Source organism: Doryrhamphus excisus, linkage group LG6, assembly GCF_037039965.1.
Source record: "Doryrhamphus excisus strain RoL-2023G ecotype Guam linkage group LG6, RoL_Dexc_Guam_v1.1, whole genome shotgun sequence".
NCBI lineage: Eukaryota > Metazoa > Chordata > Actinopteri > Syngnathiformes > Syngnathidae > Doryrhamphus > Doryrhamphus excisus.
In genome coordinates, this window is record NC_136362.1 from 14,388,594 (window position 1) to 14,532,772 (window position 144,179).

A 144,179-nucleotide genomic window follows, 5' to 3' on the forward strand; every position below is an offset into this window, starting at 1 on the left:
ATGAATGTGAGTGTGAATGGTTGTTTGTCTATATGTGCCCTGTGATTGGCTGGCGACCAGTCCAGGGTGTACCCCACCTCTCACCCGAAGACAACTGGGATAGGCTCCAGCACCCCCGCAACCCTTGTGAGGATAAGGGGTAGAAAATGAATGAATGAAAGTTTTACCACTTTTGCAGAAACTCATCCATCCATCATTATTTTCTATGCCGCTTATCCTCACTATGGTCGCAGGGGAGTGCAGGAGCCTATCCCAGCTGACTCCACGCACCAGCCAATCACAGGGCACATATAGACAAACAACCATTCACACTCACATTCATACCTATGGACAATTTGGAGTCACCAATTAACCTAACATGTTTTTGGAATGTGGGAGGAAATCGGAGTACCCGGAGAAAATCCACACATGCATGGGGAGAACATGCAAACTCCACACAGAGATGCCCAAGCAGGGAATCAAACCGATGTCCTGACTGTGTGTCTACATGCTAACCACTTATCCACGTGCAGCCAGTCGAAAAGTGTCATTTTTAGCCATCCACTTCCTGGTTCATTAGGGATGGCCTAAGACGATGGGCTTTCCCAACTATTAAAAATATGTTTACCATATTTGTGTTTGTACTGTATATCTGTTTGGATGCTGGTATGCCCCTTCCTGCTTCACTGAGGATAACCTAAGACGACGGGACTTCACCATTTTTGATTTGATTGACAAGACCGGATCATATAAAATAACTTCCAGTTATAAAAGTGAAGAAATAGTGGCACGGTCTATCTTTGTTTTGATTTTGTCTTTGCAGGATACTTCCTGGTTCCATTTCCATTCAGGGCCAAAAGCCAATTTGAAATAAATGTTGCTAATAAAAAGTGAAAAACAGACTGTTGTGTTTGTATGTGGTTAGGAGGTTATGTTATGTGGAGAATTACGATCATATGTTACAAAAACGAATGAAGCAGGACTGTACCATTTGTTTTTTGGGTCACTTTTATTTGAATTCTAAAGGCAAATAGAGGAATTAAAGAGGAAGTAAACCTTGCAGAGCATCATTTTTTATCCAGATTTGCACCAAAATGTAATGGGATCTTCCTGTATTCTTACATAAGGTACAGTCATAGCAATCATTCAATATTAAAATTTTCTTGCTTCATTCAGTAAGTCTACTTGATAAAAGATATATTTATATTCATCTCTGTTGTTTATGACAAAAACGTCTCTGCAAATTGACATATCAAACAGCACTTTGAAGCAGCACCCATAATTCATTTTTCCCAAGTGTGTTTTCCTCATGTTTGAAGTCATGCTGGTAATGTTTGACAGGAGACATACTCACATATTGCCGTTTTTTTTTTTTTTAATCTCTTAGTCTGCTGCACGCTCAAAATTACAATCATTACTTTTTCTCCCAAATGGCCACAAACTGTGGGAACAATTGCTTAAATATCGGAAAATGTCTCCCCCGAGCTTTTGGGCTAATAGCAGTCATATGTTGTGTCAAGAATGTGTTGCTGTTATTTCACTGGAAAGTAGGCAACAAAAACACATCGGCTTGTCTTTATGTGGTGTTTACAGTATAATGGTGACCTTCGGTCGGTCAGTGACTTGCGGTGATTCGTACGAGAGCAATAACAGCTGAGCGATGCTAACACTCAGATTGTTTGTGATGCGTTCGAGCTGCCTCTAAACGCCAGTTTCCTCCCACATTCCAAAGACCCCCAAACAGTGCAGATCTTGCAAACTTAGAAACGTTGGATTCCTGGCTTCGGCCAATATTATGCAGGTCACAAAAGCAGGTGATATGGGGTCGTATATCCACTATAATATAGTAACAAATAGCAAAGTGGATAAACACAATAAAGAAATGAATTCAGTATTTTAATCAGAAGTTGACTGCAGTCCACAGTCCACGGGTTCAATGCAATGTAAATATGAAATGATGTGCCCCAGGTATGAAAATGTGAGCTGGCCAGATTGTTTTGACTTCTCGCTTTTTCCCGGAGCTGCAAATTTAAGCCAGCGCTGCCAAGTGGGCTGAGGCATTTTGTTGCACGGCGGGACGGCGGCAGCGGCGGAGAGTCTTTATCTTCTTTGTGCAGAGTCAAATGTAGAGGAATGTAAAGCTGTACATTCACACAGGCCCTGAGGAAATCCAATACACCTTCTGCATTGTGCTGGTCCTAATGTAATTATGCATAGTTCCTGCCCTGCTCAAAGAAAAGATTCCTATGAATGTCTGCAAGAACGCCCTTCTTTTATTTATAATAATAATAATAATGTTATTATTATGTTTCCCAGCCAGACTTTGGTGGAGTAGGTCAAAAAGCTGGACTCTAAAGTTGACTACCTCTACTTTAGTTGGGACTTGGATACTTTGTCCCATAGACAGTTATGGAAATAGAATTCATTCTTAACACAAAGAAGCCAGATGCTGTAAATATGTATGTAATATGTCTATGTGAACACAATAAATCATTCTGTATTAACTTGAATTCTAATTGAGTCAGATAAAGAGTTTGCTTACTTTACATGACTTCCTTCTCCTCTTCTTGTGTTGCTCTTGTTAAAGTTGCTCCTTGAAGGGTTGCAAAAAAGCCAAGAAAACAGTAAAACATGATTATTTGACATCATAATGTAATAATGATGGCATAACATAATATTAATTCATTCATTTTCTACCGCTTATCCTCACGAGGGTCGCGGGGGTGCTGGAGCCTATCCCAGCTGTCTTCGGGCGAGAGGCGGGGTACACCCTGGACTGTTCGCCAGCCAATCACAGGGCACATATAGACAAACAACCATTCACACTCACATTCATACCTATGGACAATTTGGAGTCGCCAATTAACCTAGCATGTTTTTGGAATGTGGGAGGAAACCGGAGTACCCTGAAAAAACCCACGCATGCACAGGGAGAACATGCAAACTACACACAGAAATGACGGAGGGTGGAATTGAACTCCGGTCTCCGAGCTGTGGAGCCTCCGTGCTAACCACTTGCCCACATAATATTCAGTTTTACTAAACAAATATGCAATGTAATATATCTTTGGTCTTCCTCTATGCCTCCTACCTGGCAGCATCTTTCTACCAATATATTCACTATCTCTCCTCTGGACATGTCCCAACCATCTCAGTCTGGCCTCTCTGACTTTATCTCCAAGGCCTCTAACATGTAATGTCCCTCTGATGTACTCCTTCCTGATCCTATCCATCCTGGTCACTCCCAATGACAACCTCAGCATCCTCATCTCTACTACCTCCAGTTCTGCTTCCTGTCTTTTCCTCAGTGGCACTGTCTCTAGACCAAACAACATGGCTGGTCTCACCACAGTTTTGTATACCTTTCCTTTCATTTTAGCTGAAACTCTTCTATGTGTCACCGAAAAGTGAAATGAAAATCAAAACACACTAGTTAAGTACTTGATTTAAAAAAACGTGACAAAACTATAACATGCAGTGTAATATATTCCCATAAATAACGTTTTGAATGTTCAATTAAATATCTTGGGAATAAGTGTTGCAAAAAAAGCCAAAGAAAAGTCATTATTCAATTTCAAAAAGCCTCAAAACTAGAATATTCGAATAATTATGTCTCAATATTTGTTATGCATGTGAATTTTAAGTTCCTGATATTTTGTTGGGAACAAGTGTTGCAAAAAAGCCAAAGAAAAAGCTAACTAAACTAAACTCTGCATATTTTCACAATTGTGAAATTTAAAGTTTGTAAATGTAGATTTGCAATACACTCAATAACAGTTTAGTATTGAAATGTGAAATACTTTTACTAATACTAATACTTTGACTAATATTTTGTTGCTTTAGGTAGTAAAGAAAGTAAAACACAGAACTAACAATTTCAAAAGGGGACAAAATGAATTATGTAATATAATGACATTAATACTGGAGTGATAAAATGTCAAACATTGGTGGGTAATAAATGTTGTTAACAAAAGACAAAGCGTTCCAATCGCATCAGGGGCGTTATTTTACATTCCGATATAATCCCAGACATCTAAAATACAAACATATGCAATGATAAGTAAACATTACATGCCTTAATCTGACACATTTGGATGTGATGTGATTTTAAATGCAGCGTGATGTTTGATGTTTAGAATATGGACGTGAAATGATGTCCAAACCGACCGGCGGGCGGCTGCAACATCAAAAAAGCTCACTAGTAATGTCCTCTCTCTGGTAGCCAGCTCTCTTTAATGTGTTTGATGGAAGGAGGCGGAGTCGCTTTCATCTCTTGGCTAACTTTTCCGAGAGTTGAGTGGGCGTGGCTATGATGCTGCACGGTATGTCGTACAATGTTAATGTCACGGAATGAAGATAAAGAAGAAGCTCCTTTCATCACACTGCCATTGTGTCATCATCAGTGGATAAAATATAAATATATATTTGTATTTGACACTGACGTCTGCTTTAAGAGCTTAATGGAGAACACACAGGTGACAGAGTGATAATGAAGCACTCTATATGCATCATGCAAAGGTACTCATCTCAGCACATTCATACCTTAGCGAGGAAATTACATCAAAGCCTTTCAGGTTCTAATTAGACTTTAAGTGAATAAAAGCCAATGGTAAATAAATATCTAGAAAACTCATATTGTGTTCATGTGTGTGGTCATATGAAGCTAAATGAGTTCCCAAAGGCCACACATGCAAGATAATGCTGACCGCGACTACGCTGATCATGATAACGTCCAGGTTACAAGTATTTTATTGCGTCTTAATGACCTTGAACGCCACATTTTTCATACCAATGGGTGGCCATACTTTTTCTCCTGAGGTACTGTAAAAAATCAAAGAATGAGGGTGCCCCCAGCCCCACAGGGGAAGGCAAAACCAAGGCCAGCCCCACAAGATCCAGCCGACCAGGGAGACCAGCAAGAGGCAGCCCCGACCAGAAATAGGGTGCCAGCAGGCTGGAGGGCAACCAGCCCCCAAGACCGGCAAGAGACCACACCCCACAAGGACAGGTCATCGGGGGTCACACACCAGCGGGCCGATAGCCGCCCTCGCCACTAGAAAAAAATCCTTCCTAAGACCGGGAGCACCAGCCCTCCAACCCACTTCCGACCCCCAGGGAGTGGGGTGCGGCCGGCCCCGGTGGCCACACCCAATGAAAAAGATGTTTTATTTTGCTCCAATATGCATAAAATCCTTAGTGAATACTCATTTGTACGTTGTTGTGCTGTAAATTGATGTGCTATGACTCTTTTGATTTTTCACACTGGGCTCTAAGTTCTGCACTTTAACATCAGACTTCGGTAGCGTTTTGTCAGGTCGTTGCGTCACACGTTACGCTTTTCACCTCCTCTACAGTTTCAGAGCATATGAAACGCAGGTGTTTGGCACTGGATCCCGGAAGAACCAACATATATTGGTTCTTCCATCCACTTTTAAACGTTTGGTTTTCTTGATCAACTGTTTACTTTTGAATAAGCCGTGGTTCTCATCCGCTTGGCAAGCAAACAAACGATTTCAATGACTCATTTGGAGTGATGTCACCATGCTGTAACACATGACTGTAATAAGTTAAGTAATTACACATGGAAATTGACGCTCCTTGAGCATTGTTATATGTTATTATATTTCCCATTCACTCTAATTGGTCATGATAAGTTCCCGTTCAGTAATTGATTAGTGAGTAATTGCATTATTTACAGAACAATGCTGACGAGATAGTCGGAATCCAGCCACTTGGCTGTCCTTGGGGAAGAAAGTTAGAAAAACCAAATGGCTGGGCTTTGGGACTTTGACTGTTAAAAGGGACCAATTGTGTTTTTCCACTTTTCCGACCTATAAATGTTGTTGGAATGTTGTATTCTCATGTCAAACGATGCCAAAGTTTCAGATAATCAGGTTTGCGCATTTGTAAGTGAGCCCTGAAAGAAGTTTGGGATGGTTCAAAACGCTTGGTTTCAGAGGGCGTTGCAAAACTGTTCTTTTGTGATGTCACAAAGGAGCAAGCTTCCTTATGGGCGTGGCTGTAGACCAGATACACTCTATGCCCTCCCCCAAGCTCTGCTTCTGTGTTTACGTTGCTAACAATAAAAAGTGTTTGTTTAGATGAAAGGGAAAGCCACATTTGTTTACATTCCTGAAGACGCCACCATCAAGCACAAGTGGTTGGAGTTCCCGATTTCCTAGCAGCAAAAAAAAAGTAGGATGCCAACATCAGAGTGGAATAAAATATATGTAGGATGATAACTTATTTATATATCAGTGCTCATGTCAAACTTTATCCTAATGTCACCATGCAAAGTACACATTTTTCAATTATTGAATTACTATAAAATGAATGAACCAATGAATTATCTTCAATATTTCAAGTTAATTAACATAATAAGGTTTCTGTTTTTTAAATCTGCAGGAGTGGGTGTACGTCACTGTAAAAAGTTTGGGACCCACTATTTTGTGAGTGTGAATGGTTGTTTGTCTATATGTGCCCTGTGATTGGCTGGCAACCAGTCCAGAGTGTACCCCGCCTCTCGCTCGAAGACAGCTGGGATAGGCTCCAGCATGCCCACAACCCTGGTGAACATAAGCTTTACATATACGTTTACATATTTTGATATAAAAGTTCAAATATAAATAAGTCGTAGTAGACATTTGTGGACAAGAAAAACAAAATTCACATTTATTTGATATCAAACAGGAGTTGAATTAAATACCAGCTGACGACAGGCTCTTACAAAAAGAAAAGACATGAACCTAATCAGTGCGGCAACAACCTTTCCTTGTTTTTGATGTTTTTAAGCAAATAGTTCTGTTAATAAATTAAAAGGAAGATCCGCAAAAATAACATAACACATTTGCTTCAAGTAAAAAAATCCCTCAAGCAGACGTGTTGATTTTTACAGTACATCTCTCAAATACTGTTTAAAAAAATGATATTGGAACATACAAGTGAAGTGTGAGAGGAAAAACTAAAGTCCTCCATTTTGATGAAGATGAACAGTTTATATGAAGAGTCCTATTAACATCAAAGAGGGCATTAACTTTTTTTTTTCCTTTCATGTTTTTCTCTACTTTTTACACGAGTGGTACAGCAAAATATATTTTCTTTAGCTGTTACTTTGACAATGTGCAAGAGAGAAAATATAAGGCCTGAGTCTGAATAAGTGGTTTTCTTTTTTTTTTTGTACAATGGTGACAACACAGCCACCCTCAAAAAAGACCCCCAGGAGTGTCAGGTGTTCTTTACTGGGAACATTGGGAGTTTTTTCTGTCTGAGCTGCGTTAGTGCGGCAGCACAGTCCACATTCAGGCCTCAGAAGAACATGTTTAGTGTGCAAAAAGTCCAACCAAGCCAAAGCACCCGCCCTTCCAGGGGCTCAGAGGCTGGTGATGAGCTGCATCTGTCCGTCACTAGGGGTGTCCCCCTCTGTTGCACAGTGCTCTTGGGAGGTGGGCGGCGGCAGCACACATCCGTCGCTGGTCACTCGGTTTATGTGATAGTAAGAAAGCGGCGGCGGCGTGTCGCCGAGCTCGGGCATGCTTTTATGGTACGTGTCCTCACTTTGGATGGAAGGTGAGAGCTCGTCCTCGTCTTCCTCCTCCTGTTCAGGAGGGTACGGGGAAGCGGAGGGCGAGTCCCTCAAATTGGGCATGCTGGTGTAAAGCGAGTCTCTGTTGTTGCTAGCATCCTCCGCCGTCATCACAGTCTCGTCGCCAAGCCCCAGCTGTCCCTCCATGCGCCTGGGAGCCTTGTGGGCGCTGTAAAGCAGGGAGTGAGTCCTCTGGGGGAGGAGGGGCGCCTCCAGGGCCTCCTTGTGGTGAGGGTGCAGGAGCAGCTCCAAAGGTGCGTGGACTCCTTGAGAGGCTCCTCTCTGAGGGGACGAGGCGTCCACGTGGTCCGCCACGATGGCGTCGTCCTCGCTGCCGCTACCCCGGTCCACGATGACACGAGTCTGTGGGGGCAGAGCTGCGTCCCTCTCCCGTGGGATGTCGCGAGCCTTGGGGGCGGCGCGGGGCCGTAGGTTGTTGTGGACAATCTCGGATATGATCATCTTCTCAAAGGCAGCGTCGTCCAGGTTGAGGCCGCCCACGTCACCCGGGGCCCGCACGCCCACCGTCTCATAGTCGTCGTCCCGCAGGGAGTAGCTGTTGTTGAAGTTGCCGTTGAGGGGGAGGGTGTCCATGGCGCTGATGTCCCTGCTGTTGCTCAGAGAGTGCTGTCCTGCAGACATTGCCAACACAAGGAACAAGTCACGTTATATTTTCAGCCGTTTTGGGGGCGACAAACGAATACACCGTCCACACGTTATCATACTGCTCAGGACTACTTTTAATTTATACACAAATAAACGCCTGAAGAAGCCAATTAGCTTACAGCCATGTCTCAGTTCACTGTAGAGGAACATCACCATCTCCAATCTAATGCTATTGTATGTCCACAAGAACACGGCTATTTGTAAAAACACACCTGCTGCATGTCATTTGCACGCCAAAGCAACAGGTGGATGTTTAAACCCTCACTGTAGCCAATCAGAAGATAGAAGAAAGTCATTTCCAGAAAAGGCACTGCAAAAACAATTTAATTATCTATATACCTAAAATGTCATAACTACAGTGCAAAACTGTAAAAAAAACTACTAAATAATAATTAAATTAAATAGAAAAAAATATATACAAATAAAATAACATGTTTTATTAAAACAGCAATCTATAGAAAAAAAGCATCAGCCTAATGCTATTGGCTTAATGTGAAAAAATATAACTTAAAAATGTAATAAAATAATAAAAATAGATAGAAAAATATTTATATATAAAATATGTGAGTAATTTAGTTAGTTATAGGCTGAAACGATGTGCTGCAAAACATCTATACACAAATAAAAACCCAAATAATATAATAAGTACCATAATAAGTACAGTAATAACATAAAATAAAATATTAATCATAAATACACGACATATGTTTGCATAAGTGTCATATATTATAAATAGAACTTTTATGGTAAGAACTATAGGTATATACTGTAGCACTATAAAATACAACAAAACAAACTAAACCATATTCAATACATAAACAAATAAAATAGGACTAATAAAACATGTGATCAAATTATAACTATGCTAAACCCTCCCGTATCAATAAAAAAATTGTTAAAAATCATAAGTGGAAGATTTATTATCTATCTGAGGTATTCTGATAGCTCAGCCCTGTTCTGTGGACATGACCTTAAAACAGCACCTCCACAATCCTTATGTGACACACAAGTCTTCCCCTTTTCTGTGCATTCTAAAGAGTTAGCATGAGGAAGCTAACAATGCACGTCATGGGACACACCTATATATATATATATTGCTCCAAGAGATTGCATCACAATGAATTATTAGCACTAAAAGTTATTTGTGTTAGCTGCTATAATATCAATGTTGCTGTTGCTTGGTTTATATATAAGTCAGTCATATCAATAGAACATCAAAATAGGTGTTTTTCTCTGTGTGGTCATGTTTCACATACAGATTGTGGCAGATGGGCAAAAATTCCCCAAAAGTGCAGTTTTCCTTTAAGAGTTGATCCTGAACAATACTTCAAAGTACATTGACAAAAAAGGATGGCAGGAAGTGAAGAAACAGCAGCATGTAAACATCAAGCAGCACATAAAGCAGCCACAGACCACCAAAGCAAAGTACAACAAGCATGAGGATGTTAACAATAGACAAATAAAACATTCCACCTGTTTAAAGAGGGCAAGACAAAATTAAACAAAAGTTTTGTGGAACACAGATGGGCCACCACCTCTGTGAGCCCCTTCCACAATAAATAAACACACACACACACACAGGCAGGGTGCAAAGACTCACTTCGCCACCACTCACATCAAGTGTGTCTGCTCAGGCTATCTGGCCTAAAAACAGCTGATGTGCAAAAAAAAATGTGGAAAACAAGATGCTGGTTTTCAAAATTGTAGCAGAACAAGAACAGCAAATCACTCAAATACGACAAAAAAATAAATAACAGTGGAAGTGCAGAGGATTCAGTCAGCCTGTGTCCTTCATGTAAAGATAATAGAATGCTTTGCTGGTTTTTTTTTTTCTTCTGGGGTGGTGGGTGTCAGTGAAATTGTGTGCTGGACACTTCTGGAAAAAGAAGGACAAAAGCAAGGACAACTGAATCCTGGACTCAGCAGATGAAAAGAGCTCAGTAGCAAGCATGACTCTACTTAAGGGGGAACACTTTGGGCTGCAATTATTTCACCTCATTTTTGACTGACACATACAACAGCATAAAACGTCTTAGAACGCCACTGGCTCTTTTTGTTCTTCACATAAGCAGTCAAGTATTAATGTAGTCCTCTTTTTATTGTGCTAATTATTGTAACATTGTTGTAATTGATTCTTTTAAAAATAACAGTTAAAATAATTATGCACAATTTTATCAATTGTTTTAAAATATATTTAAACGAATGCCATATAAATATAATGTGACCGATAAAGGTTACGTTACAGGTTACAATTTCTATGTATGGTTGATTTATCTATTTTTTAAAATTAATAATGAATTTTAAATTTATACAATTAAATACGTATATTAATTCATTATTTAAGAATCTTCAGATTTTTCTGGGTCTGTTTTCTGATTTTATTATTATATTATTAATATATTATTTATATTATATACAGTGTATGTTCAAAAATGATAGCAATCATTTTTAAGATAACAATGTGCATTGTGCTGATAGCAATACATAAATACTTAGATACATATATACATATAAATAGATACAACAAATGTGTATTTGACTTGACCACATTAAAAGAAATAGATGGTATAAGTTATGTATATACTGTATGTAATAGATAAAATAATAATATACATATGCTGTGGGTGATATTCATTTATATAATTAAAGGAAAATATATGAATTCATGAAAAATTATTACAATTATTTTATTATGCTAGGCAATTTAATAAAAAAATAAAAAAGCAAGTTTACTTTAAAATACGACTTTAAAAATGCACTTTTCAAATCTTAAAAAATGCAGCTTGAGCATTTTTTTCTTTTGTTTTCCAAGTACTGGTGCTAACGGCAATACGCTCCCTAATTTGATGCAAGCGAAGCTCTAATGGGATGCCGTTTGATTTAATGTGAGGATTTTATTATCTGGCTACGCTGCTGAGCCTGGTTGTGGAAAGCTGACATTCTGGTAGAGGGGAGCTCAAAAAAAAAAAAAAAAGGATGACAGCGAGCACATCCAATCTCAACATGAAAGAGATTTCTAAAAAAAGAAAAAAAAAAGATGAGTGAAAGAGAAGCAGAGGGGCAAAACGGGGTCAGGTGATTATTAGACACTTCTAAGACATTTGCATGTCGTTATGTTTTATGCACAGACAGGTATTGTCTGCAGGGAGCTATGTGGGGGGGGGGGATGTTTGGGAATGATGGGAACCGAATTGGTGTGGACACCATGACAGCTGCACTCTGGGAAGCCATCCAGAGGAAATCCATCCAAGATGTTGGTAACCATTTTACAGCGTCGGTATGAACATCTGCAGAGCATTACTTTATATTAATACACTCATAAGAGACGACGTGCTTTTTGAAGGTGCTAAATGTAATGATTATAGCAGGCCAAACGCGAAAAGGACTCCATCTTCCCAGCATAGCGTTCCTATTCGAGCATCTGCCGCTTGGCTTTACTAGAAAACAGCTTTCCATATGTTAGATCCCAATTGAGTCGCTTCTTGAGCGATTCACATTTATGGCTGTAAATGTGGCTAATGTCGCTCAAAGGGCGCACTTTCACCTCGACAGGCAGCGCTGAACTAAGGCCTACATCGACAAAAGATGTGTTGCTAACTCAGGGTTGGGTAATGTGCGTTTACGGCACATTGTAGAAAAAAAATTCAACAAACCAAAAAATCAACTAGAATGGACAAACAACGCAGAAAGGAGCAAAGTAAGAAGAACATGGAATGTAATAAAATACTAGTAATAATATGCTTTGTCACCTATAACGCTGATACTAAGTTATGTCTAGGAATATATACATTTATTTTGGGGCTTTTTATTAATTAAGTGTTTTATTAAGCCATTGGAGGTTTGATTTGGATTACTATTTTACATTGAATGCCCTCTCAGAAGTTGTATATATTTCACAACAAAAAACTGTCTAAAGTGTTGCTTAGGGGCCATTTGCAAGCCGCAGATGAATTTTTATTGACCCACGGCACATTGTAGAAAAAAATGTACAACTAAAAGGAAAAGTGTAAAGAAAAGAAGCTGAAATGTTTCCACTAGTAATTTGTTTTAGCTTTTTTACAATATTAAAAACTACATGAAAATATCTAGTGGCTGCATGGTGGACTAGTGGTGAGCACGCAGGCCTTACAGCTGGGAGACCAGATTCGATTCCAACCTCAGGCATCTCTGTGTGGACTTTCCACGCTGGAGCTGTGTTCGGGCAAGAGGCTTTTTATAGCAGAATACTGAAACATTTTTGAATGAGCTGCATCTTACATCAAATATAAGCACTAAAAAAAAGGAAGACTTTGACTGTGAATGCTTGATTAAAGGTTGTCTGCATACTTGTTGAATTTTGGATGCTGGGCTGTGTGCCATTTTTAAACAGCCTCTCACTGTGCTATGATTGTCTTCTGGGTAAGTGACCGTGCAGAAGCAGGACAGGACAGTAATGTACATGCACACTGCATTAGCTCTATATGCTTCTATGTATTTTTTTCCTGGCAGACTTTCATCACACTGCTGCTTTTCTCTATTCTCTTTTATCATCAAATGCTGGAGAATATCTGAGGGCTACGACTGTGCCCGCACTGCATCATACGCTTGTTTTCTCTCCTTTGATTGCCTTTTTTTCCCCTTCTTGGGCTGTGTGGAATTAGGCCACCACCACAGACACTGACACAAGTAAACATCAACTTAGTTGAAATGGAGGAGGGCCTAAATAAAATATAAGTGTTGCAACACGTTCTCTGACCAAAGATCAGTGGCATAATTGATCAGCAAAGGCTGCTCACTCGATGACGGCACCGCTTTTTGGTATGAAAACTGAAGTCATCGTCCATGCTTTAGAAAACACATTGTGTTTAAATGGAATACTTGAGTCAGTACACTTCAATACACTGTGTACACTTATTGTGTCTTATTTCCTCAATGCACAGTGATAGTGATGTGCTGTCCAAAACCGATTATGGTTGCTGATGACGATCACAGTATTTACCTACTTCTTCGTCTCTTCTTTTTGAGTTTGGAAAGGTTTGCTAGTCCCTCCCTTTCCACTACGAAGCCAAGATGGCAATTGTTGAAGGTGGTCTATCACTGCGCACTCACCATTTTGACTGTTTTGAGTGCAAAATATGGGTATTCAGTGCACTGCATTCGCTTACACGTCTCAGTGTGAATGCACATACGCACTCAAAAAAAGAATGCAAGAAAAGTATGGAAGAAGATTGAAGTAAACAAACAATAAGTAATTTTTTTGGGCATGTTAAATTGTGTAAACATGTCATGTCTCTTAGTCTGAAACAAATAAAACCATGACCATGACCGCAAACTGCCCCAGCGTGAGCACTCACAATATTCGACCATTTCTGAACGTCAACACTAGTAGCATAAGTAAACGAGCCTTCCCGCCGATGTGCCTTTCGCTCCACAATAATGAGCCGTTAACGGGAGCACATTATTCCACTGGCTATGGCGTCAAAGGCTTTAGTTTGAAAGAAATGATGGAATTTGCTTTTATTTCACAAAATTCCAACGCCTCTGAAACACTGACATACAAAATGCCCTCTTTGCTGTGTCAAGGCTGCAATATGTATTAACTGGAAACCAAAAAATAAGAACATAACACAGAGAATAGCAGACATATAGTTACAATTATGAGGAGGGTTTAAAAAAAACAATTCAGACAATTAATTAATTACAAAATTAATAAGACACTATGACAATAATGATAATAAAAATCCTTATTTCATTAGCTTTTATTATTGCAAGAATGTCATGCTACAAGAAATATTTTAATGACATTACCTTCCGATCATTTGGGAATTTTGACTTTCAATCACTAAAATTTAATTTGTTCATTCTTGCAATGTACAGGTTTTCTTTTCCAATTATTACTTTATTGTTAGTATTTTGTTATTAGGATTCACATTTGAGGTTGTTTATTATTAAGATATGACATATTAAAATTATAACAAAATCTTCACAGTATTGAGATTTTTTTTCTTGTAAAATGATGTTTTGGGGCAGTTTTTCATCTGATATACAGTATGACATTTTTTGGGAAATTTGCTATATTGAGATTTTTTCATGTCAAAATCGGACTTTACTTTTACAACATTAGGATATTTTCCACATGGAATTCTAACTTAATTGTTGCAATATTAGTATTTTTTTCTTGAAACATTTTTTTATGGTGTTTACTCTTTTGATATGTGTTTTTATTTATCTAGTCGTAAAATTCTGACTTTAATGTAGTTTTTAAAACATTTTTCCTAGTATTTTTTTGAGTAATGCATTAAGTTATTAACTTAATATTGCAATGTAAAAACTAATAAATATAATATTGCTATTCATATAGCTAATAGAACACATTTATATTTATGTAGTATTAAAATGTAAAATAAGAAACGTTGTAAAATTGCACTATAACTGTTTTGTTCAGGTTCCACCTTGAAGTTAGCTTGCAGCATTTTTTGTTCTTATAACAAATGCAAATGCGGAGCGGGAGGATGCGCACCTGGAGAGTGAAAGGCCGGTGGAGAGGGCGTGTTGCACACCACAGTTTCTGCCAGCAGGTTGTTATAAGGGTTAGTGTCATGGCTACGGAGGAGAGGGTTAGTTAGGAGGTAGTTGCCAGTCATGCCTGAAATAACAGCAAAAAGAGAGAGGGAAACATATCAGTAAGGACAGTTAAGGAGCAGGAGGCAGACGTACAATGTGGTCTGTCAAAGCCACCATAAAGACATTGGACAGGGCGAGACATTATCCAAACAAGCAGTCAAACAATATTAGCAAGACAAGTGTTGACACCATTCACCGCAATGTTTATGTGAGACAAATTCATCCAAACAAAATCATCCAGACGAGACGCCAGACACAACACGTGGCCTTCCATGAATAATACAGCATCCTTATCATCCTCTGACTGCTTGTCTAAATCCTCAAGAATGTAACCACTCATCTCTGCGGTTTAGATTTTAGCTCTAGCTCTAGCTGGCATAGAAAAAAAAAAGAAAACGCTTCAGATTTCTAATTAGGTCCAAGTCTGCAGTGGCACAGCAGGGAGTCGGAGCTTCACAGTGCTCCCAAAACATGCTCTGACCTCCGCCTGACTCCCTTATCCCTTGCCTGCATCATCCTGACAAGCATAGCAGGCTGAGGATGACTTAGGAGAGGTGGCTGCCATTTCAACTCATCTGTGGTGTTTTATACTAAAATATCACGCCACATTTCAGTCTGATGATGCCGCTGGAGAGAGAGAGAGAGAGACTTTGATGCACAAGCGGTGTTTAGTGATATTTTTGATTGCTTAATGCTACCAGAAAAAAAACGACATTAAAAAGTCTGGATTCGTCTCGCCGACCTTCCTGCATAACCGCAGCAGCACAGCGCCTCTATTGAAGTGCTCAGTGATGGATACCGAGCTCCATCACAAAGAGCATAGCATATGTGTTTCGTCTGGCAGGGCTTGCTTACCCTGGTTGAGCGTGGAGGTGCTGTTTATGTCTCCCGAGATGAAGGACGACTCCGACTGCTTCCTCACCGTGTCGTTCCACATCCGCCTGATGCGGCTCTGGATGCACAGGGAAGGAGATCAACAGTGTCACTGTAGGCTATTATAAGTGTGTTAACCTGCCTTGTAAACATAAGGCTATTGATCCAATAAAATGAGAATATTAGCTCTTGTAACCTAAGAGGGTCTTCTTTTTACTGTCGATATAATGAGAGTATTCCAACTCGGGCAAATTCCCAGAAGATCTGTTTAAATGGACGAAGAATTATGAGGTCTTTAGGTCCATGTAGTACATACTATTTATCTTTTAAAGGCACGTGTAAACTTCCTTTGGTTAGTTTATGAACTTAGCTGGATTATGCAAAAACTCAAGCAGAATTTAAGTAGACTAGTGATGCATGGGCAAGGAAGTACATTTTCCTAAACAATAACACTTATTGTGTCAGTGTTGCTGATTATAAAAGTAAAATGCTGGAAACTATTTTAATTGATTGTCCTGACACATGCCTGTTGTCAAGCATTTAATGATCTAAAATGAGGCATTAAGTGGCTGTTATTTCCAGATTCATTATACATGACTTAACTGTTCATCTTTAATTATGATTTAGAGTGCATGAAAAAGCGGAAAGGAAAATGCACCTCTCTTTGACCCCATGGTAATTTTATTAACAAGCATATTTCACAACACAGCAGCAACAGAACCAATGTGGTAACAAGCTGTAAGGAGGAAACTGCTAAGCTAGCATTAATACCACTGATCAGTTAATTGTAAACAAAAGCGGGGGTAACGCACGAGTTGAGTAGCACCGCCAAAACTTGAAAGTGCATACTGAGGTCGATAAGCTCCACTCATGAAACCTCAAATGTTGAGAACGTTTGGGAATTGCTGAACTAGATGAATAAAAATCAAAACAAAAAACTGTAACAAAACATTAAATTAGTAACTTTAACCTTTTGTCCCTCCATTTCGACACAATTACTGAATACAGTGAACAGCAAAGCAAACAGTGCTTGTGTGGTACGATTTTACACTATTAACACAACTAATGCAGCCATATCATGGTGCACTGAACTCAACTGAAAGATGCCCTAAAACAGAGCATGTGCTTGTTTGAGCTGCTGGTTCTTGGACACAAGAACATCTCTTTGGGATTCCCAAGAATCAGCTCTTCCTTTTAACACCCGACTGGCACGTACCATGTGTGTGCCTCATTAATCTCTTTACCACTTTGTCTTATTGAACAGTTTCAGTGCTTTGTGCTTCAAGGTCTCCGCCTGAGTCCAGACCTTTTAGTCTGCCAACAGTGCCGAAATGACTGATTCATGCGGCGACCAGGCTTTAACGACACGGTGGCTCCTCGCTCGAGAAACCATCAATCGAGTGAGCACCGTGGGGGGGTGTCTGTAAAGACTTGTCAAGCTTTGGTGTCTTTGCCAGACATTGTTTTTACCTCGCTGAGCTCTGTGCACAAGACCCTAAGCTTGAAATCAACATGTTGGCATGGCTATGCATCAGAGTAGCTTATCTGCAACTGTTTGTGGAAGATGTTGAAATTGTGACTGGGGACTGTCACTTACCTGTGTGGCTGACGAGTAACGTGCCGTGGTTCGAGACGTGGCTGTCTTAACCGTGCTATGGGAGGCCTCAGGTGGTAAGGCGCCGCAGCACTGGGACTGTCGGAAACATTTGCTGTACTCTTTACGGACCTGTGCGGGAACAGGAGCAGGAGCAGTGAGGTCAGGGTGGAGCGAGATGAAACAGAAGTGAATGTTCTGAATCTTTCATCACCAATCAGCTGACAACTCTTTAAATACCACTGGGATAAAAGAACTCTGTTGCACCTTTTTTTGCAGGAGGCAGTGGAAGATGAAGATAAACATTCCTTGAAGGGTGTTGAAGATGGTGAAGAGGTAAGCCATCACAATGGATGACTCGTTGAGGAAGAACAAGCCAAAGGACCACGTCAGGCCCAAAAGGCAAAGGAGGGCAAATGCTCCCAACACCCACGACCTGATGAGCATGAAAAGAGAAGTCTTATACCGGACTTGCGGAAAAAGAAACAATGAAAGAGTGCAATATTGATGTCAGCTATATAGAGAGTAAACTTGGATATACTTTAGAGTAGTCAATGTAAAGCAGTATATATGTGAAAATGTACTAAGCAACATTATTAAATGGAGAGGACCCTGCTCTGCTTAACAAAGTCACAGTGCATGTTGGAATTCATGTTTCCTCTCACTAAACTGCAGCTAATCACTTCGGCAGCACTCGTGCATCCACAAACCATGTCTCCATAACACTATACTTGACTGTAGGAAAGACACAATCATCTTGCTTACTTGTGTTCCCCGCTATTTAGACAATAGTGATTGTGTCAGTGTATCATAAATCTGTACTGATATACTGCTGAGTACTTGAAGTATATCAAAGTTTACTTTGATAGCATTGTCCCATGATAAGATACAGTATACTGTCATATACATGCTGGAATATGACTAGCACATTCACTTTTGTGGGATACTGTAAATCCATCCTTACATATGATATTCTATGATTTGACAAGAGTCCATTTAAAGAAAAAAGAGCAATGTAGTATAAAAGATGATACAAAGTATTGTTTCTTTGAGCTTTATTTAGAGCCCAGAGACTGCCAAAGTTGCGTGTTTTTCCTTGGTGGCTTCCAGGAAAGGCCTTGAGGAAACACGATCACTTAACAGTCAGACGCTGGCCGGTTGTTATGGACACTCAAGGGGAGCGAGACGCTCCTCAAGAGACTTGAGGAAACGTTACTATGAAAAATGAGATTTGGCATTGAGTCGGGTTCTAATCAGGGTTTTATGCTGCCAATACCGATCCTGATACGTAACATTTATTTTCATAGCTCATTTCAAGACAAACAAAGCCAATATGCTTGTTTTACCAAAACGCTGGTGTCCACACCTCGCGTTTTGTATTTCACTATGCAAATTATTATTATTTGAATAAACACCAAGTTTGTCTGCCTCTGCTGGGCCCCGCCAGCCACATCTGCAGCCTTCTGAATTGCAGATGCAGCCAACCCACTCTTTTGTGCTCTCGCCATTCCTGCCGGCACTTGTCCGTAAGCTTGGCACAGCAGCTGAAATCGGTGCACACAACGCCTTTCATGTGGTGTGCAAATGCTCACTTATCATGGGCTGTACGCTCATTGGACAGCCAAACTAGGGAAGTGCCGAGACTGACATACACCCACCATGCCAGGAGTTCCTCTTGCACTAAAAGTGCTACATAGTGTCTGCATGCTCCCAAATCCGTACTAAGGCGGTAGCCATCTCCAAATTTTGCCCACACTTGCAAGTGTACAGAGAGTTGGGACAGGGGCTTTAGCTGCTGCCCAACAGATGATCACATTGCAAGCCTCAAAAACTCACCACATGCCCCAAATGCCATACAAGCGCCACCCCGGTTAGATGTTTTTTTGTCTGTGTGCAAAACTTAAGACAGGAAGTCCAGCACATGGTATACTTGGTTGTTCTGGATGCAGCAGGGGTGGAGCTGATCAGTGGAGGAGATCAGTGTTTTAAAGCAAATATTGGTCGATATCAATACCGTGCTTTTTCACTGATATCGGTCAATGGCTGATTGATCGAAGCACCCTTTGTATTAAGAGAGATGGCAAATTGAGCTTGCCGTCTATTATTAATTTGACTTTTTTCAGGATGGATTTACATCCAAATAATCACAGTGGATTTAACCTTCGATTTAACTTTGGAACACGCGTGGCTGGTTTGAGCTAGAGAAGAATTAATGGCAGTTAATGAGATGTGACAGCGCAAGGTTAGGATAAAAAAATGAAATAATAAGCATCACTTTTGTCCTGCAAAGAGAAAGATGGAGAGCACTTTTCCTTCCACAATGAGTATGGAGGTAACATAAGTAATATTATCATAGCAAAGGTAAAACTATACTAATACTAGTATTATTATTGTATGTAAATGTGTTGTTTATGATTATTGTAAGATTTTTACATGCATTTAACATTGTGGCGACCAGAAAACATCTATGTTTGATACTTTTTGTAATACGTCCAAGTCACATAACACAAGACTTCAGGGGAGGTGCCGCAACTTGAGAGCTAATTTCAGTTATATTTTTGTTACATGAAGTAAGGTGGCTCTTTATTTGCACAAATGTTTGGTTACTACATGTTTATTGGTCAACTAACAATTGTGGATAAAGATCAGTATATTGGAGGAGAGGCACGCATTTTTTCTTAACACATCTCATGGTAAATTGAGACAAGGCATCACCTAGACTATTAGACTCTAATAGATTTCTAACCTCAGCCTCTAATAAGTAAAGGGAAGGCCATCCCATTTCCGCACACTTTTCCCACTTTTATTAACATTTTAAACGAAAGAAACAAATTACAGATTACTTTGTTAATGGGTGGAGCAGTGGCCAATGATTTAAATACCATATTTCCAAATAGTTTGTCGAGTAGTGATGTACGATACAATTGATTTCCTTTTTGATCCGATACTGAGTAAAATTCAAGCTGGTATTGACGACAATGATCTTATACTGATAATACATTTTGCATTAGGTGCAAATACACTTAATGTGTCCGGTAAAATTTAAAAAGTAGTGTATTTCAAATCAAGCATGGGTCATAATATAAAGAAAACAATACCTCAGTGTAGTTTAATTTAATTCAAACTAAAACACATGGAGGTAGTGATGGTGTGAAGAACTACTGTAAGTATGAAAATTTATTCCCAGTTCACGGCGGGACCGTTGGAGCTAGAGCTAGTCATCCAGAAACCATAGAGTTGGCGGTTTGATCCCCGCTCCCTCCACCGAGTCACTGTCATTGTGTCCTTGGGCAAGACACTTGGCCCACCTTGCCTCGGGCTGCACACACTGTTGTATGAATGCGAATGAATGGAGGCTGTGGTGGTATTATAGACAGAGGAGTGTACCATATGACACTTTGAAAAGCCCTGCTATAAGTCATTACAATTCACAGACACACACAATATCATAACACTAGTGCGCAGTTGTTTCTATTTTCAAAAAACAACAAAAGTCTGTGATGCAGTTATGAAGACGTAAAATGACGTATGTAACCTGGTATAAAAAAAATTCTATGAAGACCATAAACTGGAACCTGCGGCTAGAAATAAACACTAAAAAGCCAAGAAATACGACTGAGGGATTATTTTTCTTTTTACACAAAAACAGCACCTGATCTCCACCTTACCTGATACCCCCCAGCCTTGAGGAGTCAGGTTTCATGGAAGTGGAATGCTTCACCATCTTGTACATGGTCACCACCAGGAAGATGACATTGACCTGTCAAAACAGACGCATCAGCCTTTTAACGTAAAGCACTCAGAGCGGAGTCCAATTCCCTCCATCCCTGCTTGTTACGTTTCAAATGCAAACAGCTCTATCTGTATTGGTTTTGGCTCAATCGCTAAAGCTACTATGACAGCCGATCTTTACCTTTGTGGAAATTTAAATACCTCAGCAGATCGTTAAGACTTGCGGGAGAGAAAGGCAACAGAGGGGGTTAACGGAGGTTAATGTGAGCGATCTACCTCACACGGAGCTCATCTTGAACATAGGCTGAATTGACCACATTACACTTAATCCGCATTAGAGGGTAAAACTCTGATCAGAAAGAGACATATCTATTATATGGAACCACAGAAAGTGCAAAAATACTTAACAGACTTTAACAATATAGGATGAATAGCCATACTTTAGTGTCAGAAAGAGTTCTTTATAGTTACATTCTTTACAGTTACATAGTTAGATTTGTCTTCCTTCTGCTCCCTTTCAGTCTGGATTAGAGAGAAATTTAACTCAATATAATTTTTAGAAAATAAATAATACAAATATTTAACATACTTACTGTAATTTGTGGTGTGTAAGCTCCTACTTTTTTCTCAAACTTTGAACCCTGCAGCTTATTAGTGGTTGGGCTAATTTATGACCATATACTTCAGAAGTACTACCAATCATTTAAATCAGGGGTGCCCATTACATCGATCACCAATCACAAGCTTTGAGAAAACTACAAAACAACAAGCTTGTCAACCCATTGGAAATCGTAGGAGGTCATTACTCAATAGAACAGTGCGACTTCATCTTAGATAGAAGGCTAAAAAGGGAGCTCAGCATGGCCAACTTACTCCTTTGCTCAGATGGAATGCATTATGTTTTTTATGTTGAACTTTTATTGGTACTTGTCTTTTATATTCCTTAGGTATACCCTTTGATTATGTTGCTGTGTGATGATTTTAGCCTTCTATCTAAGATGAAACCATGAGTCAGAGTGTTTTATTGAGTAATGACCTCCTGTGATTTCCAATAAGTTGACAAGCTTGTCCTCCTCACAGACTCGTGCATGCCATAATATATCTTTTTATGATGTGGACATGTGCTGCTTTGTTTATTGACCATATCAATGATTTTCAGTGAGGAACATGGAGTTGGGATTCCTGTCTAAATTTCATTCCCTTTCTTCACTGACAAGAAATTTGGCATCTTTTCTTCCAGGTTTGTGCCAATATTAAGTATTTATTGAACCTTTCAAGGCTGCATGGTGGACGAATGGTCGCGTGTGGGCCACACAATCAGGAGATTGAGAAGACTTCGGTTCGATTCTCCGCTTGGGCAACTCTGTGTGGAGTTTTAAACATGCATAATTGTCCATAGTTGTGTGTCTATATGTGCCTATAAGTGGCATAGAAAACAGATGGATGGATGAACCTTTCAATAACTTTGTTCATATCATAATTTTTTGACTTTCCGTCTGTGAAATAGAGGACAATCTGCTTTCTTATGACCATCAATGCATTTTGCAGGCCCTCTGTCATCCATGGCTGATTTTTTTTTATTTTGCTTATTAGACATTTCTCTCAATGGATAGTGCTTATTGTATAACTTCATGTACGTATTTAGAACCAGTTCATATGCTTCATATACATGATTTTCACTATACAGACACCCATTTTTGTTGTTTGTTGTTTTTTGTTGTTCAGATTTATCTTAAAAGTATTAATACTTTTCTTTGTGCATTGTCTTGTGAGTTATGCCACTTTTCCTTGCTGTCTTTCATCATTTGTGTCCTTAATTTTCTCAGTTATATTCTGTTTTGCTTCTTTATCTTCTTTAAGAGCAGCGTTCAAGGCTGTATTATTATGCTGTAATGCCTTGATTTGATTGCGCTGTTCTCTATTTTCCTCCCTCAGGTGTTTAACCTCCTCCCTCAGGTGTTTAACCTCCTCCCTCAGGTGTTTAACCTCCTCTTGAAACTCAGAGAAACTCTCCTTGAGGCTGTCGTTCTGATGTTTTAGAGTTCCAATCTGTTTTTGCAGGCTTTTCAGATCATGCCATACTTGTGCCGCAGTATGTGCCAAGATTTCCTGCTGTTGCTCTTTCATTTGCACAATCAATAGATTCTTCAAGCAGTTGTATGCTCAGAGCTCCGCTTGGGTCAACGGCTGAGACGGCATAAATGGCGCCCCTTCTTCCCGCTTCTTGGGTGGCCCCATGGCTGTTAGCGGCTCTGTTGGTGGTAGCAGTCTTTGTAGGGGTGGCCTTTCCGGGGTGTCTGGACATGAGGTCTCCACGCCTCTGCGTATTGTTGCTAAGCAACCATCTTGAGCTTCAGCAGTTAGCCGTTTAGCTTGACTTGCTAACAGCTGTCTGCGCTTATAATTTGTTTATTTCGACGAGTACCTCACACCCGTCCGGGTTGAATTGAGATGTGAGCACGATATTCTAGTTTTGTGATCACAAAGTGATGAAATGCTAAAATACTTCAAACACAGGTAGCAAAAGTAGAGTTCTGAACATCAACATGAACATCCTTTCTAGTCAAGTTATTATTGTTGAAAAATACTATAATATTGGACAGTTAATCAATTCAGAAAATAAGGCTTTTTCCTCACAAACAATCAGAGATTTCTGATTCCGGTGAATATCTCAGCATATTCCCATATGAATGCATTCGGAAGTGGAAACAGAGACGAATGTGTGTGGACAGTCAACGACTGCATGTGAAGGCAAAGATTTGAAGAAGTGAGAGGCAAGGACATCGTATTCTGGATGGTTTGCTCTTTAAGCCGCTGGGGTCGAGTTCCATCAGCATGAGGAGATGCGTTTAGTGACGACACACATCCGACGAGAGAAGGAGGCATGGATGCTGGGAGGCGTTCTGCAGAAAAGTGGTCTCCGAGGGGCTTTACACTGCAATATTTAGCGCTATTCCGTGCCTGTCAAAGTCATCTTACAATAAGAATTGCTGCCAATGCAGCGCTTTGAGGTTTTGCATGCATTCACAGCCTATGGACAGACAGACATGTCAGTTTGGTGTATGGCAATGCAAGCGTATGTCCATTCGTCCTGCATGTTGTGCTTCTTTGTGTTTCTGTCAACGCCCAGTGCACCACATGCAATATTAAAAAGTCAGGCCGGAGATGTGTCTGTGTGCTGAGATTGGCTGGGGACATGACATGATCCTCAGCGGCAGCTTAGAGCTAAAGGTCGTCCGGCCCACCCACTCATTACTTCCATTTCCACTCTTGTTTTCCAACTGCGCAAATGACCTTCATGCCTGAGATGACGACTTTCTCCTTCTCATCGCGTGATGAGACTCTGCTCCGCAGCTTGTGATTTTGGAGGATTACAATGCAGAGTAGACGCTGCCCCTTTTTTCCCTTTCATGCAAATCGATCTTGAAACAGTGGTGCTCAGGAGCTCGCACACAAAATCAATCAATCAACCATTCTCAAAGCTTTTAAAAATTGAGAGACAGAACTTACCAAAATTACAAACGTTACAGGGCCAATGAAGCTCCAGATGAAATGGTTGTCCACTCGCAGCCAGCACCTAACCAGAGCAAAAAACCAAAACACAACCTCTTAGTCTTTTATGTTGTAAACTGCAGAGTGCCAAGCATTTACTTTGACAAAGGTATCTGTTTGAAAGGAGGCTTTTATTCATACTTATTTATTTATTTATATTTATATTCAATGATTGCTTCAGGCTAGAATTAGACATGTCAGTTTAATCTATTAGCTCATTGCTTCTAAAATAGTGTGGCAGGTCCCCCTGAGGGTGGAGGGTGGTGTGAACTGTCGGGGGGCGTGAGTGGCAGGGAGAAATTTCAATGATAGTTGAAAGTTCAGTCTGTACAGTACAGTTGTGGGTGATCCACTGTATTAGATGGAGGCCATGACATTCCGCCTGTGAATATTCTCAGTTATGTAGGTCATTGTATTCTCAGGATATTCAATCGACTGCATCCGGACTGTTCCAAGTTGTCTTAGAAGACGTGTGCCCGGCGATTGACCAGTCAAGGGTGTACCCTGCCTCTCGCTCGAAGTCAGGTGTGATAGGCTCGAGCATACCCACAAACTTAGTGAGGATAAGTGGCATGGATAAGTGGCATGGAAGAAGGATGTATGCATTATGCAAAATAGTCTGTCTACTTAAAATACGGCATTTATTTGAGAGAAGGCCTTTATTTGTTGTGCATCTATGGAGCTTGACAGGCTAGGAAAGGAAAAAAGAAGGATTTGTTTCAATTCATTAAATCAGCTCAATGCCAAAACAAGGTCTCATTGATTAGCTGCAAGATAATCGGCCACAGCGAAATGAGCGAGGCTCCTCTGACCACAGAAAGCTCAACTTGACCTTGGGGAAGCATCGCCCTCAAGCAGTATTCAGCTACAAATATGTGCTTGGAAACAAACTGGCAAAATCCCTTAAATTAGAGCCAAGCAATACAACAAATTTTGTTTTTTGGGATGAAATTGAGCAGAATAAAAGTGCATAAACTTTAAACTGACAAGGTCGGCAATTATACGCATGCAAAGAATAAAAAGCCCGACAGGTCAGCGAAGCTCACACAGTAGCATTCATTAGTGTTGCGGCTTTGCTCTTAGCAGTGACAGGGTGTAAATTTGGCAGAGGGCAGAGGTGCACTGATCTCTGTGCTATTACTATCATTAGCACAGAAGACCAGAATAAATAATCCCCCGCACTTACGCTCGTGGCGTGCCGTAGCTGCGGTAGTCGACAGCCGCTGAGATGCCCACCACTGCTGCTGGGAAGAGGTAGCCGGTCATGTAGTAGTACTTCCTGCGGGAGAATTCGCTCTCAAACACCTCGACCAGCATGAGGTAGAGTTGCACACCCTCCAGACACATCCAGGCAAAGGCAGCCAGAAAGCAGAAATGGAGGACACCAGCAATGATGGAGCACACCAGCTAATAAGGAAGAAGTTATTATTGTGTTAGTTTTGGTGCAGGTATTGGATACATGTGCAATGCTAAACTATAACTCTTAGTAAACAACAAAGTTGAAAATAGCAAATTGGGACATTTTATGCAGACCACTGATTTACAGATTATGCAGGAGGTGGAACGTTCAAATTAGGCATGTGCAGCCTTGGTTGAGGTGCTGTATACACTTAGGTTCCTGTCTAAAGCCACAAATAAATCCAACCTAATTCAATTAAAAATGTAAACAATAGCATTGATTGTCATATTTTGGTAATTTGACTTTATTTGAACATCCTATTACATTTCACAATTGCACATGTCCAAATGGAGTAGGAAAAAGCAGAGAGTATTCAATCCTATCACCTCTTTGTTTCACATCAATAGCTAATGCATTTGTTCACCTCCTATGAGTGCCATTTGCCAGTTCTGAACAATGTTTGCAACAAAGTTGAGGTTTGTAAATCTGTATAAACAAATTATGGCATAGCATTGCACAAGTAATTCCCTGAGGCTCGGGTTTCTTCTTATACTTTGCAAACATCATCTGCTGGTACTGTTTCTTGAAATGTATCATGCTAGTGCATTGAGTTTTTACTTATCATTCCATAATTTGATTCCACATACTGATATGTTGAAGGATTTTAGCATTGTTTGCGCATCATTTTTTTCCCCTAAAGATCATATTTCTCCTCTCTTGATGAGAATAATTTTATTATGTTCTTTGGTAGCAGCCCATTGTTTGCGCTTCATGCACATTTTCAGCTGAAGGTTTACCAGTTCAACTAATTTGAATAACTGTAATTTTAAGAATAATGTGTTGGTGTGTACCTCTCTCTGAGTTAGATGTAGCTTTATTCAGTATAGAGGTATTTCCTGCCAATTTATGTTGTATAGTTTTTATGTGGGATTTCCAATTCATTTTGTCATCATTAATGCCTAGAAATGTATTTTCATTCACCCTGTCTATTTGATACTATATTTGCGCTTAAGTACCCTTTCTGCTTTTTAACACTGATTGTCTTTTCACTACTCTCTGCACTGGACCAACATGTCTCTCTTATCTTCAAAGCTACTTAATATACCTAAAGGTTAATTATACTCAGCAGCGAAACTCTGACTGCACTTACCATTGGCTCGGTCATGTTGATGCCCACCAGGAAGACGAGCTCTCCGATGAAGAGGTTGAGGCAGAGGTTTTTGTGGATGGTGTTGCGGTCGCTTTGCAAACCCCTGAAGAAGCAGAATGTGTAGAGGCTGATGGCCAGGCACACCAGAGACACAGCGATGCCCATTCGTGTGATGACGGTCAGGAGGAGCTCGTGGACGCTCCCCTTGCCCTGTGGAGAGACATAATTAGGACGATGACCCGTGACATCGCTTGTCATATATTCCCTTTGTAGCAAGGGTGTTTAATTTGCTCTAGTGAGTGCGGCTACTTGAAGTAAGCTGACAAGTTGTGAGGAGGCCTTTGTTTGTAAAATTGCTTGTGGACACCTTTGGAGACCTCTGCCGTAAACAGACAGAATTCAGACACTGATCCAAATTACTGTAGAGTTGTCTGGCCTTAGTAGAGGTCTGCGCCCCACCTGGTTGCATTCTAGTTTGATGTGTTTAGCAGCAGTGGTGATGTTAACAGGTTCCTGAGGTACAAGCGAGATCAAAGATGTTTGAAGACAGGCACCAAGCAAATGTGAAAATTGAGTGCAGCAATATCACGCAGGCACATTGGTGTTCTGCAAGTGAGCCAAATCCTCCTGTGATTTTTGCCCTTTTATTGAAGGCATGAGCTGCAGCTGAGGTGCTGCACAGGCCGTCGGCAGGAGGCTAAGCTTTGCCCCAGGGGGCTCTGGTTTCAAGTTGTGGTTAAGGTTGAGGTTAAGACAGATGACGGGAGGGGGGTGGCAAAGTTCACGAGTGGAGGACGTATTATTAAATCAACCACAAACTGATCCCCCACATTTATTATGGCCTGGGCCCTTGCGACATGTGCTATTTGTCATGACATTAAATCGTAATTTCATTTTGTGACCAAATGCTTTGGTGGACCACATCAAGAAGTTTAAGCTGCAGTCATCTCATAATTCTCAGGGACATATGCATGAAATATTAGACAGTAACCACAGTAAAATATAATTAGTTCTGATAATGGCGTTGTACTCCCCCAGCCTGAGCCACCATTACGCTTCCTTTAAAGTGACGGCTTTGCTTAATTTCTTCATCTCCTACGAAAAATATTGAATTATCTCTGATGCCATGTTGTTCGTGTGCATTATTGTGCTCAAAAGCAAAAAATAAATAAAAAGACTTGGTGTGCACTTTAGTGTGGTTTGATTCCACACTGGTATTTTTGTCGGAATGAAGAACATAAAGGGCTAGGGCTATATATACACTATATGCAATATGACTGCACACAGAAGAAACAGTTCTTGAGGGAGTCGAACTGGTGTGAATGAAGCAGGCAAACAAACATTAAGTTGAAATGGAATAGAATATTATAAATGTTTTGGACAAAATAGAACAATTTTGAAAACAAAATAATACTTCAGTGTCTTGAGTCTTGTTGGCAAAAGTTCATTCATCAGTTCAGTTCAGGGGTTTGCAAACATAAAGATGCAATTATTAAAAAAAATAACAAATCAAAAAAACTGCCACCAGTCACTTAATCACCCAATAATAATTTAACAAGCAAGTAAATTTAAACATTTCCGCAATGGAGTTCATGGCACGAACAGTCCAATCAAACAAGGAACTTTTCCACACAGCATAGCGTCTAAAAATACGATGGGTGGCAAATGTGAAAGGTGTGTGCTAGAGAGGTGTTTTATCCGTCAGCCGCCCTGAGGCGCCCTGAGAACAGGAAATTCTAAACTACATGATATAGTAGGTGTTTCCTACAAGATGAATTGGATGAGAAAGTTTGTGTGAGGTGGACAAAAAAAAAAAAAGAAAGATAGTGAAGTTCGCCTTGCTGACCTTTTGAACCCAGTCAAATACAAAATACCACAGAATGGAAGTTGGACTACACCAAGTTATCAGATTTTGGACAGGTGTGATACTACAAGTATACTACTACGTCTGATGGTGCTCACAGAAGAATGCTCAGGTATTTTTGTGTGTGTGCTCAGACACTTACCGTAATGACACCTTTAAAACAAACCGAACACAACAAGTATGAACGCATCCTTAAGAGAGCAAGGAAAGCGACTTACCACATTTCCCCGATGAGCCATGAGGATGGCGAAGTTGGTCAAGTGATTGCACGAACATGTGGTGTGGCTCATGTTGGTGTCCAGCAGCTTGCAGCCCTGAGTGGACCAGTATCCCATCATGCTCCGCTCTGAGTAATTCCAGAAGGAACAGTTGGGATTGTAGTAGTGCTCCTTCTGCAAAAGGAAAACAATTAATCATACATGAGCCCTTGCTGCAGTATGCATGGCCGCACCTTGTATATTTTAATGCCTCTGACTGTGTGTGGAGGGGTGGGGGGGGGGCGTAGATGACTGCTTGTTGTACACATAAGTGTCAATTTATATTCTTTCAGTGTATTGACTCAGTTGGAAGGGAACGGGTGAAAGTGATCCAAATTAGGGATCTAAACAGAGATGAGATGATGAGAGAAGATGGGATCAGGGTTACTATGGTAACCTGCCAGCAGGAAGTCAACTTGCTCCTCCAATTCTGCTTCTCTGATCTCAGCTAATTGCTACCAGTGACAGACAAAGAACAGAAGTTTTCTTTTGCTATACTGCTTGCTATTGGAATTGGAGGTGCAGCTCCTGGACTATTTAAAAGCACAGCATCCCCGTATGGTCTCGAGGGGTGGTCGCTTACATCGAGGTGCTCTAGTGTGAAGATCACAGGGTCGGCCACAAACACACGGCTGGACTCCTTGGTAATGGAGGCTGAGAGGATGTGGGAGTTGACCGTAAGGGAAAGGTTGCGTTTGTCCATGTCTCCAAGTCCCCGTAGAGTGGCGTTCTCCGTGCTCAGGAACTGGCCCAGGTGTTTGTACAACACAAAGACTAGCTTGGCCACACCTGCAATAACCCACATAAAGAAAATCTTCAGGGAAGGAGAACACACAAGCAAAGAACAAATCATTCACGCAGTGAAAATTGACTTTTCACTTATGAGAACAGTGTTTTTCTATTAATAGTTAAGCGGTTTCTTTTATGGTACTTTTAAAAGAAAATACTTTGACATGCTGAGTTTTCTTTTCTTACAGAATAGTGTTATTGGACATTCCTGTACTTGGTCAACGTTGTCTGTGTAGCTGTTTCGCACACAGTGTATCAATAATGACTTCTGCTGAAAATAATTTTACAGAATGCAATTACAGTCAAATCAGAGCCGCTCAATAAAACCATCATATTCCTGTCAGATCCAGGATTAAATTATTAAAAAAAATATAGCTTTAATTTAATGCGGTAGTACAACTGCCTCTCTTCTACCAGCCAGTCAGCACATTAAAGGGGACCTATTCTGCTCATTTTCTGCTCTTTGTATTGAGTTGACTCCTATAGAGCAGCTACGTACAATAACCCACACAGAAAGCTTTCTAGATCTTCCAGAATCTGCACCTACTATTTCTACTTTGCTTCCTTGGATTTGCCAAAATGGTCCGTTCTCATTTGTAAAAAAGTAGATTTTTAAAGTTTTATTTGAAAATCTATTAAAAGTTATTCAACTGAATAATTAGGTTCCAAACAAAAAACCCCAAAAAACATCTGTTCAGCTGTTTAAATTAACTTAGGTTTAATTTTAATTAACCCCCCAATTCCATAGTGCTGCAGACTACAGAGCGCTAAACAATGATGTAAACATTCTCACCGTTTTTACTGTTGACTTTGACTGTGTTGGAGGAGAGTTGAAGTGAAGCTCCACCCCGGCTGGTCTGAGGGAACCTGAAGTCTTGCACCTGGCCGTCTGTGCTCACCACGTATACATCCAGCACTGGTTGGGGAGGGTAAAATGCATTAGCAATAGTACAGAATGTTTAATAGAGCAAAAAAAAAGCTGTCAGGTGCGCATTAAGGTTCATTGGTGCAGTGAAAAAATGAAATGTTATTGACAAGACCCCATGGGGCGCAATTGACTTAGCCCTGTGAAAGTCTGTGAGGTAAATGGAAAGGATAAAACAAATAAATAACAACAAGGGCAGGCTACCAGAGGATGAGCAGATACGCAGCCTCTTGCCACATGAATGTCAAATATTCATAGGATCAAAAATATCATTGAGCTTTTTACTATAACTTCCCCCTGCAGCTTCAGATAACTCCACTGCTCCATGAGCAAATCTCTGAAAATCCTCCAAATTCCGCCAGCTGCCGGGTGGCACTCCCTTTGATGTGGGAAATTACCAAGGGGGGTCAGAAGGACATCGGCGTGCACGCTCACACCAGAAAATGGCCTCGCTTCCACAGACAGACAGCTCCTGACAGAGATGAGGGATTGTCCTCTGCTTTTGTCTTCCCTGTTTGTCTCAATTTTTCACTTCAAGTTTTTTGCAACCCCAACTCCACGTGTCTGACTTTTACTGATGCTCACCTGGAGGTGTTGTTTGGGTTATAGTGACCTACTAATTAGATAGTGGCATCAGTTTCTCATTTCTTTTCACCCCATTACAGGAGGTCAGCTATTATGAGGGGTGTTTGCACCAAGCATACACCCGAGTTTAGCTCAGTAGGGCACAGTTTGGAATGCTAAATCCTGGGTCAAATCTTGTGGGACATGTAGCTGGACAGCTATGTCATCCATAAAAAAAAATTCTCAACAAGCCAGCGACAAACTTTTTTCCGTGTGTTATCATAGTGTACACACTACACAGTGTAGCTGCTCTATATAGGAATCCACAATTGAATACAAAAGGCCGAAAATGAGCATAATAGATCCCCTTTAATCAGTTGTCTGCTGGGGGACAAAGCGGACGATCGGCTTGGCTAACTACCAGTTATGAGAACTGGCTTGACGAAGGAAAGGAGGACACAGGGCACCGTGTGAATGGAACAATGTGGCTAAAATGGCGTCTTTGTTTTGGGTCTGCGAGTCGGTTGGAGTTCATCTTGCAGCACATGCTCAATGAAGTGGCTTGGTGGACTAAAAATCAATGGGGTAGAAAGCAAAGATAGGCGAACAGAAGTGCGGCAGCTGACTCATAATGCTGACTTACCTTAGTGAGCTTAAAGGTCCCATTATTATACATGACCAATGTTATAATCTTTCCAAAATGTCCATGACGTTACTATCCTAATCTGCATGCACTCTATGTTATTGTATTGTCTTACTGTACTGAATTGTGGTGCCTTTTTAACATGATGGCCGAGGGACTACAGATGAAAAATAGCCTCTTGGTTAATTTTGGCTTTTTTAAAACTTATGTATTAGCATGTGTGTTATGAACTTGCATTTTCCCTGCAAATAAACTAGTCTAATAACTAATAAGGGCGAACATGATACAGTATCAACTCTGACCCGTTCCTAGCTAAGTGAGGCCGCCCCATGTATAAGCCCACCATTTCACTTTGAAAAAAAAAACAACTTTAATAATAATAATAAAAATAAAAAACACATTTGCTACACATTTTAAAATAACTCCTGGCACTCCGGCAATTATCCTTAAGTCAGCTACTGACATGGGAGCTGTTTAGGTTCAAAGGCTAACTAACCTATGTGACTGATAGCAATGTAGCCACATAGCTAATGCTTATGGTGCTAATTTTAGTGACCTCGTGTCCACGTTGCAGAGGGAATCATAAAATAGCATAAAATAGAAATCATAAAATAGCCCTATAATAACAGAAACTGTTGTTCATTTATTTTCTACGGCTTTATACTGTCTCAATTACAGCATTGAGGTTTGATTTTAGACAACACACTTCCAATACACTATTGTGGCATGTGTGAGACGTATTTGAAATGGAAAAATAATGTAATGTAATGGAACCTTTAAAAAACAAAAAAAAGTGCTTTAAAAGTGTTTTAAAAGGAGACAAACCTTTTCACTTTCGATATGGCTACCAGCCATTAAGAGGAGTAATGGGCAGGAATAGCACATAGTGAGTGACAGGTGTTTAAGGGCTGATTGCTGCACCACTTACTGATGTTCTCAGCAGGCACTTTGACGATGGCTGGCTCGATGAGGTTCTCGGCAAGGACGAACGCACCTTCCTCCAGGGTATCCAGTAACATTGTGGCGGCGTGCGTTTGTTCTGTGGAATTCATGTCCTTCCAGGACTTCAGAGCTTCCGGCCTCAGGAGGTTGTCAACGGTGTCCACGATCGCCTGTATCCATGGAGACAAGTGAAATGTCAGACCAGCACATTCCCGGCATCGTAACTCCAGGATTTAATAACACAGAAAGGGAGGGAGGGGTAGTTTGGTGAATGATAAAAAGGGCATGCATGGCCGACAGTGACAGCTGAAAAATGGATGTATCGACAACACTGTGACCAAAGCCATGATGAGGTTTCAGGGAAGTCAAGTAACTGAAATAATCGTATGCAGGGCTGTTGGGAAAGCAGATGGAAAGCATCTTTTTCTTTTTTCTTCTAGTTGTTTAAATTCTTAAGGTGTGAACAAACAAAACAAACGTTTTTCCTCTGTTGAGAGCAAGTCATGTGGAAAAATGAGGCGTAACACTCATGAACCGCGGCACACAAAATGATAAACATTTGACAAAATATGCACCCCCACTGAGTTGCCTATGCTGTTATGTTTTGACAAAAAGACCACATGGTGGCGCTGTTTTTATAACCCATAAGTCAGACTGACAGGTCATTCAAAACACCCACTGTAACTTTAACGTGTTTAATCGAATCACCACCAAACTTTTCAAGGAAGTTAAAAAACATGGCTGCCATTAAGCCAAACATCTTTGCAGGGGCACACATGAGTCTACGCATTTAATTAGTCATAAGTCATTGATCAATTATTTAATTATGTTAAAACTTTGAATCAGAATTCAGATTCTGATGATATCTATTACATGTATGTTAGCATGCCTTCCTAAACATTTTCACCACAACGCCACAATTGTATCTTCCAAACTAACAATCCTATTCCTGTGCCTGTAAACGACCTTGCAAGCAATTTACCCAAAGGAAGGAGGGCATTATCATCGAATCCAAAGTGGCCGTCCGACTAAGGCAATAAAAAAGCGTGCTTGTTTTCAGTGTCAATCCTTTCATTTCCTGCTTTGTGATAAGCTGGAAGAAAGCAAAACATTCCACGCAAGTATCACATGTTGATAAAACAGCTTTGAGCCAGGCCAGATTGAGTTTACAACTACCCCTCTATCCTGCTAGGTCACACATTCCTCAATCCGCAGCGTCTTGGGGTGGCGATTAATCCCAGTGACAATTTAACCCTAGGTGTCATTAGCCATAGCGAGCACAACAACAGTAACAGTAATTAACTACGAAGCGGCCAGGCTCATGATAGCAATTAGTCACAGCTGTGATTATCCAAAACAATTCAATGACCACATGCGATTGTATCTGTCTGCCTGGAATAACGAGGTGGCCAATTGAGCGATAAATTATTAATTGATCTCTTCATATTAAGGACAGCCACCTTGCAGGGAGCTCGCCACTGGCAGTAATTTGGATTTATATGTTTGTGTGTGTGTGTGTGTGTGTGTGTGTGTGTGTGGAGGACACACATAAAGAGTCAGAGATGTCACAACCAAGCGTATTTATTCCTCCTCCCTGCTATAGATGAGCTATCCTCAAGGGTAACATGAAATCCACACTAATAATAAAAACATGGAGCAAGGGCCAAGATTGTTATGTGACTGAATTCCTTCTGATTGTCATTTTCATCAGACACCCTTTGCCTTACCAGCTAAAGTTCAACATTTATTCCTTACAGTTGTGAGGTGTAATTTATACTGTAAATACATTAGTACACAATCTGTCTGACAGAAAAATCAAAGTACCGCATTGATCCGAATATAAGACAATATGAAAACGTATATAAGATGTATGAAAACAACATTTTTAGAGATTAATACAATGCAAACCAGCATGCCACTGTGAAATACACACGTACACACCAGAGATGCAGCCATGACACAGCACCTTGCTTGGGGAAGAAAAACAAAATTTGCTAATTTTAAGATAACGGTGATCCATGAAGCGCTGTACAACAACTAACACACACAGTATATTTAACTTTTGTATTGCCATCTACTACCAGTTGTTATTTCACTGATATTGAAAGCATTTCGTTTTTTATTTTGTCAGAAAAGTGATTGTCTTTTATTAAGGGTTGTCTTATATTCAGGTCAAAACGATTTCACAACCAAAGCTTGAACAATGAGCTTTTAATTTGAATACGTGTTTAAAAAAATATTGTCATTTGAAATTTTTTCTCCAAAATTGAGTCGTCTTATATTCAGCATTGGCTCATAGTCGGGTCCACATGATAATCCATTATGAAGGAATACATAGCTTCGTCCATGCTGAGTTTTCCAATTAACTTACGGCCCAAAATGACAAATGTACTTCCTTCCTAGGATGCAAGAGATGTGTGTGTGAGTTGGAGATACAAATATGGTGTAGGAATTGCACTGATGTTGATATGTTCGAGTCAGAATAAAGATAGAAATGAGCCGCACTGAAAAATACATACTGCATTGCCATTACGTTAACGCATACTATTCATACACTTACACTACAACAAGCAGGCATCAAAAAGCCATTTGCTTGCTGGTCGCATTTGAATCGGATAATACACTGCTTGGCCCTAGAGCTATTTCTTTCAAAAGTATTAGACTGAATAAATATTACTTACAATTACTATTTAGAACTAATCCATTTCTAGAACTGTTATCCACAACATTTACATGATAATTCATTCATTACGTATTTGATGCCTTTGCTCATAAGGGGTAGCTTGATTCCAAATTGGATGAATGCACTACAAAAAGTAGAAATCTAAGCAAGGTTAACCATCTCAATGTCACTTCCATATCAAATATCTTAACTGATATGTATGCTGACACATTATATTATATATAATATGTATTTATTTTCTGCTGCCTTTATTGGTTTCTATTTCTTGTTTAGTACAGTGTCATTGAGTGCTCAAAAAGGCACCTATAAATTAAAGAAAATATTACTATTATTATATATTGTTCTAACCAAAGTTACACAAATCAGATCAGTTTTGATATTGTGCGTTGGCGTCGCTCACCACATTAGCAGTAGCATACTCAAGGAAATGAACTGTAAATGTCTGGGGACGATACTGACAAAATTAGAACGGAACAGATCCACGTTAATGTGTTGAGAAATTAATCCCAGAGATAAAACACAAGTGCAACAGGAGTATTTTTTAAGATATAAGGAGATGAGGCTGATGAAAAATTGCACAATCTAAGCGAGTGAGCACAATGCCACTTTGATCACACTTTTGGCAGACAGGGAGATGCAGTTATGACTGTGGGAAGGCAATTATTCACACGATGTATAAAGAGGCGAGAAGAGAGAAGACGAGGTGAGAAGAAGAGTAAGAATGCATGAGTGTGTGGAGGAGAGAGAAGCAATAGGATGATGCTGGAGTGATAACACAGAGGAGGACAAAGATGGAAGATACTGATGGAAGGAGCTTGTGAGGAAGCAGCCATGCACATACAATGTACAACAGTCAAGGACATTATATTGTTGGATGCATGCTGCTAAGCAGGCGGTAAGGGATCAGGGTAGAAAAAATATATAATATAGCATCATGTAAAACGCTAGCCGATGTACCTTCATGTATGCCCTGCATGTCTTCTCTCGCTTTTGAAGCTTTTCCCCACACAAACAAAAAGAAAGATGGCAGAAAAGAGGTGGTGAGAAAACAGGGGAGTGGTAAATAACCAGGCCACTTACCATACACTACATGAGGGGGAAAAAAGAGTTCATGTGGAAATGATGCGACACCTCTAAACGCCTATATGTGCTGAAGGAACGGCAAAAAGAAACAAACAAAGAAAAAAAGCTTGGATTTCTCCCCATTACTGAGACTTTAGCATTGCAGAAGCCAAGAGGAAGATAAACAATGTGCTGTGAGGTCATTTGTATGTTCTGCCAAGGAGAGAAGAATATGCTACGAACTCCTTTGTTGGTCTCTTGGCACTTAAACGACTCCTTTGCTTTTCCTAATTGAGTCAAACTGCAGGAAAGCACATGCTGTACTCTTAGAACAAAGACATGAACTAAATCTTTTTTGGATGTTTAATAGAAGTGAGTTGAAGCTCTGCAAGTACACTGTAGTACTCATTCTGCAATATGCATACAGAATAAAACGTATTTGAAGCAACATATATATTGATATACAGCAAAAATGGCAAATAATGAAGATAATGCATTAATAATGTCCTGTATTGTACATCTAGTCACGAACAGAAAAAGATGCTGTACACAGAACATCCAAACTGATTTTTAATGACTTTTCTATGAGTGTAATTTTAAAGAAAATATGTATCATATAAAATTAAACAAATTATTCACACCACATTTAATTAAATGTGGATATTAATAATGGAATAATGGTGCAATATTTTTGATTACTTAATTGCATTCAGGAATTTGTAAAATAAATCTATTTTATATTTTTATTTTTAATTATTATCATTCATGTGTCTACAATGTAATATTTCTTACTCTTCTTTCATTATTATTAATTGCAACATTTCTACACTGATTGGCTGGGACCAATGTTAGGAAAAACAGTGGTGCCGATTTAACATGTATTTTTCCTATTTTTGTATTATTTTAAAATGTTTTCATTATTTTAAAACATTAATATATTATTATATATTATAGCGGGCTGCACGGCCAACGAGTGGTTAGCGCACAGGCCACACAAATCTCTGTGTGGAGTTTGCATGTTCTCCCCGTGCATGCGTGGGTTTTCTCCGGGTACTCCGGTTTCCTCCCACATTCCAAAAACATGCTAGGTTAATTGGCGACTCAAAATTGTCCATAGGTATGAATGGTAATGTGAATAGTTGTTCGTCTATATGATTTTTCATCGGATTTCACACTGTCTTTGTTCCTTGAACACACCACAGTTGTGTGCTGTGAGAGCCGATACCGCGACTCTGATGTTCATCATTCATCGTACGTGTTATTTCTAGCTATGGGCCATATGGGCAATTGCCCAGGGCGGCATTCTCCAGGGGGCACCGCGGAGACGGGGAAGAAAAAAAATCTATTTACTAATGCTCCGCACTCACCAAATCCTCATCCAGCCAGTACGTGGCAGATGCGCGCCCTCTACAGGCGTGATACTCACGGCGTCAAACACAATGAAACGTCCCCCACGTGATGTGGATGAAACCAAAGAAATTTTGCAAGGGGGTCGGTGCCGCTGGGCTTCAGCCTTCAGATTAATTATCAGGTAAAAAAAATAGAACAGGAAAAACACCCACATTTAATTCATATTATAATATTATTATAATTATAGATGATGATTATAGTGTTGTTCATTTGTGTCAATAAAATATGGAAAAGACAAAGTCAAAGCCAATTTAGAAGGAAGAGGAGAAACGGGCCAAAAAAAAAGTATGTAGCTATAGTATCACTTTATTTACACTATGCATTATGGAATGTACATGATCAAATAAGCTAACGTTACTTGGAGGCTTGCTGTTCATTTGGATTATTGAATGGGAGTTTTAATTGTGTAAATGTGGATTTAAGTCAAATGCAATTTAAGGGGCGTTTGAGCTTGTAAAATAAGCACCTTTCTGTAGTTGGAAAAAGTTGAAGTTTGTTTTGGGGAAAAAGGGGACTGGAAAGTGTTGTACTTGAAGGATTTGTGCACTTCTATTTGTATTGTGTTTATTATTTTTGCTTATTTTTTTAAGTTAGCTTTTGTGACAACGTATAATTTAATACACTTATATTCGCTTATCCTCACGAGGGTCGCGGGGGGTGCTGGTGCCTATCCCAGCTGTCTTCGGGCGAGAAGCGGGGTACACCCTGGACTGGTCGCCAGCCAATCACAGGCTGATAAAAAATAAACTTGTCCATGGTGTGGATACTGTATTTAGGGCTTATACCTGGATTTAGCATTTAGCTTGTTAGCTTCCGTCGCGAGTGAGCAATGGCACACGGGGAGAGAAGGGGAGGGTTCTGAAGCTGAAACTAATGTGATAATTCCAACAGTTGCTTTTATTACAAATTTTTTATCAAAATACTTTTTCCGGAGAAGAGCTTCAAGCGGGATGAGTGAGTCGTTCATCAAAAATATGTTTATGGATTAATTTATTCCAAATATGTAAATGATTTAAATTTAAAGGCTTCACATCACAACTCCACATTCGGTCTGTTTGAATATATCCATCCACCTTCGGGCACGCCCACTCAGCTGTGATTAGTACCACTCTGTTTGTACAGTTTCTATCCGGGCACGCCCATATTGGGACGTTCGTCTCACTGTGACATCACAGGAAGCCGGTGTTGGAAAAAAAAACCTCTCTGAACCTTCTTTCACAGGTCACTTCCAAAGGCGCAAAACTCATTATCTGAAACTTTGTCATATTTTAACACAAGAATACAACATTCTAACAACATTTTGAGGTCAGAAAAGTGGAAAAAGCCCAATAGGTCCCCTTTAAGATGAACTGCTGTCTGAATAACAATGAATAACAGCTGTCACTCATATGGAGGAAGTTTGGTGTAAAGCAATGTTGCTCACTTGTCTTGAACCGAGCAACTAACTGTCACGGCATTAAAGGTGGAAGTGTGCAGTGAAGCTGGATGAGTGTTAGATTCCCAGGGTAGCTGCAGAGGAATGAGCATTCCCTCAGGACTAGACCTTCCTCCCTCTGTTATTATTCAAGTGTGTGTTAGCATGTAAACGAGGGCACGTGCCGCCTTGTGTTTGTGGATTTATGGCTCCTGCTGTCCCGCTGATGAATGTCCTGAACGCTGCCGATTAGACCCGGGGGTAAAAGGGGTTACAAAGCAGAGGTTACAATTGGCCCAAAGAGGACATTTCACAGTACCTTGTTGAAGCTGCGTCCAGCTGAGTCCTTCTCGCTGGGACGGAGCTCCTGCAGCTGAGCGTCCAGGATGTCCACAAGCTGCTCCATGAGGCGTACCGAAGAGCTGACGTCACCAGCAAAAACCGGGCCCTGCGTGTGGCGGGCGAGCTCGTTCGCTAGATTGGCCGCATTTTCGCCGCTTCGGATCTGGCAAAGGGAGCAAGGGCATGTAAGTGAACAGCATCACGGGCAGAATTAATGTCATTACATAGCATGCGTGTGTTGTCGTGCCGTGTTACTTCTGCATACTTGTATCCAGTGCACATGCTCATCTTCACTGAACTGCGAGTACACGGCGTTGATATACTTTTCACATACAACATTGCACTCTACAGTGGAAAACTGACTTTCACTGGCAAGTATTAGCACACTGAAGGTTTGTTGTTTCTTTATTCTCACAATTCACAATTTATTGTTGTGATTTTACACCTAAAAACCCTCAAAGATGGACCAAATTGCTCCAAATTAGATTAGTAGTCTGAATTATTAGTCTGAATAGCTGTATTGCATGTTTAGCTAATTTTAGCTCAGCAAAAGTAGACAATATGGCGTCTTTCAAGGGTCAAAAAAGCTGTGTATTTAGTAGAGCAAGTTTGGTGTGTCAGCTTTCAAAGTAAAACTATAACACAAAATATCATTATAATCTCTTACAATCAAACATCTCCTACAATGTACCCGGAATTCTGTATAGTTGATGTTTTGGCTAATTTAAGCTAATCAAAATCAGAAGCTATGGTAGTTTTCAGGGGTTAAACAAATCTGGCTTTTTAAAAAAGTATACGTAGCTTTTGAGCTAATAGTAAAAGGGTTGAGATCATTATTCCCAGGAATCTGTATCTTTGTATTCCATGTTTTGCTAACTTCTGCTAAGTAGGAAAAGTATGGTGGCCTGAAGAGGTAAAAATGCTACAGCTACAATTTAGCTAGATAATAAAACTATGACAAGGATTTGCAAAATATCTGTATCTGATGTCTGTCGATGTGCTTTATCAAGTGGCATCTATTATCCTTGTTTTCCACTTTTCTGACATATAAATATTGTTACAATTTTGCATTCTTGTGTCATACTGAGCCAAAGTTTCAGATAATGAGGTTTTGCCCATTTGGATGTGAGCTTCAAAAGAAGTGTGAGATAGCTATGAACGCTCGGTTACAGAGAGTTTTTTCTAGCACTGGCTCCCTGTGATGTCACAGATTCCTTATATGGGCATGTGCTGTAGACCAGATGCGCTGTGCAGCTGCTCAACACAAAGGGCTGGAAAATGAGCATAATAGGTTCCCTTTAAGAGGGAGTCTATAATATGCATTCTCCAGTGGTAAACAAACTTTCCCAGGCAATTAAAAGGATACTAAATGTTTGTTGCCGGGCGAAGTCAGCTTTGAAGCTGTCGTCACCATTCACGATTTATTTTTATGTTTCGCATCTGTACTCAGCTCCTCTCAGCGTGCTCTCAGCAACAAGTCCAAATATTTTTCAGGACACAAATTGATTTGCGATCTGAGTTCTATTCCCACCCACTTTGCTTGAAACTGATATAGAATCTGGAGCGCGCCTTGCCGTTTGATGTGTCTCCCGAAATGTTTTTTGACAACACACAGGAACTCTGTCTGAACTCGTTGCAATCGGGAGGTGTTTTTTCCTCGCCATCGCTTCCCTTTAGATGCAACGCTTTGTGCATGGTTTTGTTGAGAATCAAAGCGGACAAATCACTGAAGAAATAAGCTGTCACACTATGACTGCAGTGACTACCAAGCTGGGAGGTCCAGAGATCTGGAATCTATGATCTTTTTTAGATGTTTGACATTTATAGCGTGTCTGTGTGTGTGAATTGACAAATAGATGCACAGCATGGCACACATAAGGTGGGTGTACATGTCCATAGAATTAACTTTCCACCCTTCACTATCTTTGGATCTTTCGACCTTTAGATACTGTAATGCTACGGTTTAACCTTCAAGTAGATTTGCTGTTAAAAATGTAATGATACCAAAAGGATTTTTTTGTGCACCACCTTGCTAGTCATGCTTACTATACACACACCAGCAAGCTCAGATGCTATTTCGATCATGGTTTCCATTTCCAGGATACAGCCAAGCGAATAAAGCCCTTCATGTTTGGTTTTCACTGGTGAAACATGTTATTTTTTTTACAGTTATGTTTGGCAACCCGGCATTCACCCCTGCCTGTTTTTTTTTCACCTTTTGTGCCACTTGAGTTACCCAGTGGGAAGTGCAGTTGCTGAGGTCGGGGCCCTTGGAGCACCAGGTTCCTGCCACCGTGCAAAGGAAGGAGGCGACGCCTGTGGTAGAGCAAACACAGCAGTTGGAGGCAGGCCAGAAAGTGGCATTCCGAGTACCCTGTTGATGTTTTTCCTTCATGCCCTCTCCCTGCTGCAGGAAATGTTAGACAGGAACGGTCATTTCCAAATATAAATATAAAGCCTCGGCAGCTTTTGTGAGGTTTATACATGTGAAAAAAATTATTGAACACAGTGAGGTTGCTGCACATCTTAAAGTGAAGGAGAAAATGATTTCCTGTGCGGATACATTTGAAAATAATACACTTCATGCGCTGTCATAGATGTGGAAATAAAACACAAGATTACTCCTAATGAATGCCAATTCACTGACAACAGCGACAACATTTGTAGTCCCATTCCCTTTTAACCCTCCTCAGTCAAAACAAGTCTCAATCTCGCTTTCATCCTTCCCCATGTCGCTGCTTTATAATTTGACAGCGCTGTCAGTGCCTGGGATGGGGTGCGAAGGTAACTTCTGTTTGAGTACCGATTGTCAGCTTAAGCCGCTTAATGGCCATCAGCGCAGCATCCCTCCACAAACACATTACAGTGGATGTCGGACACTTTTAGCAACTAATTCCTCATTGGATACACTCACGCAATTATACTCCAAAATACTAGAATAGAGTGGTGGTTATCATGACAGCTTTATTGCCGAGCACTGCTACTCAAACTTGATAAATGTAGAATATCATGTAAATAGAAATAGTCCATACCAGTGTCAAACTGTTGCCTTTTTATTATATTATTAGTATTATCATATTAATACATGGAAAGCCCTTTACCGTCCTTCAATGTCATACAAATGTAAATAAAAGCTAAGCTCTGTTATTAATAAAGGTAAATAGTAAAACAGCCTTAAGTCAAATGGGTACAAAGTGACAGGATACATGCCGCGCATTCCCCTTTTTTCTTAATTGCACAAATGTGCAAAGAAGATGAGCACTAAAAAAACAATAAAGCAGTTTTCCTTAACTAAATGATAACAAGTGAAGTATGGTGGTGGAGTCTTACTGCTCTAACTACGGTGTTGATACATTGATGCTCAGATGACGGATGATGTTTATTTCAGTTTTTAATATTATATATTCTACTCTGACCCCACACACCCCCAGCATGGACTGTTTTCCCGCCTGGTGTCAGGGAGAAGGTTCTGCAGCATCCGCTGTAGAACAACCAGGTTTAGAGACAGCTACTTCCCCCTGGTCACCAGACTGCTCAATGCCAAATAAGCCCCTCTACCTGCCCACATGCAAACATAAAACTTTAAATTATTATTATTTAGTCAAAATTATTTAAATTATTTGTGCAATTTACTGTTTACACTGTACATTGTTGTTCGTATTTGATGTCATCTATTTATTCTCCACATTATTATTATTTATTATTATACGGGAGCCAGGCAACAGCATTTCGTTGGCAATTTCACTGCTGTGTTATTGTGCAATGACAATAAAGGAAGTCTATCTATCTAAATATTTAGTATCAAGTATCAATGGGTGTCTGACTTTGTTGATATTATGCATTTTTAATAGTTACCTTTAATAGTTACCGTCTTTAGAATACAGGTGTAGACACTGTAAACACTAGACTCGCTTGGGAACTAATTACTTTATTTTCTTGTTTAGCATGCATGTTGTTAAATATGTATGTGTATAAAATTAAGTATTTTTCAGCAGCCTCTTCTGGCACTATTTTATCCTGGGAATGTACTTGAAATTTGATGCCATATTTGTTTTAAATGTTACGTTGGTGGTGGATGCCTCCCGGACATCAGCTTTCGGTCAATTTGGAAGAGCACTTGGGCAAACCCGGTGTAAAACCTAAAAACTTAAAAGTTTAACTTGAAGGTCCGGCCATTACAATAAAAGCACGCCAGTACGACATGCATGGTAAGCCACTTTTCACTTCTGGCATGCTTTGCAGCATGTTATTCAGAGCATCCTTTTCACATACCAACAGAATCTCTACAATCATTGTGTAATACATTGTTACCACTTGTTGTCGCTTGTCTCTCATGGAGTTGCATTGCTAAACGGTACACGATAAATTGTTAAATGTTTATTTTATTCATTGTTTAATTTTATTTTGTACGCTGTATAGATTTGCTGTGTGCTGAGAACACTGAAGCAGTGCGCGACTGCACGGGTGCACAGCTTAGCGAGAACATTGGATACAGTGTTGCTCGTCCCACGCGCCATAGATGAATAGTGTGTGCCTCATTCGCTGTCACACTGAGTAAGGATAACACTGCTTATTAGTTATTTTCTTGCACTTCTTTAACTCTTCCAGGTGTAAGGCAGGCTCTTCTGTTGGAAGTTTGCCAAGAAAACGAAAATAAGCTCCCCAAAGAGGAAAAATACCCACCTATATTGGCTGCGTTTTTGGTCTTAATCTCTCAACTGTCATGACCATCATTAAGGATACAGATTGTATCCTTGAGCATGTTAAAACATTTGTTCCTATGAAAGCCGCAGTAATAACAAAAGTGGTACAGAGATCTAATTATTGAGATGAAAAATCAACATCCCAGTGACCCTTACATTGATTCATGAGAAGGTTAAACGATTTTTTAATTTTTATCTACTGCTCTCCTACTTCCTACTCCCAATGAGTTACAATGATAATGACTGATTCATTTAATTCTTGAATTTAATCCTTTTATTACTGCAGTTTTTATGTCCTTCATATGTTCTGTGTACAAGATGAGTGACTTATTGTAAGTGTGAATTTAAGTGTAAATTAGGTATTAAACTAAAACTCCGCTTCTATCACAGTTGGACATTTTGACACCTTATAGGCTAGTGTCAATAAAAATAAAAATCTGACACAAAGTATCAATTCCGGTATATGTTTGGTATCACCCATACCAAGTCTGTCCTCCTTTTGTGTTGTATAAATTGCTACAAAACATCTTAAAATGTAACCACAAGTGAATCCTTCGATTCCTGCTAAACTAGGGTCTTATGATGTACACATTTTAGCATTCTACTGAATTTGTATATTTAATAAACACTAATAATGTATAAGGTACAATGGCGCTTTGTTTGATGATGCAAAATATGATGCAAAAATAAATCCTTTAAAGGACGTAAGGAGACAAAAAAAAATGCCACCAGGAGGAAAGTCATAGCTAATGAAGCTGAAGTTTGGAATTAAACACTGACACCATATGGTGGGCTCACCTCTGGTGCCTTTAGGGCAGGGCCTCTCCACAGAAGTGCCCATGTGGGTCTGGGGCCAGTCAATGGCCCTTCTCCTGGTGGCCTCACAGAAGCGTCTGGGCGTGGGTGGCAGCTCTGGCGCAGTGGGCTCCACAGTTCCTGAGCCACGAGTGTCCTCAAACGGATCTCTACCGTCCCTCGGGTCCGCTCCTCCTGCTGTGCTGTCACCTTGGTTCTTGCCGGTGGGCGCTGCTGTGGTGGCCATGACAGTGGTGGTCATGGGCAGGGAGGATGAGGCGGGGAATTCTCCCGCTGGAGCCACTAGAGCCGAAAAGATGTTAGAGATTAAGGACGTACTCACACTAGGACATTCCCCCTCCCTCTCCTCACACTGAGCTTTCTGGCTTATTCTGTTTTACTACTGCTATGTCCCTGACTCTGTGCATTATTTCCAGTCCTATTTGGAGTCATTCAGATTACTTCTATTGTGAATTGTGCCGATTATCATGAACTGCTTGAGAGGTGAGCGACTGTGTTATTTAAATGATGTCTTTATTACACACACAAATGTAGTCATGAGTATGGTTGGGCATTGAGTAGAGATTTTTTACTTTTTGTATTGTGCGTGTTTAAATGGTTACAGCATCACACACTCACTAAGACATAAACAACAGCATACTGGATGTGAAAATGTTATTTCATTAACCTTTTTACATACAAGTTGAATGGTTTGATATTTAAAATCGTGGTTAGCGGCCTCATTTAAACCATGCAAACTTTTATGGCCCTTAGTCTTAAAAGCATCACAATTGAGAAATCGTTATGAACCAGAAAACAAATGACAAATCAAAATCAAAACCACAATCATTCATATTCAAACAACGGGCCAACCCGAGCCATGAGTGAGCAAGCGTGCTATTGGTTAGATTTCTTCAATTGTTTTGAGTCCTTTTATTGTGTTATTGTTAATTACTTGTGAAGCACAACTGGAGGTAGCAGAAATGAGGATGCTGAGGTTCTCATTGGGAGTGACCAGGATAGATAGGATCAGGAACGAGTACATCAGAGGGACATTACATGTTAGAGGCCTTGGAGATAAAGTCAGAGAGGCCAGACTGAGATGGTTGGGACAGGTCTAGACGAGAGATGGTGAATATATTGGTCGAAGGATGCTGCGTTTAGAGCTGCCAGGTAGGAAGTGTAGAGGAAGAACAAAGAGGAGGTTGTGTAGTGAAGGAGGACATGGAGAAGGTTGGATGGGGGCGATTGATTTGCTGTGGCGACCCCTGAAGAGAAAAGTGTCTTTTTTAAGCATGTGAATGTGGTTGGGGTGCGCAAGCGTGCTGTTGGTCTTTTTGATTATTTTCAGTCTTTGCATTATGCTTATATCTATAATAAAATGTGCCCTCTTCCAAGGAGTGGAAGTGTCGTCCACTAGCTAAACGTGCTTTAGCTGTGAAGCGGGCCCAAACTCTGTATGATTGGTGTGTGGGTATGTGTGTGACAGTGAAATCAAACAGAAATCCATCTTTTGGCATTTTTTTCCACAAGCCCATAAATAAGACAAACACAGTTTGACACCAAAGTGAACGCCTTTGCAACAGAAAGTACCTTGAATTGATTAAATGTCAACAGTGAGGACAAAACGTGTTTGCATTTGACCCCCTCCCCACTCCCCCACCCCCAAACTTCATTTCGCTCACTTTGATGAAGCTGCAGCATGGAAGGCAAGACAGAAAACCTTATACATCAGCAACAACATGATTACTCCATATTGAGTCTGCAGCGGGTGGGCCTGCAAAGTGAATCTATGCATGAATGTGGCCGTGCGTATGCGTGCAAAGGCCTCCTGATGTTTGCTCCAGACTGCAGGTGCTTAAAATCCTGGATGCTATCTCCTGCAAAGAGCCTGGAGATAAACAGGAAATGAGAACAGAAATGGGAAATCTACAAATGTGTGCTGTCTGAATGGCCAATAAGAACATGCAATGTGTGTGTGTGTGTGTGTGGATGGTCACTTGTTTCCTGCGTGAGCGATTGCACATTTTTCTGCACACAACAACAACTGAATAGTCCTCGGAGATAAAAGCAGCTTTCCACAATGAGGTCTGGCAGAGTGAAAGGCACAACGGTGCTGTCTTCAGGACCCTAGGGCAATTCTGTGAAAATGCAATATCATGCTATCTGACACTCCATTATCAAACACATATCTCCATTTCCTTGGGGGAGGACTCCGATGAGGCACATGTTGTGTTCACACTAATCAGCCGCTCAGGGGGAATATCTGATTTTTTGTCCCTTCAATGTGAAATATATGAGTTTAGTACAAAGCCAATATGTGGTCAAGAGGCCACAGCTGCTCACTCTGGGAGGGGATTTTATATATATATATATATATATATATATATATATATATATATATATATATATATAAACTTCTGACCATCCTGTAGTGAGGCTGAATTGTGACATTTTCCACTATGACCTTTTCGCTTGGCAGGAGCTGTGGCTAATTACTTTACACTGATTCGGTCATTGTGTGTGTGTCACACACACTCTTGCAGGTCAGCCTCACTCCATGTGGCTGCTATTAAAAAGCCAGGGTGAGGGGTTAGCATTGTGAAAAGCACCGGTTAGCACCCTCGCACTGTGAGAGTGGTAAAGGAATTAAGTAAAATGTCATTGCAAATCTGACAGACTTGTAAATAGTTTTATACCCACAACTTATTTATCCTGCCTTATTGTGTTGGAAGCAATTATTACTCTTCTGATAAGTGTTTTATAAATCAAACAAAATATTGAATGCTTTGTTAATGTTTGAATAAACACTTAGTTCTGGCAATATTCCACCAGGATTTTGTATAAAAGCCACAGGTGGATAAATGACAGATTTACTCATTCATTCATTTTCTACCGCTTGTCCTCACAAGGGTCACGGGGGTGCTGGAGCCTATCCCAGCTGTCTTCGGGCGAAAGGCGGGGTACACCCTCGACTGATCGCCAGCCAATCACAGGGCACATATAGACAAACAACCATTCACACTCACATTCATACCTATGGACAATTTGGAGTCGCCAATTAACCTAGCATGTTTTTGGAATGTGGAAGGAAACCAGAGTACCCGGAGAAAACCCACGCATGCACGGGGAGAACATGCAAACTCCACACTGAAATGGCCGAGGGTGGAATTGAACCCAGGTCTCCTAGCTGTGAGGTCTGCGTGCTAACCACACGACCGCCGTGTAGCCTGACAGATTTACTGTTTTGACTATATATAACATTTCCAATATAACAGTAATGTACAAATGACACAAATCCAACTGAATCAAACAGTTACCTGCAATGCAAAGTGGTAGACAATGGATACAGGTCTTATCCGATCCAGTATAAATACCGTTTTTCGATACCTATGTAATTCATGTATCAGAAATGCCAATTAAGATTATGATCCATGAGGCATATATGTCCCCTTAATGTTGTCAGCAAACATAGCTTAACTGGAAGAATATCAGCAAACGCAACCAAAAGAGTATCAACAAAAATACGTAGCTGTCTCCTCACATATACATACAAGCGCTCGGCCTGACCTTTCCAAGGCCATGCTAAACAGTCAGGGCACTACAATACAATACTTGCCTGTTAAGTTGCATTATTTTTCATGCTTTGAAAAGCTATTTTCATAACCATATTCATTTCCTCAATTCCACAGATTGGATTGGTAAAACTAGAAAAAAATGTTATTGGCTCGGAAGCCAAAAAATAGGTAGATAGGGACATCTTATGCTTGTAAATGCTTAATTTAGGCCATGACTACGTACAATTTGCTTAAATATGCACTTTGTACCAATAGACCACATTCCACCATGAAACAGCGATAGAGTAAGTGGGCGATGTTCGAACCGCCATGTAGCGAGGGACGACCTTAAATGCTAGCTTTAGAGTACACTCATTCAAGTACACTCATTTAGATCTCCTCTCCTGGTTGTAAACATGAGATTAATCTGTTCAATCATACTGTATGTTCCTTCCATTTGTGCAAGCGTAGCATAACAGGGCCCCTGTCTGTGGGAGTGTTATTGAGAGACAGATCGTGATTGAGATCAGCCAGTGTACTGGACCTTTACAATGTGTCAATATTTGGGATTATTTTACCTTAACATCAGACATCAAGCGGCAAGCTGGAGGATGGAGGTAAATGTGCTCTCCTTTGCAAGTGTACACAGAGTACGAGCCCAACAGCTGTCCAATGCTATTTGAGGGACCAATCAATTGGACGACTGTGCGGTGTTTTTTGACTCCTTGTTTGGTTTCTCACTTAAATGAGAACAACCGTCACATTTCAGCAACTATTTTATTATATCTTGTCACGGGACAATACTATAGAAAGTAAACTTGGATATACATTACATTTGTGTACAGGTTGTACACCAGCATATATTTTACTATACAATTTGTACACCGACTACTCTAAAGTGCGTCCACATTTCCCTCAAGAAGATTTTCCTTGAGAAGATAATGTACACCCCTCCCTTAAAAATGTGAGGGGAGTACTTTTGCAAGCTACCGTAGCACATGATGATGCATTTGTACATTTATTTTGAGATCTCTATATGTTGAATGCAGGCAATTTCCTCCTAATAGCCAACATCAGATCTTGAGAGCAGCGCCAATTAGCTGCCATCACTCTCAAGGGGTGGTGAAGTCAGCACGTGCAATACGACACCAATGCCATATCCTGCATAGTATAACACCAATAAATAATGTAGGAGTTAGGCACTGAACAAATGTCACTCAGCTAAAAGGAAGGGAATATTATGTGAATTAATCAAGACATGGGAGATGAAGCGTGATTAGGGCTTATCTCTTTATAGCCCCCTAGAGTCGCTGACTGGGTAGGGGGGGGGATGACAAACTATTTTACAATCAGATCACCCGTGTTCTGCCTCTGCGTTTTGCGTGTTGCTGATGTGCTAAACGTGTGTTGTAATATCGCTATTGCTGTCGACATCAGCAAGCTATCTGAGCAGACGCCAGGATAGGCTTTTAAGCCAATTACGACGACAACAATGACAACCCAAAGCCCAACAAGCAGCTTTAGCTGTTTCAGTTTTGGTAAATGCCTCGCAAAACTAATCCTACGGTTGTAACAGCTGAAAAATTACAAACGATAACAAGACACCATGCAGCAAACATATCATTAGATCATCAGAATAAGTGACATTACATTTAGGGGGGGCCCTCTGCTGCCTTCTCAGAGGAGATAAAATACAATTAAATCATTTTATTGCAGTTTTTCAATAAATGATTCATAAATAAGTAATGGTAATGGTTTTATTTCATTTGAACTTGCATCAGATTACAATTGAGTGCATCACATAATCAGTTCACAGTTCCACATGTCCAAAAGGAGTAGGAAGAAGCAAAGCTTATTAAATCCTACCCCTCCATCTGCTACTTTTACAAACAGTAACTGTTACATTTGTGCACTTCCTGCTTTCCTAATATAGTTACATTTTGTATGTATTTGATTTATTTATTTTTAAGTGATCACTGTTTTGTGGTTGAATGCAGCCTGTTTTTTGTAAATATTTAAGCAAATTGTGCTTAATCTGGGTCTAGATTACGTCTTATCAAGCATAAAAATGGGATTCAGCAGTAGTCCGGAAGTCTTGGGGAATGCTTGGGAGTGTGACGAATGGAGGCAGGATGTGGGTAGAATAAATTAAAACAGACCGTTTTGGAAATCCAAGGAAAGATCCAAGGAAGATCGAGAAAGCTTTCTGCGCTGGTTATTGTTTGTAGCTGCCCTATTGTAGTCCACAACTCAATACAAAGGGCCAAAACATTAGCATAATAGGTCCCCTTTAAATGGCTTATTTACTGTTATTGTGTCGACTATATTATGTAATATGAGTGTAAAGCCCTTTAAAGCTATCATTACAATACACTGATGAGACAATAGTCACCGCGGGAAGTATGTTTTCCAGAAAAAAACAACAACAAGGAACTTATTAGGAACGTGTGATTCTTATGTATATCTAATACATATATCTTATTTACTCCGATTATATCTGCTATATTGTGTAAAACAAATGTAAAAGTGACTGTATGAGTGTTGTTTAATGTCTAGAGGGCTTTAATGATGTTAAAAAAATATTTTGAAGATCGCAAACAGGTTTTCTATGTCATAACTATGAACATATTTCATTTGTTAAGATAGAATTCACTTATCACGATCAAGCCTGGAACCAATTAATTGCAATTAACGAGGGCTGGCTGTAAATCAAACAAGGACGAGAATTTCTTTTATCGCTAATCTTAACTAGCTGTTTCACTGAAGCTAGTCACCAGGCTGCTTGGAATGGCTTTAGGAAAATGTTGGAGATATAGTTATAGCAAAGTAAATGCTCCAATTAATGTCTCCAGACGTGTACTAGCCCTACTGTCGTTTACAATTAAATCATCTGCGGTATTAATGCTAAATGATTAGTTTGCTCCTTACTAGGGATGTGACAAGACACTACACATGAGATTGGGTCTATGTGAGATGAGAGGACATTTTAACTACACTTAAGAAAAGTACAATGAAAAAATTGACAATATATATTGCAATCTACTAATATCATGTATACTATCATTATGCTGCCGACCCTACCTCCACCCACCGATACAAAGATGCTGTATGACTGAAAAAAGTGCTCACTCCGTTCATGCCATTGTTCTATGGAAGCATTTAATATTTGAATTGAATTGAATTGATTTTGTGATTAATTATCTATCATCGTCCCAGGCCTCGTGTTCATGAGACATTTTTTTAAAGAGAATTCTTGTCATGTTTTAATATTGTGGGATGTTGTGACACCAGTATTGGTTCTGTTGCTGCTATGTTGTGCAATATACTTGTTAATAAATAATGTGGTCAAAGAGCTGCGTTTTCCTTTTCACTTTCTCATGCGGAAATCATTATTAAAATTAAAAGTGAAATTGTTCTATGTAAGGTTTTTAATTCACCTCCTGTCTTCTTTGCGGTTTAGGCAAATAAATGCTACAGCTATAATTAGAACAGTCCCAGCAAACCCTTTTTAGCCAAAATAATAGATAAGTATCTGCCACAGAAGGAGCAAAGTTGACACGTTATGGCTTATATCTGTGAATAACAACTCTCAGATGCCACATTTTGTCTTTGCCTAGCTTTTTTCACCTCGAGGCAAAGCTAGTAATTAATGACAGAGAAACAAATCCCACAAGACATGAATTTTACATCAGGCCTTTTCTATTTTGCTATGCTGTTCTTGCGCTTCATCCGAGGTTTGCGGTGCGCGAGGCAAAAGAAGACGATTCATGTTCCGTTTCTAACTTAGGAATATTATTTCTGGAGATGAAAAAAAAATAAAAAAGAGACTTGGCTAACGATTCACGAGGCTCGCTTCTTTTACTGACACTTCTTTAAAGAACAGCAGACAGAAAAAGCTCAACTGGCCCTATCTGGTGTCCGTGCTAGTAATTTATGGGGCCTGAAACTGAATATGGCAGTGCTGCAGACGAAGCACATTCACAGTGAAGAAACGAGGCTAACCAGTTCACAACAAAAACAGGCACAAAGATAGATGTCCGGACAGAAATATGCTCTGTCGAGCTATGTCGACAACAACCGCAAAGCATACATCCCCGCCCTAATCCGGCTGGTGTCGAGCTACGAGACCAACAAGCAGAACACTTTGCAAAGCTTTAATGCATTCATGCAACTTGAAGGCTCACCTGGAGGCATCATTCAGGCAAGTTCCATGGGGTGGCATGCAAAATGCCTGTAAAAAACACCAGCTCTGCATTGAAAAGCAGAGATTCCGGTTTACTTTGACATTACTTTCCCATTTGTATTGCCAGTTTTCACCATGAGGCCATTCACTTTAAGATCTAGGATCAATGGTACCCCCAAGACAAATTTATTTTCTCCTTGCTTCTTACTTTGAAATGCACTTCTGAATTATCCTACATTTGCACATCACAGGCAAGGCTTTGCAGGTGTGGCTTTGCATTTTATTGGCATGCACTGCTTTTTAAAAAAAAAAAAAAAGACCCCTGAAGGTGAGCTGTTCCCTCTCAAATATTGATCCAAGCTGTTTGTGTTCACAATTCATTTGCGGACATGTTCCTTAATGACGTGTGAACTCTTTGGAAGAATAAGCAAACCCCCGGATCAATACGGACACTGATGTTGGCTAATCACATCAATCAGGACTAGAATTAGAAATAAAAACCTGCACGTCAAAGACATTCCTACAAGGTGATCAATGATTAGTTCTTTCATTACTATGCTAGTTTGCGGATTACGCAAAAAATACTTCACTTGACACACAATGGCTGCAACAAGCCACAACAGAAGAACAGGCAATAAGACAATAAGGCAATAAGACACCTTTACATAGAACCTAGTAGAGGCAGTAAGCGGGTGAATTTACTGCAATGACACAACATCCCAGAATCTTTTACATACCTGTCGGATGATTTTCAAAACAACAGGACGGGAGAAGTGAGTCACATGTGATAACCTTCACAACCAGCCCCTGATACCACTAAATATAGGCAAGGTCACTCCATTTAGGCACAGACTGACTTTAATATTGCGGGAAGTATCTATGAAGGTGTGATCCAAATTTGCTGGACGGTGGCGAAGGTGTGCAGTTGCTCAACATATTGAACACATCAGTTAAAATATGAAAACTCCATGTTTTATCCAAGAAGAGATTCAGGGCAGTAAGAAAAGAGAGTGCTGCAGCAAAGTGGAGACTGTGTCATATCCAGGCACATTGCATCAGGGTACATGTTTGTCATTTCTAGCCATGTACCCTCAAATGTTCCAAAGAAAATCCTCTTTTTGTCAACGAAAGAGCTCAGATAGCAAGTAAAGCTATGCTGAGTAAAAAGGGCGTTTTAAACCAATTTTTATCTTCAAACCTCAATTGCACTGCCGTGAAATGTTGCGTTCTGACAGGAAAAAGGACACTCATTCTTGTATTGTGATGACATTTCTATAAAGAAAAGGAAATACACTCAGTTTCAATGGTTCATGAATCTTAATAGGGACAATTAATTCTATTTATGCCCTAAGTGATTCCAGGCACTGACATTTCACCACCATTAGATCACCTCGCCTGATAGACACGACAAATCCTGACAGTTGCATAAAGACGTTGAAGGTGTACATCGAATAATAAAAGGTGGGATGCGCGAAGGGGGGGGGCACCAATTATTTTCAAGAGGAGCGAAGCCCCTTTCGATGCTCCTTTTCAGCAGAATGTTTCGGAACGTTCCCATAAAAACACAACTATGAGCGACACGGTGCGCTGCTTTGAAGAAGCATGTCTCATTTAAAAGAAAAAAAAGGTACTATTCATCTTAGAATGATGAATAAAACACAGATTTGATTGAATGCACCATTCCTGCGGCAAGTAGCGGCTTGAAGGTAATGTGGTATTTATGTTTACCGAGGCATAACAGTGGCTGAGAGAGCAAATGAAATCCATTCATTGAAAAAGTTTCACAATGGCCAGCTCCCATCCCCTCTCCCTCTTCTGAGACAAGAAGGGTAATTATGATGAATTATAAAGAGTAATCCCCTTGTTAATTACGACATGACTATGTTTTTTACGTCCATATCTTTATGCTCTTGTTTACCTTGGTTTGCAGACGCAAAACTAGGTGCTGGATATAATAAATATTTAGCAATTTATTATTGATTTAATTACTTTTTGGCGGCACGGCGGTCGAGTGGTTAGCGGGCAGACCTCACAGCTAGGAGACCTCGGCCATCTCTGTGTGGAGTTTGCATGTTCTCCCCGTGCATGCGTGGGTTTTCTCCGGGTACTCCGGTTTCCTCCCACATTCCAAAAACATGCTAGGTTAATTGGCGACTCCAAATTGTCCATAGGTATGAATGTGAGTGTGAATGGTTGTTTGTCTATATGTGCCCTGTGATTGGCTGGTGACCAGTCCAGGGTGTACCCCGCCTCTCACCCGAGGACAGCTGGGATAGGCTCCAGCACCCCCCGCGACCCTAGTGAGGAAAAAGCGGTACAAAATGAATGAATGAATAATTACTTCTTCTTAGACACATTTTATCCATGAGGAGACTGTGGGCAGCAAGAAAGCAGGGTGTTGCAGCAAAGTGGCGACTGTGGTGTATAACGCAGATAGGTATATTTGTTTGTCTCCATGCTCCTCACCAAGGCTCTGGTTTGCAGACACAAAGTTGTTGGATGTTGGGAGTCCAGATTTCAGGCTCGGGTGGGAAATCAAACAGACAGCCCTGACAGGACGTCACAGTTCAGGGGAGAAGAGAGCTCCATTAAGATGTCAACGACAACCCTACGTCAAGAATCACATTTCCTTCTGAGCCTCTATAAGTTACAATAGGAACTAATCTGGCAACCTGATATGATAGGTTTAACAGTACATGTGTTCCTGATTGGATTTTTCAATACAGAATTTTTGCTACAGTACAGAAGGGTACCTCCACCAAAATCACACTGTCCCTTTTGATCCTTCAGAAAATGATGTGAAAGTGTGAATGAAAGTGTTCCGAATACTGTGATATATATAGTATCGCTACAGTTTTATACGCTACCATGATGAAGAAGCCAGGTCAAGCTGTTTGGTGCACCCTCTTCATAAACCAGGCTTAGCTGGGATAATTACGGCGATTATCAGTCTGATGTAAAGTCACCTCTCAGCACTTCAGATTAATTTAAGCCGTCTGACAACATTCTTAACCGTAATAGATCTTTGCCATTCCTTTCACTCCATTCCAAGATTGGCACATTGCATTAGTCAGCCTGCTGGTTACAAAAATATTGTGCTGAAAAAGGAAGGTCATTTTCTCCTATTCTTGCAACACACACTGTCATGGCAACACAACTTCAACACAAGAAGGAGAGAATAACCTGTGTGATAATAACCAAGCACAATACTTCTCCAATATATTGCATATTCAGGCATTAGAGGGAAGGTTCAAAAGGCCCGGTGTTCGTAACGGGTTTTGTAGATTAAGAAATTTGATAGGGTCCGAGCCTCAGCTGGGAGAGTGCCTTGGCTCGCCTCATGGTAATCAAGATGAGGGGTTTAGTATAGCGACGCCATCGCCACCCGGGAACCGCCCCTCATTCCGAGGTGAATCTGTAATTTGTGATTGGAAATGAGGTCTTACCCTGACACTGGGGATCGCTTTATCACACCTCAACAGCATCCAAAAATAAAGGCGGTTTCGTGTGACATCCCATAGTGCAGGAAGACGAGGTTGGACTTAGTGTCCCACGTCTCACTTTTCAGCACCCATTTCTATCTTATACTTTACTAGTACTATACAGCTCGTACAGCAGTATACATTTGCTCTACACTGAAAATGACACATCCATTAAGTGTAAGTAGCTGGCAACACAAAAGTATAGCACGATAATTGAGTCTGGTGGTGGCAGGGCTGTGGTCTGGGGGTGCACGAGTGCTGCCGACAGACACTGGGGAGCTGTGGTTCATCAAGGGGGAAAAATGAGTTCCAATATGCATGCATTGAAAACTGGACCTAAACATGATAAGCAGCGCAAAAACACCTCCAAGACAATTACTGCCTTGCTGAGGAAGCTGAAGGTAATGGAGTGGCCATGTTTGTCTCCTCCATGAACCCATTTGAGCACATGTGGGGCATCCTCAATGGAAGGAAGATTGGTGAAAGTACAAGGTGTCTAAAACCCATCAGCTCCACCAGTGATGGGGGAGTGGAATATAGGTGTATATAACAATGGTATATACACTTACCATTCACAACAAGGACATAATAATGTACATTGCGTTGCCAGATATTTAGATAATAATGTGTTGAGTAATTTTTTAGTGGATAGTAAATGCATATCGCTATTCAATCTGTACACTGACTACTCTAAGGTATATCCAAGTATTCTCCCCTGAGAACATACACGGTGCTGAAATATGAGGGGTGTACTCCCTTTGTGACAATCAGCAAAACCCCCAAAGTGGTACAATTTGGAGTTCTTTAGAGACCCCCTCTCCACAAAAGCAGCACTCACCTTCAGCGGGATCCGGCGGTCCAAAGTCAAGGTCATAGCGGAGGACGTAAAAGTTATTCCACACGTACAGCTGGTTGTCCCTGGGGTTGTAATCCACAGAGGTGATGTACTGGTACTGGTTGGGAAAGGCAATGTCTGTGTAATCTCCTTGGTTCAGCTTGGTGTTGTAGATGTAATCAATCTGGCTTCTGCTGCTATCGCTCTCACCCTCCTCATAGGTGGAGCGCACCACGTGCAGCACGCCGCAAACCATGAAGGCATTCGACGCCGAGCGCTTGTCATAGGCCGTGTCCCACGTTGCTTCAAAGCGCAGCGTGTACGGATTGAGCTGGCTCACTACAATACGCCCGTTATTCTGCTCGGTGGCGTAGATCACCCACAAGCCTCTTTCATCCACCGCCAGGTCGATGTCAGTTTTGCCACCCCAGCGGTATGGCGACGTGTCGTGGTAGTTTGCATTGTTCACAATGGCCTCACCGCTTTTGATACGCGTGCGTAGGTCAAACTTGACAATGTTGCGAGTGCGCTCCTTGTTAAAGAAGATGGCGCCGTCGTAGGCCACAAAGCCGGTCCCGTCGACGCGGTGCGGCAGTTTATATGTAGTTGTCTGACGGTTGTTTTGGAAGTCCTCCAAAGACGCGTACTCGATGAGTGTGTCCGTGCGGTACGGTGTCCAAGGCATGAAAAAGACTTTGTCGCCGGCTTGGAGGGGGTCTTTGCACCACGACCCCGCTTGCTGCTCCGCCTCGTAGAAGAAAGTGGCGTCTCCTATGCCCTTCAGGGTCCCAGGACAAATGAAAACTAGTGGATGAGAAGAAAGTGAAGTAATGACAATCAGGGATCACAGAGTCAGGGTATGCACTTGTGGCTATCATCACTCTTGCTGAGGACCAAAGAGACTGAAGGAATATAAAACCTGTAAACGAATGACACAACAAAGAGCTTGGGGTGTACGTGGACACATGCATACTGCAAACATGACAGGGGTCAAGAACCACCACTGTGAGGCTTGACGTCTTTGTGAGAACAACATGTTGTCAATGGCGGGTGGCGGCAAAGCAAGCGAAAATGGAGGAGTGGCACAGGATTGTCACGACATCATCAGGGCACAAGAGGGACCACTGATGGCTGAGCGAGATTGCGGCATGGAAAGGTTCTTCTAATTGGTCCTTGGGGAATGAAGGCCTTGTCTCGACCAGCCATCACTGATGTTCACGTGACATCACGTGCTATGGGGCCAAGCAAACTACATACAGGGTTCAGATCTACAAGTTGGAGTTTAAGCAAAAATATGCATAAAAATATGCTTTGAATGTTGATTTTTGAGAATGTTTTAACAATTCCACCACAGAAGCATAAATGCTTACTTATTGTGGTACACAGGTCTCTGTCATGTTATGGTTGCTAAGTACAAAATAGCCAAGTCAACACTATTATTAACAGCATAACAGAAAATACAGAAAAATGTCTTGCACTTTACCCGACATTCAGAAGTTTTCATTAAAGTTAATGACGAGTACATCATTTAGTCTACTAAACTACTGGGAATGGTTAACTTCTTCTTACACCTGTACGTCCATCAACTAAAATTTTATAGTGACCACAGTTTGACTCTGGGACAGATTAATTCAATATGTAGATCATGTGGGAAAAATTGATTGTATACATGAAAAAAGTGGCTCCACAATGGTTTGTGCTAAACCTCGGAGGTTCTAATTTATTTTATCCATACAAAAGGCAAACTATTCAGTCCTTTGTTGTCAATAATTAATGTACGGAAACTTGACATTGAAATGAATCATTTCAAGCACGTTAGACAATATTTTTTTTTCATTCAACTTCAGGCCTATTGAGACTTTGAAACACTTGTGAGAACCCTGTAAATAGTAGTAAATACACAAGTAATTGTTTCTAGGCTTTTTACCAGTACTATTCAACTGGAGGCCCAATGGCAAAATCAGACCATCGGAAGAATTCTGTTCAAAATTTGGGAGTGAAAATACTTAGAGGTGTTTGGCTAGTTTTTTTTCAGTAACAGCAGAGCGCCCCTTTAACATAGAGGATCTTTGAGTAGATTTTTTTTTGTAGTAGGTCCTTAAAAACAAGAGAAGGCTCTTGTTATACAGAGGCTCTTTATAACTAGAGAGTTTTTGCAGTAGGTCCTAAAAACAGCAGACCATTCCTGTCATATGGAGGATCTTTGACTTTGATCTTTGATTTTTGAAGTAGGTCCTAAAAAACGACTGCCGTTTTCCAGCGCCCCCCCACAATAAATTAGTTGAATAGCCCTGGTTCATACAATGCAAAAGTAAGAATCCCTGGAAAAATCTGCAACCTTTTTGTCTTTCATCTTTTTTTTTTTAAGAAAATGATTAGTCCATATGTGAAAACAATCATCCGATGGGTTTAACATTAGGCAGTAAGAGGAGAGAAGGGGGAGGGCTTCAACACCACAGAACAACAAGGCGAGGACAGAGAGGGACGGGGACCAAGACCACCCATTTACCTTTTTGCTCCACTTCTATTTCAGGCAGTGGAAAAGAAGGCAAAAAAAAGAGTGCAAAGGGGAGAGAGAGGTTATCACGAGTCATCTCGCAGGCACAAGAAGAGAATTAGCTGTGAGAGGATGTGAACATGAGATGAAGCGCAGGTTGCTTTTTGGGGAAGAAGAGCTAGTTGGAGGCAAAAACAGATGTTAGTTAAAATTACCGAAAACATGTCAGAATGTTTTAATAAATAGTGGGTGAGTAACTTGTCGTGTATGGCCTTTATTAAGACAACTTGCTGGCATCGCATCACACATGGATAAAACAAGCCTAATGATACAAGCTTCCAAACGGCGCATGGCATGACTGATGAGCAGCACAGGCCCAATAAGAACCTTTTTATTAATGGACAGTTGGAGCCCTGTCAGCCAGGAGGAGGAGGCGAGGCTAGAGACAGTGTATGAAAAATTGCGAGTTAAGAAACAAATGACAGCAAGGAGGTTAGTCGCGGAGGGGATGGAGGAGGGCGGGAGGTGAAAGGGAGGTCTGTTTGAAAGAAGGGAAGAAAATAAAGTGAATATTCCAGCCAGTGTTTACAATTCATCAGTACTAAGTACTTTCACAGCACACTTATAAATCTTAGCTATGCTCTAATAAACGTGTCTCAAAAAAAGCTTTCAACCAGGATGTATTCTGATCGTAAACGCAGACTTTGCTTATACGTATCTCACCCAGCTACTAAAGTCAATGGAATGGTTATATTGAATGGGTGAATCCATCTAAATATCCTGTTATTGGATAGTTGCTTTATTTACCAACTTATGGCATTTATATCATTTATATGACGTATATCAGTACAATATCTTAATGCAGCATCCAGTCAACATTACCGGTAGCTTCTTACCATATGTTGTAGGTCAAAACTTGTAAACATAAACTGATGATAAAAAAAAATCAGAAATAAAAATTATACAAGATTAATAATGATTACAAAAAAGTAAGAAATTATTTTCATGACTTACTATTAATATTTTAAAAATATTTTATTGTATTTTTTGTATTGTATTTGCTATTTATTAAATTTATTCAAACAAAATACAATAAGCATAAATAAAAATAAAATAATGTAATAAAAGTTAAATATATATACTCGTGATAACATAAAAAATATAAAAATAGCATACATTACATATATTACTAATGTGGAAATTAAATAATAATTAACTAATTAAAAATATATGTAATGATCAGTGAACTATAACCGTAGTTTACTTTAAACAGTTAAGTAAGTTAGTACTGAAAAAAATGTAAATGTAATTAAATACCACTACTAATAATAATACTACTAACAAAATCTAAGAAAAATACAACAATGCATTCATGTATATTATATTATCCATCCATTTTCAAGGTTGCCTATCCTCATTAGGGTCACGGGGGTATGCTGGAGTCTATCCCAGCTGTCTTTGGGCAAGAGGCGGAGTGCACAGTGGACTGGTCGCCAGCTCCACAGGGCAGTATATTATATAAATTAAAATTAGAAAATGAATTAACTAAAATGAACAAATACATTCACACTTGAAGGCATATTAATACAAACATAATAACAACAAATACGACTAACAATGTTAATAAGCACTAAAATATGACAAAAGCCTATTTACTGAGTCATTAGTACTGTCACTATGTACAGTCATGGAAAAAATTATTAGACCACTTTGTTTGTTCAGTTTTAATGTCTGGTACAACTAAAGGTATGGTTGTTTTATAATACAAAAATAGACCGATGACAACAAAGAGTTTCATTTTTGGGGGCGTACAATGTCATAGTTATTCATGTACAATTATGTGATTTTGGTTATTATAAAGAAAACCATCATCTCTAAAATTTAACTCTCATGAGCTATTTATGTTACCATCATAATATCCGTCCAAACAAATGTACTTTAAGTTTTACCAGGCATTAACGTGAACAAATAAAGTGAAAAACAAGGGTGGTCTAATATTTTTTTTCCCATGAGTGTATGCAGTATACTCTATCGTTATACACACACATATACACATAATTAAAATGTAGAAACATTAATTAAAAAATAACGCTATAACAGAGAGTTTTTCCCTCCTTGTACAGTCCATTTTGTCACAAACGTCCCTCAGCAAGACAGAGACACGTTGCCAACAATTGCAATCAAATTACATCACCACTGTGCAGCTTTTTTTTTTATGTGTGCATGTTGAAGCCAAGCCCTAACACATAAATTGTGTTCATGTGCTGTGGATCAGGCGTGGTATGTCATGCAATAGCAGTGTGTAGAACAAGGCGCTTGCGGCTTCTATTGCAATGTATTATTTTGCTGTTGCAGCCGCTTCCAATCATTAGTGAACAGGAACATTTACATGGAGCTCCATAATTACTGTTGACTTGTTGCGTTGCTCTAATCGCTAATCTAGTTTCAAATGGATATGAGAGTGATATGAGTGATCGTTTAGATCGTCTTGATGTTGTATGTGCCTTTTTTGTCAGGATCTTTTAACAAGTTTTAATGGTGTGCTGTGAGAAGCCTTGCTTATGCAGCTCCACAATCAGACCACATTCAAAGAGAGATCATGGCAGTGTAAAAACTTGACACAAGCTGACATTGAGTCTACATGTTTGCCTATATTTCGATTTTTAATGGCAGTGGTGCTTGAACCTTTGGTCAACCCATTTGACTTTAGTGTTTGTTTGCAATAAATTTCTTACTCAAACATTTGAATGAGGTCTGCTTCTTCCTACTCCTTTTCAGACAGGTTAAATTGTGAAACTGTAAACATGTGATATTATAATGTAACTTTAAGCATGTTCTCAAACACATACAACCATGACAATGACCATTTACACAGTACAGGTTCAGCGTGGTGATACTTACTATAGGGCACACACTCATACTGGACCTCTAAGTACTTGTAGGTGCCAGGACATGGGTCAGGAAAGACATCGGAGCCAGTGACAACCACACACTGCGTACGGTTGTTGCACCTAGAGGAGGGGGGGAAAAGAGAGATTGACCAGAGATTTCATCAGCACCCAGAGCAACATTAGTCTGCATTGATTAGCAGCTTTAAGATTATGCATAAGGCATCCGTGAAGGACTGTCATATGTGCATGCATGGAGATATATGAGTAACTGAAGGCATGTCAGGTATTAGCAATGACATATTCCTCCAACGGGCATCTTTGTAGCACTAAAGAGGGAAGGCATTCATTAAAAGGCAAACACGGCAGGTGTCTGTGACATGTAACAGACAGCGACGTTGGCCTCTGCTGGATGAAGAGCTGCTTCCTGTGCTTGTGTAGAACAAAACACATCAATGGGAAAGAAGATTCTTTAAGCCAGCTTTACATTGGAAACATGGTGCCTCTGTGAATTAACAGCATGCTAGGCAAAATGCAAACGTTTGCCTTCTTTTTTTGAGGGCAAAATATTTCTGAGTTCATATGAAGTTCAAGTTAACGCGGGGAAAGGGGTGGAATAATAATAATAATGCACAATAAAGAACAGCGGTGGACCCAGTTTGCACTTCAAACAAGTTCACTTGAGGGAAAGGAATAATGTGAGCAGTGACTGAGGCACACATGAAGAAAAGTAGCACCAGAATGGGACACTGGACATAATTTGAAAGGCTGGGATAAATGTTTCAGGGGGTCACCAGCCGCCATGCAAGCTGGACCATACATTTAAACATTGGGTGGGACATTTAAAGACCCATTAGTAATTCAAGTGGGCCTTGTGACGATTCACAGTGGGATTGTTTTGCACAACAACCATCAACAAAGAGCCAGCTGTTGACCTTTATTCATCGGATGCACATAAAAGTAGCATAAAAACAGGTGTGGAAGTTCATTAGAAAGAGAACCGCGTACTTTTCATCAGTAGCAAAGAACAGAGATGGCAGTATAGAAGAGCAATTTCAAAGCGTACATCAGCCCCGCCCATCCCTAGCCCCCATTCAGTCTTCCATGCAAGCATTGACCTAATCATGCATCTTCACACACACGCCACCAATCATGTATCATGAAGAAAGCAAGGTCATCTCCGCCTGCAAAGGACACATATCAAACTCTAAACAAACAATGATGGTGGAAAAAAAACTGAAACAGGCAATCCCACAGTCAAACTGACACCATCACACACACGTATTAGATTTACAGGACATGTTTAAGATGAAAAGAGTAGACAGGAGTACAGAGAGATGAATGGTAAGGTGAAGTAGAGGTGGCAAAGGCCAAACAAGAGGTCTATGATGACTTGTATGCCAGGTTGAACAGTAAGGAGGGAGAGATGGATCTCTACAGGTTGGCAAGGCGGAGAGACAGAGATGGGAAGGACGTGCAGCAGGTTAGGGTGGTCAAGAATAAGAATGGAGGTGTACTGACAGTTGCCAGTAGTGTGATGGGAAGAGTATTTTAAAGAGTTGATGAATGAGGAAAACGAGAGAGAAGGAAGAGTATGGACCAGGAAAAGTGAGAAGAGCACTGAAAAGGATGAAGGCTCGGAAGACACTTGGTCCTGATGGTATACCTGTGGAGGTATGGAAGTGTCTAGGAGAGATAGCAGTAGGGTTCCTGACTGGGTTGTTCAATAGGATCTTAGGAGGTGAGAAGATGCCTCAGGAATGTGTGAATGCCTCAGAAGTTTGTTGGTGCCCATTTTTAAGAACAAGGGTGATGTGCAGAGCTGTGGCAACTACAGAGGTATAAAGCTAATGATCCATACAAGGAAGTTATGGGAACGAGTAGTTGAAGCTAGACTAAGGGCAGAAATTAGCAATTGTGAGCAGCAGTATGGTTTCATGCCAAAAAGGAGTACTACAGATGCAGTATTTGCTTTAAGAATATTAATAGAGAAGTACAGAGAAGGTCAGAGGGAGCTGCATTGTCTCTTTGTAGATCTGGAGAAAGCCTATGACAGGGTGCCTAGAGTGGGGCAGGAAATGTAAGATGTGCTGTAGGTGTGACAGAAGAGGTCAAAGTGGAGGTGGGACTGCATCATGGATCAGCTCTGACCCCCTTTTTGTTTGCTATGGTGATGGACAGGCTGACAGATGAGGTTAGACAAGAATCTCCATGGACTAGATGTTTGCAGATGACATTGTGATTTGTAGTGAGAGTAGGGAACAGGTGGAGGAAATACTAGAAGAGTGGAGGTTTGCCCTGGAAAGGAGAGAAATGAAGATTAGCCTTAGCAAGACGGAGTATATGTGTGTGAATGAGAGGGACCCAAGTAGAAGAGTGAGGTTACAGGGAAAAGAGATACAGAAGGTGGAGAATTTTAAATACTTGGGATCAACAATTCAGAACAATGGAGATTGTGAAAAGGAGGTGAAGAAGCAGGCAGGATGGAACGGGTGGAGAAAAATGTCAGGTGTGATGTGTGATAGAAGAGTTTCAACTAAAATGAAAGGAAAGGTATACAAAACTGTGGTGAGACCAGCCATGTTGTTTGGTCTAGAGACAGTGCCACTGAGGAAAAGACAGGAAGCAGAACTGGAGGTAGCAGAGATAAGAATGCTGAGGTTCTCATTGGGAGTGACCAGGATGGATAGGATCAGGAACAAGTACATCAGAGGGACATTACATGTTAGAGGCCTTGGAGATAAAGTCAGAGAGGCCAGACTGAGATGGTTGGGACATGTCCAGAGTAGAGATAGTGAATATATTGGTAGAAGGATGCCGCCAGGTAGGAGGCGTAGAGGAAGACCAAAGAGGAGGTTTATGGATGTAGTGAAGGAGGACATGAGGGTAGTTGGTGTGAGAAGACAGGGTTGGATGGAGAAGATTGATTTGCTGTGGCGACCCCTGAAGGGAAAAACCCAAAGAGAAAGAAGAAGAAGAAGAAGAAGTTGAAGCAACAGTATGACATTTTTCCCATCATATTGTATTGTATATATTGTAAAACATGCTTATCCCTTCAATGTAAAGGCATCCATGCAAAAGACATAGGTTTGCTGCATGCGTTGAATGGGAACGAGTAGTACAAAAAAATAAATATATACAACTAAAAAGATGTTATTAATTAAATTATTTTTGGAATTTTGCCCAACATCCACAATCCTTATGTGAAACATGAACACGTGTTCTTCTGTGGCTCTCAACGAAGGCGGTCATATCTTTACCCTCTCCTCCATAATCTTTACTGCTTTTCATCTTATGTCTCGTTTAATCCCGTCTCATACTTTTAAGAGCCTCTCTCTGCACTGTTCTCTAAAACCTAAATTATGGAATTGATTAACTGGTTTCTCAATGTAATTAACAACATCTTCTGGTTGAGAAGCTCGGGTTCGGGGGAACCTGTCTGCCCTGACGGAACGTTCACCGCCGTGTACGTGATGGATAGTTGAGGGAAGTGGAAGGTCTCATGCCTGGCGATTCTATGCGTGGAGGACATCGAAGACGTCTACCTATTCAGAACCATGATAACAGGTCTGTTGCTGATTGGATTGGGCACTGCTCTGGTGTATCACAGAATTCATAAGATGGCGGCATCGTATGGACTTGGCCCACAGATATGGTGGGTAAAGTGAATCACAACAAGATACCCTCTTGGAGATGTTTTTGACTTTGCAAAGGCAGATGGATCGACTGAAAAACCAGAATGGACACAAAGAGTAGCCCGGTCTATTGAAATGTGGCTTCTTGCACTACACCAAACAATATACTTAATCTAAGCAAGGTCGTGTTGTGACAACAACTTCTCCTAAGAGATTGATGCAGCGGGACGCTCTGACCTGCCATTATTTCTTCATGGATACCTGTTGTTTGTTTTTCCTGTCTAGGGCAAATGATGTTTTATCGCAATGACACCCTGCGAACTGAGCACCAACATTGGGCACCTGACGGGGTGAAACATCCGCGGGCCACACACTCACGCATCCAAAGACACACATTATGTGCATGACGGGTACGACAGCTTGCTTCTGGGGAACATGAAAAATGACAAATCTGGCCTTTTGGAGCGACTGTTTCCATGTTTCCAATGCGTATTTTCTGGATTCTGCTCTCTATCATGGCGGCCAAACCCGCCCATGGTATAATACGGAAGCGGGTACAGAGTTGTTTCTATTATTGTATACTCTCCTGGGCTACCAGTAGCTTCTAAACACTTTTCAAGTTGCTCTCCAAATGGATTTATTAATTTATTATCAACTCCAATACGAAAGTGGGGTTTGGCAGTAGTCCGGAAGTCTTTGGGAATGCTTGGGAGTGTAACCTATCACAGCAGAGTGAGCGTGCCTGGAGGCGGGCTGTGGGTGAAATAAATTAAAACGGACCGTTCTGGAAATCTAAGGAAATACAGCTGGAATAGGTGCAGACTGTGGAAGATCTAGAAACCTTTCTATGTGGGTTATTTGTTGACATAATAACGTCAGCTGCCCTGCTCTGACTGATTTCTGCAAAAATGTCGGCGTTTGGAGATTAACATAGTATATGTTGAATTTCATATATGTATATACGTAAATACCTACTTAGCTATTTGAATAAGGTGACCTAGTCAGCTGAAGTGCCCTGTTTAACGCTGTGGAGCAGTGAAAAACATGATTCCTACCCTGCTTGAAGACGTGAAGAGCTCCTTTCACGTGTTAAAAATCCACTCTGGCTTTTATTGAAGCAGATCTTTTAGAGCTTCCTACTTAGATTCAAAAGGGCAGTTGAGTTGTGGCTGTTGCATGTGATTGCATGTGTCTATTATTGCACTGAGCTCATTTTCATGGCAGAAACACATTTCCCAATATTGGCTATTCCTTCCAGCTTTGACCAGGCGGAGAGATTTATTCACGCATTTATTACTGGGTCAGAGAATAGGTGGCCACAGAACAGAGGCAAATACCAGACAGCATAAAAGCACCTTATTTGGGCTGGTGGATCATTTTAGTGCTGGAAAAAAAAAATACATTGCTTCAAAATATTGGCATGCCAAACACGTCAATATTTTTAGCTAAAAATTATAAATTAGGCTGTATGGAATTTTGTATTTCATACAGGTGTTGCATCCATGGCTGTAAATCAGTCAATTAATTTTTTATAGCGAGTGGGGATACAATGGAGGTTTTGTAGTCATTGGAAGTGGCAAATTCAATATCTCTAGAAGACCCTTGGAATCAATTCCAAACTACAGACGTAACGTTAGTCGGGCAGAGAGTAAGCAAGCTTGTTACTGCAGCCACCCATGCTTATTACACACTTCACGACACGGTTTGATCAGGTCATCATTTGTGTGCCTGTAAATATCGCAGGAGCCCATAAGCCTATATATATTGGATATTCCAAATATTTGTTTAAATCAAAACATATACCACCATTGGCTAGTATAAGTTCCCAACAGTGGTTTTCAGATTGCCGAAAAAATGTCAACATTTCTAAAAAAAAAATTATTTAACCATATAAAAACTGAAAAAACGTAAACAAATACAGTCTCAAGAAGCGGCTGACAATTTAGAGTCAGTGACATCAAAGCAGGAAGAGGCGTGATGTAATACTTGCACTATGTTCAAATGTTGCCTCCCTTTAAGCAGCTGGAGGAACCCGCTACATCTCCACTCCCTATAACGCTGCTAAGTCTTGCCGATTGATCTTTAAAAGAGATTTTGAACAGCTTAGGGAAGGCCCTTTTTCTCTTCCCAGAGGACAAAGCAAGGTCCATAGAAGGGATACTTGGATAAGTTTGGCATGGAAAAACGTGATTGGGCCCCAGTCAGAACCCAATCAAACACATGTGACTTCAGCTACTCTTATATGACTTAAGCTCAGTGAGCATCAAAAGGCAGAATTTGCTTTCTTTTTGCCCGCTTTTAGATTTGTATCTGTACCACCACGGAATAAATTAAAACAGAGCATTTTGGTAATTCATTTAAATACAGTGGGAATAGTTGTAGATTCTGGAAGATCTAGAAACATTTCTGTGTGAGTTATCATGTGTAGCTGCTTTATAGGAGTGCAGGGGGCCAAAAATGAGCATAATACGGCCCCTTAAAAAGACACTGTCCTTCGTCGGCTGAAATCTACCCTTTTTATTGTAATCAAAAATGATATGAACACCACCGCCGGCTAGCATATGATACTAAAAGTAGAACAGACTGAACAAATTTGTCCATATTTGTCACAATTCAAAGCTGAACTTTGGTGGTCATACGCCTGGTCACACACTCCCAAGCGTTCCTGAAGACTTCCGGACTACTGCCGAACCCCACTTTCTAATTCTGTTGGTATTAGAGTTCGTATTAATTGAATAAACAGTTTGAAGAGCTATTTGAAAAGTGGATAGGAGCTATTCGTAGGTTTTTGTGGGACTACCTGGTCGTGGAACTCAGGTAGACCATTGACTGGTGATGGAAAAAGGCTATTAGCAACTCCATGCATCGGTGAGCTTGGAATTTTGTTCCCTCTCCCTGTATGCACACTCTATAATGCTACACAGACAACCACTTACTTACATAAAATTGTTATTTGGTGGGTGTTTCCGAGGGGAACCTACAGCTTGTGCTCGCTGTTGTCACACTGTGACATCACAAAGACCTAGTCTCTGAAACTCTGGCATCATTTAACAAAACTGCTTTGAAATTGGAACAACTCAGAAGTCACCCAGCATCTTGGATTACAATTTCTACAAGCAGCCCAACTAAAATTAAGGCCTGCATGCATCATTTGCACAAAATAGGGCTTTGATGAATATTCTGAAGCCTAACTAAACTGCATTTTTATGCAGACTTCCCATTGTTTCTGTACTCCCTAATCTTACACGGTGGCTTTGTTAATCGCCTCGTGGCGCTATTGTCAAGTGTTGTTTTCCCAATATTATCTGTGTCTTAATATGATGTATTTCAAATTTGTTTTCGAAACTTGAGGGACTGACTGAAGTCGGACAAAGCCTTTGGGCTGTCGTTATCACATCAGCTTCAATTACAGTCAGGAGCCCGCTCCCCTTGATCCCAATCATTAGGATAATTCTGGATAGGGCTTTGTGGTTACGGCTCTTCTCAAAGCCTTTTTTCTCGCTCTCAAGGGAACCTTCGCCGGAGATTATTTTTGAAGTGTGGCTTCCTTGGCGAGTGAGAGTTTAACTTGTCAACAGATGAGGTGTGCAGCGTGGCAGGATGCAGCTGACCTGAGGGGCACGGACGCTGTTAGAAGCGCGCTACTGTGCAAGGCTGCCGGGACACTCAATGTAAATTTAGAACGACAGGGTGAGACGCCAATGCCCCAGCCTATTCCCAAGCTCTGCTGGGGCATCTTGTGGGAGTAAATAAAGCGGGCGAGCCGTGGAAGATAGTGGGTGGGCAAGCTGAAAAGGGGCAGGAGGGTACAGTAGATAGTGAGCAGCAAAGTTCAGCTTCTATTTGTGAATATTTCACCCGGTGCCCTTTAAAAAATACACACCTCTGGAGGCCAGCTGAAGAGTTGCCGCACCATCGTTTGACAGCGAGGCAACATGAGAGAGGCTGACTGGGATGAAAGGCGGAATGATGAGTATTGCTTGCTACCTGAGGCAAAGTCACTTCAATGCAGTACAAGTGTTTGAACAAAGCAAGCCCAGCGCCCCAGATAGGGAATTAGGAGGGTGCTTTGGCTGACTCACAGTCTGTGTTAGCACCACAATTATCACTCAACGGTGGTGGCGACAACACGCGGCGGGTGTGAAAAGTGGCTACGGCAAAGGGATGTCAATTTCTGCCTGTCATGAATGGACAGACGTTTTGTTTTTTTTGCAGGAAATGCCATCTTTATGAAGTAAAAACCATTGGTCATTGACAACCGCTATGTACCGTATTGACCTCAATACAAGAAGACCCGCAATGTAAGATCTATTCATGGCCAAATATAACAACTGGTAGATGCTTGGAAATCGTTTGATGACGCATCGATCACATTTAACTTAATTATCGTCATTATCATAACTCACAGCTGCATTACTCCAGGTCACTGGTGTGCATGAGTAACAGAAAGAAAAGCCCTTCCACACAAGTCATAATATTTCACCTGTTTCCAAATATAACAACTGGTAGATGCTTGGAAATCGTTTGATGACGCATCAATCACATTTAACTTAATTATCGTCATTATCATAACTCACAGCTGCATTACTCCAGGTCACTGGTGTGCATGAGTAACAGAAAGAAAAGCCCTTCCACACAAGTCATAATATTTCACCTGTTTCCAGAGCCCTAACAGAGGTGGAATACTCTGTTTGAAAGAGTATACTAAAGAGTATAATAAACCGACGCTTACTACTCATGTGTTGGACTAGTCAAAAGTATGGAGACACTTTCTAATTCAATGGAATGCAAAAGTGTCTGTAAACTTTTGACCGGTACTGTGGCAAAAATACACTTTTGTTCGACGTTGAGCTCTGTAGAACCTTCTTTTACACTTTCACACGGTGCGAAGCTTCACACAACTTCACAGTAATTAGCAATCAGATAATTTAATTACTTTCACCACAACAGAGTAGGAAGAGTGGAAGGTGTTTCTTCACAACCTAATGGCTCTAATACTAGTGTGGACTGCTTTGCCGTTTACATAGAACAGCAAGTGGCTCTTGTGAAAGGAGCTTTGGAAACATAAAAAAATTAAGTAAAAAATAAATGCATCCGATTTGGATGATGTTAGTTGATGTGTTTTACCTTTGTGATATAATCTTGTAAGCATCAGGGAGATAGCAGTTGACATTCTCCATCTGGAACGGGTCGGCATCACAGATTTTGTCATCGGTCCGCCCGTAGTTGGCTGTCTCGATCATGATGACATCACTCCCAGGGCAGCGTAGATCGATTGCATATCCTTCGCACGAAAGCTCCCGCCTGACCAGACCAAAAGGCAAGGCGGCACGGCTGAACCCTGACGACAGCAAAGACAGAGAGGAAACTCTGAGCAAATCATTTACGACCTCTGCTTCAGCACAGTACGACCTCAAATCATGCGGTGACAAGCCGTAAAATAAATAGGCAACAGGCGTCCGTGTTTACCACAGTTCTGAAGGAGAGGTCACTGAAGGCAACACAGGCATAAGAAAAGACAACAATTTATTTGTTGACTAAAAGTTAAAGCCACTGGAGACTAATGGTAACCTCGTAAAGTCAAGTCTACGGTGCATCAAGATGGCCACCCTCAGGACAGTATCGATTGCAAAGCCTAAGCTTGGACCTCAGGATGGAGGCTTGTTTGTTTTTCTTTGCTTTCCTTCCTCTGCAAAGTCAAATAGAGAAAAAGGCTGAATCCCGGAAGAGTGGAGTGTAAAATAATCTTTTTAACAGTGCCGTCAATTGAAGGGTGGACTATCCGTGCGGGATCAGAAGTCCATACATGGAAAATTGAAGACGGGAGGGCAGCCAAGTAAGTGCGTTAAGGGGGAAAATGAGTTTTTTCATTTAAAAAATGAACCTCCTTCCAGGACATTAGCGTGCAATGGGCTATTACTTAGTATTTCTCTGGTCTGGATAATAAAACGGCATTTCAGAAAGAGTGGCTATGGAAATATGAGGGCAGGAAGAAGAAAGAAATATAAAATCTATTATCTAGGGTTGAAAATATCCAAAGTTTTAAAAATGCAGCTGTCTGCAAGTCTGAAAAAAAAAACAATTAGGTGAAATCTAAGTAGAACATGCAAATGTGTTCCATTTAAGATGTGCAAGCAGAGAGCTGCATGAACTGTCAATAATCGCCGTTGTTTGCTGCAATAGCGAGCCCCTGAGGGGGCAGCCGACGTCGGTATTTTCTGCTGCGCTCTCTCCTAATTAGCCCTCCTTTCAGTCTCTTACCTTTCTATGAAGCCCCATTGGCTTCCCAAGTTTTGTATTGTACTAACACTCGCCACCCCAGGTTCATTTTGCCCCCTCACTCTAATTATCCTCACACTTTTGACAGTCGGGGCCCGACGCAATTAGGATTGTTTGAAATGCTCAAAGTTTGAAGTGATTCCGGCTAGAAATTCCTCCCACTGAAAGGCCGACCCCTGCGTCTGCAAGTCATTTCAGCCCGCTGTGCCTGCCTCGGCTCTAATGATATTCTATGCCCGTCTGTCACTGTGACAAACACAGATGTTTGCCAAACGTACACGGTTGAAAATATGCAGTTGTAAAGGCAGAAATCACAGCACTCACTCCTAGTTTTTTTTCCTCCTTTGGCTCCATAGACATGGTAACGGTTTATTTGCTTTCAGACATGTTTAACAAGTTACATGAAGAAACGTCATGTGTTTTATTACTATTAAATAATGATAGAGAGGATAAATTGAACTGTTTCTTCAACTCATATTGGTACATTGAGTTCTTTGCTCAGGGTGTTCCATAATTTTACTCCATAACTGACACGCTAAAGGGCATGTCTTTAAAATAACATGATCGGTGTCAAGGCTGGTAGATTCTGCTTAGCTCCACTGTTTATCGCCTCATTAGGAAACACCGGTGCAGCCCAACAGTACGTGGAGGGAGGCTGTGGGGTCACTCCATCTATTCCAGTAACAACCACAATTACCTGAAACCTTTCGTAGGATCAGCCCAAAACGGCGGCTGATAAAACACAGCGCGGAGTCGACGGCTGAAAGCGCCAAACACTAATGATCGCCGGGTCTGCCATTTCTCATGAAGGAAGTGACGGGTTTATCACAGCAGCTAGGAAGAGCGCACAGAAAGAATGCGATTCATTGGGTGTTTTCAGATGGGAAGGACACACAAAGCATGTGCATCGTCTGGCTTTGTGACCTCCTTTCTCGAGCTGTTCATTCGCGACATGGCACATCCATCAGAGCTCTAAGGCAAGATGGCATGCTGCCGTCAAAGGAGGCCCCGCTATTGATTATCTCGGTGGCCTCCACACTCTTCTCGGCCAAACTGCAGATACTCTCTATTTCATTAATGACTGTCTTGTTGATGTGTAATCCAACAAGTCATGACTGATAGCAATGAAATAACAACACACTGCATCTGAAGGTTGTCAAAATTAGGATGTTTCTGGCACCTTCTGTGGCTTGTGGTAAAAAATATATACATGGTTTCCCCTAGGACAGGGGTCTCAAACACCAAATGTGGCAGAACACTAGTTTGAGGCCCCCGTCTTGATATGAAAGTTTAATATTAGTGCAGCCCACACAAGTCTGATATGGATGCTGTATGGTATCATGTAAAAATTATTACGTTTGATTAATGTTCATGTTAAAGGTTAAATAACTGTTAATAGTTATCCTCCCTATCCGTGTGGAAGTGGTAAGTTTTTGGCTATTTAAGTTTAAAGGAAATAACTTGAAGGCTACCGTTTAGGTCGCTAGCTCTCTAGTTTGCGAGTTAGCATGTGTCTCAAGACCCTGCAGTTGCGCAATATGTTGTAAATAAAAAGAGTATAAATGTGACTATAGTCGTGTTTTGTCATGTCTACAGGGCTCTAATAATGCTTTGTTCATTTTAATCTGAAAAAAATAATTTGTCTACCCACCAACTATATGTGGTTTCTTAAGTTTTTATTATTTGCCGTTTTATTATTATTATTACATTTATTTATTACTGATGGATTGATTTTCTTTATTCTTGATTTCTTTATTTATTTTTCATCTTATTTTGTGCAGAAAAATACAAATTAAGATATTTGAGAACATTGTAATGTTTTATCAGAGCTTTTATTGTAGAAAATCGGAACCAAAGCACTAAAAAAGTTTATATATTTTTCTGTTTTTAATAAATGCGTTTTTTTTTTTTGGGAAAACCTGCTGCGGCCCAGCCTTGCCCATAACCCTTCCTCCAGCGGCCCCCAGGTAAATTGAGTTTGAGACCCCTGCCCTAGAACTTTCTCAATCTGTGGTGGGCTGCATGGGAGGGCGGACTGCCGCCACTGTGTCGTGCGGATGGAAACAAAGATTCCAGAATGTCGTAATGTGAGTGATCACACACGCTGGCATGGCATAGGTTTAGCTTGCCACAAGCTGTCGTCAATTGACTCCACATTTACCGTAAATTAAAGAACAAAGTGAACGTCTATTTTTATCTGTTCACATAGATTCCGGTGCATTTTTTATCAAAATAAAACACAGTGAAACATTTCTATGACATTTTAAATAGTTTTCAAACTAATTGTGGTCAATATGTGCGTAAATAATAAGCTCTATTGCATATATAGCCATTCATACAATATATTAAATATATTACATATTGAACTAGCAAGGAGACATGGTAAGCTTGTTTTTTTCAAACTTTTTTTGGTGTCATGCGCCGTATAAAGGTATAAAGTAAAGATAGGCAAGATTCCCAATACCAGCATTTTAGGGATGTATGAGCATCTTTTCATGCGAGGTTTCGTTTGACTGCTCAACTTTGGAGCCACCGAGGATAGCGACACAAGGGTCACCCAGCTGCAAGAAAAAACTGTCACGGCAACTGCAAGAAAAAAAAATCCATAACATAATCCCTTTGTGTGTAAGGCGTAAAAAAAATCAAAGAAAAGTGTCCCGACAATCGTTATCTCCACTCCAGATTAACACTAAATGACACAATCAGTGAGAGAACGGGATATACTGTACATTATATAGGGAGTTTTGTCTAATCTCCATGGCAACCACTTTGCCTTAGCTATAATTGGCTGTGATCTTTATTCTTGCCCTTGTTGACATGAAGCCTTATCATGCATTCTGGTCAGTGAGTGACTGTGAGGAAAGTGGCTTTGGAGATTCCTCCCCCTGACCTGCTAAGCCTTCGATTGAGCTCAAGAGAGCAAAGCCAGAGTCGGGAACGCTGCTCAATATGTTGCATTCAGGGATGTTTTTTCCCCCCTCTATTTCTTCAGTTGACAGCCCGTAATTCACGGGTGAAAATCCCCCCTCATAATACACATTTTGTTTTCTATCAACGCCCTTGAAATTGGCTCAGATGGGTTCATCTGAAACATTCCTCATGCATCGTGGTGCTTTTAAACCCTGGAGATAATGGAGGTTATGTGTCAAGATTTGGCCACTTGGCGACTGCGTCCACCGAACCACAACCAACACACATCTCCAGGTTTATCTTTGAGTGGCCGACCTTTTAAGCCTAACTGCCTTAGGATAGAAGACGCTGGGAGGTACAACTGGTGGAATGTTTGATCAGTCTTGGGAAAAAAAATGGGACGGTTTTGGAGGGTAGACAGAGTGACGGGGCCTGACGCAGATGAAGTGCAAAGGCGTTGCTTGAAGCTTGTCATCCCCCATTAAGCTTCCTTTGATTGGCCTTTGTGGTCCTGGAAACGGCAAACAGCTGCATGCAAATAGGCATGCCCCCCCCCACCACCCTCAAACCGGGCCTCCATTGTTCAGGGCTTGGGTTGACAGAGACACTTTCTTTAGAGCATAAAGGAGGGTGTAGGCTTTAGTCAAATAAGAGTACCCCCGCTGCGTCCACAGCAGGGGTACTTCAAGACTGTTTGTCTATGTATGTATGTTTTTTTTACAATATTGCTGCTAGTAGTCAACATCTTGGGAAGAAAAGGGGGAGATATGACAGTCATGCCTTGCCTCGAAAGGGCCGGAATTCCTCTGTAATCCCATATCCGGGATGGTCTAAGACTGCATTTTTCTCTTGAAATGAAGATTTCTGATGGGAATTTGGAAAAAGTAGGACAACATAATGCTTAAAAAACATGACTGAACTCTTGATAGCAGGTAATAAAGTACAATGGAATCTGCTCCGTGATTCTGGTTCTGCCCTTTTGTGGTAGCACTAAATCACAGAACACAAAAAATCCAAAGAAAAAGCAAAACACAATGTTTTCCAACCTGTTCTCTGGTAATCATCCCAGTTCCCTTAACTAGTCATCCCTGGTGACCTTCTGTGGTAGCATCACACAAAAAAGCCAAAGAAAAGGCCAAACCTGTTAGTGGCTCATGATGATTGGCTTTTAAGCCATGGTAGCCACGTTTACATGAGGAGTTACTTTCCGAATGACCTTTCCGAAAACAATTGTATACATGGAAAGGAATATTCCAATTGCGTGTCTACATGCGCCACTAAAATCAACCAGAATAGTCAATGGGGCATGCGCACTAAAGCGTAAACACCAACATCAGGCGATACCAACTTCCTCGAGTTTTTCTTTCACTTGTTGGAATAACTCCGTATTGCCAGTTTTTTGTTCGCCCAGTCTTGAAATTTAGTTTGAATCAAAAACAAACTTTCCACAGCAGTCCAGTGCCGATTGCTCGCCTCCATTTTTTTTTTTTAAATCGAAGAACGTCTCGAGCTGCGTGTTACATCATATCTCAGCATTCGCTGAAAGAACGCACACGGGATAACAGAAAAGATAAAGTTCAATTTTGCTAATATTTTATAATTAAGCTCGGCACATGTTTTATATAGATATGTATTTTCTTCTTTAATAAAACTGGACTTGTGAATGGCGTATGGAAGGGTTTAGATTCTGTTCCACAGATGGCGCTAATGCACACGAAAGCTGCTTGCCAACCGCCAATAAACAACAGAAGTAGAAAAACACCACGAAGAAGAACGCAGTCTGACAACTTTCCGATTGAGCGGATACAAGATACCTCAATCGGATTGGGGAAAGGAATATTCCACCCCTGTGAATCCGATTATACATTCCTTCGGATTGGCACTTTTCTTACGGAATGAGGTGTATACAAAGATATACATTCTTACACATTACACATTACACAGATACACATTCTTTCTATTTAATGCAGTGCAAATAACCCGAATGGAATTGGAATATTTGGGTCCACGTAAACGTGGCTAGTGATTCAATTTCCTGTTTTCTGGTTATCATCACACTTTACCTCGTTAGCCATCCCTGGTACCCTTCTCTGGTGGTACGCAGAAAAAACACTCAGACAAAACATGCAAAACAGCCCAAGAAAAAGCCAAACATGCTTGTCACTCATGTTAAAATTTGAGATGCCAAATGTGGCCAAAATGTATTTGTGCCAAATTGGCACAGGATTACGTTAAAATCCATGTTTCTGCATGCACGCATACATGGACTACTGAGGCATAAATATCCGTATTTGCACACGCCCACAATCGCAAGGAATCTGCTGCCGCCGCCTAAATATTCACACAACTTGGGCCACGCATGACTGCCTACCACATGTGAGAGACGCCCAGAAGCAGGGTGTGAGATGAGAGAGGAGATTTGGGATTCACCAAATAACACCCGTTGTCAAATAACACTGACAACAACATCTCCTGTATCTAGTTTGTTCCAACTGTTAGATGAGGCTAAACACTCAGCATTGTTGACTAGCGTTTCCCTGTTACACTTAAGTGTCTACTCCGGCTACATCTTCTTGGGAATTGTTTCTAAAGACAGTGTCAGACACGACCACACTACCCGCTGCTACATCCGCCCTTTCCCAGACGACTGCTATCAAACACTCAGGATTCCGATAGGAGTATTCAAAAATAGAAAGCTGCTATATAGAACCCATCAAGTCCATTTGGGGTTAGATGTGGAGCGCTACATGCATTATTTGTTTTTATGGCTGTTACCTTCCCTGAGTCATCCTTCAAATGTTTTCCTGTTATAAACAAACCAAAAAATAAGTAGCAGGGTGAGAAAAAAAGTGCATGTTGTCTTGTTGAAGGCATTTTAAAAAAGAATGCATTTGTCATTTTGCAGAGGCAAAGCGAGACAGACCTCGCTGCCACCTTTTAACTCTTCAGGGGGGCCCATTTGGAGGGTGCACTACTGTTATTGTCACTTTTTTTTTAAGTCATTTTGCACACAGACAAGCGCATCATAATGATGCATCGTGACGACTTTTTGGCCCTGATAGCTGTAGCTTTACCCTTCTGTATGGGCTACCAGTGAGACATCACAACTGTTTGACTAAGTGCATCTGTGAGTTACAAGAATTATCGGTCATAAATACACTACAAAAATGTGTTTTTAATACCACAAGATGGGACATTACAGCACAACTCTAGAATGACACCAATTTTTTGGAGCAACCCAGGAGTTTCTAAGCCATAAAGCAACGCCAAAGCAATGACACCATGAATTACAATCATAAAACATTGGATTCTAAAAGAGGAGCAGAGTCAGAAAACACAAATATGAGCGTAATAAGAAGCTTTGGGAAAATTATGAATGATGCATTTTTTTCCAAGTCTCTTCCAAAAATGACAAAAGTACTGTGCACATTTACCATAATGGAATCTCTATATGCAAGTATGTAGACTGGAAAATATGACTGGAAAATCCATGGCTGACTCACACTGCATATTTAATTAATGCAATTATGGTGTATTACCTCAAGGGAAGTTCCCTTGAGGTAATACACCATAATTCCAAATCAGACCAAATTTGCACAGAAAAGTATTATTATTTGTAGTATTATCATTATCATTACTATTATTTTTATTTAACACCTAACCCACAGTGCCCTGCAATGTCATTTTGCTTAATTGTAGCAATTTTTTTCAACCAATCATGCTGAAATTTTACATACATGCTTGTCAGTCCCCTAAAGAGGTGTACAAAATTTTGTTGTTGGGCTACGCACCCTAAAGTCACAGTGTTTTGCATAGTGCATTATGCTGTGTGAGAAATTTCAAGTCAATCAGACTTATGCGATTTAATATCATATATATATACACACAATATCAATAATAATATATATGGTGAACAGCATTTGTCCAAATAAATAGCACAGACACAGTAGGGGTGCATGATTTCACAAATGTTTACCATTTTGTGTTTTGTAGACGTAGCTTCCACAAACAGTCCATGCATCCATCCATCTTCTAAACAATCTCAATATCTTGATTTTTTTTCTACACGTGTCACACTTTAATACCCAAAAGTTGACATCCTGTCTCGTCAACATGGCAGATTATTTTGGTTGTGGAAAAACTACTCAGCTGCAGATGCTGCAGACTATAATGAAAGAGTGCACTGTATAATGACTGCGTCTTAATTCAGCTGCTTGAATCACAGTTTTTTTTTTCTTCTCTCAACTGTCGATTGGGTGGATCATCCCTGACCCAGTGGGCAAACATCAAAACAAAGCAGTAGCAAATAAGTAAAGCGTCATTTCATCACTAATACCTCTAATCCTATGCAAATGCAAAGAGGGGCAAGGGTTTAATAAGTAAAATTAATTTGAAGAGACATTAACTAAATGTAATGGCCTCTAACGATGTGCCGATCGGCCTATCACTCAGCTGAAGACACAGTGTAATTCAACACCTTGTATCGTTTGCGGAGAAAACAAACCTTTTCAAAGATACAAATAACTGTCACCAAGGCTAAGCAGTTGAAAGGCAAAAGATGCTCAGAAGATGAAAAAAGCACAGATGCTCATAGGAGAGCGCCGCTCTGACAGAATTAGTTCATTGCTTGCTCAAACTGCATGTCTGTTTGCAAGGGGAGTTGATGAAACACAGCGAAACAGGTGAGCGAAAGAAACTCCACAGAGTGCCGCGTGGATATAGTTTCATGGGGTTGATCTGCCCTCGCTGATGGTCAACTCCCTTCAAAGCTCATGTTTGCGCCCCCCTCCTTGCACTTAAAAGCCCAGCTGGAGTTTCCGCTCAGAATCAGTCAGGTGCCTCCCCCAGGGTGGGGATGGAGTGGAGGAAAAAAAAAGAGAGGAAGGAGGGGTGATTGAGTTTGTCTCAATCACATGTCTCTGCCCTTGTTTGCCAGGTCAGAGTCTCCTCACATCACCTTCTGAAGCCCCCCCACCACCAACACACACACATACAGGCCTGTCTGTTGTGTGGAACCAGGCCCAGGAGGCTTCTTTGATGAGTCACCCAGGCAGGGTGTCAGCACAAGTTACAAATTGAACACAGATTGAGCCTGAGACTACAAGACCGAAAGGGGAACAAAGATCATGGCCTTGAAACACCAACTAAGTTCTTACATGCTAACGTACAACAAGCTGCTTTTCATTCACATGTCACAGTCAAAGTCGAAATACTGACTGTGATTTTTCACACAATCCCGCACAGCTGCAAACAACAGCTTTGGAATCCTAAACTGGCGCGTTAAATAGCTTTCCAGCCTGCGTGTGTTCATATGCAGTATGCACCTGCTTACAGTTTGCTTGGGGTTTATGGACCAAGACCACTCTGGATGTTGACGACCGCTTGAGGACATCACATCTGTCAAGAAGGTTTTGTGTGTTAAGTGGCAGGCAATTTCCAATATAAACTTTTAGCGCACATGTGGATCAATCATTTTTGTTGCAAGACATAACTTTTATGTGATTTCTGCACTTCCTTTCTGAGACTCTCCAGTATGAACTTCTAAGCATCTCATGGACTTTGTCACAGAAAAGGACTACTTTTGCTCAAGAAGCGAATTCACATTGCACAGTATTTACTTCTCGGCATGTGGTCATTCGTCACAGTTAAGAGACTAGTTTTCTTCAAGAGGAGACTCAAGAAGACTCATTTTATTATAGAGGAGACTGAGGGCAAACCCACATTGCATTGAATGCTTTGTGAATTACACAGGGGGGGGATGTTGGTGACCTGTATTTACTTCTCGGGATCTCGCCATTTTTCACACTAAGAGATTAATTTTATTCAAGGAGACTGAGGGGCAAAACCAAGTTGCATTAAAAGCATCAAATGAATAAAAATGGAGATGTACAAAGGTACAGAGTGTTTTGCTATTCATCACAGTGAGGAGACACATTTTCTTCAATAGGAGACATCAAATGTGTCATTCACTTCAGGGAGTATTACCATGGTGGAAGATACTGTATCCATGCAATGTGGCTTTGGAGCAGGTCTGCAGTCTGTCATCCTAGCTGAAGCATGCAAAGGTGAAAGAAGCCATTGTTGCCTACCAACAGTTACTACAGTGTATGGCTTCTTCTTCTTCTTTCGCCTTTTCCCCTCAGGGGTCGCCACAGCAAATCAGTTGCTTCCATCCAACCCTGTCTTCTGCATTTGTCTCTCTCACACCAACTACCCTCATGTCCTCCTTCACTACATCCATAAACCTCTTCTTTGGTCTTCCTCTTCGCCTCCTACCTGGCAACATCCTTCTACCAATATATTCACTATGTCTCCTCTGGACATGTCCCAACCATCTCAGTCTGGCCTCTCTGACTTTATCTCCAAAGCCTCTAATATGTAATGTGATCGTATCCATCCTGGTCACTCCCAATGAGAACCTCAGCATCCTCATCTCTGCTACCTCCAGTTCTTCTTCCTGTCTTTTCCTCATGTAATGTAATGTAATGTCCCTCTGATGTACTCCTTCCTGATCCTATCCATCCTGGTCACTCCCAATGAGAACCTCAGCATCCTTATCTCTGCTTCATTCATTCATTTTCTACTGCTTATCCTCACAAGGGTGCTGGAGCCTATCCCAGCTGTCTTTGGGCGAGAGGCAGAGTACACCCTGGACTGGTCGCCAGCCAATCACAGGGCACATAGTATAGACAAACAACCATTCACACTCACATTCATACCTATGGACAATTTGGAGTCACCAATTAATCTAACATGTTTTTGGAATGTGGGAGTACCTCAAGAAAACCCACGCATGCACGGGCAGAATGGCTGATGCCGAGTTCGAGAGTGCAATCAAACTCGGGTCTCCTTGCTGTGTGAGGGATAACAGCTTGTCCGCCGTGCAGCCATCTCTGCTACAGCGTATGGTTAAATAATAATAATGTTCAAACTGCTAATCTATCAGGAAAGTCTGTGAAAAAAATGCAGACACATTCCTCTGCCCCCCCAACCCCCCACCCCCACTACTATCTCTGCAACACTGACCACTTTGACTGACTTGAGCACGATGACCTTGCCCCACTCCCTTCCACCAGCATTCCGTTCAATAGCGGCAGAAACAGGAGCGTTGATAAGAGATACACAGCTGGGGGAGATCTTGATGACGGACAGTTTCCTGCCCCTCAACCTGGATGAAGCCATTGTGCCAGCCCGCACACTCATTGGGCATAGATGCTACATGAGAGGGTCAATAGCGATAGCATAAGGCAAACAAAAGCGCTCTTTGTGCTCCACTTTTCGGTCTGGCTTTCTTCTCGTGGCATACTTATTCAATTTCCTGCACGGCAGGAGAGGGCTTCCTTATCTGAGCCTGTTTATACCTGCAAATCGGCTGGTGGCCTTTTGTTTGCAGGTGACCCACCCCTAGGTGACATTTAATTCTTGGACCACAAAAAAAAAAGTGTAGTCATGCTCTAAGGCACAAGCACTCAGCCTGAGGAGATTACTAATACAGTGAATGCAACAGAGCTGCATTCATTGCTTGAGGAGAGAGCCTGTCAAGGGAAAGAGAGTCAACACACATCATTCGTCTCATTCAAATCATATAGGAGCACTTGTAGTTAAAAGTGAGTCTCTGAGAGTAGGGGAATGAAAGAAGTCTGATGTTTTATTTGCAACACTTGACTATTTTGCACTTAAATATGCTGTCAAGTCCTCAAGCAAGAAGCTCGTCCAAAATCACTGCTGCTTCTCAAGTATTGACTAGAACTAGGAGAAGAGACCGTAATGCTGGTCTACACATTTTTGGAGTCGATCTGCTTCCGTGATAAAAGTGGCTTTAGGTTTAGGAATTCTTGGTTAACAATATTTATATTTTGAAAATATAAGTTGTACTTAAATATCTTAAGACCGTTGATTGAATATCTTATGAAAAACAAGCTAAAGTGACACTTAAAATAACAAAGTTCTTTTTATTCAGTACCAAAGCAATGCTTTTTGGTGGTAGGAAAAAGCACATCTTCTTTAATCCTTGATAAACACAATTTTTTTGAGCAAACATCTATACAATTGAGCGACCCAAAGCAGAAGAATGCTTAAAAGTTGTCACCTTTAAGGAAAAAAAAAACTAGTATTTAGAGCAACAAATTTTGGTTGAACATATCTCTATTTATGTGTGTTATTTAGCTTGTTTTCACTGAAATTAAATTATATTATTAAATGAACATGAAACCTAAACCCAACAGGTTCCTTGCTACCCTTTTTTCCAATATGTTTGTCTACACAACAATTACAAGTACAAAGAAGTGTTGGGGGGGGGGGGGGGGTATTATTTGAGTCCCTTCTTCCTGCTTGGTTTAATTTGTTATGACAGCTGAACCTTGCAGTCAAGCAGCAACTTACACAGAGCAAATACTAAATTCTGCTTTGGGCTTGTAAGCCGGACTCATCTATTATTTGAATTAGGCTGCCTGGATAGAAAAAAGTGGAGACAACATTTAAGAGAGGAAGGATTGAGGCGGGCATCTGCTCCGGTGTTTGTACAACTTGTTACTAGTCAAGCTGTGGACTGGGAGATGCCGCAAGTGAGATTTTATCGGAAAAATAAATAAAAAAATGTGATTTCCACCATGATAGATGAAGTATTTTCTCTTCTAACAGGACACAAGCAATCATGCCTAGACAGAGTGGAAGTTGAGGTCGAGGGCAAAGAGGCTTGCTTTTGCGTTCCCGTTTTGGATTAAAATATTACTGCTCCTTGTGCCTCATTGAAAGTAAACGCAGTCGGAAAATCGCTGTAATAAACGCTAGATGACCCCCATCAAGGATCGCATTGTATTTCATTTTCTCAGAGTGAAACACCGATTTATGCTTCTTTGGCTCATTTCAGTTCCACTTTCTGTTATGATTGAAAACTTTCACTCTGTCATTATTAAAATGGCGTATTGTTATTGGTATGGAGCACCGAATTCTGAATCACTGACAAAACTTTGTGGGTAAACATAAAGCGGGGTAAAAAATATAATAAATGTGTCAACATGGCGTTAAATCTGGATGAATCTGCACACAAGCCTGGAAAATGAAACCTCTGCGTCATTTGTTTGAAAGGCTTCCAGTTATTGGCTGTTCATCACGGTAAGGAAATTAATTTGATGCGTGAGGAGACTGAGAGCAAAACCATGCCGCATTGAACGATATTAAAACAATAAAAATGCAGGAGAAAACGAGGTTCCCCTGTGTTTACTTTCAGGCATCTAGCTGTTGTTCGTCACAGCAAGGACACTCAGTTAATCTGAGAGGACACTGAGGGCAAACCAAATTGATTGCATCAAAAACAACGATCTTTAATATTTGCTTTTTAGTATCTTGCTGTGCATCACATTAAGGCAGGGGTCGGGAACCTTTTTGGCTAAGAGAGCCATGAAGGCCAGATATTTTAAAAAGTGTATCTGTGAGAGCCATATACATTTTTTTAAACATTGAATGCAATAAAATGTGTGCATTTTTATGTAAGACCAACAGTTTTAGATATAATGGGCTCTAATTACGTAGACCAGGCACACTACTCCACGCCAATGGGGTGTGGCCAGCACACTTTCGTGAGCAGCGCAGTGTCTAATAATAAATCAAATACTTGTTGCCATTAATACAACTTCTGCTGCTGCATAGTTTTGCACCATACTCAGTATATTTCATTCTTTTGGCCATCTTTGCCAGAAGGCTTGGTTCTGCAGCTTTAGCTAGGTGACTATTTGACTAAAGGAGAAAATTTTATATTTACATGTTGACATCTCAATGACCGAGGTACACTACCGCATTACCCAGTAATAATCGAGTTTTGGTGTTTGACCTGGAAAATATCAGGAAAGATGGATATGGTCGGCCGTATTGCAGTAGAAAATAGATGGACAAATTAAAATGCATTAAAAAGTTGTTGATTTTTAATATTATTTTTAACAGTCATTTCTGTGATGTTTACTTTAAAATGTTAGCAAAAATACATTTTTATTGTGGTAAGAAATGCTTGAGAGCCAGATACAGTCATCAAAAGAGCCCTACCTGGCTCCCGAGCCATAGGTTCCCTACCTCTGCATTAAGGGGACTCTATTTATCAGAGACAAGATTGGGGGCAAAACTACATGCATTGTGCAAAAAATAATGCCAAAATGTCCTGTGGTTACTTATTATTGTATATCGCTCCGAGAAGAGATTGCGGGCAAAACCCAGTCCCATGAAATACAACAAAAATGTAGGAGAATCCTGTATTGAAATACCTTAGTGTTATTGTAATGGAGCAGAGAGCGCTGATAAAACTGTATAGGTAAATGGTAAATGGTAAAAATACAATAATTAAACATATCAACATTATGATAAATCTGGAGGACGTTGCACACAAACCCAGATGATGAACCCTCTGCCTCATTGCTTGAAAACCTTCCAGTTGGACGGAGTATGGAAGGCTCATGTATCAGAGTTTCCCCCCCCCCCCTCAGCACAGAGATTGACCAGTCATCTGTGACTCTCCCATGGTTTCTCTGATAATTCATGATTGCCCCGCCACGGAGCCACTGCATTCAATATGAATTCTAAAACGGCAAGCCAAGCATATCAATGGATGACAGACTGTGGACGTGGATGGCCCCGAGCCAGTGAGGAGTTAACGCACAATAGCTCCCCCCCATCGAGTGGAAGCCCAGGACTGGAAATACCAGTGCGGCACGAGGGAGGCTCTTCAATCAGCACAATGCATGGCACTGCTCGAGACAAATGTTGTGCTGAGACGTGTTGTTAACCTTAACGACCTTTTTGGGGAGAAACGCCAGTGTGCTGCTATGCTTCTGACAAGCGAGGAAGGTATAGTAGTGCTTTGGGAGGCACAAAATGTGAACGGGGAAAAAAAAAGGCAGAAAATCTTCCTGCTTGTTATGCCGTTAATTAAAAAAAATGAAACATTTTTATGGTGCTCATCCCTGTGCTCGCACCACTGCTAAACAAACATTTGCTCTTTATTCTGCAGCGACAACACAACAATCAAACCATTTGCCTTTTAAACACCCAAGCCAGCCAAGAATGTTGACAAAGACCACAGGAAGTAATCTCTACTAAATCTGCCCATTCTTTACTTTTTAAGTCTCAGATTTCAGCTTTCAGTGGCTCACAATAGGTAAGCGGCTGTGCACTTGTGGCTGCCGCCTCACACTCTTGTTTGTCTGGCTTTCTTGTCATATATCTGCAGAAGGAAACAGACGCCATACATGCGTGGCCTACTTTGGAGGTGTCTCGGTTTGTACTTTGGGTTATGTAACGACACTTATATGCGGCAGAGATCAAATTCGAATAATGAGCGTGAGAGGGGAATTTAAACAGACGTCTCAATAAAGTCACAGTCGTCCAAAGTCGTAAGCGCAGAACTACCTCTACTTAACATTTAATAGACTCTCAAGGGTCTAATAAATGTGATGGAGCAAGGAAGGCATCCACATATATACTAGTATCATAAGAGAGGAGAACGCTTAGACTATTTCTTAAAATAAAACCATCTCCGTAATGCTTATGATGCTCACAGCAGTCATTTTGACACAGGACACATGCAGGATTACTCAAAAAAAGAGGTGGTGCACGGGTCATGGAGGCAGCCATAAAAAACGGGTGACGATCTGGATAACAGGCAGACAGAACTCACACTTCCACACCTGTTTGTTCGTCATTCTCTAAGAACCAGGAAGTGGCCTACTAACTAACAAAACACATGGACTAACAAACTCAAAAATAACCCAATTCCTTTGTCCGCATCGCTGAGTGACATTGTGTATATATTGTGTGTGTATACGTATATACACAGTAATCCCTCATTTATCATGATTAAATGGTTCTGCAAAGTCGGATTCCTTATTTATAAATCAACTATTATCATAGAGCATAAAATGCCTGTTTACCTTCAACCCTGCAGTCACCTAATATACACTCATATTACCCAATATAGTAGCTATAATAAGGAATATAAGCATGTGTGTGTTTCTGTGTGTCTTCCGGGCATTGTGACGTCAGGGATTCAGAATTGACTTTTCGCTGGAGTGCGGTCACAACAGTAGCCCAGGTTATTTTTAGGATTATGATGATGATTATTATTGTTAACATTGTGCCTGTTCTGTGATAATTTAAACTGTGTAGGCTACAGTTCCTTCCATATTATGCTTTTCCACTTTTCTGACCTGTAAATGTTGTTCGAACATTGTATTGTCGTGTTAAACGATGCCAAAGTGTCGGATTATGAGGCTTGTACATTTTGGAAGTGAGCCCAGGAAGAAATTTTGGATGGCTCAATGAACTAAAATACAAAAACCATCTAAAAAGGGATCTATTATGCCTATTATCGGCCCTTTGTATTGAGTTGTGGACTCCTATAGAGCAGCTAAACACAATAAACCACACATTGAGCTTTCTAGATGTTTCAGATTCTGCATCTCTTTGTGTGGTGTTTCCTTGGATTTCTTGCTTCCGACCCGAACAGTCTGTTTAAATTATTTCACACACGGCCCACCTCCATGCACATGCACTCCACTAGTGCCGACTTTCGCTCCTCTGGATTGTGCCACTGAAGTGCGTGATTTGTATGAATGCATGGTAAGTATAGGTCTTAACACATATTAAACACAGGGTAAACATGTACAGTATTGCCTGTGCTATTATTTTGCTGACTAACACACCACATGGTGACGGTGACTGACAATCAGACTGACTTGAAATTTCTCACACAGCTCAATGCGCTGAGATTAAAACACCCAGCAATAAACACACGTGTACAATACCAAATCAGATTATGACAACACCCTGCTGTTTCCCAGCAATAACACTTAGTTTTTCACTTTTATATTTGTCCTCTTCAAAGCACTTTTCCACAAACCATCCGACTTTGATTCTCCCCGCCCCCTTTTTTCCCCTCCTATTTTCTTACAAATTGCTGTATTTTACCCTCCAAAATATCCCAGGCTGGACCGCTGCCCACCCCGCCCCCTTTCGTCTTATCACCTATTTTTGTAATTAACAAGCCTCACAGATATACAAACATTTTGAAAAAAAAATGGATGGCCTAATGGTTCTTTTCTAACTGAGGTGACTGCTCCTCTCTCTGCTCTCCTCTTCCTGGGAATGTCTGACCTATCAACCGTGTCCCAATCACAGGCTGTACAAGTATATTATAACTAATATATGTATAAAAAAAACAAAAAAAAAAAAACACCCAGTGTAACTCAATGGTGTTTCGTCGTAAAGCCATAAAATGCTGTCTACAGAAGTACTACATGATGTTCACTATAGGAAGTTGAAACCACAACTGCTACAAACAGTATTGCTTGGTTCAATAAGAAACTGCTATGGAAACAGGAGTTGAGAACAGTCTATGTAAAAAGATTACTGAAATGGATCAATAATTTGAACCATGATCTATACAGGAACACCACTAACCTCCTTAGATGGTCAAAGTAGGTCATAGAACCAATCTGCTATGTTTTGGTCAAAACTTGATTATCTTCTTCCCTTTCACAGGCCAGGAGGTCAATACAAACAGATGTTTCATTGGCTGGAACCAGAGATGCTAAGATGGAGAATTCTTAGGGTAGCTTGAGGATCCCCAGGGTATGACAGGCCATAGGTGCAGTGTATACTAGATAGATTGTGATAGTTTCCAAAAGGAACACACACACATTCCTTATTGATGAACGCTTCATATGCATTCTTTGCACCGAGGACCCACACATCAGCTGAAACCCAAAACCTGGCATTTCTGCATACCAAAGCACTAGTCTGTCTTTTAAGTGTTTCTCCAGGTCTGCTTCACTCTACCTTCAAGCCAAATCTGACATCTCATCTTCAAAAACTGCAGTAGTATTTCTTTGGAAGACTTTTTGTTGAAAAATTACAGCCAATAAATGCATGAAAGGCAGCTTGGATCGCGTGTTCCGTAGCTGTTGGATGCGATGAAAAGTAAATCTATCACAAAACCAAAAAAAAGCAATGAAAGATTCCAAACTAAAAAGAAATGCACTACGTACTATAACCCACAATCAATGCTTGGCACAAAAGCGTGCTATTTGGGTTTACTTTGTTTCATGTACAATGAAAATGAAAAGGGGTACTGGGAGTGGAGCTGTAATGATCGTCATCAAGCAGCATTGGTGGTTTTGATGGGATGTAACAGACGGGAGTGTTTTGTGACAATACTTGTAATTACAGCCATCAAAAGTGAGAGAAAGAGGCTTTGGATGCCACTGCAGACAATAAAACACTGAGGCGTTCTTGGCACTGAATTAAGGGGCCCTGCTTTTGATGGTGACAGGTAAACCGGCTGCATGGAATTTCTTTGGGCGGTGATACGATATGCGATTGCAGCATCTCAAAGAAGATCGCAGATGCAACCTTTAAAGTTGCATTCACTACAAATACAATATAATATAATGATATTATAGCTTTACATATACTATTATGTATTTTACATGCAGAAAATAATGTGAAATACCGTATTTTCCGGACTATAAGTCACACTTTTTTTCATAGGTTGGCTGTTCCTGCGACTTATACTCCAGAGCGACTGATAAATGAAAAAACTGACTGGACACCTTTTCTGTTCATGTTTATTTTTTGTGTAGCTGAATAACCATTGTGTTAGCATATCTTACACCTATTCAGCCTGTTCGCTATTCTTTTATTGTTAGAACTTGCCTTCCAAGATGACGTAATGTCTGTTTTGGTCACGTGGTTAAAATAAATTGGGAAGTAGTAAGACTCAAGTGTGATTATTTAATTTGAGGTATTTTAAAGAATATTTTTCTTGATTTTGGTTGGTTTGTTGTGCTTTGAATGTTTTTCATGTTCGAAATGAAGAAGGGGAAAAAATAAAAAAATTAATTACCTGCAAAAAATGCGACTTATGTATGTTTTTTTCTACCTAATTATGCATTTTTGGCCTTGTGTGACTTATACTCCGGAGTGACTTATAGTCCAGAAAATAAATTAAAAATTATGTTTCTTATCTTCTTTATCAGATTGCTGGCACTCGCAACTTTCTTTGGACCCATGGAGTGTTATTTAGCAGTCACAATCAATAAAAATGAAGAGTGACTCAGCAATGCAGAGGGTGTTTTGTTTGGGCATTTGATTTTGCAGAACAATAAAGCACAAGCAAAATGACTAATTTCAACCCAAAGTGTGAATACAGCCTACAAGATTTTTTACATACTCTGGATGTGAAGCATGTGTCAGTAAAAGCGGCCATGAGGGTGTCAAGAAATTCCTAATGAATTGAGCATAAATCCTTTATAGTCTGAGGGGTATAAACTTTGAAACCTTGCTGCAAAACCGCGTTTCAATCCTTTCAGTATGACCACAACGATATTCAAGGCATTCATAAGCTGAATAGTAAACTGCTTCTTGAAAGGTTGGCCAGAATCTCATTAACGCCACACGCCGCCACGGTAACTCACCTTGTGACAAGTGGCAACAGCAGAGCAGGAGGAGGAGGAGGCAGGCAAGGAGTGGACACCTCTGCGGTGAAGAGGCCATTGTGCCTTGTTAGCAAGCAGTCCAGAAGCCGAATGGCCAATAAGGGTGGTTTGGAAGTATTTCAGTGGCAAGATCAAGAAGCAAGAGTAAAGTCAACGATCTGTGGTTCACTGAAATCACCGGTCATAGTCTCATCTGCAAAAAAAGAAAAAAACACACACAAAAAAAGGCAGCATTAAAATTGAGCAAATTGAGCATAATTATCATACCAGCCTGCAGTGTTATCTTGCATTTGGCTTTTTACGTGCAAGCTTTGGTGACATTATTGCAAAAACACTAATCTGGATTTAACATTTGCACACTTGATGCTGCTTAATGGTTTTACGTCCGCTCAGCTGTCAGCTGTCGAACACACGCTCAACTGCAGTGTAGCTGAATTTTCTAAATCCGTTTTTAAGTATTGAGGCTGGTCACACTCATTGACATTGAAAGCCTGGATTTTACATGTACTAGTATAGTCATGTGAAAACATTTGTGATGCACGCATGCATTGGAGCTTGCTAGTGACTCGGCTAAACGTCTTAAAGTTACAGTGAATGTTTTGTAGAGTGTAAGAAATTTCAAGTTAGTCGAGAAGCACAGTCAACACAGTAAGCAAATTGGAGTCTGTGACTTCTGATACTGTAGCATCCACAGCTAAGGCACGGAAACAGAGCAACCTAACTTTAGCATGTGTGTTTATTTTTGCCATGTCTAGCCATGTATCCTCAAGTGTCTGGGGGCACGGTGGCCGAGTTATTAGCATGTAGGCCACAGAGTCAGGAGATCAGGAACACCTGGGTTTGAATCTCTGTTTGGGCATCGATGAATGTGAATGGTTGTTTATCTATATGTGCCCTGCGATTGGTTGGCGACCAGTCCAGGTGCGGCCCGCCTCTCACCGGAAGACACCCACAACTGTAGTGAGGATGAGATGTTACAATGGCAAATCTGCTCAACCAGGGAATGACAGTACTGGTCACCCATACAGCATGCAGTGTTATGTCTACCTTTTCCAGTGGAAATCCACATAAACAGTATATACTATATACTGTACATGTCAATTTCCATTGGAAAAAGGAGGCCCAATCCCGGTTCCAGGTGTGCCATGTTGATGCCGTATGGATAACCAGTACTGTTGCTCACCAGTTGAACAGTTTTGCCATTTATCACATTTCCAGTGGAAATCCACATATCCACTACATGTTGATTTCCATTGGGAAATAATAGTCATATTATTGCAACGCCCTTTGGGTTGCCTTTTGTGGAGTAAGGTGCTAATTCATTTTCATTCCCAAGGAAATTGTTTGGGAATGTGGACATGTGTTGCCCCTGAGAGAAAATTACAAAGCCAAAGATGAATTAAGCAATATTATATGATTGGATGTTCGGTAAGTGCTTTGAAGGGGTGTCATGACATCAATGTAATTTGGTTGTTTTCTGTCCATAATCTTTTCTCAAAGCTTCTTGCAGAAAAAGACCAATTTTCCAGCAACAATAAGTGATAATAACTCACTGGTGCTAAATGAGAGGCACACTTTGCTCCTTAATTAAAAAAAAACAAGCTCACATGTGCTCAAAATGCTATTATGCGTAATAAATAGGAGCAAAAGTCTAATTAAGGGTGATGCTTGTCTCTTAGCCCTTATGGAGTAAATCTCTCTCTCCCTGCTGTTCAGTCATATCAAAGCTTGAGGAAACAAGTTTAACAGAAATGGGAAAACTTTGTCTTTCACACCTGCTAGGGAGCCAACATAAAAACAAAGAAAATTGTGTTCTTGGCACTTATTTGACAGTCGCCAACGCGTCACAAATGAATGCCTCATTCTCCAACTCATCCCTGTTCTACTTTACCCGTTTCCTTATGAGGAAGAGCGAGGGGAGGGAGATGGGGGGGGGCGGCGGGGATGCTGTCGCTCCGGCAACACGCACATGACTGCTTTGTGAGCTTACTTTTGTCTTCTTCGTTATCGAGGGCGGTGCAAAAAAAAAAACAGCCTTTGTCTGCAGAGACAGCAAAAAGGTTGCAGGCTGAGACACACGAGCACTGCAGACAGATAAGCTGCTTATGAGAGTCAAACACTAAGGAGGAATGGGTTTTGTTGTGTCCTACGTAAAATGCCACATACTCAAACACAATGAGACATAACACATAAATGCATGTACGCAGGATTTACATACAGTTTTGTGTTGTGTTTACTCCCATGTGGTTGCCATCCAATGCACATACACCACTAGGAATCAGTCATGATTCAGATGATGAAGTAGCTGTACCCACGAATCATAGATGTATCGTCCTGTGTGGCACAGTTCTTTTTGATACACAGCGGATGCATTTTACTCACCATGGGTGTGTTGTTGGCCTTGTGTGTGTGTCTGTGTGTGTATACATCATCGATGAACAATCCAAATAATCCAATCCTAAACTTGCTAGATATTATTTGTGGCACGTTTTGCAGGGTGCAAAACTTACATCACTCTCACAAAAGACAGGAAGTCCCACACTCAACAGACATGCTTGTTGTGGATGCTGCAGCGGGGGTGGTGCTCATCGGCTCGGTGTTATCGGCCGATATCGCTACCGTGCTTTTTCACTGATATCATCTGATCCCAATCGGTAGCCGATCGATTGGAGCACCCCTAGAATATACATGCAAAACTATACCCACATCTACAACCCGCAAGGCATGCTGGGTAACCTTGCAATTGTTACTCTCCCTCACATGCAATTTGGGTGGCCGCCTATCATTAAGTGGTGAAGATGGCTTCCTCAGACAAACCCGTTGAGAATCACTGATTCATACAATACATGAATCATTCATTCATTGATTCATTTTCTACCGCTTTTTCCTCACGAGGGTCGCGGGGGTGCTGGAGCCTATCCCAGCTGTCTTCGGGCAAGAGGCGGGGTACACCCTGGACTGGTGGCCAGCCAATCACAGGGCACATATAGACAAACAACCATTCACACTCACATTCATACCTATGGACAATTTGGAGTCGCCAATTAACCTAGCATGTTTTTGGAATGTGGGAGGAAACCGGAGAAAACCCACTCATGCACGGGGAGAACATGCAAACTCCGAGATGGTCGAGGGTGGAATTGAACCTAACGCTAACCACTAGACCGCCGTGCCGCCGTACATGAATCATACTAACCTGAAATAAAACTCAAGAGCTAACGGGTGGAATATATATTGCGGTTGTCTACAACTCATTGCAATTTTTGCACCATGAAATTATATCATCAACAATGGGATAATTAAAACTCAAGCGGTGTCACGTGGGATACACAGCAGTCGTCTATCTTTTTATTATTTCTATTATAATGAAGCTAAAATCGCGGCGCAGTCAGATCTTGATGGTCTCGCCACGCCTCGCTAATGCGATAAATATTTCTGGCACCGTGAAATCCTGCTAAAGTTTCACACAAGCACAATTTAGGTCATTGCTGAAGTCATCCTATATATGTGATGAGTGCCTGCTCAGAAGGGAGGACAGCTGATGGACAGCCAGCTGGATCACCATCCAGCTTGACGCACTTATTTATCATTTTCATCACACCTCCACTGCCAATGAATCTTCCAGTTAGACCAGGCTGGTTATGTTTTTTTTAATTTGCTGCTCAATAATTAAATCTCCAGTCCAGGGTGCACCCTGCCTTTCGCCTGAAGTCAGCTGGGATAGGCTCAAGCATACCCCCTGCAACCCTAATGAGGATAAGCGGTATAGAAAATGGATGGATTGCACGTCACAATATGTACGTATATCATGTCACAATATGAGACCCTGGGCCGATGTGGTAACACCAATGGTGGTTGACAGCAGGAGATCGGAAGCTGTTAAGGGGACACCCCCAACACCCCACAGGCCCTTCTGGCCTGCTGAGCCTCGGAGTCCCTCCAGACACTGGGGGGGCGAGAGCCCGCCAATGCAAGCTTGCCCTCATCGCTCCAGGGTTCTTTCTCCCGATTAGCCCGGCATGCGACATCACCCTGCTGAGTAACATGTCTTCTTTCTCCCTTAAGCTGGGAGGAGCTCATCTTCCTAAAAATACTGTTTTTGTTTGGTGGGATTTTCACCACTGAAGTCGACAAGACTTGGGGAAAAGGGATTAGGTGATTAACATCAAGATGCTTTACACAAGTACTGACAGATGCATCATAATTTCTCAGGGTGGGGCTGAGAGGTTCTCAAGCAGAAAATTAGTTGAAGAGGTAAGTGAAGCATCGCGAAACCCTCCAAGATTGTGCAGAGGCATTATCTACACACCAGCGGGGGCAGAACTTGGGAATAACTGGACTAAAATCGTTAGATTCACGTTGTAAACTGTTGACAAGTCAGGTCTGTTGAAAGTTAAATGTTGGAAGTGATAAGAAGATGTATAGAATGCTAATTAAAGCATTGAAGTATGGGTCCTGATCGAGGACGTTTACACAGTTTTATCAGTAAATGCAAACTTTTGTGAAAAGAAATTATTATTAGTATCCTAATTAATTTAAAAAAAAGTTATAGTGTTGAAGAACCTAAGCATTATTGCCTTTCCACCTCCCAATTGGACTCAAATGAATGTCCATGCAAACTGCTGAATTATAAAAATTGTGGTATGTTTTTGGCTTGAGCACAAGTCTTATTTATGTCTTAATTGGTTTATTTTATCTGATTACATCTACTATATTGGCTAATATCAGTGTAAATGTATCTATTAATTAATAATATCAACAAGTCTACAACATTAAAAACTTGTTATTTAGAAGGTTGTAAACAAGTGTTCGATGCTCTATGAAAATATTCAATTGACAAATGGACGTTGGGCCACTGCAATGATTCATCAGCTTCCTGTGTCCACCTGAGGAAGCCTCCCTCTGGGCTCTTGGCCCCTCTGGCTCCCTCTCCCCCTATCACCAATTAAATGCTTTTCTGGGATTAAATGGATAATGGGAAGCCATCAAAATAGTAGTTGTTGTTGTTTTTTTTTTTATTTAAAACTTGCATTGGTACTTGAATTGTATATTTCTTAGTTACCTTTTGAGTGTTAAGTTACTGTATGGTGATTTTAGTGTTATTTGTAAGATGACACCAAGCTCATTGTGAGTTCTCTCATAGTTCATGATTGCGAATTATAGTCTGGTTCGGCCTATATATACAAATCTGTTTTTCTCTCTAAATTTAGTGGGTGAAGTATATACATGGTATATAGTTACACACGAAGGAGGTCATACATTGAGGAAACCACGCCACCATGAGCAAGCACTTCAGCAACAGATGCTTAGAAAAACTAAAACCAGTGCATGTCATCAATATGATTTTAAAGCTCCATAATCATACTGCTTCTAATTCCTAATTCTTCTGGAAAGACAAAGTTATTAAAAAATGATTTATGGCCTCCCGCACAAACCTATCCGTACAACCAAAGAAATAAATAAAACTCCTTTTCCTTTGTTCGCCTGAATAAAAACATATATTTATATAGTCTCCTTGGATTTGTATTTCGATTACCAGTATATTTGTCTGAAAATGACCAGCGACAACATGAAAAATGATACACAAACATTCCCGACATCTGTTTTCCTTTTGTCTCCCACACACTGGAGCATACACACACAGTTGAAACCCAAGGAGAGAGCTCCATCATCGGTGAAGATAATGGAGAAAGTTGCAGCCCGTGGTGAATTTTTCACATCCACCTGATAGGAATAATAAGCAAGCGTTTAAAAAGAGGACAGCAGGTAATTAAAGGATAATTAAAACAAATGGATGGAAGGAGACGGGCCCACATGTCTTAACATGAAATGAATGCGAGGGCTCCTTTGACAAAGCCAGCCTCACTCGAGCTGGAGAGGCGTCCGCTGAAAGAGAGAGAGAGAGAGGGAAGGAGGCTTGTTGGTGGGATTCTATAACAAAATAGATGAGCGGGGGAATGCAGAAGAATGGAGGGGTGGTGGTAAGGGGGGGTGCAGAAAGAAAGGGGCGGAAGGGTCGCCGAGGAGGATTGACAGCCTGTGAATACGGTCTGACCTCCCCGGCTTTTCCTCCAACTTTCCTCCAAAGGCTTAGAGGAGACAAAAATAAAGCCCGGGAATGTTAATTTATTTTCAATTGTCAGCGCCAAGAAAGGGGGAGATGATGAGCGCATACATACATATCAAGTGGGAAAGGAACAAAACCAAAACACAAGTCCAAGTGTAATACTCACAGTGACATAGAGACGTGGTTATGCTGCCATTCGTCCTCAAATACTAATTTTAGGGAACATTCTGCCCCGCCCCATGTGCCCTTTTTACTTCACAAAATAGTTGACACATAAGGTTTGGTACTTTGGTTTGGTTTTGACCAAAAAACACTTGGTTCGCTCTTTGTTGCAGTCACACTGTTTATTGTTGTCATGGAACCAAAGGCTGCACAAACGTATACATGAAGTACGGACCTGATTGGGAAGCTTTTGTGACCTATTACGTAACTTCATTCAAATATTCCACACCACAATGCTGTCTTATTTTTATATTCTTCTATATTTACTGGCTTCAATTTCACAAAAAGCCTCTAAAATATACTTTTAAGGAGCTTTCGTGACCTACGTATTGTGTCATAACGCTAATATTTCAAACCGAAATGACATACATATGCTGGGTTTTCTGTGTGTTGGCGCTCACCAAGTCTCCCATGATAGTAGTAGCAAACAAACCCTTTCCATGATGCTATTTTTTTTACGGAAGTAGCGTTAGTTCTCATCTAAGAGCGCTGTGAAATCTAAGCGCACAAATTTTTAATGATCGAAATCTTCTTCTTCCTCCTCTTTCAGCTTTTTCCCTTCAGGGTCGCCACAGCAAATCAATCTCCTCCATCCAACCCTGTCTTCTGCATCTGTCTCTCTCACACCAACTACCCTCATGTCCTCCTTCACTACATCCATAAACCTCCTCTTTGGTCTTCGCCTCCTACCTGGTAGCATACTTCTACCAATATATTCACTCCTCACTCCCAACCATCTCAGTCTCTGACTTTATCTCCAAGGCCTCTAATATGTAATGTGATCCTATCCATCCTGGTCACTCCCAATGAGAACCTCAGCATCCTCATCTCTGCTATCTCCAGTTCTTCTTCCTGTCTTTTCCTCAGTGGCACTGTCTCAAACAACGTGGCTGGTCGCACCACAGTTTTGTATACCTTTCCTTGATGATGAAAATACTGCAAGTATATACACAATAAAACGCCTGTTTTCATATTCTACTACATTTACCAGATTTGATTTCACCAAAAGCTTATAAAATAGACTTTAGAGAGTGCCACTGTCAGCAGAGGTTAGACAGATACCACTACCAAAGCATTTTATCTTCCATATTTGTCATTTCATCATAATGGTCCGTGTGTTTGGTTTGTGTCGCATCCACATTTTAGCTTTTAACAGAACCAAACATGAGTGAAAAGTGTGAATGCACCCTAAAGGAACTTTTCTAAAAAAAAAAAAAAAAAAAAAAAAAAAGAAAACAACCCCAAGATACTTTCTCTGAGTAATGGGTGCATCGTGATGCACCTGAGACACTTCTTTGTTATGTCAGCCCTGTCAGGACGACGCTTTTAAAGCCCGCGGGGGATGTGGTGTCATTTCCTCGTCTCTAGCAGCTACGTTTCCACTGCCAGAAACATCAAGCATCTGTGTGCATTTCCTCATCATAGCTAAGATAAGCTATATGAGGAGGAGGCAACCGGAGCAGGTTGTAGAAGTCGGTTTAGGGTTTCAAAACCTCCTCATATTTAGACAAAAATCAAGAAGATGTGAAGGTCTTGCAAAGAATGAGGTCAGCATGTTTCCAACAGACATCATTCTCTCATCCTAAGCAAACGCAACTAAATTAAATGCAACAAAAATCCTGTCCTTACACAGATAATAATGCTCGGGTTTGAACTTTATATAAAAAGATGCATGCCTCTAATATTCGGTATTGGTATAATACGTATATTTATATTGGAAGTGACACAAAAAAGTAGTAAAAGTTTGTAAAAGAGGACTGGGATCAAATGAGCTCTGCTTCTTCCTACTACTTTTCAGACAATAATAATAATAATAATAATAATTTATTTAGAAGCAATTGAAAAATTATGAACATTAAATATTTTTTTACAGTCTTTTCACACGTTCTTGTTTCGTAGTTGGGCTGCTGAGTGGTTAGCATCTTGGTCACACAGTCAGGAGATCGGGAAGACCTGGGTTTGTGTGTGGGTTTTCTCCGGGTACTCCGGTTTCCTCCCACATTCCAAAAACATGCTAGGTTAATTGGCAACTCCAAATTGTCCATAGGTATGAATGTGAGTGTGAATGGTTGTTTGTCTATATGTGCCCTGGGATTGACTGATTGGTGTACCCGACTTCTTACCCAAAGTCGGCTGGGATCGGCTCCAGCATACCCCACGGATGGGATGGATGCATGTTTCATAGTTTGCACAAACATATTGTCAATCAAACCTAGCATTTATATGTATTATATATGTATTGTATGGGTATTTAAATGTACCATACCATTTGCCATACTTGGCACACTCGGGATGCAATAACATACATTTCAACAGGTGTTTTGAGGAAGTTCCTATATTATTCAAACTCAAATTGAAAACACTTGCAGCTATCAGATAAATGGTTCCAGACAAAAAAAGGAAGAAGTGGAACAGAACACCTTGGAGAAAAAGTGTGTTTAAATATTCTTCTTCTGCGGAATGGAGAGGCCACAAAGCCTGCTGAGTTCCATTCTTTTATTGAGAACCCAGCACACACAACAGTTGGTGTGTTTGGGGCTCTTGGCCAAGTGATGGAGACAGGAGATAAGACAGGGAGCTACGGAGCCAGATTGACATGGTGAAACATGAGTTGGGGTGACCACGAAACAAAAAGTCCAGTGAACAAAGACGACCCAAACACAAGCATGTAAGCAAAATGTAATCAAATGCCTAAAGGTGCCAGTCTGTGATTTCCCCCCAAGATTGTATTAACAATTAATTGTGTATTAGGGAATAGCCTATAGGGAATAGGCTTCAACTTATCCATGACACTATTGAGGCAGACTATTTTAACCAGAATACAACCAGCAGTGATGCAAAAACAATGCCACTGTTTCAGAGGTTAGGATTTTATTTTACGTGTTTGACGGAGTGACACTATTTTAAACTCAATCATAACAACAACTATTTAGTGTACTATAGTAGTAGTGACATAATCATCGTCATTTTAATGACCCGGATAGGTTGAGCAGCACGACAATGTTAACAATAAACGACGTAAACCAACAAATGTCTCTTGATTGATACAACATTTTTTTACTAGGCCCGGTTTTGTGTCATATTTTCGACTGATGCTACTTGCATCCTGCAAAGTCAGCGTTAACGTCTTAACCACATTAAAAAATGTTATAAAGTCCAGAATTGTGATTTCAGCTATGCTGGTGCATTTTTTGATTTGTTTTATTTTTTATACTTCTGCTTTCTTTTTTTTAGAGCAGTGAAAGATGTTTATAGTGGCTGAGAAACAGCGCATCAATAATCCATTAAATATAGCCATAGTTCAACATATAAATATTTCATCACACGACTATTTATGATTCAAAATTTCTGCTAGTTTATGCAAGAATTTGAGAGAAACCACATTCATTTATTCATTTTCTATAATGCTTATCCTCACAAGGGCCGCGGCCGTGCTGGAGCCTATCCCAGCTGTCTTTTGGGATAAACCCTGGACTGGTGGCCAGCCAATCACAGGGCACATATAGACAAACAACCATTCACACTCACATTCATACCTATGGACAATTTGGAGTCGCCAATTAACCTAGCATGTTTTTGGAATGTGGGAGGAAACCGGAGTAGAAAACCCACGCATGCATGTAAAGCGGGGTCTCCTAGCTGTGTGGCCCCCGAAACCATATTGATAAAACAGAATAATGGAAACACAGTACGTATGATGTTGGGGTTATTTTGCTGACATTCATGAAGATTGCAACATACTACATCATCATTCTGGCTACAGAGAAAGGTCAGTAAAGGTCTGCTGGGCCTGCTTGGTTAATTATTCATGTTTTGCATCTGCATGTTTTGATTTGATTGTTGTTTTACTTTTTGTTTTTTAAGCACTCTTGAGTTCTGTCAATGATTGTGACATTGTTTTTTGAGGCAAACCTGCCATGATGATGACTTGTAAGGTCTGCTAAAATTCCACGGAATTAGATGTCAGTTTGGTTTACAAACATTCTCAGGCTGGTCACACTCAACTCGGTAGTCGCTTTCGTTTTGGCGCTGACATGAATAAGCTGACCTTGCAGCAGTTAGCCAAGCAGTGGGGGTCACTGGAGACGAAACGCTGAGCGATTCCAACACTAAAACAAAAAAAACAGAGCTTCTTCTTTTCAATCATAAAATTGTTTCACACCTCCTCCGCACATACTTCTAACACTCTCTCCGGTGCGCTCATTAAGCACACATACTCAAACTTGCCGCCCCCACGCGCGCAAAACTACTCACTATGGGTTTGGTCTGATATTAAATCACATTTTTACAAGGAAGTCACAAGATGAGAAACACACCCAGCAGAAAAAACTGTTGTCGGCGTGTTCCTTCTCGCTTAGGTCACCAACTGGCGAAGATGGACTTAGTCGAGAAATGATTGAAGTGTTTGAAGTTTTGACAAGGCTCTACTATTTTGACCATTGCAGCTTTGTTAGACTTAAGGGTACTGGGCGATCAGATCAGGTAATCTACTGAGCAATTGCATGGAAGTTAAGCCATCCCATGTGATACTACTCAACCAATCATATCTGTGCATTTCAGGCGCTGACCTTTGAGACGACTAACTAGAAAAAGAGAGAAAGATAGAAAAGTGACACATACGGAGAAAAAGGGAGGACACAGAAATAAGTGAGGCACGGGCAAAAAAAGAAAAAAGGTGAGATATAGTAACAGAGGGCGCAGAGAGACGAGTACGCTATAAGGACATAAAAGATACTGACAGAGAGTGAGTTGGAGACAACAGTAAAATAAATACACACGGCGTTCTATAAGAAACAGAAAAGTGGACAGTGAAAATAGAGCTTTCAATCTAGCATGAAAAGACTCTTATCTTCATTCTTCCCTCTGGAAGCACAAAACCAATTTGTCTCATATACTCAGACGCCGTGGCACTCATAAAAAGTGGCAATGTGAAATTCCACTATGAGACAAGGTTTTTGACCCAATCTGGACTGAATCTCAGAGCCTCAAAATGAGCAATCCACGCTTCCTTAATGAAGAATTTGTCCTAAGACCGTTCCAATCCATGTTTAAAATCACAGCATCTAAAGCCATGACAAGCTACAGGACAATTCATTCATTCATCTTCTACCGCTTTTTCCTCACAAGGGTCGCGGGGGGTGCTGGAGCCTATCCCAGCTGTCTTCGGGCAAGAGGCGGGGTACACCCTGGACTGGTAGCCTATGGACAATTTGGAGTCGCCAATTAACCTAGCATGTTTTTGGAATGTGGGAGGAAACCGGAGTACCCGGAGAAAACCCACGCATGCATGGGGAGAACATGCAAACTCCACACAGAGATGAACGAAGGTGGAATTGAACCCTGGTCTCCTAGCTGTGAGGTCTGTGCGCTAACCACTCGTCCGCTGTGCCGCCAGCTACAGGACCAATGCATTAGAAATGTACTTGCATACTGTTCTCGCTGATGATTGAGACAGAGCACAGTAGCTGAAAACTACACAAACATGGATAGTACAGCCAAGGAGGAGAGTGCATCTGGAACATTTGACTTAAATCATCACGGCGAAGGAAATGACACATTATTTGCAAGCTATCCATCTCAAGGTCGTCATTTCAGGAGGGACCCGTGGTGCTTTGTCAGAGACGGTTACCTCACACGACAGATTCAGATGGGACTCACAACATTTCTGATGATAACATTTGTCCTCTTCTAAAGATGACTTCATCCCAAGGAGGGTTTATGAGAAACGAGCACAAAGAGAAAGGAGAGCTGTTGGGAAAAAAACAAGTACATTCCAATAGAAATCTGCCATAAGGGCGTTTACCATAATTAGGTGTGTATTCAAAATCTGATTTTTGGGCATGGAACAGTCAGTATGGTTCAGAGGTGTTCCCATACAAAGCACATAACATGCTATATGCTATAAACAAATGCATTGAGTCATGACTAGCAATAATGCCAAGGAGAAGCTAGAGCTTGAAAACTCCTGTTTTCGAACACTTCGGGCCTTACCTTCCCAGTAAAATTAGGGAACAAGGCTACAAGCTATATGGTCATCCATCCATCGATTTTCTATGCCGCTTATCCTCACTAGGATTGCAGGTATGCTGGAGCCTATTCCAGCAGTCTTCTTGCGAGAGACGGGGTACACCCTGGACTGATCGCCAGTATAGACAAACAACCATTCAATTTGGAGTCGCCAATTAACCTAGCATGTTTTTGGAATGTGGGAAAAAAACGGAGTACCCGGAGAAAACCCACGCATGCACGGGGAGAACATGCAAACTCCGCACAGCTGAGGGTGGAATCGAACTCAGGTCTCCTAGCTGTGTTGCCTGTGCGCTAACCACTCATCCGCCGTACAGCCGCCATAATATGTTGATTGATAATTTGATTCCCATAATAGTCCAACTTTTAGCCCGACCTAGTTTTCCAGAAATTACAACTTTGTTTTGTTTTGTTTGTTTCTAATGATATTGCCATTCTAAATAAATTACAGATTTTTTCCTTAATATTTCAACTCTGTTACTCTTCATAATATTGTGATGTTATTCTCGTAAAATTGCAACTTTTTTTGTTGGAATAGGATTGTGGTTCTCAAATATTTTCTGCCACTGGAGAAGCACTGGAGTATTTTTGGAAGTTTTTTTGACAGCTGTTTTTTTTCCCTTCGGCTGTTGTTATTTTCCGTTTTTTTCTTCTGTTTATTTCTTTCAAATTCTCTTCTTATAATTAATATGTTCCCATACTATTTTGACTTTATTCTGCAATGTAATTTTTTAAAAATTACAACTTTATTTGTTGTTTTCTCAGTTTTTCATAATATTACTACTTAAAAAATCTTCCTTTAATAAAAAAAAAAGCTCTAATAAAAATGTCTAATAAACTCTATGGTACTAAAATAATGTGGTTTTTGTTCAAAATATTACATTATTCTTGTAAAAATTACAACTTTTTCTCTTTTGATGGATGTTTTTGTCAAGAACTGGAATAAACACTGAAAATGCAAACATGTTTTCCGTAAAACAAACATTGTATTGTATGCTTATTTCAATAAACTATGGCTGACGGGAAGCTTTTAAATATTAAAAAATTATAAATTTCGGCAGTTGTCGATTGGCTGGTGACCAGTCCTGGGTGTACCCCAACTCTCGTCCAAAGACAGCTGGGATAGGCTCCAGCATACCCACGACCCTAGTGAGGCTAAGCGGCATAGAAAACAGATGGATGGATGGACTTCAGCAGTCACAAACAATTCCAGCCTGGTTTCATCACATTCCTGGACTGCATTCATTGTGCACTTTCAAGTTTAGTTTCACCCAAGGGCACATTTTTCTGCTAAAGCCAATCAGCTTCACAGAACTTATTGAGCGTCGATGGTGTGGTGCACATTAAGCATCCTCAGTGCTTACACTACACCTTATTCCAGTTAATTAGCAGGGCTGGGGTGTTCCAGCAAAATCAACACACAATTAAGTTTGAAGTCTAAACACAAATCAATATTGGATTTTTTTAAGGGGGTCGGGGCTTTGGAGACTGTGCACATGTAATTTAATAAGCATCATATATTTTAAGAGTATATGTATGTATTTTTTACTATTTATTTAAACTCTTTGTTTCCAACTCAGTTAAAAACATAAGCAGTGTTAATAAATTTAAATTAAAAAATGAATATTTTTTAAAAACAACATTTAGTTTCATGACTACTATTATTAGAGCATTATCCCTGACTCAGCAGGATTGCCCAGGATGTTTAATGATGGAAACACTCAGTATTAGATTTCATTCACAAGTCCACGATATTGCGGGGCGCACAGCTACAGTTTGCATGTAAAATTGCCTCAAATCTCCATGGTCATTAGACAACAATGCTCAGCAATCGCCGGCCCTAATGAATCCCGTAGGATGCTGCCAATAATATGATGGACCCACTGCCGCGTTTTTACGTCTTGTATTTTTACGGACATACAATTTTTGTGTGTTTTTTTCGGCACCGCCACAATATATTGACAGATGGCTAATAATTAACTAATAACAAGCTTACTTCAAATCAAATTATATTAGAATTATCTAAGATTTTTTTTTAATTGTGGGTGTAGGGGCGAAAACAATAAATGAAAAACTGTAAATATTCAATATATCAAAACAATAACATTCAATTTGGGTTTTTTGGCAAGGGTTTTACACAGTTAACCACACCAACTCTTAATTAGAAGATGAGTTCACAGCTGAGGATCAATCAGTTTTTATTAATTTATAATAAATTCAGCCATCATCCAAATGTGCCTTGAAATTATATTTGTCTGTGTTTATACTGGTCTGTTGGAGTTTAATTCATGTGCTCATTCTGAATGTGCGTTCTGGTCTTTTTTTTTTTAAATGCATTAGTATTTAATCAAGAGGAGCAGCTAATGCAATTTTGGCCGTAATGTTCCGCCTCTACAATTTGGCTGTATTGAAGAAATGATACATGGTATTAATATGCAGCCAAACACATGCTGCTGGCCGGGATGTTGATGTGCTATTCATTCTCGCAACAACTCGTTTCTCTGGAACTACTAATCTGCTGCATTACCAAAGGGAAATACAACAAGTCTGACTCGTTCATCTCATTTCAACACACTAAAATGACCCCCTTGTTCCCTTTGTGTTGTACTATTTTAGCCCTGATTCCCCAATTTTATTCGGCGACCTCTGTCCTACAATTGTTCCAACTTTAAATCAATTTAAATTGAAATAAAGAGCTGACAACAACTATTGATTTGTGGGTAATTCAGTCACATGAATCACCATGGGAGTTATAATTACTGGTTATTAAACGTCATTGGGTTGATTAATCTGACAATATACACATCTAAATGTTAAGAGCAGGTGAAAAAAGGCTAGTGGGAATGTTGTCCCAGGTGGTGAAGATAGATTCACGGATGGCATCCACTGTCCGGAACTGATGTCCATTTTATTGCGAACAGCCATTAAAGTCAAATAGGCTGTTAGGCAGCTAATAAAACATCCATAAAAAAACACAACATTTAAAAGCCAAAATCTTTGCAAAAATGTGGATTCAATATCATTTTCTTTAAGGTATTCACACCGTCATGATGTCTTGATGGCAACGGCAAAAAAGCTTTCTCTCTTTGAAGAATGTAAACTAGGCCTCTCGCAGCCTGCCAGGTTGGACAAAGTAAGAGAGTCATAATCAATTTTTCAAAACATCCTGTGGGTGGAACAAAAAATTCAAGAGGTAGACTCCCAAAAAAAATTCCTGAGCCATAGGATCCAATAACTATCAAACTGCATCTGCGAGAGAAGGGTTTTCAGAACAGAAAACGTCTCCAAAAGCCTTTTCCAGAGAAACAAACGAAAGTTTCAATCCCCAATGAGAAAAAAATAAAAAATAAACTTCACAGTTTTGTTGACCAATTGAGAACATTTGGTGATGGATGGCAAAAAAAATACAAAAATGGGCATCAGTTCCAGACAGTGGATGACCTGTGTGAAGCCATCTTCACTACCTGGAGCAACATTCCCACTCGCCTCCTGGAAACACTGGCATCAAGCATGCCCAAACCAATTTATTATATATATGTATAACTCCCATTGCTTTGTTTTGCATTTTGAAGCTCTACTTAGAACCAGTGCAAAATGTACATTTGTGAAATGTTTGTGATTTTTTTTTTTTATTTCAATATCATGTAAATCACTCTGTCACCTTATTTAGAGATCCCCATTTCATCACAGAATTGAGACATATTAACCATTACTATACAGGATTGTTGCCGTATCACGTTGGTAACAAAGAGCTAGATGCAGCAATGCGCCTCAAAGCTGGTTGCCACTTGACTCACACTGCAGACTTCTTCTAAGCCATTGCGGCAGATAAAATTATTGATGTACATAAATACCCTTACATGCATACATTAATACATACATTACATTATGTACATACATTAAACAGATTTGCTCTGCCAGGGAAGAGTGTAAGCTACCCTTTCGCTGTTATACAGATTGTTATTTGATTTTATTTGATGTTGGGTTGTTATAAAAATTTGGAGCAGCTAGACCGGAGCAGGAGGGGATAGAAAAGAATATATTTGAATATATTTTGTAAATTACTCCACAAATTGATCTATAACCATGTTAAATGACTGGTTCTACCCTAAAATTATTTTTTCAATGCTATTTTTTCCAATTTTATCTTTTATTGAATGAGGGACCTGACTGACAGGTTTGTTACAAAAGCCAAATAATGAGTAATTTTGGCAATACTTTGGTTGCATTATTTGAATGCTTTGCAAAGCTATGTATTTTCATAACTATATTCAATGTTATTAACAACAACTTATTATCGGATCAGAAGCCAAAAAAATGTGGATCCGGACATCCCAACTTACACAACAGGGATGAGAGGAGAGTGTCCTGTCACGGCATCGCTGAATGCCCCTTCACCCAAGCGGCGTCCCGTCTCTTTACTGCTTTCTGATGATCGAAATTTCTTAGATTAACTCAGTTTCCCTTTTCTTTCACAGGAACATGCAAGCAGTGTGGAATGGGATCATCATAACTTCAACATGGCCTGCTATGGACACTTGTGCTACAACACGGGTGTACAAAGTTTTTCCAGCAAGGTTCACATACTGACAAAAAAAACAAATGGTGAAAAGTGTCTTTTACCAGATATGGACAGGTGTGTCACTAATGAAAAACAGGTTATCTAATCCATTACTATTCCAAACATTACAATGCCGTTACCATTCCCAACCTTGAAATGCAGCATGTTATTATGCACTGATACCTATATGAACGATCTGGACGTTGCTTCAGTTGCTATTGTCCGCTATTACTCCACAGGAAGCTAAACAGCTAGTCAACAAGAGCTATGGTTGCGCACTCTCAGAGAAATTCTGGTAGAGAATTGCCAGTCACAAGCTCAGCCCTTAGCCTGAATATCATGAAACATGTGTCAACGGTACACACCACTACAAAGCTACTTCCAAATTCTTTTCCATACAGTATTTGAAGGTAAAAAGCTAAATTTACAGTTCATATTTTCACAGAAAACCGATTTAACTTTTTTCCAATGCACCCCTGGTAAAAAAAATCCCTGGTAAATAATTACATTACGAAGAACTAATTTGTTACTAATGCAATTAGTCTTTTGGGAAAGTAACTAGCAACTATTACTTTTTTAAAGTCGTTTGCCCGATACTGTTAATGAGCTGCGTTAAACAGTAGTTTAAAGTGTGAAGTCCCTGAATGTGCAAACATTTCAGTCTAGCCCCAATAAACGACACATCGGGCATCTTGTTTTAATTTAGGCACCTAACTGGAAACATTTGTTGCTCCAAATAAAAGAGTGAGAAGACTGTGTGAAATCAACAAATAGCCACCACACTTCTCGTCGTCCATGCTTTAGAAAAACAGAGCAGGCTTGTTGTGCAGATGTAAAGCTTTTCTGTGCTGCCAAGTAAAGAATGCATGTTTTTTTTTTTTTACTTTATTTTCAGCCGCTTGCCTGCTTTTGCTTTACTTTTTCTTTCTCAACCGCTCTCCACCACTACATCATTCCTTTGGGTGTTTGTGTGGTGTCCCTTAGTTACCGGATAAGAGACGCAGCAGCAGCTTTGGAGAGTTAAAAGCCCCGGCCTGTCCCACTCATACAAGGCCATCAATAATTCACCCTCATCGGGAAGCATTATCTAACAGCCTTATGAAAGTTTAAAAAGCTTGTGGGTGACAACACAGAGCTGTGAACACTCTGCAAGCGGACGACAACCTCCGGCAACAGACATGTAAAAGTGGAACCAGATGACGGCGGTCCGCCGATTGCGTCGCAGAGACAGGAAACTTGCAGCAACAAAACGGCACAAAAGGTGGACGCGTTAGCTCGTCTGTATTAACACACAGATTCACTCTCAGTGGCGGTTAAATCCCTCTATGCCCGGATCAATTACAGCCGGCTCTGATGTAATTAAAACGCCCTAACAAAGGTCTTTGCAGCACAGGACACAAACCTTCCCATTCAACAGATGCTCCCATCGGCTCCCATTTGTGGAAGTGACTCGAGGACAATAGTGTGGCGTCGGGTATATTTTAAATGACAACAGAAACCACAACAGGGAAACATCTAAAATACAATTCGGAATTTGACCAATCCTTTTGGGAACATATATTGTTGAATGTTTAAGAAGTACTGATACACAAATTGAAGTCTAACATTCATTCATTCATTCATTTTCTACCGCTTTTCCTCACGAGGGTCGCCTATCCCAACTGTCTTTGGTCTGTCTGGTCGCCAGCCAATCACAGGGCACATATAGACAAACAACCATTCACACTCACATTCATACCTATGGACAATTTGGAGTCACCAATTAACCTAGCATGTTTTTGGAATGTGGGAGGAAACCGGAGTACCTGGGGAAAACCTACACATGCACGGGGAGAACATGCAAACTCCACACAGAGATGGCTGAGGGTGGAATTGAACCCTGGTCTCCTAGCTGTGAGGTCTGCGCGCTAACCACTCGACTGCCGTGCCGCCCCTTGAAGTCTAACAAAGTTTGATTAAAAAAAAAAAAACAAGTAACACAGACACAATGTACTTTCCTTGGTTAGGCCCGACATTGAAAACTGTACATGTTCTCTTCTGAGTGCTTGCAACTTGTCGGACTGGAAAGGGCATGTGATCGATCACACAGCACATTGTGGGCCATGGTGGCCCTATTCGAGAGAAAGAGCTAATGTTTACACTGAAGTACATTCATTTTCATTTCTAGCAATAATACTAACTAGAAGGAGTTTTACCTCAGTTAATCATTAATACCGGTATTCGTTCCATCTTGTAATAATCATGGGCAACCATGGTTCAAAAGGCCACCTCGGCCCTCACAAAAAGTCTACACAACGGCCCGGGTACCAAATGCAGCACCCGCCACTGATTTAATGTAATCCATACAGTGATCAATAGTGTTATATAAAATGGATAATACATCATTATATAATGATAAAACACCGCACAGTGGACGAGTAGTTGGCATTTTGGCCACACATTCAGGAGATTGAGAAGAACTGGGTTCATGTTTTCCCCCTGTGGGCACGAGTTTTCTCAGGGTACTCTGGTTTCCTCCCACATTCTAATTGGTGACTCTAAATTGTCCATAGCGTGAATGGTTGTTTGTCTATATGTGCCCTGTGATTGGCTGGCGACCAGTCCAGGGTGTACCTCGCCTCGTGCCCGAAGTCAGCTAGGATAGGCTCCAACATAGGTTCCAGCAACTCTAATGAGAATGAGTACAGAAAATGTATGAATGGATAATAATAAATCATAATTCACTAGATAAGTATACTGTAAAACCATGCTTATGTTTAGCTCTGACTGCAAGGACACCTCATTTATCCTCTTAAAAACATCCCATACTTAAAGATGTTCAGCTAATAAATGACAGCATGATTATAAGTCTCCTAATTAAATCGCCGTCGGGGAGCGATTAACGTTCATAACTTTTTCAGTCACAACTCTTCAAATATCAATATGGTGCTCATCAGTCAGTCTTTAAATGGATAAATTCGTATTCCATATATTCATGCATGTTTTTTTTCCCCTGCTCGTTGACTTAATGCTATACAGGATAAATCCTAGATTTAAAACCTTCACTTATGGCAGCTGCCAAATCGAAACGTGAAAGCCACCGAAAAAGGGAAGACTTTGGCAACACGACGGAGAGAGCAAGATGGCAGAGTGCGCTGAGCAAGCCGTTCCATTTCGGGCATTACGTTCTCCTCCCGACACTTCCTATCCTATGTGACAGCACCTGTCAATCACAGCCCAGAGAACATTGAAGCACTCTTACCTTGAAAACCAGGCTGGCAACAACAAAGGTGCCAAAAAAGGACAATTCAACACCAAGACTTGACTAGATGGGTATGAATGATTGCTTGATTGACTTTTGATTGATAATTTTAGCATGTTGTGTTTATGCCAATTACCGTAAGGTAATGTTGTATATGAAATAATGAATTAGACAACTTGGCCGCAACTCGCAGTGGTTGCAAATTATTCAGAGTTGGCGAGGTAGCTGCTTAAAAAGGTTGCAGTCAGTCACACAAACTGGTGGTGAGTTAAAAGAATTTGGTTCCCCAGGATGGCAAAAATAGTATATTAGAAAGTGTGTCTCGGCTTGTGGATTGAGTGGGAGTAGGCTACATTCACATGTGCAAATAGCTCATACATCTCAGTAATAATCAGGATGCTGTAGTTGTGTTAATTTGCATTACAATGTCAGGGAGTTTAGCTCTGAGCCCCTCCATTTCTATTCTATGTGGCACTTTGATGGAATCAAGATGTTTACGGTTGAAGAGGATGGAATGAATTAAAGCCCTGTCCACATGGGAACGTCCCTGGGATTTTATTTTTTTTTTGGGGGGGGGTTGATGAGTAAATAGTTGCATTAAGACGGGACTGGATCACTGGGTGAAAATATAAAATATGTTGGTGATGGGAACAGGGTGGTAACGGCAAAAAATACCCTTTCAGGGCACCTGAAAGAGGCTAAAACCATAAAATACTTTGCAAAAAAAAATGCAGTTTTTGACCTGAAAAAGCTTCTGTGTAGATTGCCCCTAATTTATTGCCAGTGGTACCGCACTGTATGGCAGTTTTTTTATCAATTAAGCTTGCTAGCAGCTGTCTGAAGTCCCTGCAATATAAGAGTTGAGCAATGTGTTGTAAACAAAGTCGAATAGGAGTGTAAAGGTGAATATAGGTGTGTTATATTATGTCTATATGACTCTACTAATTTTAAAACCTGTCTTAAAAGGGAAAGACAGAAACAGGTTTTCTATTCTCTAACTACAAAAATAACCCTATATTGTGGAAATCCATTTATTATGGTCGGGTCTGGAACACATTAATGGTAATGGTTTTATTTCATTTGAACATGCATCAGGTACCATAGTAAGTGTCAATATAGTGATATATATATATAGCACATCATGACTGGTTCAAGACTCTTCATCCTTGTATTTAGCAAACATCAACTGCTTGTATTGTTTCTTGAATTGGCTCATCGTTGTGCATTGTTTGATTTCCTTACTCAATCCATTCCATAGTTGGATTCCACATACTGAAATGCTATGGCTAGCATAACGTAGTCCTAGCATAGAAGTGTTTCAAATGTAGTTCTTCCCTGAGATCATATTTCTCCTCTCTTGTAGAGAAGTATTGGATGACATTTTTAGGTAATTGGTTATTTTTAGCCTTATGCATATATTTAGCTGTTTGAAGATTAACTATATCAGCAAGTTGAACTATTTTAGAACATTAACCACCACAAATGAGGGATGACTGTAGTACTAAAAAATAAAAATAACAAAACTACAAATAACAATACAAAAGTAATGAATAAAATATTTTTATAGAAAACAACACTTGAAAAAAAATTCTGCCAACATGAAAACATTATGAGCACTATTTCCACAGTATATCCTGAAAACGCATGAAAAAAAATCCCAGCAGTGCCATATTGTGGGAGGTGACATTCAAGCATGGCAGCATTACTGTGCTAAATATGGAAGCCAAGGAAGGTTTTCAAACTGAAGCCAGTTAAATTATTTTTGCCATTAATTCGACTGAGTAACTTGCTGGTTAGCCAGCACATAAAAGCCTCTGAAGGAAGAATCCCAGCTGTCAATCAAGTGCTCTGCTGCAGAAATGAAACATGGGTGTGAGCCTACAATATACCTGCTTCCATGACTTTTTCTGCACCAAATGAGAAATAATACCGTCACAGTACATCAGCCGAGTGATTTACATTTTTATATGATATTGAGAATGCCGCGGGAGAGTGGGGGGCGGGGGGGTGGCAGGGAGACATTCCTCTGCAGTGAAGCATGAATGGAAACCTCAATTTCTTGGATAATTATATGAAATTATTTAAAGATTTGAGGGAAGAGACAAAGCAGGGGAAAGACAGATGACCTGTCAGACGCGCCTCATGCCGACCTTTAATGCATACACTTCCTGTGACCTGTGGCGGCACCACATGAAGCACGTTGGCTGGCTATCTCCCCCACCCCCACGTGAGACATAAGCAGCGTCCTCGTATGCAAATAGCAGGGAAGACTTGGCCAAGCAGCATTGACAGACTGACTGAGGGCGGCTTGGACATATCACGGGTCAGTGCTAATCTTCTGATGGATGGAGCCTACAGACCTAGGACACATCCATCACATGCTCCCGACGGCTCCCCAACCGGGAGAGTTCTGCAAACAGCAAAGGGTTAATTCACGGCCCAAACCGACCTCTGATGATCCATCACTGGCAAAAACAACCTCCTTTTTAAAAGTGTATCGCCCTTTGACAACACCGAGGGGGAGGCTGGGTGCATCACTCCGATTTAAGACCTTAAGCTCAGAGGCTCTGTTGATCATTAAATATCCATTTAAAAAGCAGTGGGGGAAAGTTAACCGTCATTTCGAGCGCAGGAGGTGGTAGCGCAGGAGAGGATTTTCTGCCCCCTTGCGCGGTAGGCTGTCGTTGAAATTTGCACCACCACGCACTCATCCATCAAGATAACTACCCTACCACACAATGATTCGTGCCAGGTCATTTGTCTCCCTATATTTGGGTATGAGTGCAGTCATGTAACAACCGTGTTAGGGCCTCATAAAAATGCACTTTTTTCCCCTTCATGATAGGACTGTTTGACACTGGAACAGATTCATTCATATGCCATTATAAGAGGTATTGTTTTTGACTATGGGATTAAAAAGCAACATCAATAACAAAAATGACTCAAATAACCAAATAATAAATGTGGTCACTGCACCCACCAGCTATTAAGGTATGATTTGCAGAGTTAACAATCAAAACATCTAAAATAATCCAATAATGTGTGACAATGCATCATTTTAATAACTAAAATGACACTCGCTCCTCCTTATTCATACATAATTTGTATTATTTTAGTAACCGAAATGACTCAAATGATCAAATAATGAATATGAAAGATCCTCCTTCCAGTTATTCATGCAAAACTTGCATTATTTTCAAAAACAAAGTGACAATCCAATAATTAATGTCAAGGCTTTTCCTGCCACTTGTGTAGTATTGCAAAAATTGCATTATTTCCATAAACAAAATGACTCAAATGTTGAAATAATAAAATAAAGTTGCATTGTTTTCATTAAAAAATGAACAAAATAATCCAATAATTAATGTGTTTACTCATCCAGTTTGCCTATTAATACATAACTTTCAGAATTTTAACATCCAAAAAAGGACAAATAATATAAAAATAATATAATATCATTAAAATAAATAGTTTCTCCTGTCATGAGTGTGAATGGTTGTTTGTCTATATGTGCCCTGTGATTGGCTGGCGACCAGTCCAGTGTGTACCCCGCCTCTCGCCTGAAGACAGCTGGGATAGGCTCCAGCACCCCCGCGACCCTAGTGAGGATAAGCGGCATAGAAAAGCCGTAGAAAATGAATGAATGACTTTCTCCTGCCATTTATTCATAACAACTCACATAACTCTAATAATCTACATGACATAACCTCCACCTGGAACAATATAAACAAACACATCATGGTTTTAAACAGTTTTATCAGAAACTGTAATACACCGTAGAGATTGCACTGTAACTAATCCTGGATCGAAACAGAACTGCCCTGTCTCGTCTACAGTGAGTCATCTCAGCCTTTTTGTCCATTTGTTGTCCAAGGTTTGAGTGCAAGCACGTCGAGAGGAATTAGACAAGACAGCTGTCAAACCCCAAACGCCATGCGAGTGAAAATGGCAGGTGAGGTTCTTCCTTTTTTTTCCCCCCACCCTTTCATTCAAACCGAACACCTCACACTTTGAACAACAGAGGGCAAAACTGAGCTCTGCTTCTGTAGCACACATGCATGCATTTATCTTTATTAAAACTACCTTTTGATGTATAATTAAAAGATTTCCAGTGCACAATAAGAGACCAAAGATAAAACTATCTACCCTGCGGAAGTCAAATCATGCACAAAGGCTCGTATTCTGATCCTGTGTGTGTGCATGTTTCCTTTAAATCCAAGCAAGAAGAAGAAAAACAAACAAATGGAGTCTTGTCACAATCCTGACAGTGATTGACAGTGGCTGCACATAATGTGAAATAGATATTATTTATGCTGCAAACAACCAGAGCTAAATTCCTTTAGATGCTTGTGGTCCAACTACCAGTCAAAGCGGGTAAACACGTTTTCATCAACTTATGTATGCTCTTGAAGATCAAATCTGTTGATGAAGTGCTAAGAGGGTGTGGGGGGTGACCAGAATTCATCACTAAAGGGCTCTAAAGGGCCTTTGGTGATTTAGATTATGGCCGCTGAATCAGGACAACAAACAAATGCAGGGCCGGTTGTTCAAAAAAAAAAATGTCCACCAGCAGCAGGACAAGACTGCTGGAGGAGATGAGGAGGGAGAAGGAGAGAGAAGTGGAGTGGGTGGAGGGGAGGGTGGGGGGCTGGTAGCTCATGTTCTCCCCATTGAAATGCAGACACTTTGATATGGAAATGGCGAGTTACAAAAAGCCGCTAGAATTCGCACTCGCCTGTATTGAAACCATTTGCACAAGGCGAGATGAGATGGCACTTCCTTCCCAGGACAACACAGACAAATGGACCCGAGCAGCATGCCGGGCCGGGGCGAGAGATGGAGTGGAGGTACAGAGTGCATGTGTGTGTTTATATGTGTGTGTGTGTGTGTGGTGAGAATGTAACAGAACATTTGTCCTCCTCTCGCTCCCTTGCTTTCAATTCCTACTGTCCCAGAATACATTGCAACCTGAAAAGCAGCATTTTTCAACAGCAGTAAAAGAGGGAATGATGTTCCTTTTTCTCTGCCCGGGATTTGAGGATTTTTAGTTGAAGCCAAAACACAAAACTTCCAAAAATCCACCCGGATTTGTCATCTTCCCAACATGCACATGATGTAATGATGCATGAGCTGGCTTAGCAAAGCACAAGAAAACGCCACGGCTCATCCTTTTACAACAACCACTGCATGACAGCTGTTACATGGATCATTACATGGATCACAAGTATTGGGTCACGCCTCTTAAATCAATTCATTGATGAGTCAAGGCTCTGAATCTTAAATATTCAACTTTTTAAATCAATATAACTGCACAGTTTACTCAACCGTGAAGACGTGTCGCTGCACAGATGCCATTTTGACAATACGGCATGCATAAATATGTGAAGAAGAATTAAGGCCATCCACGCTTGGCCATCTCTGTGTGGAGTTTGCATGTTCTCACCGTGCATGCATGGGTTTACTCCGGTTTCCTCCCACATTCCAAAAACATGCTAGGTTAATTGGCGACTCCAAATTGTCCATAGGTATGAATGTGAGTATGCTTGTGCCCTGTGATTGGCTGGCGATCAGTCCAGAGTGTACCCCGCCTCTCGCCCGAAGACAGCTGGAATAGGCTCCAGCACCCCCCGCGACCCTCGTGAGGAAAAGCGGTAGAAAATGAATGAATGAATAAATTAAAGCCAAGGTTTGTGTATAAGTATCGCACAACGGCCAGCCGATATTGTGAACATGAAGCCTGACACTCGCTTCTCACATGCACTTGACAAATATTTTCAAATAACAAAATAAACAAAACAGCTACATTGCAGGATGCCGTGTCGCTGTGTGAAAATTACAATATCCTGCACAGCTTGCTTCTGCAAGTACTCTTCCCACTCTGATATACAGCATATTTGCAGGATTTCTGTGTGAAATTGGCAACAGTGAGGCTCTTTCACTAATAAAAGGCCTAAATCAACAAACGGTTGTCAAATATGAACTACGCTAACAAATGTATGCCTCCTGTTGTACATAAAGGCATGCTTGGATGGCATTGGTGTGGAGAACGCCCAACAAACATCGCTAGAACAAAATATGAGTGACCTCTGGCCCTTATAGATGATCTCACACACTCGACCATACAGCTTAAACTTGTCAGTGTGCCTTTTTTAACGCCGCCGTGGCCCCAATTCACGGTTCGTACCTAAATGTTATTTAACCTTGATGTGTCAGTGATGCCATGATCCCGTATGGGATGGGCTTCTAGTCCAAGTCTGTGCTAAAAAAGCCTCACTTGAAGAGCATGCTTCCCCAGCCTGTAAAAACTGTGCATCTGTCTGCATGTGTGCATGACTGCGTGTGTTTGTGTATGTGTGCGTCCCATCATCTCGCCTGGCTGGCCTGGGCTCTGTGAATTATACATGCTCTGTGAAATGATCTTATTTTACAGCCGCAAAATGGAGAGGTAAATGGAGAGGCTAACTGACATCCAACTACTTAGCTGATGCTCTGCTTGTGCGTGTGCGTGTGCGTGTGGAGGGATGCCTGCATCATCAATGCACATATATGCGCTTCAGCAGACATAAATATGTGGAAGTTCTTTGATTAAAATTAATATAGAACGCAAGTATCCCTCCAGTCATGGCTAATCAGCTTAATTGACATGATTTAAGATATGCATACCCTAAAGAGCTATTTAACATGTTTAATTTTTTTAACTCAAATTTATTGAAAATAACTTATCTCCAAAAAAGAGGGGGTGTACTTACTGTGCTGGACGGATGGAGTGTGAATGTCAAGTCTGCTTCAGACGAGGCCCCCATAAACTGAGCTGCGGGTCGCACAAAGACGGACTCGGCTCGGCTGCATGTTCGGTTCTTCCTCACAGTGGATAGTCGGCAGCTATCAGACCCCCCCTTCACGCCAGTACATCCGGATCGGAGTGAATAGCTCCATAGAGACGCCGTAGAGAAATGGGGTTCGCTTTTAAAGTGAAAGCCGATGGCTCCCCAAAAAAGAGGTGGAATTAAAAGTCCCAAGAAGGTCTTCACGAAGTGGGTCGTGAAGGGTTGTGCAGCCCGTCGGTGACGTGCACAAACCGGGTGTAGTGTTGGGGTCCTCCGGTGTACTCTCCGGGTTCAGTTGCCCGGGCACCGTATCTGTACGACCTGCAAGGCAGTCTGAGGACGACTGAGCAGCGCAACAAGGAGAACAGGACAGCCGCTCTGCAGCAGCTGGAAAGACACGGACGCGATGGAAACCCGGAGTGGATCTTCAGTCGGAAGCGGAATGGATTCAGCAAAGACAAATAAAAAACAAAGACAAAAAAAAATGCAACCACTATTATCTTCACTTTTTTTTTACAAAAAATATATGGGACTTGTTTTGATGTTCTCTTTGTCCCTTAATGTAAAAATTGTCTGTAAAATATTTAGATTCTAAGATTGACTCAAGTGGTTAGCACGCAGACCTCACAGCTAAGAGACCAGGGTTCAATTCCACCCTCGGCCATCTCTGTGTGGAGTTTGCATGTTCTCCCCGTGCATGCGTGGGTTTTCTCCGGGTACTCCGGTTTCCTCCCACATTCCAAAAACATGCTAGGTTAATTGGCGACTCCAAATTGTCCATAGGTATGAATGTGAGTGTGAATGGTTGTTTGTCTACGTATATGTGCCCTGTGATTGGCTGGCGACCAGTCCGCGGTGTACCCGGCCTCTCGCCCGAAGACAGCTGGGATAGGCTCCAGCACCCCCGCGACCCTCGTGAGGAAAAAGCGGTAGAAAATGAATGAATGATTGACTTAAGTTTCATTCATTCATTCATTCATTCATTCATTTTCTAACACTTATCCTCACTAGGGTTGCTGGAGCCTATCCCAGCTGTCTTTAGTCGAGATGCGGGGTACACCCTGGACTGGTCGCCAGCCAATCACAGGGCACATATAGACAAACAACCATTCATATTCATATTCATAACTATGGACAATTAATCTAACATGTTTTTAGAATGTGGGAGAAAACCGGAGTCGCATGCACGGGGAGAACATGCAAACTCCACACAGAGATGGCCGACGGTGGAATTGAAATTGGGTCTCCTAGCTGTGAGGCCTGCATGCTAACCACTCATCCGCCGTTTCAATCTCATTTAACTCTCATTGCATAAGTACAGTAATTTATTAATGAAATGCCTCTGGAGTGTATTGTTTACTGATCACATTGTGCCTTCAGTGGTGGTTCCAAAGAATGGAGAACATTCTAGATGTACATGATTTAATGGCTGTGAAGAGAGACAGATTTTAAACGGAAACCCCAGCTGACTTTCGGGGTCACGATTAAGCTACGTTGCTGGAATTACTCGTCTAAGTTGAGAGCGCATTACTATAAGCTGTACAACATTAGCATTAAAATTCCATTTGTGGGCAAATATGATGTCATCTTAATGGCTAACTGGACAGCAACATGTTTGCCTACAACAGATCACCATTATTTAGTCAGGATATGTCAGCTGCAGGCTGTATAATAAAAAAAAAAGAGGAGCAAAAATATTTTATTCAGTAACCACACAAAGGGAGTTTAGTACACATTTTCCCCGTGTGATGTGTACCGTCTGTGGGCCCTCGCGCATCCCAATTGTCGCAGCAACATGCAATTTCTTCATGAGCTGTCTGCGCTCTGTCATTATGCCTCCAAACACCATCTGAAGTCATCTCAACAGTCAGAGACTACACGAGAAAAAACGATCCACCCAGCAGGAAGCCAGTTTGCAGTAACATTCTACTCAGGTTTCCAAAGTTCAGCCCCAAACACTGGGCCTATTTTTGGCTACGCAGCATTGATAATAAAAGAGCTCCCTCAGTGGTACAATTTCAGTCATTTAAGGATGTATTTGCTTAAAAGGAGTCAGTTTGAGTACAAATACTTAATGCCTGAAATTAATGCCAAAACACATAGCTGGGGTCAGTGGTCTACAGTACAGTATGTTACTCAGTGCTTCAGTATGAAAACAGCCGTCTTGGCCACAGAGATCAGATTTGGGTCATACTCACAAGGTGGAGAGTGAAAAGATGAATGCATATTTTCTTAGGAAACAAGCTAAATTTACAGCCTCAATGATGCCAATCCACTGGCACGTTGTCATCCTGAGTGGAAAAATGTTTATGTATGACCTATGACTGAAAGTGTAAACCCTCCTTGGAAGGGTGTCTTATTCATTGTGGTCAAGTACAGTGCGTATGTAAACACATACTTATTTGGGAAAAATGCTTGCGTTTGCTGTTTCAATGCTGCCTGTCATACTTGCCCGTGTCCAACTTGCAACCAAAATAAAAAAACACAGAAAAGAAAGAGGAAGAAAACAGGCCCCATGTAATGAATGACAATCATACAAGTACATAAACATACCTCCGCTTCAGACCACACCTTCCTCATTTGTTTCAATGCTTTGGACACATACCTGACAAACATTTCACAACATTAAGAGGTGAATTTTAAGGGACTATCCACATGAATATGTCGTCAGATCAAAACGTATTTTATCATTTATCATATCTTTCATCAACCAAGAACCTGTATTTTTTTTAAACGGCTCCCAAAGTAGGAAAATCTGAAAACGGCATATTGTTTTCATATAAACATAAGAACCGCTTTTTTATTCAGGAACAATGACGCCACCGTTTGCCATCACGTGACCAGAAGTGAGCTTTGACGACAAGCCACTATAATATGAATATTTCTAATATTTTGACATTATTCACCCTAGTGGATATTTTCCTACTATTTTGTTGTCTTTTTATCCAAAATGACTTGTAGATGGGGCTGCACGGTGTTTGAGTGGTTAGTGCGCAGACCTCACAGCTAGGTGACCAGGGTTCAATTCCAACAACCTGTGCATGCGTGGGTTTTCTCCGGGTACTCTGGTTTCCTCCATTCCAAAAATATGCTAAGTGACTCCAAATTGTCCATAGGTTTGAATGTGAGTGTGAATGGTTGTTTGTCTATATGTGCCCTGTGATTGGCTGGCGACCAGTCCAGGGTGTACCCCGCCCGAAGACAGCTGGGATAGGCTCCAGCACCTGCATCCCTCGTGAGGATAAGCAGTAGAAAATGAATGAATGAATGACTTGTAGATGTTTTGCATGTTCCCCCCATGGTTGCATGGTATTCCAGTTTCCTCCCACATTCCAAAAACATGCTAGCTTAATTGGTGACTCCAAATTGTCCATAGGTCGTAGGTCTATATGTGCCCTGTGATTGGCTGGCAACCAGTCCAGGGTGTATAGACGCATATCCTCCCATTTGAGCTTCGGTGTTTTTCTATGCATTTAGTGTTAAGCATATTTCCCATACTCTATTCTCCCATCCAAACTCCTGGCACGCCCACACCCGCATAGCCAGACCCACCCATACAAGTTGTGAATGAAGGTGGGCTTTTATGAATCACTGTCAAATGAGGCATTCTTTTCCATGACATCATTTTTTTCCCCCTGAAAATCATGGAATGTGGAGTTTTCACTGGTGAGTGACATTGAAATCTGTGAAAAAAAACAAAGCACACAATCTTAAAAGGCTTTAACCAATGAATGAGAATGTAACAGGTGTAATTGATATGTGCATTTCACTAAGACAGATATTTGGCTACATTTGACTTCACCTCCTTTCCTGTGCTTTTCAGAGTATGTGTCGTCATGGTGATGTGAGAGTAATATGCACACTCAAGCGTCTTCTTCCTAGCTGGTAAGTCCGTAGATGAAACTTTGCTTCACTTGGTAATAGTGCAGAGACCCTGAACTTGTGTGTTATGTTAAGAGTTGTGTTTAATCCAACTGTTGCTGTGACTGGGTGCAATTGGGGAGAATGAGTTGACAGTTACTTTATCTCCATTTTTCTTTTATTCTGCCTGTTACGTTGTTGCTGATCCTTGTGTCAACCATTTTTTTCAATAAAGCAACTGTTGATTGATCACCTCAATCACTTCCTTGTCCTTTTTTTAGCATCTGACAGACGCCACAGTATGTGTTTTCGATGATATAGTCACATAGTTTAAAGGTAGCTTCCCTGCTCATTTGTTCAAACCGTACACTGTCACTCTGCAACATAATAGATGCCATATATCACATAGAACAATGTAAGATTAAGGAGTGGGACAGAACGACACAAATGTTAGCAATATGAGCTTAGTTGTGCGACCTACAGTTCTAACAGTACACTCACATTTAAACAACAACACCATGCTGGGTTAACCTATTCCCTTAAAAAAAACAAAATGATCAAACCAGCTCCCACGTCTGTAGCTGACTAACGGATAGTTGGCAGAGCTCCAGGATTTATTTTAAGTTGTATAGCAAAGTCTGATGAGGCTGCGGAGTGAGGGGTTGTGTGTGTAATGGCGTCATGAAAATCTGGAACTTCAAAAAGCGACGGTTTGTGTGTCTTCTCTCAAAAGTGGAGGAAAAAAAATGAGGGAGATGATTTTTTTCACATTTGGTGCATGATAAGTGAAAATGTGATAGATATGGTTGTTGTACAAAAGACTATTTTGATGATACCTTTTCTGTTTTGGTTCTGGTTTGAAAACGTAGCTCAGAATTACTACGCTGGTTGGGCACCTGAATGTGTCACGGTTTCCGGAGCTGTTGTATCCACACGTACTTTGGGTTGATGCTATATATAGCTGTGTGCGTCGATAAACGTGAGTAATGTTAATAGATGAGTAATGTTAGATGCTGTTTGGTCCATATTATGGTGTTGTATAGTGTTGTGTGCCTTTACATCCAACCACCAAGCTGGTTGCTAACTGCCTGGCTAGTTAGCCTTGTTAGAATCGCCACTATATATGTTGCAGTTCAATTGTGTGCATGTTGCTAACTAATGTGTATTGTAGCAGGCCTCGTGCTTCTGCTAGTTTCATTGTAATGGTAATGGGAATGGTTTTATTTCATTTGAACATGCATCAGATTACAATTGAATGCATCACATAATCAGTTCCCAGTTCCACATGTCCAAAAGGAGTAGGAAGAAGCAAAGCTTATTAAATCCTACCCCTCCATCTGGTACTTTTACAATCAGTAACTGTTACATTTGTTCACTTCCTGCTTTCCATAATACAGTTTAATTTTTTTATTTTTAATTTTTAAATTTTTTGTCCCGTACCAAAGTACGAGGTGATATGACCATCCAATGACATAATGGGTACCATAGTAAGTGTCAATATAGTGATATGTATAGCACATCATGACTGGTTCAAGACTCTTCATCCTTGTATTTAGCAAACATCAACTGCTTGTATTGTTTCTTGAATTGGCTCATCGTTGCGCATTGTTTGAGTTCCTTACTCAATCAATGCAATTGTAGTCACTTATATTCTTGTAAGTGTTTATGCTCACTAGCATTGTTTTTGTGTGCTCATTTCTTCATGGAAAGACACACACACACATACACATTCTCCCATGCACACCTACCTCACCTGTGATGTGTCACATGGCTACAAATAAATAAAAGAATACGTCAATCTGGATGTGGACAATCCCTTCTTACTTCTGAGCTCACCTGTAGAGCATCATGGCCAATTAAACCCTTTACTACAGTTGTGATACAATACTTGTGATAACCTCTCAGCATTCAAAATATAAAGAATTCAAAGGAACCATGTTAACACTTTAATGCATAGTCTAGCTTCCACATACAACTTTGCCCAATGCTTACCTGATATAATTACTGGGGGCACATATACATAACACTCCCCCTGACTGCTCATTATCGCTGAATTACTGCTTTTCTCTGCAATAATTAAAAGCAGCAACAGTAAATATCACACTTGTTTGCTGCTGCAAGAGTTCATGCTACATGTGTTTAATGGTACATTTGACATGTACATATGGATTCTTTTATGAGATGTTTTGCCGTTAGCGTTGTATTTAAAGAGGCTAATAAAGTTTCTAACTCTGGCTTGGAAACCGCTCGCATGTAAATAGAGCATTTTCCAAACTGGATCATAACGGCGTCTTTTGCATTTTTTGGTCGTTGGTGATCTTTGTGGCTTTGCCTTGCCACAGAGGCCCCACAGGGAGACGCTGCTCAGAGAAGTGGAGTCACTCGCAACATGTTTGTCTTTGAACCGTGTTCTCTTGTGTGTGACAGAGCTTCCTGAACAACGTGGGGGTTAATATGTCCCGAATCATTACTAAGTGGTTTTGCTCATAATGATCAAAAGCTTCACATTCAAAGGCCATCTCCATTCTATAAGAGGAGACTCATTTATTGAGAACAAAAAAAAAATCAAAGCATAATTCCATAAACACTCTTGTTCCACATTGTCAGGAATACTGCAAGTTTTCTTTGCATTGGAATATGATCCATAAATACCCCAGTTTATTGTTTAGAACAAGCTGGCTGCAGATTTGTGAGCATTGCGGCGGGAAAAAAGGGTCAATGTTATCACCATCTTGACAGCTATGGCAGTTCCTGGGATGAAAAAGAGCAATTATAAATTTAAACCATAAGAGAAGCACATTTTATGATAAGATTATTTCAGTACTAATCTATCTTGTCTCAGCAGTTCATAAGGTTTTGGTCTTTGGTCATAAATCATATCCTTGTGTACTGTAAATGCATTGTTTGTGCACTTCTGCTCCTTTTAATAATACATGTTCCAGGATGTTTATGTTCCTTACCATGCAGAATTTGAGGAGTTATTTGTCTTTGTTCAGAAATGGTCACAGATATAAAGAAAATAATAATTTCTATGCCGCTTATCCTCCTTAGAGTCGTGGAGGTATGCTGGAGCCTATCCATTCCCACTCACATTCATACCTATGGACAATTTAGAGTCGCCAATTAACCTAGCATGTTTTTGGAATGTGGGAGGAAAACAGAGTACCCACACATGCACGTGACATGGAAACTCTACACAGAGATGCCCAAGAAGAGATTCCTGACTATATGGCAAACATGCTAACCACTAGGCCAGTGAATCGAATGACATTCATTTATTTAACATGCAGAGTTATATTTACTGAAAAGTAAACTGTAACCAAAGATTTTAAAAAAAATATGACAACAGGGGCCTCTTTTCTGAAAAGTGGTATAATTTAGGTATACACTACGTTCTGACTGACTCAAAATATCAACTTATAATGTGTCGTAGGAACTCGTTTGTAAACTGAGGACCACTTTCTAAAATGGTTATAAAAATACACAAAGCTCAAAGCCTAAATTGTTGAGATCATGTTTTTAAAGTTGCTTTGGAAGTAGTTTCACGGTTCAGACACAGTATGTTCTCTCTACTGGGGTGGAATTTTATGTAATTTATCCCTCCATTATAATGAGACTAGACTTGAGAACAACAAATTTCAATTAGATCAAGAATATAGAGGTTGAGGTCTCACAGGCCTAGACAACAACGCTCTTTAAATTTGGGGACAGCACAGATGCTGAATCACTTTCCCTGAGTTCCTTTCCGATTGCTATTTACAAGGAAAATAATAAAGTGAGCCAACCCTGAAACAAACGTATTCAGATCGAGAAAGAATGGCAATTCTTTATAAAACGCTTACCAAAGCATTTTGTTTTAATTTAGTCCCCAGAGGTTGATGTTTATCTTGGAGTGTTGTGTCACTGTTTTATGAGCAACAAGTCCAGTGTTTCCCATAAATGGAAACAAATGTTCATTGTTCTAGTTTTGAAAGGAAGCTGGAACATTGCAGGAAGTGCTGAAGGAAAAAAAAAAAATCAAAAGATTCAACGGAGATCATAGATCTTTCTGTTTGGAGCTCACCAGCCATGTGAGACCTTTACTTTGACATAACAAAGCTTCATGTTGTTAAAGAACACATCATGAAGAGAACAACACCGTATAATAAACCCGACAACTTTTCAGGAAAGGTCTTTGCGTGCCACTGAAAGGAAAGCTGTCATTCATGCAGGAGTTTTGGGACCACATCTATTTTTAGCATCTTGGAGCGCAAACCACGAGGTCTAACCTAACACCAAACACAGACGCAATAAATAATAAATTCAGCCAACAGGACAATATTATCCACTCTCAAGTTGGTTTGAGTCGTTTTTGAAGCAGCTCATGAGGAAAGTGGGGTTTTAAAATAAAATCGAAATTAAAAAAAATCAAGCTGGAATAGATGTCTCAGAAGTAGCCTGCGACTGAAGTGTATATTTTCCCAGACAGAAAGATAAAAGAAGCCAGTGAGATGGTTTTTCTAGTGTGTGCTGTCAGCAGCCCGTAATCAAAGCCCTTAGACACGGCTTGCTTTCTCATTTAAAATATTACCAGCGCCCTTGTGAGACTGGAAAAATGGCCACTCAATGTGTTTTCCATTGGCTGTCAAAGGGCTCCAAAATCCAATCAAGTGCTCCCAGTTTTTAAATCAATACCACCCTCTTTTATTCGCCTGAAGAGGCCAAGTGAAGGATTGCGCTTTTTTTTGAATGTTTTCAGAGGACACCGGTCATTTCTCGCCGCCATCGTCTTAGTGTAGCCTCCCTTTCAGCGTGCAACATCATCGCCTCTGATAATAGTGCTTTTCACAGGTATGGAGTTGAGCTCTGTCGTGGCGCAGGCTTGCAAGGACGGCGTGTGGCAACTCATAAGTGCAGGCTCCGGCTCTTGGAAATTGACTGAAAATACAAGCAACTGAGCAAACTGGTGGGCGCTGCCAGAGGAGAAGCATATTGATTGCAGCAGCCATAAAGGCACACTGACAAATGTGCACGCTTTAGTAATAATCATTTACTGCAGAATATCATACACTACTTGGACAAAAGTAACGGGACACGCTTTATCCATTAAGGAATTGATAATCAAGTCAGGTCCCTTGTATAAATTCAAATGTTTCCAAGTCATTCATGGAATGTTAGATACCTTGTGCTACTCCATCTTATGCTTGAAGATGACCCTACAGATACTCAATTACGGTCACGTCTGGAGGAGACATACTGCACTATGTCACTCCATCACCTTTACATTGAGTTTCCTCAGCAAGCCACTTACTGTAGGTGAGGTCAGGTTAAGTAGTACTGTTGCTCACATATAAACACACAATCAGATCAAATTAATCAAAGAGACCTATTTTGCTCATTTTTAGAGCTTTGTATTGAATTGTGGACTCCTATAGAGCAGCTACACACATCTTCCAGATCTTCCAGATTCTGCACCCCTTTCTGCAGTTTTTCCATGGACTTCCTGCTTCCAACCGAAATGGTTTGTTTAATTCGGGGGTCTCAAACTCGCGGAAATGTAGGAAATGATTTGGAATAAAACGGAAAATACACGTCAAGATAAAGCATCTCATCAAACGTTTGTTAAAGTTATGACGCTGCTCCCAGATGGAACTGAGTACAATGCTAACTTGCTAATTGGGCAAATGTATTAAGTTTCATTAATGTTCATGTTAAAGGTTAAATAACTGTTAATACTGTACATTTGAATCAGAAAAAAACTATTTCTCAACCAACTGTATGTGGTTTCTTACGTTTTTCTTATTTGCTGTTTTATTATTATTTTACTTATTTATTACTGATTGATTGATTTATTGTCTTTATTCTTAATTTTGTGTATAGAAAAATAAAAATTAAGATATTTGAGAACAGTGGAATGTTTTATCAGATATTTTGGTGTGGAAAACCGAAACCAAAGTACTGAAAAAGTGTAGGGTATAGCAGAAGCAAAAGCATTGATTATTGATTTTTTTTCCAGTTTTTAATAAATGCGCTTTGGGTTTTTTTTGAAAACCTGATGCGGCTTCACCCAGAACCTAGCTCCGGTGGCCCCCAGGTAAATTGAGTTTGAGACTCCTGGTTTAATTTAATCCACCCCCCTAGGTACACCCACTGCACTGTGATTGGTCATAATTCCAAACGCTCCTGAGGACTTCGCGAAACGTCTGTGCGTGTTAACTGGTGAGTGCAGAGCCCGGAACAAATTGACATCAGTAGAATTCGGGGGTGCTATACCAATGCGCAAATATCATTATCTAATGCTTTGGCATCGGTTAACATGAGAATATGACATTTACAGGTCAGAAAAGTGGAAAAAGCACAATAGATCCACTGTAAAAAAGCCTCTTTACACTTAAAATTTTTTTTTTAGCCTCTCTCACAAAAATTCATAACAAAAATGACATTGGTCAAGTCTCTCACTGACACCTTAAGTGTCGCACTGGACATTGAGTCAACAGTCCAGGCTTTTAGCACTCTAACTCACATTCTACTGACCTTGGTTGGAAGGTAGAGCTGTTTGAACTAGGCGGGTTACTTAGGCTTGCCACTTACATTACTATACTTATAGACCGAGGTCAAAAGCTTATTGTTATTGGTGAAATAAAAATTCTAAAGTCTATTAATTCATTACCATATTTTATTTTGTGTAATGTTTGTTTGTGGACCCCGGGAAGAGTAGGCTTGGAGGAATGTAGGGATGAAGAATGTAGTTCCTTTTTGGTGGATGTAATGCTTATATTGGTGAAAAACAGCCCTCTTCAAATGTGTTCAATTTTTAAAATGATGGTCTTTCTCAAGAGATTACATTGACCAATTGGACTTTTCTTTACACATTGGCGCTGCGGTGGCAGATGTGAAAGGAATGGGAATGATTTAAGCTTTTTCCGAGACAGAGTAGCAAAGGTGACCATTTTTTCCAAAGCATCCACGGTGGCCACATCAATCCGGGTCAAACCTATTCGACTTGACTCCAAAGCACATTTCATGAGCTCACATTGGGCTGAAATGAGACTTAACAGTGTGCGGAATTTTAAAAAAGCTCTCTGTCGAAACCTCATTGTCGCAGCATATTTCATGATTCATACCGTGCAAGCGGGATTTTTTCACATGTGAGCTGTACCATCGCGCACACGTGCATGCCATGAGTGCATGGAGACATGGTTCATGTGAGATGATAGAAGGTGGTGAGACAATGATACGACGTTCCTATTAAAAGCATTTATCCCCCTCCAGGCGCCAGGCTGTCTGACATGGGCTCAAATTGATTCTTAATTGGGTTTGCATGGACCCCGGATCTACTGTTGATGAGCACGGCGAGGGCAGACATCTGCAGTAGCTTCAAATGGGCAGGAAAGGTGATAACACACATGAGGAAGGACAGCACAACTTCTTAGGGAGCTGACTTAAATAAGAAATGATGGAACGTGCACATGTTAAAAGAAAGATCTGTCTCTTTGACAGAGCAGAACAGAACAACCGATTCACAAAGGGGGGACGGAATTTATCATCGTGAGTCGCAACCGGTTGGTATTAAGCAACTGTGGAGCTTTTTCTCAAGACGTATTTTTTTTCTTGTGTGTGTTTGTGTGTGTGTGTGCAATAAATCAGTCAGAGTTGCAGCGGAATGTAAGCCAGTCCTCTGGAACAGCTTGGTCTCGGTAGAGGTGATTTTCTCCTTCTAGCCTGACATTCTTCATTATCTATTTTGGCTTGCCTTGCGTGCATGCTGCCTGGCTGCCTGGCTGCCTGGCTGGCTGCTGGTGGAAAGGCTGGTTAAAAACTGAGGAGGGAAGAAGAGGAGGAGATGGATGGGGGCTCAACCCCTCCCCAGTGGCTCCCTGCTACCCCCCAATCCCTCCTCTCTCTGCAGAAAAGCTCAGCAAGCCTCCATTTGAAGAAGGCTTTCCGGACGTTTTTTTTTTTTTTTTTCCCTGGCTTGTCAATTTTTTCACACAAGACACTAATATTATTATTATATTATTAGTAATAAGCATAGTGTTTTTGCATCATATATTAATAATACTAGTTTTGAATAGCACAGTCTAGACTTGCTCTATATTTAAATAGCTTAAAATAACCCATTTTTATACAAATGTGTAATTAGACATATCGTAAATACAGTAGCAGTTGAGGTGTTAAGTCACATTTTTGTACAATTACATTTAAATAACATATTATTATTATCATAATGGTGTTTTTTAGCTCAACTTCACAATTTAATGACATCTAGTATGAAAGCTATATCACAAAGTGTGCCTTTGCAAAGCCTATAATGTTCAGTTTTGATTGACACTGTCAGAGGTATTCATTTAAAGGTCCTACACTTTTAAATAAGTCACAGAGGTCCCATAATAGTTTATTGGAAGTAGTGTGTTGGCCAAAGTTTAGCTTTGATGCTGGAATTTAGTTTAAAGGGGTTTTTTTAGCAAGCCCTACGTACTCAGAATAGGCTGTTTTGTGTGTCTGTAGCTTCAATGCTAATGGGCTGTTTTTCCACGCCTGTCTCCTATAGTGTGTGTCTCCATATTATTGTCCACTTTTCACATATACAGTTTTTGTTAATAATTCACTCCGGTTCAGTCAAAAACTGAATGCGTTTTTCCCATAAGAAATAACATAAATCCAATTAATCTGTTCCAGACACCCCAAAACACAAAACACTTTTAATAGTTGGCATTTGGAACTTTCTTTAGCAATAAGGTGTGTTAGTTTAGAGCCGTACTGTTAATTATATTAGATAAATATTGCTTGAGAACCGCTCCGGATGATGTTGTAATGTAGATGTTTGGAGTTGTCTGAACCTTTAAAAGCATCGGGCACAACATTTCTATAATTTAGACTCATTTGGGGGGTTAAGGGGGGTCACAATTTCACCCTGAGAAGATTAGTAAAAGTGACCATATTTACGCATAGTCTATTTACGCTCGTTACATTTGGCTGAGCAGCAACGTTGCAAGCTCCGCCATACTGCCTACCACAAAGGAAATTAGTTATTAACTAGATGATGATGATCAATGATCAGTATATTCAAAGATATGGAGGCTTAAGGGTCGTGATCTGTCATTTACTTATTGTATTGGAGTTCCCTTTTACCTTCTAATCTCTGAGTGCCTGCATGATGTAGTGCTAGTAACGCTAGGGCTCTACAGTAACTGTGGTTCGAAACATTACCATGCTGAATACTGATTTTTTTTGTAATACTTGCTGTTACGGTGTGTGGTGAAAAATTTTGATACATTATTATGATTATTAACTACCCACTGAAGGCCAAATGCACTTCCTGCCACTGTATACACTTTGGTATATATATGGTGAATATCATTGCTTATTTAATAATAGACACACACACAACACAACATTAATAACTTTGGAAACAACCGGCTGGCTGGATTGTGGCTCCCGGGCCGTATTTTGCCCACCCCTGGTCTCATCTAACTAGAGGCAAACCACGCCGAAGAGGAAGGAGGTTTTTTTCTTCATGACTACTACATCCTGGCGATGATTTTAATCTTTTTCATGAAAGGAAACAAAAATTCAAAGCAGCTGCGTGTTTCTATTCAGTCCAATTCAACACATTACCGTACAGTATTGTTACATTTATATTTGTAAAGACAGAATTTGGAGGTCTTGTTTTGGATTTTATTAGATGAAGAAGAAGTAATGTCCATTCTACTTGACCACTTGCCGCTCTTATCAACAATGCAACCCTCTCCCCCACCCCCAACCCCTTCAAGGGTCATAAATGGGTGCAGGCACCCCCTGTGGTTTAGTTTTAGCAGCCTGCTGGGGTGGTCCTCCACCAGCCGCATCCCAGGGTGGCCCACCATCAGGCCTGCAGCAGCACCCAGCAGCAGCAGGCCAATGTGCCGCTTCTATTCCTGTCGCCAACGAGTAAGTGTATTGTAGGAAGGAGGAAGAGGGGGAAAAAACAGAAAAGGAGGAACCTGTTGCCAGGGAAGGTATGCTCTAAACACATGGTGGTCTTGTTCTTCCTTCCTTTTCAAAGCACTTTAGTCCATTTAAAGAAAGAGCAAGGAATTTACAAGGTGACACTGCAAAGTGCTTCTACCAGTTCAAAGTGATTCTGCAGCAAGGTCGCGTTGAAAAGTCGTTGTATGTTATGTCACAAATTTGAATCATATGCAAAGAAAGCAGCATGCGAAAATATGTTAGCTTTGTCACAGAATTCATGATTTAATAGGCTGCAGATTGTTTTTCCACTTCACAGACAGAACATTCCGATGTTATGCGATAACCAAAACTCTGCGGCAGGATGTGGCCGCTCCTTTCTTAACATCCCGTACATGAAAGATTGAGATCCATTTGTTCCTATAAGCCCCTTCATTGAATTGTGCCACATTTGCGTGAAGTGGGCCACTTTTTACTGCATTCCAGCTTTGACCAAATTCTTCGGGTGGTGTTCCCTCTGAACTGTATATATTTTTTTTAAACTGAGTTCAAGTGGCTGCTGCCAGATTTGTGGCCTGTTGCGGTGCGACGCAACAGCACCACAGGGAACTTCAGAAAGACTTCCTCAAATTGCATTCGTTCAAACACAAAAGCTCAGGGAGCATCTCACGGCAACATTTTTTTTTATTTTATTTGACCTGCCTCACGCACAGGAATGCATGGTTCAGTAATGTGGAGGTGGGTGGGTGTGGCCACGTGCACGTGGTCCCAAGCTGACACTTGCATGACCCCGCTGACAGGTGCTGAGGTGAAGGGCAACTTGCTTGCGATTTTTTTTTTTTTTTTTTTTTTTTACAAGCCCAGTCAGCCTTGATTTGTTCACCACACACATGGCAGTGTTTTGCAGCAAGGCAGTGAGCAAATGGTATGACATGACGGTACTGCATAATGACACACTGCAAAGACATTTTTGGACCATTGTGTCGTGGAAGTTGGACAAAGAAAAAAGAAGATTTAAGACCCAAGTTTTAGTGTTCTTTTTTTTTAGATGAAGGCAACATATTCTTAATCGAGACAATTTTAATGTCTGAATAAGTAGCGGCAGCTTTAGTGAAGTTTTTAAATGAGAATGAAAATATCACCAGAAAAACTACTTATGTGCTTATTTATTCATTCATTCATTTTCTACCGCTTATCCTCATGAGGGTCGCTGGGGATGCTGGAGCCTATCCCAGCTGTCTTCGGGCGAGAGGCGGGGTACACCCTGGACTGGTCGGCAGCCAATCACAGGGCACATATAGACAAACAACCATTCACACTCACATTCATACCTATGGACAATTTTGGAATCACCAATGCCACTTATAACACTTTTGGTGTTACCTCCACCAAGTGTCTGGGCAGAGATGCTGAGGTTCTCATTGGGAGTGACCAGGATGGGTAGGATTAGAAACGAGTACATCAGAGGGACATTACATGTTAGAGGCCAGAGTCAGAGAGGCCAGACTGAGATGGTTGGGACATGTCCAGAGGAGAGATAGTGAATATATTGGTAGAAGGATGCTGCCAGGTAGGAGGCATAGAGGAAGACCAAAGAGGAGGTTTATGGATGTAATGAAGGAGGACATGAGGGTAGTTGGTGTGAGACAGATACAGAAGACAGGGTTGGATGAAAGTGACTGATTTGCTGTGGCGATCCCTGAAGGGAAAAGGCGAAAGAGAAAGAAGAAGAAGACTACTGTCATCACACCTCAGAACTACAAAGTTTGCATTGGAGAACTTGTTTCGGAGAGAGAGGGGCTAAAGCCACAAGAAAATAGTCATAAGACAGCATAGGTTGTTCTGCTAGGAAATCAGCCTGACGTTGATGAGCACATTAGCAGAAATATTCTATTTAATATTCTTTAAATCAACTGACCTAATAGTAAAATATAAGAATTCCATCACACACAAAAACCATATTACCAGCCTTTCGTCCACCTGGCAACGCTGGGTGCACCTGAAAACTGTTGGAAAACCGGGCTTCCATAGTGAGAAAATCTGATGATGCTGTCTTGTTGTTGCCGTGTGGATAAGCAGAATACTTTCTTTGAATGCAGACACCTAGTCAACATTTATTTTTGTCTTCCAAAATGACTTGCAGTAATTCCACTTAGTCGTAAGTCTAGACAAGCTGGAAAAGCAGAAGATGATGGATCTTCTGCAGATGCACATGTTGGTCATATGGTTCTGCATGTGCGTCTGTTTACAGTACCACATGTAGGTGTGTCTTATGTAGTCCATCCTTTTCACCCAGTTGTCAGTTCCTGTGTGGACATGACCATTTACCGATCTGACACTGTGTGGATGCAATTTTTTTTTTAATTTTTCAAAAAACCTGGAGCCTTCTCGTGTTGACAGGGCGTAACAGGGCGTAAGATTGTTTTCTGGCTCTAGAATGAATGCAGTTGTCATGTAAACAAATGGTCAAAATGAGACCGTTTTATCTGTTTTCAGTCTTGTGTAAACAGCATCTCATGCAAGATTGACTTCCAAATGGCCGCTTCTTGTTTTTGTTTTGTTTTGTTTTGTTTTCCTTAAAAGTAGCATTGTGTGTACACAGCATGCCTTCATTATTTCATGCATGCATGAGAACAACAAACCCTCTCCACTACCAACACTCGCTCAACCCAACTCCCCCTCCTTATACTCCTCTGATTCCGCTTCTACTGTTGCTCATTGGAAATATGCAAATGAGGTGCTGCCACTGATTTCCTTTGAACTTTTATTTGGTCATGGGCTTAGAGGAATCAAGAGGTGGAGAACAGGAGCCGCAAAGCCCATGGCCACTCTTCTCCCACCATCTGCTGGACCTCATTTCATTAGAATAATAAATGATAGCCCCCTTTTTTCTATAAATCTCCCTGCCTCTGATGCAGCTTCTTTAATAGTTCAAGGGAAAAGGGCCCGTTTAGAACGGGGGTGGGGGGCCACAACAGCTTACAGATGGCCTTGAACCTTTCAAGACCATGCAGAATTTCCCCAAAAATTAATCACATTCTTTAACCATGAAAGTCTCCGGCCACTCTCTTTTAAAAATGTATTTCCTGCAACTGCACATGAATACAAAAGCGTCGTTCTCTATCGCTCCCACCCCCCCAAAGAACAAAAGGATACCCAAAAAAGACTTACATGCTGAGTCAATTCACTTAAATGAAAAACAACTACAAAAAAGGTTCCATCCAAGAATAGATTTTATCAGCAGGATACGTGCATGTGGTTACATTCTTGTACTTGATGGCCACCAGATAAGCAGGCCGCTCCAATGGGAGTGTATTTATTGTAATACATGAAAAGACTAGAAATACCATATTATCCTGAACACAAGACGACCATAAATATGAGCCAACTCGTATGTTTTCAGACTGTTTTTTTTTTAAAGGCAATTTTTTTAATGGTTTTAAAATCGGTGAAATAACAAGATTTCAATTCAAAAGGGATATCTTATTTCTGAGCTGCTCAATAGTGGTTTGATAAGCCTGCATCATTAATCAGCATTATGTTAAAATTAGCATGTTTCTGTGTCTCTCTGGGTGACTAATGTGTGTGAGTGTCAGTAAGAAAAGCTCAGACTCTGACATAAGAAGAAGTTGCTTCGGGGCACCTGCTGGTTTGCCTTAGGGATGTCTGATAATATTGACCAATATGGTCGTCCCTTATTTATGGCGGTTAATTGGTTGCAGACGGGATGAATTAATTTTGAACGTAGGGTTCAATATTCAGAAATGTAATATATTCGTAGTTATGGCATAGGAAACCTGTTTGTGATTTTCTAAACATGTTTTTGGACATTAATCCTGCTTAAGCTGTGTCACAATAAATGTGCTCCCTAGGGAACCTTATCGACAAAAGTAGTGTCTGTCTGACCAAACACCGACACCAAGTAGCCAATGCAGTACTAGCTTCACAATTACAATACTTCTTCTGCCTGGTATTTTTATTTTTTATTTATTTTTATTTTTAATGTAATGCAAGAATTAGTACAATTTCAATGTTTTTGTTATTAATTTATCACTAATAACAGGCCACATTTAACCACCAAACTGTGATCATCTTAGGAGTTTTTTAAACCCGTGATAAAGCGAGGGAGCGATAATTGAACCGTGATATTGCCAGGTATGAGTCTTAATAAGATGTACTCTTTCTTATTAGCACACAGCTTTGTTTCACAATCACACCACACATCTGTCAATAACCCAAAGACAAAACAACAATTGACGACCTCACACATAATTGTGGCAATGATTCATGATAACTGCCACCTTTCTTTATGAAAACTGAAATAAACCACAAAGACAGGAAAGCTGCCATAAGACAGTGTTGTGTGATGAAGTGAAGGCACATGTGATATGATGTAGAGCAGTGTGAGCGTGTGCGAGTGAAGTCTGGTTGAAATGGGCCTGAGGGCTTTTGTCCGTCGAAATGTATTCTGCACTGCCAAAAAATATATTTATGTTACAGATGTAGAAAGAACATGTTTTAGGATGGTAATCTTGAACAGGTTTGTGTCATGGGTAATGTATTATTAATGGCATGATGGTTTTTACAGTATGTATAAATGTTTAGTCAGCATAATGAATGCCTTAGAAATCTTGCAGGATTCAATCAAAAAAGTCCAATCTTGTGTTATTCCAGTTAATCATAGCAATAAGAAATAAATGCCATTACAGTAATCCCTCATGTATCACGGTTAATAGTTTCAAACCTAACCATGATAAGTGAATTTCGGCAAAGTAGAAATTCTTCTTCATTAATACAATATATAAGGACTGAGTGGTTAGCACGCAGGCCACACAGCCAGGAGACCCGAGTTCGATTCCACCCTCGGGCATCTCTATGCAGAGTTTGCATGTTCTCCCCGTGCATGCGTGGGTTTTCTCCGGGTACACCGGACTCCTCCCACATTCCAAAAACATGCTAGGTTAATTGGCGACTCCAAATTGTCCATAGGTATGAATGTGAGTGTGAATGGTTGTTTGTCTATATGTGCCCTGTGATTGGCTGGCAACCAGACAAGCGAATGGAGAGACCGCAGGCCTCAAATCCCAACGACATTTTCCACACATGCCAAGCAATGGACAAGCCTCAATCGCCCGAGGACGGACGGGTGTGGGATGTTTTGGAGAATCAGTGCAGAGGTGGGTCCTTGTGGATAGTGCCCAGTGCCCTACAGACTGCTGACCACATTGTGACCAGATGCCCCAAACACCGGACAGCAAAAGGGCAACCTGGGCCTAATAACATGGACGACAAGACGGTGGCATGGCTTGCTGCAACAGAGCTGAGGATCTGAAGACATATGCAAGAGACTATAGGGGTGTTATTTCATGTCTAGAAGGCTCTAATAATGTTAAAAACCATATTTAGAGGAAACCCTAATAAGGAATCCTACTTCGCAGAAGTTAAAGTAACACGGCCGGGGTGTGGAACCAGTTAACAATAATAAATGAGGGATTACTGTAATGCTTCTCCTTTAAAGTATATATATACTACACTACTACTGCAGCCGCAAGAACAGGTTACTTACTATAATCATCTTCTTTTCATATATGTCCACAAAGGGCATTCTGAAAGTCCGTTCCAGTGACACATAACATTACACAGACTACATTTGGGAATGTGTTTAAAAGGCTCATGTCCATGACTGTAGAACTTTACGTTAGCCTCATGCAGATGTGCTGAAGCGAGCCTAATTAAAGCCACTGGCCTCTGCCCCCTTTCATATGTGTACTTCCATTGCCACATTTGGGCGTAGGAACATGTGCTGGCCAATTGATCCGAGCCCCCCCCCCCATCTCCATTCCTCCTTTCAGCAGAGCTCAAATGGAAAACCGGTGTGTGATTAGCATGTGCATACTCAAATTGAGGCCATTATAATTTCCACTTCATCTGAAACAGAGCCACTAAAAATAATGTTAACAAGATGCTAATCCCTTTTTTCTGTCAAAACGCAAACGATGCCCGAAGTCTAAGTTTTTCTTTCGCAGGAAGACGTCATGCTACTTATTGGAAACGAATGTCCTGATGGTTCTGTCAAAAGTGTATTTGTGTGTATGTGTGTTGGGTGGGGGGGGGTACTTTGAGAGTACATAAATCTGCTCCCCTGCTGTGCGCCTCCACTGGCTTTTAGAGTGATTGACCTCTGTAGGTTTCCAGAAGCCAGGAAACAGAAGAGTGCCCTTGACTCACTTGGTATGAGAGAGGGAGGGGAAAAAACCAAAAGCACTCTAAAACCCGAGGGATCATTCGGGGCAGTGAAGCAGGTTGTTCCATTTCCGCTTGTTTAAAAAACGGCTGCCATCCTACTGGAGTATCGGCTTGGACCCATCTGCCTTGGCTCGCAACAATGGGAGCCAGCTGGAATTAATGAAACAATTGTTAGCAAGACTCATAATTAAGCAGCTCTTTAAGAAGATCTGCATGGGTAAAATATACATTGGACCCACAGAAGACACATGGCTCTGGCCTCTGAGGGCCTCCTGGTCTCTGCAGCCCCTCCTTCTCCACCTCCCTTTCAATTCCAACTATTATTGGTGTTAATAGCAGAGTGTTCATCCCAGCTGCGGCTTGTACCAGCATTCCAATTTGCTCTAAAACATCACAAAAGTGCAATCGCTGGCCCGTACCGTGTAAAGTGCAAGTGTGGCTAATGGCTGGAATTAGTACAAGCCTGGTCTGTGAAAACATTTCGTTCTGTCACCTTTGATCAAATACAGGCCAGATGCATGTTAATGGCACTAACGTGAACCAGCAGGGGCTTGTGGCTAGTTGACTCACAGACCGGGTTTCTGTGTGTAATGAGACGTTTGTGATGCAGCACCTATCGGTACCCATTAAGTGCAATTTCATGGTGCAGTGTGGCTTGTCAGTTAAACTTCTCTGCTAGCCACTTAGTTATTCAGAGAGAAAAATGATTCTGTCCTCCTGAATTTGTATGCTCACATTTTACCCACTGTTATTATACCAATATTAGTAATATTGGTATTTGACCTTCTCCCTGTCTTTGAATGTTCTGCACTCTTGTTTCAATCTTGATACAACCCAAATTTTAATCAGAAGACTATGGATACCCACCTCCTGCATATGCCTCTTTGTCAATTTTAGTATTAAAGTTAATTCCATACTCACTGACAACGAATGGGAAATGTTTCATGATGTAATTTTGTAAAAATAAAAAAAAAAGTGAAGCGAAAACATTTGTCCAATATTTTTTGTAATCGCAACAATCGCCGCCTGTTATTGTGCCACAATAGTGTATTCCAGTGCTTCTCAAACAGTGGGCCGAGGTGTCAGGGGAGGCGCAAGGTGCTAATGTTTGGTCACCGTCTCAACAGAACCATAATACATTTAAACCCTTCATCCATCCATTTTCTATGCCGCTTAAACTCAAGGGTATGCTGGAGCCTATCCCAGTTGTCTTTGGGCAAGAAGCGGGGTACACCCTGGACTGGTCGCCAGCCAATCACAGGGCACATATAGACAAACAACCATGCACACTCCATGTTACATTATATGTAAAAGGAGCGTTTTTGGAGTTTTTTTCTGAAGGCTTTATGGGCGGAATAAGTGTTTCCCGTCATGTACATTCTTAGCTCTTCTCTTTTCATTCATTCATTGATTCATTTTCTACCGCTTTTTCCTCACGAGGGTTGCCGGGGTGCTGGAACCTATCCCAGCTGTCTTCGGGCGAGAGTCAGGGTACACCCTGGGCTGGTGGCCAGCCAATCACAGGGCACATATAGACAAACAACCATTCACACTCACATTCATACCTATGGACAATTTGGAGTTGCTAATTAACCTAGCATGTTTTTGGAATGTGGGAGAAAAACGGAGTATCTGGAGAAAACCCACGTGCAGGGAGAACATGCAAACTCCAACAAGCAGAGATTCGACCCAGGTCTTCCCGGTGTCCTGACTGTGGCCAACATGCTAACCACTCGTCCACCGTGCATCCCGACAAAAAAAGATGCTACAAAGATTTCCATTTATTACATCAATCCCTAAATGAAATCATGTCAGGTCCAAGAACTGACATGTTTAAGTACTCTAAGCGGACTTTTATCTAAAGATGACATAAGCATGAGAGGAGCATGTCTGACTGCCAGTGATTCTGGTGGAAGCAGCTTTGGTCCAGACATGAATACATCACAAACTTAAATGTACTCAAATAAATATGTTGCGAAATAAGGCATTCAACTAGATGAATATCTGCAGAGACTAATATGTTTAAATTATAAGCCATAAATTGCGACAATCCTTCAAAAATCCTGTAGCTTCAACAAAGTTTTAACTACACTAGCAGATGCAAGCATTTTATTTATAGACTGCTCCTGCAGTCTGTGATGTGAGCGAGAGAGTGCACCATCTCTGCATCGCTGTTGCGCAATGATTAAAATAATCAGCCTTGGCGGGCATAAAATAAGGACAACTTGAAGAACGTACAGTGCAATGTGTTACTTACACTGCAGTACACTGTGTTTCATGCCAGGTTGTCACACATTTCTTCTTTCTACTATCAACACTTTTGGATGCACACAGATTCATGTTTTGAGTACAAATATAAAGAGACTTGAGATGCACTGGCACGCATTTGTCTGACAGTCTAGAATTATGGGAGGCAGGCAGCATCCTGAGCTGCTAGCTGGAGGAGAGAGAGATAGAGAGATGGGGTGGGGGGTGGGGTGGTGGGGAGGTGGGGTTTGAGTGAGAGGGCCCCTGGCAAGCTGCCCTGGCTTTGTTTACAACAAAAAGCCATTGTTTGATGTGGCCGTGCAGCCGGCTCCAAAGCTCTCGCTCCCACAGGATGTACTGCAGGGAAAATGCCAGACAGAGGCCGCTGCTGGACGACTTCAGCCCCCCCAACCACCCTCCTCCCCCCAGGCCCCAACTCAATGTAAAGCAGGCTTGTGGGCTTCCTCAGGCTTCTGGTGACTTACACAAATCCAAATGACAAAGGGATGCACGAGATGCAATTGCTGTCAATAAACTTTTTTTTAATGACCAAAAATTGTTTTTTTTATTATTAAAATGTATTTTCCAACAATGTTATCAATATTGCAATTCTTTAAAATGTGAAATTTTAATTGTCCAGTTGTCATGTTCCTGATGAGGATAAGAGGTCTGGATGGATGATGGATAGTTGTCATGTTGCACATCTGTGCCGACTCAATCATAACAATGGAAAAAAATGGCCGCCATGCTCACTAGGGTGTTGAATGACAAACAAATGACTTGGAAAAACAACACTATCAATATTATGCAGCAAATGTATTAATACACATCGATGCTACAGTTTGAAGGCTGCTATGTAGTGAATATGAAATACATTGTGGAAGCTCTGTCAATCAATGAAAATATTTAATCACATGTTGTCCATTGTAATTAATCATAGTCATTTGCAGACTACAGTGTACCTTTGAAAGATCATTTTAATACACCTATCAACATGAGACTGGATAATATGTTTATGTATTATATACATAATATACCGTATTTTCCGGACTATAAGTCACACTTTTTTTCATAGGTTGAGGGTGGCGGGCGTGCTGGAGCCTATCCCAGCTGACTTTGTGCGAGAGGCGGGGTACACCATAGACTGTTTGTCAGCCAATCACAGGGCACATATAAACAAACAACCATTCACACTCACATTCATACCTATGGACAATTTGGAGTCACCAATTAACCTAGCATGTTTTTGGAATGTGGGAGGAAACCGGACAACCCAGTGAAAACCCACGCGGGGATATACTCTAAAGTATATCTAAGATCAGTATTTAATCAAATGTGAGGGCTTGCTGAAATGCATAGTAAGCATATGGTATACTATCAGTAAACATACAATTATATCAAATTTAGTACGACTTTTTTTCACTGTTAAATTTTATGAAAATAACACAATCAAACACCCCCAACTGCTTTTAAATTGAGGCAAAATCTGCCATTGTCATTGCCAAATCTAGTGTTTCAGCACAGCTTGAAGTGTTTTACAGCAGGAGCTTTTATTTGCATGCTGTGGAACTCATTTGGCTACAAAATTATAATACAACAATTCATTTTTCCCCCCAAAAGCTTTCCTAAATTCTCTGGATTTTTCCCTGTACTTTCTACTTCCATCGCTGGCGTTGGTTTTCTGCTAACTCATTAACACAAATCAAGCTCGCATCTTGCTGTGCTAATGATGCAACTATTTAATTGAAACAGATGTAAGCGTAGACTATCAATGTGCCTTTGAAAAGGGCATCAGCAAAACTGAAAGATGACTGTATGGTAATAATGGTACTAGGAATTCCAATTAGCTTAGAAATATCAAAGACGAAAATTAAATGAGGGCTATCACGCTGGCTGTACAAAAGACTTTTCTTTTAGTGTTTTATCCCGTTCTCTTGTTCCTTTAAGTTCACGTTATTGAACGTAGGACGCTAGATGGGCGCCCTGAATACACCACGGCAGCCGCGTAACTTTGAGGGTTGTTGTTCAGCTAACAGAGTAAGTCTATAAACGCTGAAATTTCCAATTTATTACATGCTTGAACGCTGCTTGCACCGTGTCGTGTTATTATATTGTTGCACTTTTATTGTTGGAATTTTGCCCATCATACACAACCCTTATGTGAGATTTAAGTGTTCTAAAGATATCAAAACAGATAAAAGAGACAGCTCATTAATGCATCTATGGGACACACCATGCCGCCTACAATGACCGCTGTTAAAACACCTCCAAAAACCACCAACTAGGTTTTATGTTTTTATATACATGCTGTAACCATGTAGTAATAACATTGTAACATATATACAACATAATATAGATAATATGAGCAAGCCTCATTATCTGAAACTTTGGCATCGTTTAATGTGACAATAAAATGTTAATGTTAATAATAATAATAACAATGACATTATAGTCTCCGCACAGTGGACAAGTAGTTAGCATGTTGGCCACACAGTCAGGAGGCTCCATGTTACATTATATGTAAAAGGAGCGTTTTGGGAATTTTTTTCGGAAGGCTTTATAGGCGGAATGAGTGTTTCCCATCATGTGCATTCTTAGCTCTTCTTAGCTTTTTTGATATCTTTAAAAAGCACAGAAAAGCACAACACGTATGTGTTCATATCTCACATAAGGATTCAGATTATTGACATGAAGTTATAATAATGTGCTATATGTAATGCTTCCATTACATTGTAGTCACTCTATTGACTTTATGAGTGCTATTGCTCACTAGCATTGTATTTGCATGTTTGTTCTCTTACAGAATAGCACACACAACATGCACCCCTACATGCACACGGCTGCAGTGTGTCATGTGTTACTGCATATAATTACTGCTGAAGAAGTAAAGCATAAATCTGGACGTGGACATTCCCTTCTTTAGATTGCACTCACCGGTACAAAACTGCTGATGAACCGACACACTGAAGTGATTGCTGCCCAGCATTAAACCCAATTACAGCTCTCATTACACTGGCTAATACAGTACATCACAGCATATTCTAGCAATTCTCAGAGCACACTTCCAATCAATGCCCCCCCCTAATTTTCCAAGTGTCTGAACATACACACAAACAACCTGAGCCTTCCTCGGACCTCTGTGAGTGCCAGTAGAGGGAGCACACTGTAGTATCACACATGAGAAACCTCACAACCAAAACCTGAGAACGTGAGGTAGTCTAACTTCTATTCTGTTATCTATCATCAACAATTAATCGATGGATAATGGGCAACTATTGTTTTAGTAATTAATTAATCTTTTTTTATTGAAACATGTAAATATCCTCTGAGTTCATCCTCTGAAATTTCCCAAGTCATTATTATTTCCTAAGTCAGTCTCAAGACCTAGTATTTTTGTGTTTTGGCCAAAGCAAGTTATTCACATATATCAGCTTTGACTTTGGAAAGTAGTGGTGGTCATTTTTTTCCTCTTTTCTGATATGTTGCGGAACCAACCACTAACTGTAGATGGTTACTTCTTATTAATTTGGTGAAGGACCAACCGAACCGATAACTGATCATGAAACAACCACAAGCTTCAGATTAATCAATTAGGAAAATTATCATGATTGTATTTGTTTGTTGTTTTACTGAAGCTGTTTGACAAACATTTATATATTTTTTATCATTTATTTTAGCAGAATAT

The 144,179-nt window shown here is 40.7% G+C and overlaps 1 protein-coding gene across 11 annotated transcripts; it reads right to left on the reverse strand.

Annotated features, from left to right (window-relative positions):
- Positions 1-6,600: 6,600 nt before the first annotated feature.
- adgrl2b.1 (adhesion G protein-coupled receptor L2b, tandem duplicate 1) lies at positions 6,601-118,546 on the reverse strand. Of its 11 annotated transcripts, none has more exons than XM_058065683.2 (24): positions 118,136-118,546; positions 91,248-91,461; positions 71,728-71,941; positions 62,979-63,088; positions 60,090-60,104; positions 57,584-58,384; positions 45,527-45,826; positions 42,241-42,341; positions 40,003-40,188; positions 36,755-36,793; positions 33,101-33,284; positions 30,834-30,956; positions 29,835-30,040; positions 29,213-29,386; positions 27,131-27,340; positions 25,768-25,988; positions 24,540-24,606; positions 20,966-21,057; positions 17,565-17,733; positions 17,301-17,429; positions 15,686-15,782; positions 14,727-14,852; positions 9,843-9,881; positions 8,077-8,193 (listed from the first exon to the last, which is right to left on the reverse strand). In XM_058065683.2, exons 2-23 carry the CDS (start codon positions 91,324-91,326, stop codon positions 9,844-9,846), a joined length of 3,681 nt encoding a protein of 1,226 aa, XP_057921666.2. In that variant the 5' UTR covers positions 91,327-91,461; positions 118,136-118,546; the 3' UTR covers positions 8,077-8,193; position 9,843. The 11 variants fall into 11 exon arrangements, with proteins under 11 accessions (XP_057921660.2, XP_057921661.2, XP_057921662.2 ...); XM_078791511.1 differs by having other exon boundaries at positions 8,132-8,193; positions 9,828-9,881; XM_058065677.2 differs by lacking the exon at positions 9,843-9,881 and having other exon boundaries at positions 6,601-8,193.
- Between the last annotated feature and the right edge of the window lie 25,633 nt (positions 118,547-144,179).

Excerpts from the sequence above, each read along its gene's own strand:
- adgrl2b.1 (XM_058065677.2), bottom strand. The coding sequence starts at position 91,326 with ATGGCCTCTTCACCGCAGAGGTGTCCACTCCTTGCCTGCCTCCTCCTC. Across the intron at positions 40,189-42,240 it reads TAACTCAAGTGGCACAAAAG|ATCCGAAGCGGCGAAAATGC; the intron begins GTGAAAAAAAAA and ends TCCCTTTGCCAG. Across the intron at positions 25,989-27,130 it reads TCAACATGACCGAGCCAATG|CTGGTGTGCTCCATCATTGC; the intron begins GTAAGTGCAGTC and ends CTTCCTTATTAG.